Below are 144,179 nucleotides of genomic sequence, written 5' to 3' on the forward strand. Positions count from 1 at the left end.
TGACCCTTATTTACAACTATGCCTTAGCAGTAGTAGTCATCCAGTACAAAACAAAGATAAGGGTCATACCTGAAGGATCCAAGTTCAGGGCTAGTCTTATGGTATTGGTGCCAATGCAGATCCAGATGGTAAACTAGGGTTAGCTAATATATAATCCATGAATCTTTTAAGAGGAACTCCCACGATTTAAAAAAAAATAAATAAATGTAAAATTATTTAAGACAAGAAAGAGATCACAATATGTGACCTGTCTATTAGGCGCTAATAAAATAAAATATAAATAAAAAAATAAAAATATGTCAGTGCAAATCATACAAATAAATAATAACCAAATTAATAATGAAATTTATAAAGAAAAGTCACTTTGTAGAAATCTTCTTGGTTAATCCCAGGGAAAAAACAAAAGTACAAACCGTTCTATCTATCCATCTTAAAGTTTCTTTGTTTGCAACATCATATCGGGCACAAGATACAGGCATTTATGTCCACTCCCAAGAGTTTGTTGTGGATATGCGTATTATATAGTGCAGTGTATGCATTCATGTGGGTCTGATAAGAAGAGACAACGCTTCTAGCTTATTACCTTCCAACAGCTTTATTAGTAAATAAGATAGAATGCACATACAGACCAACACTTTGGAATAGTATGTCAAGTATACAAGCGTTATTCGGCTCAGCATACAATCAGGAGTGTACGGATTACTCTCTAACCACTAAACAAATGACCACAAGCTCTATTCAATTTGTTTCATGATTAAAAACACCACTTCCTCAGGGACATTAAATGGCTGTCAACCTGGAATCCACTTATATTGTCCTCTTGAAGTGCACATACACACAAAATAATATCTAATATAAATTACAATAAATATCCATAAAAAGCAATGAAGATACAGCATTGAGAGCAGAAAACAGCAGGTACACATTATCAAAATTAAATTTAAAAAAGATTTATACAAAAAAAAAATCTTAAATTATTTTTACATAATGTCATAATCAATATGTTACTTTAAGAAAGGACACTCTGGAACTGCTTGTGGAGGAACTCTATGCTCAGTGGCCATTTAAAATTTTGTCTCAGTTGTTTGTTTTCTTGATTGCATGGAAGCTGAATCAAGAATTGTTCTGTATTTATACTGTCCAGTGGTGCTTGTTTTTGCTCTTCACCTTAAATCTGCACACAGAAAAATACTACATGTTTTCAGACCTTCCCCGGCTGTCAGAGAGAAGGGTTCCCTGCACCGCTGCGGGTAATTCTCTCTGACAGCCGGAGGGTGTATGCGCGATGGACGCAGACAACCCCCGCTGCTAACGGCACCTCTACCCGCTGCCCCGACTACACACCAGGGAGTCAGAAGCACCGGTAAGTTTGGGGGGGGTGTTAAATGGGGGGCATAAGGCATTTCTGTAGGCAGAGTGCTCTATGATATGCCTTTTAACCCCCTTTACATTTTGTTGGAACTGAATGGTTTCCCTGATGGTGCATAATTATTTTTAAATGTTACCAAGTTTTTCTTTTTTTTTTTAGCTATTTGTGTTTTATATTTTACTAATCACATTGTACTTGTATTGAACCTGCAGGGGATCCCAGAGTTCTCAGGAGGGTCTGGAGAGACCCTCTGGAAAACGTGTTTATTTTTTAATGGGCGACGCCATATTGCGAGAGGTATATATATTCTCTGGCAGTGGCGCTTGTGACCTTGGTGCTGTAAAGCTGTAACTGGGGCTATGATTTGAGATACATTTCTAATAAAACGTCAGTAGTAGTTAGCAAACCTGATGAACCTTTGTATCGCTTTGAAGTCAGTGGAAATAGCCCATTGCATAAAAGCAGGTTTAGCAGTATCCATTTCCATTCCCTACAGACAAAATACATCCTAAAAAGGATTTTTTCAAATTCTATAGGTAATAAATCAAAAATAGAGCTAGTATAGAAAAACATAATAAAATATATAGTTAAACAAATTATAGTTTATTCATACAGTACTAAACGTAGTCACAAAAAAATCGTAAAAAATATTTAATTATGACATATTAAGACTAATATTTCTATATACTTATTTCAATAAATGTAAATAATCGTATCCATATGACATGACTAGTTTTTTTATTGTTATCTTAATGTACTAGATGATACTAAATAGCAATTAGCCCCAATTAAAATCATAATAACTTAATACTAAATCAAGTATATAGATCTGCTCATAGGTTAACTCTTAATTCTGTCTTAATAGCATATTTGATGGAAATAATTTATTTTGAAACTAAAAAGTTACGTATAAACTTTAAGAAGCATGTATTTAACATATTCTGCTTTATAGTTAAATATTAAAGTCACAAATATATGGTCTCATTATACCAGGAATAATGTACTAAAAATGATTATAAGTATAATAAAATGAATGTGAATAAAAATGAAAAGCAATATAAAAAAAGGGAAATAACAGATCTACAGTAAAGTGAAATAAGTGAAAAATAAAAATATTAGTAAAAAAAATGTAAATCATATTCCATGTTCATCCCTCGCCATTTGTGTGAACCAAGCGTCAAAATCCAAAAAGCATCATGTCTGAAATGTGCTGCCACCTCTAGGACTTCTATGACCACTTAAAGATAAATATTTTAAATTACTATCATTGCATTTATGAAAATAATTACTCGCTGGAGTATTAACACCATTCAAAAATATTGTTTAGATGTTTACATATTCTTATTTTTATTTGTCTGTATACACGTCCTACATACATTAACCTAAATTTTGTTTACACCATATTACATATATAACATTTTTGTACAGCAATAAGCATACTCCTTCAGATCAAGTGTTTTCTGGTTTAGCATAGATTATATAATGTTACAATTGTCTACATGACAAATACAAATTTTATTTTCTTATGAAGGAAGTGATTGGGAGAGAGAATAGATTGTAAGGTTCTTGCTCTTCGGGAAGTGTATTGTATACTGGGGGCAAGACTTTAGTTGGACCTTTGTCCAAGTTTAAAATGGGTAAGTGACGCCGTATAATGTTTACTATTGCAAAATAGTCTCTACTTTATTCCTTACTGATTGTTACTGGATTTATCTTTTTATCCTTAACCTGCAGCAGACTGCTCCTGACGCTTTTCAAGGCTCACTCATAGGCCTGTGCAATATTAATTGGACTATAGCCCGTTCTAACTAATCGCTCACTAAGATCTTTCTATTTTTATTGTAGTACAATTACATCTTCGATGAAGAAACGCTCCCATTTTTTATAACTTGCTTTGGGTGGCAACTAGAGGCATGTAAGGGAATTTCCTGGTTTAGGTTTTCTATATGTTTTAGTGTATATTTTCAGTTCCCAGGGTTCTATGTTCAGCTCTCCCGAGTTTTGTCTAAAGGCTGTCCTGTACAGCGGGCAATTTCTTTCAAGGGATCCATGTATAAAGTGGATATAGAGGCAAGAGGTGATAATTGTTGACCTTATTTATATGTGCCTACCCAGAATCCCTTGTGGTTGTGGCAGCACCATGAGATTTCTGAGGTAAAAACAAGCCTTCTGGCTTGTCTGGTGTCTGTAGATGAGTGTTTAATAATGCTTCTACATATCCCTAAATTTTAGTGGAAGGGTTTTCCATCACCTTTACCCACCATAACTTATGTAATGGTATTTCTTGGTTACCCCAAGCCTCAAGTATTAAGCCAGTATCATAACCTCATGCTGACGAGTCCCATTAAGGACGAAATAGCTGTCCATGAATGATGAACTGGCTATTGCACCTATTCCCGAATTTTGTCTAATGGCTGTCCTGTACAGCGGGCAATTACTTTCAAGGGATCCATGTATAAAGTGGATATACAGGCAAAAGGTGATAATTGTTGATCTTATTTGCATGTGCCTACCCAGAATCCCTTGTGGTTGTGGCAGCACCATGAGATTTCCGAGGGAACAACAAGCCTTCTGGCTTGTCTGGTGTCTGTAGATGAGTGTTTAATAATGCTTCTACGTATACTTAATCTGGTAAGAAGGGAGAGGACATCACAGCAAGCACCTCCATCCAGTCAATGTTAGGTTTGTGCAGACGTTTTGGAACCAAACACTTTGCGCCAGGAATAGCGAGGCATTCAGCGACATTTTGATGGAAGTTCCAGCCAGGTTATGTATGCGGAGATGCGGACAAAGATAGCGGATTGAAGATGTAAGAGAGTAGATAGAAGGGAGAATATAGAAGACAAGATGCGGAAGTGATCGGCAGAGAAGGTAGCAAAATATCTAGAGAGAGTGAACAAGAATGAGTGAGAGAGAGTGAGTGAATTCCCGAATTAAAAATGCCCCCAGTTTTTGGACGAACCTAATGGGCAGGGAATGAAGTTTGTAGTCCGAAAATGAAAATCGTTTTTGGCCCATTTGCACGTCTAATAATTTGTTCTGCTTATGGTTTTCAGTCTTATTCTGATCTGTTTTTGGATAAAAGTAAATTACCATTCTGAATAAAATAACCTTTGCTTTAAAAACAGATCAAGTCTTTTTTTAGGAATGAAGAATTGATTTGGCTTCAATTAAAATTAGCTACAAAATGAATGTCCTTTTTGACACAAATTTATTTTAATTATTAAACTCCATCTGTCAAACACTTTTTAGATTGAAAGAAATGTTGGGATTTTTTCATCAACAGATTGGGCAAAAGTTGTAATAAATAAATAATTAAATATAGGAAAAAACAATCTTTGTAACAAAAACAATTTTCCTTTAAAAATTGGACCCTAGGCAATTATTTCCTTTGCACTCCCTCCACGCACTCTAGCATGTAATCACTCCCTCCGCTCCCACACCAAAAAAAAATTGCCACACTCACTCCAGATTAGGGGAAGACTGTGAGAGTCAGTGCAGTCTTCCCTCCTTCTGACTCTACCGTGACTTTGAAAGGTCCTCTCCCCCGTAATCATCCCCAGAGCCCCTTTGTCCCCTCATTCACTATGCTACACCTCTCTTTTTCTTCCTCCCTGTAGTTCAGGTATAGACCAAATAAACAACAAATGTAAACACTTGCGTTATAGCATTGCAGGTATAGTCCAACAGAATAACACACAAACCCAGCTTAGCAGGTGTAGATCAACAGGGGATCACATGTAAACTCAGCACTGCAGGTATAGATCAAATAAACACATGGAAACAGCACTGCAAGTATAGATCAACTAAATAAGATATACAAACCCAGGAGTAGATGGACACAGCGGAGTCCAGTATGCAGGACACAGGAGCCAGAGCGAGGTATTTAGTAGGCAAGGCCCCATAGCGGAGTCGGGAACTAGCCGGAAATCGGGACACGGTAGGGACACTGAGAAAGCGGAGTCCAAGGAATCGCCAGGTCTGGTACACAGGAATCAAGGTAGGTAGAGCACAGTCCAGGAATAGCCGGGTCTGGTACACAGGAATCAAGGTAGGTAGAGCAGAGTCAAAGAATAGCTGGGTCTGGTACAGGTAAGTAAATATAACAAGGCTAGGAGCAACAGGTTAGCACAATAACTGAGCACTGAGCAATGCGAAGTGCTCGATTTTAAACTTGCCGCTTGCGAAACGACACGCCTCCCGGCGTGATGTCACCCAAGCGCATTCCCTGCCTTTTCCAAGCGGGGACGCATAAAGTTGAGCGAGGGCGCGCATGCCCCCAGCTGCCCCCACGCGGGATGCCGAGGAGATAGAGAGAATCGAAGACGCAGCGCTGGACCCGGTACCCACGAGTAGTGGGTACTCAGGTGTCACTGCGTCGGGGTCTGGTGTACGGACCCTGACACTTGGTCCCCAAAGCTCAAACACCCTGCTTGTATCATCTTTGCCTTTCCCCAAATCACTTATACATCTATACACACACAACACTTATACAGTCACTCACTCATTCACACAATCATTTATTCTTTCACTCTTTCATTCACACAAATCATTTACACATACTCATTAATGCATTCACACATCAATTCATTAATTCTCTCACCCATTCACACAATTAATCCACACATTACTTCATTCATTATCTTACTAATTCTCACTTTCAACATTCTTACTACCCCCCTTTCTCACAATCTCCTCCCCTTCTCACTATCTACCCACTCCTCCCTACTCACTGTCTACCCCTCTACTACCCTTCTCATTATTTACTCCCCCTACTCACTATCTACCCCCTCTCCCTCACAGCTAAGCGTCATGATATGACGTCATATTCCTGTGCTCATCGTGAAGCTCTGCACTGCGACCAAGGCTTCAAGCTCCCACTACCGCAGTCAGGGCAGCGATAGGGCGCAGAGGAGACAAAGGGGGCCGAGCGGTTGCTAAAAACGTTTTCATTGTTCTTAGGAGACTTTTTCATGTCGCTTAAGAACAATGAATCAATCATGTACAATTTTTGTACAGGAGCTAACACAATACCAATATGGCTGATCATGTGGAGATTTTACCTTCGACCAGCCAAGGGAAAAGGCGAAGTTATGATTAAACGTTTCAGATAAAAGTCTTAAAATATGCTGAAGAAATGAGCAACAGGGAAGCTGCCAGAAAATATGACCTAGATGAGAAAAATGTATGAAGATGGAAGCTGATGCAGAAGAAACTAAAAAAATTGGTTTCTTCAAGGAAATTATTTATAGGGCCTAAGCAAGACATTGTGAGGTGGATGCATCAGTGTTTCCCTTTATTCAAGAGCAAAGAAAAAATGGAATGCCTGTCGCTGAAAAAATCATACAATAGAAGACACTTTCAGTGCATTAAATATCTCGGGGGGGGGGGTTAAAGCAAGCCTTGGAAGGTGCAGCAGATTTATGCTCTAAAATGGCCTCACTCTGAGACGCAGGACAATACTTACACAAAGACTACCTGTTGACTTCAATGAAAAACTGCTTGTATTCCAGCGGTATGTCATAGAGCTCAGGAGAAAGCACAACTATCCATTGAGCCAAATTGGAAATGTTGATGAAACTCCAGTATTCTTTGACATGCCTAGTAGTAGAACCGTGGATAAAATCCATTCTTGTGAGGACCACAAGCAATTACAAATTACGTATTATAGTAATGTTACCTGTTACACCTTATGTAAGTCTTAAAAGGAAAACAATGCCAAAAAATTATTCCAAGAGGCCTAATTGTCAGATGCCAGAAAAAGGGATGGATGAGCAGGGAGGTTATGACTTATTGGCTACCAGTTGTATGGAAAAAATAGGTCTGGTGCTCTGCCTGCAAACAAAGCAATGCTGGTATTAAATGCATTTAAGGGACATTTAACACCTGATGTAAAAAGTAAGATTGCATCCTTGAAATCCGATCTGGTCATAATACCAGGGGGTAGACATCTCAACTCCAGGTGCTTGATGCGGTTGTCAACAAACCATTTAAAGACAATCTACGGCAGCAGTATTCAGTAGACTTGTGCATTCGTCTTCGGGCGAACATGGAAACGAACACGAAGAGTGCGTTTTCGTGTTCGTGCCGAAGAGAAGACGGCGGCGGTAAAACGTAGGCGAAGACGAAGACACACACCATGAAGATCTTCGTGATTGTCTTCGTCTACTATTCCCCCCCCTCTTCTAACTTACCTTGTCTTCGCGGCAGTTCCCGGAAGTGGAAATCCGCAGGTTCGCCGTCACGGGTTACAGGGCAGTGCGAATGAGCCTATTGGTCGCCTACAGGGAAGACCCTGCAGGTGACCAATAGGCTCACTTGCACGGTCTTTGTAACCCCTGCCAGCGAACCTATGGATTTCCGCTCCCGTTAACCCCTTCGATGCTGCGTTATCTAACACAGCATCGAAGGGGTTAACGGGAGCGGAAATCCATAGGTTAAAGGGCCGTGCAAGCGACCAATAGGCTCACTTGCACAGCCCCTTAACCCTTTAAAAAATAAAGTTAACCCCTAACTAATTGAACAGGGAGGGAGACCAGTGGGATCTGCCGGGTAAGTTGCAGCATTGAGGTTTTAAAACCCCAATGCTGCAACTTACCCTGCAGATGCCACTGGTCTCCCTCCCTGTTCAATTAGTTAAAGACCAGTGGCATCTGCAGGGCAAGTTGCAGCATTGGGGTTTTAAAACCTCAATGCTGCAACTTACCCTGCCGATGCCACTGGTCTCCCTCCCTGTTCAATTAGTTAAATGTCCGTACGAGCGACTTTATTGTTCGCTCGTACGGACATTTAATTAATTGAACAAGGAGGGAGACCAGTGGGATGTGCCGGTTAAGTTGCAGCATTGGGGTTTTAAAACCCCAATGCTGCAACTTACCCTGCAGATGCCACTGGTCTCCCTCCCTGTTCAATTAGTTAAAGACCAGTGGCATCTGCAGGGCAAGTTGCAGCATTGGGGTTTTAAAACCTCAATGCTGCAACTTACCCTGCCGATGCCACTGGTCTCCCTCCCTGTTCAATTAGTTAAATGTCCGTACGAGCGACTTAATTGTTCGCTCGTACAGACATTTAATTAATTGAACAGGGAGGGAGACCAGTGGGATGTGCCGGGTAAGTTGCAGCATTGGGGTTTTAAAAGTCTGCACGAGCGACCAACAGAGTGGCTCGTGCAGACTTTTAAAACCCCAATGCTGCAACTTACCCGGCACATCCCACTGGTCTCCCTGTTCTATCAGTTAAATGGCCGTACGAACGACTTTATTTGTCACTCGTACGGACATTTAACTGATAGAACAGGGAGACCAGTGGGATGTGCCGGGTAAGTTACAGCACCAGGACCCTAAAAGTCTGTACGAGCGACCAACAGAGTCGCTCGTACAGACTTTTAAAATCCCAATGCTGCAACTTACCCGGCAGATCCCACTGATCTCCCTGTTCTATCAGTTAATAAATGATAGAACAGGGACACCAGCGGGATCTGCCGGACAATTACGACACCAGGAGTTTAACAGTCTGAACGAGCGACCCTATTGGTCGCCAGCAGGGGGCTCGTCTGCCATCAACCAATGGCAGACGAGCCCCCTGCTGACGACCAATAGAGTTGCTCATACGGACATTTAAACTCCTGGCGCCAGAGCGGCTTTAACCCCGTTTTAACCCCTTAACCGGGGAAAACGAAGAAAACCCAAACACGAAGAATGTCCGCGAATATTCGCCCGAAGAGAAGACAGGACCAGGCGAATATTCGCGGAATACGAAGTTGTTTTTTTTGCCAAAGACGAGCACGAAGACGAACACGAAGAGACCCCTGGTGCCCAAGTCTAGTATTCAGTATGGCTTGTGGCTGGAAATCATGCCCTCACACCAAGTGGCAAAATTAAGAAACCATCAGTGGCTTTGCTGTGTCAGTGGATTATTTCTGCATGGGCAATATCTTTAGAATCAATCATAAAAGGATTAAGAAAATCTTGCCTATCAAATGCATTGAATGCAGGGCCGGCCCGACAATGGAGCCAAGTGGGGCAACCGCTCCAGGCAGCACTTTTGAAGGGGCGGCACTTTGCCGCCCCAAGCCCTTTTTTTTTTTAAAAAAAAGCGAAAGAGAGAAAGGGGCGCCGAGTGGTTTTCGCTTACCAAGCTGTCAGTACCCGCTCGGCGCCCCTCTCTCTCTCTCTCTCCTCTGCGGCGAGTCTCCCTGTTCGGTCTCGGTGCCGGCTTGTAATGCTGAGTGCCAGAAGATTTCCGGCGCTCAGCATTACAAGCCGGCACCGAGACCGAACAGGGAGACTCGCCGCAGGACTGCTGAAAGGTAAGTACAAGGGGGGGGGGGGAGGAAGGGTAGATAATGGGGGGGGGCGGCAGGGACGGAGGGAGAGGAAGGGTAGATAAGGGGGGGGGCGGCATTTTAAAATTCGCCCCAGGTGGCATTTTGCCTTGGGCCGGCCCTGATTGGATGGCACTGAAGATGAGGTATTGTGGGAAGATCAGAGACGTGGTTCAGGAGAATGATTAAAAAACAGCAGTAGCAATGTAGAAAGCAGTGGAAGTAGTGATGAAAACCTAAGCAGAAATACTGGTATTGGTGTAGAGACAGGCAGCGAAAGCGACAAAAATTTGTCAAAGGGGTGACTTTAGAACATTTGCTAATGTTGATTGTTACATAGGTGAGAGGATGAGGACTGTTCCCACCAGCCTCATTTGGATTTACACTATCCTATAGTGAAGTTGTACATTAGTGGTAACCTCCTGATGAAGATTGGGCCACCAGAAAGAGCGACAAATTAGATAAATGTTTTTTCTGATAGAACCAACACTGGCTGTAGAAAGATTATATTGGTGCTGTAAAACCTTGGGTCAAAGAGCACCAGGTATGTATACATGGTTAGCCTTGTAATAAAGCCTGTGCGCTTGGATCAGTCCTTCTGACGTGACTGAATTCGGATAGTACCCAGTTTTTACTTCTTCTAATAAACTTGTGAGAAAATGACCAAATTGAAGTATTGTCTCTGTAGAATGTATTGAGGTTTTTTGCATCTTTGCAACATATTTTCAAGAAAATGTGGACTATGGATTGATGAGACTATCTATTCAATAATATCTGTTGAAAAGAAACACAACCAATTGCTATGGTGTACTGTAACGTTTACTAAATAGATTTACTTAAGTATTTTAAACTGGATCAAATAAAACTTTATATCACGTCTTCTGTCTGGACTTTTGCTACTGACAGCTGTCTGAGATTGGCGCTTACCACTGTAACCCCTCAGGGGGATTTTAGTGATTGCTGCCGTGTCACTGACTCACCTGCAGTTCTAATGGAGTGACCAGCAGATGGTGAACGGTAAAGCACATGGAATGAGGTAAAAAAGGGGGCCATTGGGATTTTTGGGAAGAGGAGTTCAGAGTTGGATGCCAGAGGAGAAGGGCCCTTACTTAGAGAAGGCCTAGGAACAGAGGACTGCTTGAAAGCAATGCTCAGAGGAGTGCTGCAGCATCCTGGAAGAATCTTCCAGCAGACAGTCCAAAATACAGAGCTGTTTGCTGTGAACAATGAAGAGGTTTTAAACTGAACTGACCTGGTTGCAGACTGTGGAGTGGTAAGCTTAAAACCTCTCCCCCTGTTTCCACAACAGGGCATCCTGAACCTAGTCACACAAATAAGTTTTACTGACATGCTGAAAGTTTTCAATAAAATTCAAGCCATACTGTGGAGTAAGATACTCATGGGCCCCTACTATGTCATGATGAGCCTGTCACATCAATTGTTCTGAAGGGGTTAAATCTACTTATGTGACAAATCTGGTGGTCAGGGCTAACAGTGTTCATCATTAAGTATACTCCTGTGCCATGTCTAAGAATTCCTCATCTGAACCAGAAGGTTTATTTAATTACCTCAAGCCAATGGACATACTAATAAATCACAGCATTCTGACACTTAGGTCTCGGTGCAGCTCCATTTAGGACCAATTACTACATTTGGGTGGGTAGTTATTTAATGAGAAATTTGTTAAGGTTTGGTGTTAAGTAGCCTGGACTAAAAATAATAATAAATAATATGCAAAAAAACTGTGATTTTGATTTTGGTCAGCTCAGCAATACTGCTTCTTCTGAATATGTCAAGCCGCCAGCAAGAAGTTACATGCTGCCCCAAGTGCTACCCCAGATACTGTCCTTGTCAGAGTTGATTGTGAGGAGTGGGCACATACATTGCAAAATATGTGTAAAAAAAAATAAAAGCTACCCCAAAGTTTGGCAGACAAATGGCTGCATGAAAAGTGCCCCGGTGACCGTAGTTACTTGTTACTTGGTTAAATACCCTTGGTTGCCTGCTGTTCCTAAGCATATACTGGTTTTGTAAAGCAATCACGGAAAATTCCAAGTTTGAAAACCGAAATGCTTTTTCCAATTTTGGCCTTGTAGCTTCCCTAAAACATACAAAATCTATGTAAGTGGGGCACTGTTGTTGTTGCTGAACACAAATCTGTGATTTTAAAAAAATGAACGAACATCAGCAGACCTTACATCATTTTAGAGGTCAAACAAATAAGCACTGAACAGAAAATTAAATGTTGCGGAGACAATATGACTGCACAAACACTCTGGAAATTACACAGTTAATGTGTAATCAACCCCTAAATAATAAATTAGTTATAGGGGAACAACCTCTCAGCATCTAAAGCAAAAACCACCCTGTATGTCAGAAGAAATTCCATAGGGACTGCTAAGTAAGCCAATCTAGTCTTGCAGTATAGGCCAACAATTTTTTGGTCTTTCGCCTGTAATTGGGACAACTTGAGCCCACAACCTAACCCTTATTTCAGAAAGTCATGCACCAATCTTCCTCCCTGATCATATAATTTCCAAAAACACGATCTGCCTTACCATGTTGGAATTTAGGATTTCATATTAAAGGTAAGACTCTGGAGACTGTTGAGTTTAAACCAAGCCCCTACTATTTTCCAAGCTCTCCAGGATGATGAGAAGAGCGGATTGGAGAGCTTTTCACCAGGCCAAAACATGTGAGGGATCAAATCAATATCCATAGATAAGTGCTGATCTATTTTAGGGCATGTGAACACCAAGGATCCAGTCTACAGCTAAGCAATAATTGGTTGTTATAATCATAAATATTGGGTAGGTTAAGGGCCACATGTTGCTGTAATTTAAAAAGTGAGACTCTGCATCTCTTTTGTTGCCAAATAAAATGATATTGCTACTTTTTAAGATTACCCTTACGAAAAATTACTGCAGTTTTTCTGAAGTAATACTGCTGTTTTTTGGACATGAAAAAACGGCAATACTGCACTTTTACTGCAGTATTACTGCACATTTACTGCATTTGTACTTCACTGTACTGCAGTTTTACTGCACTTTTTTTTTTTATATTGCAAACCTACAGTTGTGCTTCAATGTAATGCAGCTTTATTGCATTTGTACTTCCGTACAAAAATAACTGCAGTACAACTGCAGTACAGTGAAGTACAAATGCAGTACAACTGCAGTAAATGTGCAGTAATACTGCAGTAAAAGTGCAGTATTGCAGTTTTTTCATGTCCAAAAAACTGCAGTATTACTTCAGAAAAACTGCAGTAATTTTTTCGTAAGGGTATTGGTAGCCTAGACAAAAGTTATAGTAAACTCGGAAGTGACATGAAGGGCAGCTGTTCCGCTGCTGCCACTGACAAAAAATACACTTAAAAAGAGTCAGATTTCCCTACTCTCCTTCAGAGGAAAAAAGTATGAGAGAAGGGAGAGAGGTTTTCCAGTCAAGGATACCTCCTCTTTTGCTGCCTGGGGGACAGGAGAAAATAAAATTAAAAATACATCCCCCGGGTCCAATGTGCCCATGAGCACATTTTTGGGGGTTATCTGTCTCGGGAGGGTATCCATCCCTAGGGTCTAATTTTAGCAAGGCTAGTCTGCTAAGATGACCCACCCACTACTCACGGAGTTAGGTGACTGGGAGTTAGAAAGCTTCTCTCATTCTTATTCTTCAGGGGATAGAGGCAAAATAAACCAGAGGCAGGTGGCCAGAGTTTACCCTGCACGGTATTAGTCTCCCTGAAAGGCTCCGCTCAATGAGATGGCCTGTAGACTTTCGGTTTCACTTTGTCAAAGATGATGACCTTCTAAGGTCCCACATGGGTGTCTCAGACATGGAGGCTTTTTCAGTCCCCACACTTATTTTTATTTTGGGCAATTCTTCTGTGACCTCCAATATACTGGACCAATCATTCCACAATATTCAATACAAGCTAGCATTTTCAATGGACACATTAGCCTTAATGTTAGATGAGGCAGAGAAAGAGGGTAATCATGTGGAATGTTTACTCATCAATCATAAAAGCCTTAATAAAAGCCATTAGAGGGCCACACTTCTGTTAGGGCAGACCTTTTACTATGTCTCCACTCTCAGACATTTTGTTGGAGAGGATTGCCTTTAGGAGTACAACCACCAGGTGTGTGCCATTCTACCACTAGCTGTTCTTAGGTGGAAAGTCTCTAGAAGAACAAAACAGAGTTTGCAGGAATTCATGATCATTTGTTCTAGCGAAAAGGATTGTCACTTAGCAACAGCACCCACCATCCACCCTGAGATAATGAGTGCATGAACAAGAGCTTTGGTGGCATCTTGCATTAGGAGGGGACTAATACAAGCAATTAATGGTGACACCAAGGTAGTGACCTTGTGGGTAGGGATGAAGTTTGCCCCACTGAGATCAGATAGGGAGGATGAGACCCAGGAACAAGAACACAGAAACAAAATTATGAAAGAATTAAATAAGACCAAGGTGGTCCACACATCTTAAATGTGGCAGAAAGGTCCAGAAGGATTAGCAAAGAGTAGTGTACCTTTGAATTAGCAGCAAGTAAACCACTTCAGTAATAGTGAAGAGGTGAAAGCGTTCAAGACCATTAGTTAGATGTATGTATACAAGCCATTAATGAAAATTAAGACTATAGAAATTGGCGCCATTTAAGAACAAAGTGGTAAGCCACAGTATGACTTTTGATTTTGTTTAGGTGCACAGCAGTAAAGGCAACAACCTCAAAGGGGGCATTTAGTGCCCTGCCCTGCCATGGCTTAGGTCTATGGTAATGCCAAAGATAAATATGTTACTGGATGGACACTGCCAGCATTAAGAATGTTCCCTTTCTAAAATTTTGACCCCTAAATGTTCTAATCGAATATTAAGAATATGTAAAAACAAGCAGTTACTAAGCAAATACAGTGATGTCAAAAGGTATTTGTTCCATTCTGATTTGTTCTATTTTTGCATATTTGTCACACTTAAATATTTTAGATAATCAAACTAATTTTAATAACCAGAGTTAGACACAGATAACCAGAGTAAGCACACAATTAAGTTTTTAAATGATTTCATGTACAGATGGAAAAAAAACACACCCAGATTTTCACTAGACACAGCCGCACCTTACTGCTAGCCCTGTTGAATCTAGCAACTAATTAAATAGAGCATACCTTGCAAAGTAAAGTAAGCTAGAAGGTCTTTGATACCTATTAGCCTGGAAAGGGTTACAAAGACATTTCTACGGCTCTTGGACTCCAGTGAACCACAGTGAAAGCTATTATCTACAAATGGAGAAAACTTGGAATAGTGGTGAACCTTCCCAGGAGTTGCCACCCTACAAAAATTCCTCCAAGAGCCCATCGATGACTCATCCAGGAGGTCACAAAAGAACCCAGACTAACATGAACAGAACAGCACGCCTCACTTGTCTCAGTTAAGGTCTGTTCACGATTCCGCAATAATAAAGGGACAAAATGTGCAAAAATGGGATCCATGAGAAAGTTGAAAATAAATAAAATGATCATTTAAAAGGTACATCTTGTGTTTACTCAAATTGTATTTGCCTTATTTTAAAATTAGTTGGATGATCTTACATTTACATGTAACAAATAAGCAAAAATAGAAGAAATACCAAAGGGGGAAATAATTGTATTAAAATGCTTATTTTAAAAAGACAAAACTTTGTATTCTGACTGTAACCATAATCAATATACATATGCAGCCAGTACTGCTATGATGTAAAGTCCACTAAACTTACAGGTCACAGTAAGTGAGGCAGTCGTTACTCATGAACATTTTAAAATCACTTCACATACCATATTATAAAGCACATATAATATGCCAGAACACAGCCGTATACAACATTCTCCCAAGTCTCCTCTAGGTGTCTCTAAATACCACCAATCCCCAATGTTACAATAGGGAAGGAGAGAACCGCAATCACCCTGGGGAAAATATAACAGGAAAGTGCTGCAACGTCAGCATTCCAAGAGGAAGGGATGGGGCCTTAAACTCGGATGCCTGATGTACATTCAGAATGTGGATTAGCAATTACGTCATTCCCTTGGGATTTGCTCAGTGAACACTTGCCGGAGAGGTTGGTCACGTGGGATATCGGGCACTTTTATGGGGAAGTCCTATGAAAGAAAATATTTTCTCCTTGAGCTTAAAATACAGTGCTGTGTAAGGAATGTAGGCTAGCATTCACAAATACATGTTTATATCTCATTTTGTTTCAAACTTCCTTTAGCTGCAAACTTGGAAGCTGCCATTGTTGTCTGTCAAGTGGGTGACTTTCCTTGTGCAAACACCAAACTGAGTTGATTCTTTAAAGCAATATTAATGTAGTTTGTTCCTCCGCATACTTTCATTAGTCAGAGTGTCGGACTGAGTGATTAAGACTGACTCACTGTATTGTCACACACAGTCAATATGTGAAGGTGATAAAATACGTTTTCAAAAATGTTGTGACGTTTTCTTTTTCTTTATTAAAAAACAACAGTTTTTTGCATGATATAACGTTTTTGGGTCGTTATGTACTCTAGTTCTGCAACCTTAGCTCAATCACCTATCAAGGTCAATGACAGTCCAAAGGTCAGGAACAAGACAAAGGCATAGGCACCTGTAGCAAGTGTAGCCTCAGATATGCAGGTAATCCATATATCAACAAACCTCCTGCAGTCAGTATGCACTAGGATGGCCACATTCAGCCATTTTCTAGGACACATTTCACATGTTGCTCACCAGCACACAAAAATATTGTTGCTCTATGTAGTATGTGGAATGTACAAACTCACAGACCAGCATCAATTACTGTTATATATCCAACATATTATTATTATTATTATTTATTGTTTGATATAGCGCCATCAAATTCCGTAGTGCTGTACAATGGGTAGACAGGGGATAACAAGTAGTATGTAACATAGCAAATTGACTAACAGAGACAACAGGTGAGGCGGGCCCAGCTCAAACAAGCTTACACTCTACTGCAGGGTAGCACTTTACATGACATATATGTGTGTTATAGAAAATGGCTTAACATGAACACCCATGCAGGGACATAGGTAGCATAAAGGATAAGGAAATCAGTAAAGAGCTCTTCTCGTATTTCAGAAAGGCACTCCATGACAAAATAGCACAAAAAGTTTAAAGGGTTTTCTTTGTTTTAATGTAATGCTTACATGTGTATAACCTTGCAAAACACCTTCCCCACAAACAATCTCTTTCAATACATATAAAGCTGGCGATAGTAAGGCTATATTGGACTGTTAAGAATGAGAAATGATTGAAACAGGAAACAAGAAGATGTGGGTGTGAGAGAAATGGACATAAAGTGGGGATTGGATGGAAAAAAAATTGAAAAGACTGTATTGAAGAAACCTGGTAAAAAAAAAAGTGAAAGTGGTTGTATGGAGAAGTGAAACACCAGTTAGTGCAAAGGACAAGCAAGATGAAGAGAGAAGGACTAGTAAAGCAGAATAAACTGGAAAAAGTAGATGGAAAGAGCATATTAGGGAGACATGTAAAATATGTTAAAGAAAAACATAGGTGGAAGTACCCCTTTAGAAGAGGCTAGAGGGATCAGTAGTCAACAATATATGAAACAAAAATGTTAAAATTTTGACAAGGCAAATTAAGTGTTCTGTTTAAGCTAGTGAGTGGTGCTCTAGCCTTCAAGCAAGCACTCTGGGATTTAAAACTAATACCAAGGACGGTATTACAGGTTGAATAATGCTAATTGTTTCACTATATGTTAATTAGGGAAACCCTTGAGGAGTGAGTTTCACACAGCTGATTTAGAATGCTGATGAACTTTAAAACATGCTAGCTAGAGTAACTCTTGTTTTTTTTTGCAATTTATCTGAGCATTGCTCAGTCTGACCTTGGGGTGAATTTGCTGGGATATCCACTCCTGGGAAGATGGGTAAAGTGTTTTGGAATGTTTTCTACTTTTGAATAATATTTCTCACTGTGGAATGATGGACTTTGAATTTTTAGAAATGGCCTTGTAACCCTTCCCAGATTGATGGGCAGCAACAATTGCTTTTCTTAAGATCATTGCTGATTTTTTTTCCTCCTTGGCATTGTGTCAACACATACCTGAATGCTCCTGACCAGCAAACTGCTATAAGTTTGGCTTTCATGGAGATGGTCACACTTGCTGATGATCAATTAATCAAGGGCATTTGATTAGCAGCACCTGTCTGCTACTTAGCATCTTATTTCCTACGGAGGTCGTAAGGGTGTACTTAGTTTTTCACACATGGCTTCTACATTTTGGCTTTATTTTTGTTAAATAAATCATGACACAGTGTAATTTGTCATGTTGTTGTTCTTCTGAGGTTGTATTTACCTAATTTTTAGACCTGCTAAGGAACAAATGATTGTTACTATATCCTGATATCCTTTTTCACACAACTGCACATAAAGATGAACCATGGTCCAGTTAAGGGTCCCAGAAGCTGAACTTTGTAGGGGATTTGGCAATTGGCTCATTGTCATGTTTATTGGCAGGCTCCCTCAGCTGCTTTAAGCAGCTAAACTTTGGAGGAATTTGCTGCAGAAGAGATTGCTATGACCTCCCCTCTTTACTTAGTTGCAGTGTGACATCTCTTATACAGTATGCGGAAGGAAAGCATCACAAAAATAAGAGTTACATGTGGCATGGCAGACAGATAAGGGGTGTAGGTGAAATTATTCATAGAATTAAATAATTATGAATTATAATTATAATTATGCATTGTGAAAGGGCTACCTAGAGGGTTTCTCTTATGAGAGAGACCCAGGTGGCCCTATATTATGCATAGTTTAACTTGTAGGCATCTCTCACTAATTTAAAGGGACAAGTTACCAACCCTGACAGGCCCACCACGGTAGAATGCACATTTACGTACTCCATGAGTACTTTAAATTGCATTCTTCCAAACAAAATAAAAAATAAACAAAAGTAAAAGCACTTACCTAAAGTAGTAGCTGCAACTCTGCAGCTGCCTCCTTTTTCCATCATCCTCCAATACTTGTCATTGATTGGCTGCTTGAAGCAGGTAATCAGTGGCAGGAAATGGCTTCCATTTAAATTATTCACAGAGTTAACCAAGCAACCGGACCTGGCTGATGGGAAGTATATCAGGAGCAAGGAGAACCGAACACATCTCTTGCACAACAAATAGCTGGGGAGTGGTCAAAGAGGCAAATGCATCTGAGGTATTTCTGCAGAATCCCCCTATACAAAATGTTCCTGTCCTAGGACATATTCTACAAGTTGTTGAGAAACTAAAAAAAAAGAAAAAATTATCTTACTGCATTTCTTGCAGTGAAACTCAGAAAGAGTGCTCGTCCTTGATTCATATCTGGGTGTATAAAATATGCAATCAAAAATGTATTCGGATCACAAATGGTTTAAGTTGACACTTCGTTAAGTGGCTTCAATGTAAGTTAGCATGCTATAAACTGCAACAGACTCCACGCAAAATTGATTCCAATGTGCATTTTTGTATGACATAAGGCCTGGAGTGGTACATTTCTTTATGGTAATATGAATCATAAATCAATAATAGCATGTTGGCAAGTTTTAGAGCAGGGAGTAAGCTCAGCCTAATTGCATTGTGATACACCACTGCTAGCACAATAAAATGGTTCACAGCCCAGCTCAATATACTTAGTGTATGTATTCTTACCAAATTGGACTGTATTCATTAGGAACCCCACAGAAAGAATCCCATAATGGTGAACACACTGACTAAAATAAAAGGCTACATATAATGTACAGCTAATGGTGCAAAATCTTAAAATCATACCTGCCCCTTTGTCAGTCCCCATCCCCCAAAGAAATTTCAAAGCTCTGCGTTCTATTTAAACTGAATATTTTAGGAACTGGATTGTGGCAATGCTTTCATTCCACAGGAATTAGAAAGAAGAACCAACACCTTGCCCATTATCAGAGACCAGATGGGTTGCCAGAATATAGACTGTTCTGAGAAACTATTGAGCTACTTATTAGGAACTTGGACAAGGGCTGTGTCAGAATCCATTCAGGCTGCGGAGCTGCTTCTCTCTAGTTTCCCCTGTCTCGCTACAGTTCCCCCCTTTGCTGTAATCCAATGCTGGATTTTCTTATGCTCTGCCCTTTACTTCTGATTCTTTGATTCCAGTTCTGCTCTTAGCTTCAGCTCCTGTTTCCTTTATAAGGTGTGCCCGACCCATTTGTTATGTTTGTCTCAGTCTGCAGTCTAAAGGTATGTCCTTCTCTGTTTTGCATTTAGATTTACTGTTTAGTTTCAGCTTATTAGTGATTCAGTAGGCAGGGTTTAGCGCTAGGAAACACCAAATATTTGAGTACTTTGGCGTAGTGGTGGGCTAAGCATACTATGGCCATATGATATGACTAAATCTATTTATGTGTGTCAGTCTTTTATGTGCCTTTGCCCTCTTTTCCCTGAATCATCTGGGGATTTTGGTTCCTCTCTTCTCCCCATGTCCCAGTTAAGATATCCTGTCCTTGCTTAAAGGAGAAGCATCTGAGGATCCCGGCTCCTCATTGCATCCCTTGTGTTCCTTGTACCCTGTCCTTTTACTCTGTTCTCTACTCCCAGCCTGCAGCATCCTGCACATTCGTCTGTAGAGCTATGTCTCATGCCTGCTCCAGGGTGCCTGCAGGATATCACTTTGTTTTGTTCTGGACAACATCCGCTGCTATGTCAGGGGCCTGGTATGCGGCCGCACAACCCTAGATGCCCACCCTGGAGAGTGCAGTCACCCTGCACCAGGTCCTGTCCAACTCCGCTACTGCGCAATAACCTCTAAACACCATCTTTGGATGCTCCGGGTCATTACAGTCGCCTGTATGGACCCAGTCCCTTACAGGCTGCAAAAGCAATAATTACACGATATAAGGAATTCACCACCCTGTCTGAAATAAATTACACTGTAAAAAACACAAAACGACTCAAGGTTTGGGCCTGCCATGTGTTGCCAGTAGACCGCTTATTCACAAGATTACTGCTGAGTATTTGATCTCACGGCCCATTGTTCCATAAGCAATCGCATACAGGAATCGACATATAAGCTTGTGGTGCGATGGTACAGCACTCCAAACCTGTTACATAAATTGTACCCAAGTACCCACAAGAAGTACTGGAGATGTGGGGAGAAGATTGGCACCTTCTTACACATTTGATGGGACTGCAAAGAGATCGACCCGTTCTGGTCAATTATCCTGTGCATCACTAAGCACACCACAGGCCTGGATTTAACATATGACCCAACAGGAGCGCTCCTATACCACACCAAATTACCCAAGCAGTATAAAAAAAAGTCTCATTCACCATATCTTTAACACTGCCAAATCCTTAATTCCGCTGTTTTGGAAAAGAAGTGATTGTTCCGGCCTTGCAGTTTGGCTTACAAAAATAGAAGAATGCCATGAAATGGAAAAGCTTATTTTGAACTCTAAAAGTCAATTTGAAAAATACACTTCCGCTTGGTTCTACTGGACCAGCTATATGACCAGAGATCGGGTACGCTCACTCACCCTTGTGTTATCTGCAAAGTTTTGCTTATTTTGCTGGAGTATGAACTTGGCTTTATGACATTGTTCTGCTACACCATGGTGCGACCTACACGAGGAACAGGGCCTCTAAACCAGGGGTCTCTTTATACTCAGATTTAGTAGCCTGAAGCAGCAACTTACCAACTCTCTCCCAGGGCCCTCTTTCTCTCCTCCTCTATCTTACTCTTATTCTTCAAACTCTTCTAAATGCAGAATTGTTTTCAATGGTTTGCAAAAAGTAAAGCAATAGAAAACCAAAAGCAAAACTCTGATGAAGAATCTTTAGTTTAGAAAAATCAGAAATATTTTGTAGATGAGAATTTTTTTATAAATGTATATTCCTCCTTTATTGCGTTGGCACTTTGTTATTGTGATAATATTTGTAGGTGTGGGAGTCTACCTGCCAGCAATGCACTTACCCTGGGCTCTGTCCTAGGACCCAGGTAGCATGTGATGTCTTAAAGGCGCCCAGTGCCTTGCTTAGTGTAAATGGGCTGGTTGGGGAGATCAGAGAACTTCCTTGTAACCAGGCAATTGAGCAGTGCTACTGTTGGTCTAGGCCAGAATAGCACAGTGCTCTTCAATGGGTACACAGGGCTTGACTGAGCTTATGCCAAAAGACAAAACATGCATATCACATACAAGGAATACTGTGACACAGCACAGAACACACACATATATCAACAGCATATACAGGCCTTGCATGTGTATAGTCAATAAAAAAAAGTACACCTCAAACATTAAAAAGAAACATACAATGGGGTGATGTTAGAAGAAGTAATGTCTAGATTCTAATTAAGGAAAAAAGCAAATAAGGGATACTTAAACAGCTTTACAACATCCTTATTATACTAGACTTATGGGATTTGAAAAGAAATGCCATTGATGTCAAGGATCTACTTGCATTATATGTAAATACAAGCTTTTAGGGGGTAGGGCTTTACCAAGACTTTTTTTTTTACCATATTCGATATTAAGAAACTGAGTAAGGCATTTAGAAGAATAATGCATTATAAATACCCTACTTGATTTATAAACACATTTTGACTTCTAGGGCTGGACATATTCTGTGCTCCTAGAAAGGAGGACCATCAGGGGAAGAAAGGAGGACAAATGACTCCAAAGAACGACCTTCCCCTACTGAAAAGGGATACTTGGGAAGTATGCTTATAATCACAACCCAGTGACACAGGACTGTACCTCTTCCAAGCAATTGCCGTGCTGGCTTGGTCATAGCTAATTAAGCTTAGACCCTGGGACTGTTATACAAGTACACCTAATGCCATAATAAAGTAAATATGAGGAGTGAAATGGAAGTTGTGGAAACCATATACTTTGTGCATTAGCAGCTGTCAACAGTCAGTATTCAGTAAACTGGTATAGAAAATGGAAGTCGCACAGGATTATATTCATACCAAATGATGAACCTATATAATACTGGTATATTTTCTAATTAAACCCTGTTTCTGTTCTGTCTTGTGCTCCTGCCACTTCCTTTTACACATGAAGCATAGTACATGAGGAACCAGAGCGTTTAAAAGAACATTGTTTTTGCTTGGGAAGTCATGAAATAAGGCTCTATGCCATTTGCAAGAAAGATCTACTATTATATATTTCATTTATTAGGTGTTAATTTAATAGTTTAGATATTAAACCCCCAAAGATTCATGCATTACTATTGCATTCTCTCCTAGCAGCATATCTGTGCTACCAGCACCATAGCCAGCCAAATGCTAATGCGTGGAAAAGAAAGCTTAGCCGTTTGGAAGTTTTGTCTCTTATAAACACTCTGGGGGAAGTCCTTCATTTATATGGAAAAGGCATTGCTTTGGTCCTCATTATCTTGTTACAAAAAAGAATTGGTAATAATATGGTAGTGTGGGGAGTAATGGTGATTTCAGCTTAGAAATCTGGAAAACAATATTACACTTATCATTTTGCAGAATAATTTTCTTTTCCCAAAAACATCAACAAGGTCACATTGTCTAAAATGTATTCAGTCCATTTAATACAGCCACCTAGGCCATATACTCTAACTATAGGTATCACATAGACCTCTGAAGGGAGGCCCCAAAGAAGCATCTTGTGGCATTATATATATTATATATGGTGCCCTAATATTGGCACCCTTGGTAAAAATGAGAAAAGAATGCTTTGATTTTTCTTCATAAAAATATACATAAATGCTCTGTTTTCATGGATATCAAAATAATTACAAACACAACACAAGTAAAATTATGAATTGATATGAGGAAAATATAATTGAGGTACATTCTCATTGATATTTAATTTTAGTACAGTTGAGTTATTAGGGCTCATAATATAAATATTAGGTAACACATAGGCTGAGCTAAACAAACTGGGGAGTTTCTATAAAAAATGGCAAAAGCACTGAAAATGCCCATTTCCAGGGTAATAAATAAGAAGTTTCAGTCAACTGGAAATTTTATAAATAAACCTGGAAGAGGATGTGTGTCTATATTGTCTCAACGCGCTGTAAAGAGGATAGTTCAAGTGGCCCAAAAAACTCCAAGGATCACAGCTGGAGAATTGCAGAAGTTACTTGTGTCTTGGAGTTAGAAAGTCTCCCAAACTACAATCCAACGTCACCTTCCTAACCACACGCTGTTTGGAAGGGTTTCAAGAAAAAAAGTTCTCTCCTCTCATCCAAAAACAAACTCAACTGCCTTCAGTTTACCAGACATTACTGGAACTTCAAATGGGATTGGGTTCTGTCAGATGAAACCAAAATACAATTTTTGGCAATTAACACCAGAGGTGGGTTTGGTGCACTCAGAGAGGTAGCCATGTGGAAAAGTACCTCATACACATGGTTAAATCTGGTGGTGGCTCTTTAATGTGTTGGGGCTCTTTTCTGCCAGAGGACCTGGACATTTTAGGATACATGGCATCATGGACTCTGCCTCTGCCAGAAAGCTTAAAATGGGCTGTGGCTGGATCTTCCAGCAGGGCAATGATCCAAAAAAAGACATCAAACTCAACACAAAAATGGCTTAATGACCAGAAAATTAAGGTCCTACCATGACCATCCCAGTCCCCTGACTTGAACTCCATATAAAACCAGTGGGGTGAGTCCACCAGCATCGACCTCGAAATATAAAGGATCTGAAGAGATTCTGTATGTAGGAATGGTCTCAGATCCCATGCCATGTATTCTTTAGACTTAGAGCTGTTACATTGGCAACTAAAATGGCTTGCAGAATGCTCAATCTAGAAAAAAACAAAACCTAGCATAACAGCTGAAGGCATGATGGAATCATTGGAACATCTCTGTTCATGATTCTACCATATGCAAAACATTGAACAGGGATGGAATGATCTCAATAAAGCAGTTCATACCAGGCATCCTAATAATAAGGCTGATCTTAAGCAGATCTGTAAGGAAGAATGGTCTAAAATCCCTCCTGAACATTGCACAGGTCTGATCCGCAGCTGCTGGAAGTGCTTTTTTTTGCCCAAGAGGTTTGACCAGTTTTTAATTCCAAGGATTCACTTACTTTTTCCACCAGCACCGTGAATACTTAATGGGTGTGTTCAATTAAGAGACAAAAGCTTATCATTGTTTGTGTGTTATTATCTTAAGCAGATTGTGTTTGTCTATACTAGTGATTCCAACGTATGAACAATTAATGTAGAAAACCATGTAATCCCAAAGGCTTTCTTTATATATTTATTTCACGTGTTGCCAGATATCTATTGATTACATAGACCAACTTTAGATGTATTGACTTGCATCAGTTTAGCTACCCCACTGGTAACTGTTAGACAACCTTAACTAGTATTCCATTGACATGTTTAGTTTAGCTTGCCATTAGAAATTTCCAATAACAAATAACTAAATCCATCCTGCCCGTACTAACCCAGTAACTTGGGTTGAAAAAAGACAAAGCCCATCACGTTCATCTTCGATGTGGATCCACAAAACAACCCACACTAAGACAATATAACAAATGTGCCAAAAAAAAAGGCGCAAAAATTCCTTCTTGACTTCAAAATGGCTAGATTAAGAAACTATGTCTTAATGTTCTGCTATAATTTAAAAATAAGTCATGCCATCTGTGCTTTAAGACAGCTCATTGATTTTTACAGCACAACCTCTGTGGGTAGCGCAATCTACATATTACTACTATTCTTTCTGTGAAGAACCCTTTATCTGCTTTAGGTGTTAATAGCAGTTTGAGGAGTATGAGTGCAGCAGCCTGTGTGTATGTCCGGCCATGAGGAGGAAGAGGAGGTGGTTGCTTGTGATGGAAGAGGAGGAGGTACCCAGCTGAAGCTGCTACTGCTCATGACGCAGGAAAAACGCATCGCCGGCCAAAGGCAGAAAGAGAGAGACACTGCGAGACCGGGAAAGAGATACAATAAACCCGTATATAAGGGCAAAAGGACATATTAAACCGAGACACCCTGTCCTGCGCACAGAGACACAGCCACTGACAGGCCACAGGAAGGCGGGGGGAGGGAAAGCCTTTAACCGGACCGGTTTCCTGAAGGGAGAGGAAAGAAAAGAGGCGCGGGAGGCGACGCGAAGAACTTTTAATGCATATGAAGTTGAGGGGGAGGACATAAAGGAAGCGACAGAAAAGGGAAAAAATACATCAGGGAAGCCGAGCCCGCCCGACCGCGCAGCTCCGCATAGCCTTCAGCCTCAAACCACCTCTATACAAGTCATGGTTATATAGGATTACTGCTGGCAGTGCTGCGTACACCGTATGCGTTGACTTATTTTGCGTCCTATAGTTTTGTTTTTTTTTTTGTTGGTGTCTCTGGTATGAACAGCAAACCGGCTCTTTTTAGTCTCCAGCAAGGGAGGAGGGCTCACTAGTTTGCGGTGAGTAAATGGCCGTCAGCGGCGTCCCTTTGCTATTGTGTATTTAAATAGGTGATGTCAGGTACCGGCTGTGGCGTGCAGGCCCTCGGCTTTGCTGTGTGCCCAGTTAGCTTGCGCTTTATTGCTTGGACTTGGAGCCTGTGCGCTATTAGCCCAGAAAGGGATGCATTCAATGCACCGTTTACCCCCCAAACAGCTGCCCTAACATTATGAATGGCTGCAGGTGGGCCAATTACCCCAATAAAATAGCGCCACGGCCAACCTATTCACTGAAAGGGATGACGTGAATATATGACACTTGTGGTCCCCAGTGTATCCGTAGGGTTCATATTCCAGATTGCTCAGCTGTTCTGGGGTTTTGCATGTAATAAATGTACCGTGTCTCCACCCTTACTTATTGCTTTCCCTCCCCCCGTGTATATATAGATATACGGTATATATTTTTTAACTAACACGAACTGTAAATGAAAATGGCTGACGTCTCTACTCTCCCCCATCCTGTCTGGGGCTGACTGAGGATGATCTAGCACTCCTCCTCCTCCTCTCTCCTCCTCTAGGAGCCATTGCTGCCCCGATCTTGCCCTCCCCCTTCGTTTTCTCAGACCCCCATCTTGTATTTATTTTTTCTTAACTCCTTCCTGTCCTTGTTATGTGAGGTCGGGGTAAGGGGTACGGTGAGGGTATCGGCTGAGCTTCTGCCATTGACCCCACCAGACATATACCTATCCTCCACTCTTTTTGTGCCCTCCAGCATTTCCTCTTCTCGTCTCCCTCCCTCTCTCTCCTCCCCTTTCCCTCTTCTCTTCTGCTTTCTGCCAAACGCCATTACTGAGGTGGGTGGGGAAAGAAGAAAAAAAAAAAAAAAAAAAGCGAGACATGTAGGCCCTGCCTGCAATTACAGGCCTCGGACTCGATTTGTTCAGCCTGTTGGTGCTGCTGTTTTAGGCCGTTTCCGTTTATCTAACCGGATTGGCTCGCTGTCACCGTTCCTGTGAGCAGCCCCTGTACTCTTTTAATATAACCTTTAGTTTTAAATTAGAGACGAAAGACGCTGGACATGTAAGTAAAGACAACATCGGGCCTAGTGCCATAGAAGCTCTAATGGGTCCAGTCCTGGGTTTAAGGCATTACATTTGACATTGTTTGCTGGTGTTAAGCTTGTATGACGTTTGCCCCATCCCTGTTGCAAATCATTGTTTGATTATTCATGTCTATTAACAGCCTGTCATATTATTATTATTATATATATATCCACTTAGGTACGTTTTATATCATTTTATATACAGCTGTTTAATAGGCATGTTGTTCATACAAGCTGTCAGTTAACATATTGCTGCATTTCACTTTTCTAAATATGTTTTAATTAGGCATGTCAGGTGACCTTGTGCGTGAAGAAACCTTCGCTTCAACTTATCGCATTGTGTGTGAGAAACAAGCCGTTTCTTAAATGTCTCATTAGCTTTAAGTCCCAGTTAGGTTTATTTCATATTCAGTTCATGAATTATGAGACGCCGACGTATTCGTAAGTGGTGTGCAGTCGTACTGTCCAGGCGTGTGTCTTAAGTACTAATTAATTAGACCCTACTGTGTGTGTGTGTGTGTATGTATATATATATGTGTATGTGTGTGTATATGAGAGAGAGAAAATGGTCAAATAGTGTAAACTGGAATGTTCTACAAAACAATATACGTGATATTGATAAAATGTAGGTTGCAGCTGAATCTAAATCTCCTGGAATACACGATATTTCAGGAGCATGTTTTATGTATATTAATCCGTGCACCTGTATTTATACCATGTGAATTTGGCGATTCTTTACATTTATTAAGATGTTTAGTATTATGTAGTGGCTATGCTGCTCCATCTAAAAGCAAAAAAATGCTATTGATTCTTATGTGTATGACTTCCTTTCATCAGGTAATAATCTATTTTGTATAAGTCAAAATAATTGAAACAAGTAAGGTATAGTTGGTGAGCTCATCGCTGCATACATGGTGGGCCTGAAAGCCTGCGGCGAGTGAGACAGGATGGGTTTGTAAGTGTATGCTTGGAAGCTTGCCATTCATTAATGACTTGATGTAAGACGGCGTCCATATCCTTGGATGTTTTTATATATTTTGGTAATGTCCTTGTGGCCTCTATCAGACATACTGCTATTTTATAGGGTTGCCACTATACTGTTGTGGTATTTCCCTACTTTTCCAGTCAGTTGATTCCACACAATATTTAGAGCATGACTTCTTTCTTTGGCATGTATTTCACTAAAACACCCCTTGTTTATTTTCCTAAAGGCTGCTTCCTGACTCCTGTCAGACAGTTTTTCCATATCCCATGTGCATGAGCTTTGTGGATGGAGGCTAGATTGAGCCCAGATGAAACCTGGTGCCATTATAATCTGGCCTGTTGATCCTGCTAACATGCCATATGACAGAGGGGACCCTAGTGCCTTCTTTAGGGCACCCCTCGCATTTTTGTAAATATTATCTTTTCATGTGACAACTTTGAAGAAATGACACTCTGCTACAATTTAAAGTAGTGCGTGTAGAGCCTGTATAACAGTATATAAATTTGCTGTCCCCTCAAAATAACTCAACACGCAGCCATTAATGTCTAAACCTTGGCAACAAAAGAGTACACCCCTTAGTCGAAATGTCTAAATTGGGACCAATTAGCCATTTCCTCTCCCCGGTGTCATGTGACTCATTAGTGTTACAAGGTCTCAGGTATGAATGGGGAGAAGGTGTGTTAAATTTGGTGTTATCGCTCACACTCTCTCATACTTCAGCATGGCACCTCATGGCAAAGAACTCTCCGAGGATCTGAAGAAAGAATTGTTGCTCTACATAAAGATGGCCTCGGCTATAAGAAGATTGCCAAGACAGTGAAACTGAGCTGCAGCAAGGTGGGCAAAACCATACAGCGGTTTCACAGGACAGGTTCCACTCAGAACAGGCCTCGCCATGGTCGACCAAAGAAGTTGAATGTGCTCAGCGTCGTATCCAGAGGTTGTCTTTGGAAAATAGACCTATGAGTGCTGCCAGCATCGATGCAGAGGTTGGAGGGGTGGTGGGTCAGCATTTCAGCAGTCACTCTGTACGCCGCACACTGCATCAAATTGGTCTGCATGGGGTCCCAGAAGGAAGCCTCTTCTAAAGATGATGCACAAGAAACCCCGCAAACAGTTTGCTGAAGACAAGCAGACTAAGGACATGGATTACTGGAACCATGTCCTGTGGTCCGATGAGACCAAGTTAAACTTATTTGGTTCAGATGGTGTCAAGTGTGGGGTGGCAACCAGGTGAGGAGTACAAAGACAAGTTTGTCTTGCATACAGTCAAGCATGGTGGTGGGAGTGTCATGGTCTGGGACTGCGTGAGTGCTGTCGACACTGGGGAGCTACATTTCATTGAGCGAACCATGAATGCCAACATGTACTGTGACATACTGAAGCAGAGTATGAGCCTCTCCCTTTGGATACTGGGCCACAGGGCAGTATTCCAACATAACGACCCCAAACACATCTCCAAGACGACCACTGCCTTGCTAAAGAAGCTGAGGGTAAAGGTGCTGGACTTGCCAAGCATGTCTCCAGATCTAAACCCTATTGAGCATCTGTGGGGCATCCTCAAACGGAAGGTGGTGGAGCGCAAGGTCTGTAACATCCACCAGCTCGGTGGTGTTGTCATGGAGGAGTGGAAGAGAACTTCAGTGGCAACCTGTGAAGCTCTGGTGAACTCCATGCCCAAGAGGGTTAAGGCAGTGCTGGAAAATAATGGTGGCCACACAAACTATTGACACTCTGGGGCCAATTTGAACATTTCCACTTAGGGGTGTACTCACTTTTGTTGCCAAGGTTTAGACATTAATGGCTTTGCACATTTACAGGCTGTACACTCACTACTTTACATTGTAGCGCAGTGTCATTTCTTCAGTGTTATCACATAAAACAAATATAATAAAATATTTCCAAAAACGGGGGGGGGGGTTATGTATTATGGCAATACACATTTTCTGATTCAAGCTCCTTAGGCATGCAGTTCATTTTCAATCTTGGCACTTGCCATTGTCTATGAATCAGAATACAGTTATAAATAAATATATAAATATATATAACAATGCTGAAAGGTTTGACGCTTTGGGATTGGCCCTGGTGAACATGAGGGAGCACCTGTCTAAATTATTGGGGTTTTGACAAAAAAAACTTGTCTGCAGTTGAAATAATTGTAATGTTAAGTGCTTATGTTGCCGTAAGAGAAACACAGCCTTTTTGCTTTTCTAAAGCTGCAAATATCACAATCCTTGTAGCTTATTGGTGCTTCTGTGAGTTCCCGTTGTCGATGCAGGCAACATAAAACTTTTCATGGACTGCAGAACGTCCATATGCACTGGAGCGCCAGTGCGCATATATATATATATATATATATATATATATATATATATATATATATATCTTTTTTTATTTTTTTTTTAAATTACATTTCCTGTCATTTTTCTATGAAATTTCCCATTACCTGACACTGTCTTCCTGATGGCCTCGCATTAATGGCACTGTTGGTGTGTGTGTGTGTGTGTATACACATTCAGTGCATGATGTGTTGAGTCATGTGATTACATTAGGTAATGTGATGAGATTTATTATCGATAATTGTAAAGCAGTTGTTGCAGGTACTAAAAACACATGTACAGTGGGATTGGGTGCTGTCGTCACTTTGGCTAGGGTTTTTAGGGTGCAATTTGCGTACAAACTCTCTAAACATACACAATGTCAAGTACCAGCTACCGTGGGAATCTTATAATCGATATGTATTATTTAGGGCTCATTTGGAATCTGCAGCTTTGTTTTCAGTACCTTTTTTAATGTGCAAAAGGTGGTTTAAATTGGGGAAAATGTACAAATAAAGGAAAAAACATATAGGCCCTAAAAGGCTTTTATTGGGAGCATGGAAAAGGTACCTCATCACGTTCTGTACCTGCAGGGGAAAGAGAGCAAAGTTGCCACTTAAGAAGTCGGTTGTAATTCCATCTTAAACAGAGAAGGGTGTTTGGAGCTTGAGTGTATTACATGCAAAGGTGCTGGAGATGCTTTTAATAGTGAACATCTTTTGGCAAGAAAAGCGTTTACCAGAATGCACACAGTCATTTCTCTATGAATGAAATCATGCGGGGATTTTCTTCCCTTCTGGGCAAAATTTGTCATCCGATTTAAATGGCTTTTTAAAAAATAATAATTTGCTTCTATGGCAGGTGGGCTTTGTGTGTCCATGATTCTCTCCCTACCCACATTAGTTGTATGCAGATGTGGTACTGTTGATCATACATGGCTGCTTATGCATACTTGTTGGGTTAGAAGCCTGTTAATTGTTCTCTAGGAAACTTGCCCAAGATTGGCACATTAATTCTGAGTTTTGAAAGACTTTGAAAAAGGTGCAAGTAAATGGTTTAAAAATCAGTTCAATTCTCCTGTCTGGATTTCTGCAAACACAGTGATTACTGATTGAGTAATCATTTGAGTCCTATACTACTTGCTGTAAATTAAGCATTTTTACTCTTACAATTATATGGTATATAATTCTATTTTTTTTCCCTTTTTGGGTCATACTGCCAGTATGACATGATACATGCATTTATATTTGTCATTGAATGAGCCTCTTAATCGTATGTGTTTTCAGGACTGTTTATTACTATTTACCTTAAAGATCTAAAAATCTTCAGTTTGAATACACCTAACTAAAACTACAGTGCAGTTTAGAAAGGGCATAAATACTGAAATGCTTACATACTGTTTAGTGTGCCTTGCAGGGCTGGATTATTTTGTATAGCACCATCAAATTCCGTAGCGCTGTACAATGGGTAGACGGGACATAACAAGTAGTATGTAACATATTGACTTACAGAAACAGGTGAGGATGTCAGCAGTACAAGCCCCAGTAATTTGCATATGTGCTGACATGGCCCATTTATTCCAAAAGAGCAGAATATGGTCAGTGTGCAAAGTTTTGACATGGCAAGGTTTCATCTCTTTGACCCTGTTGGCCATTGGCACATATGCTGGGTTATCATCTATCAACTCTACTGTGGCATTAGGGCATTTGGAATGTGAAAGGGGGAAAACACACATAAACAAGTTTATGTAAGATTTTACAAATACCTAAGGATACTTTGGTAATCCATGGGCTGCTCAAACTGGAGAAATGCCATACCCCCTAAATATACAGTATTTGCTCGATTATAAGACAAGGTTTTGTTCAGAGCAAAGGCTCTGAAAAATAACCATAGTTTTATATTTGAGGTTGTCTTCTAATCAGACCTCAAATAGAGGTCTGACTACAAGACTAAGTTTCAGATCCCACGCAGCACTGCAGGGGACCCCGATCCTCCTCTCTGGTAACCGGTGGAGGTCCATGCGATGCGCGACATCACATGACCTTCCGGTGCTCATTCATAGAAGCCCCGGCGGAAGTGCTGGCAGCAGCAGTGGAGGCTGTCTGAGCGCATCGTGCAGACCTCCACCGGCTGCCCCACTAGACACCAGGGAGTCTGAAGCTCGGGGAGGAGTCTAGGGATGCCCTGGTAAGTCGGGGGAGGGTAAGAGTGGCATATAGGGGTGTATAAGGCATATCAGGGGTTGCAGATGTGCCTAACTGGGGTCAGTGATTTTTCTCAATCTTTTTTTTATATATATATATATATATATATATATATATATATATATATATATATATGAGAAATGTTTACATGTGAATCGCTATTTACTAGTAAAACATTTCTTTTATAGGGTAGTCTTATATTCAGGCATTTTCTTTTTTCCCTAAATTAATATTGGAAGTTTGGGGGGGTGGTCATCTTATAATCGAGCAAATACGGTGTTGTAGAAAGTGTAATTTGTTGCCGTTATATAAATAAAATATAATATTGGTAATAGTCACGGTGCATATATGAAAATACATACAAAACAGTGATTAAACACAGAAAACTATATATAGTACCAAAGTAAAGTAATTTATTGGAATCTCTTATCAGAGGAAATTGCAGGAAAATCAGTGTTTCTCTAAGGCTTAAACCCCATGTTTTTTTGTCATTAGAAGGGCACACAGAGCACTTTCACGTTCAGATTCTACTGTACAAACCCAGCCATGTTTCTGGCGTAACTCTGGTGATGGTAGCTGCTGTTAACCCCTTTGTGACCTGTAGTATTTTATGACACTCTCTAAATAGAATGCTGTTCATGTTCCACTGATTTTATGATGATGTCTGGCTGGGTTTCTAGATAATATTAATAGCCTTCTTAGCCCTAACAAAACGTATTTTATGGTATAAATGTAAGATGCCGCATTAGCTCTTACTATAACCCGAATATAGGCATTTGCATGACTCCCCCAGAATAGTTTTTCCGCTATTCTTTATAATAAACTATTTATGCTGAAACACACAATTTAGTTGTAGAATACGAGGTATTAAAGAATATCAGTCTGAGCTAAACAAGCTCCTGTTTTTACACATTTCTAAGAACCCAGACACCTGTGAGAAGAAGGAAAAAAAATACACATTATTAGAGAAAATAAACACTAATGTTTGGGGGGGCTAGTAACTGCATGAGTAATTTTCTGCTGTCTAGTTTAGCGGTATTTTTCGGTCCTTGCTATTACCATTGGCATATAAACTTTGCTGTTAAGTGCTTTTGATGTCTAGATCCACCTGCTTTAATGCATTTATAGACTAGTTTTGTTTTGGATGTCATTGCTAAAATGCTTCAAATATTACTTTCAGACCACTATATTGTCCACTATAGTGAGGTGAATAGCAGTAGTTCTATTATGTTCCAAATTTTTTATTTTTATTTTTTTTTTTATTGGAGTTCTTGCTCTGCCTGAGTACTTCTGTGACGCAAATCAGACTATTGGTGCAGCTGTGCTCTGGATAGATAAATTAACCTTTGTGTAAGTTGGTCGTCATCGGCAGTTCCAGAGCTGTAAAACCACCACCTTTTACAGGGAAGAACAGGATCCAGCAAATCAATATTAAGCTGTTTGAAATTTCTTGATTCCTATGTGAAAATGACCTCTCTAAAGAGCATTTTGTGAAACACCCCCTACCCCTAGGTTTCGTGTTCTAAAAATGTTAAAGGGATGCTCAAGCCATGATATGCACTTTAACACATAGCTGAGAGGTCCCTTCAAATAACTTGGTGCCCATCATGCATCCCCCATACGCGCCCTTCCGCCATGGTTTTTATCACGCTGGCTGGACACCTCATATATGATTATATATTACACTTACCAACAGTCAACTCCAGCAGTGGATTGGCAGCTGTCACCAGGAGGGCTGGGAAACGTGAGTAAAACGCTTGCATTGCTTTCCTTCTGCTGCTTCAAGCTGTGAATGGCAAGAATCGTTGGGCCAAGGAACAAGTGGGGAGCTTATTCCAAAGCTAAATACAATAAAATACTTAAAGGATTTCAGTGGTTTACCTTTTTTCTGTTTAAACTTTATGCTTTTGGATGAAAAGCGGGATACACCGGGCAAGGATGTCCTCGGCACTATTCTTACAAACAAATTTATATGTAATATTTGTCAGCCGAACGTGATGTTATACGTGTATCGATCATATTTGGCATTTGTGTGTGTTTTGTTTGTGAACCTAGTGTCTGCTGTTCCCCTCCAAATGAGAAGATTCTAAATTGGGATGAAAGGTCCATCCAAATAATTTTTGGCTGGTCGGGGAAATATCACCCACAGATTGCTACAAAAGAAGCCTTAAAGCTAGCAAGATAGTGTATAACCGCCCCACAAAATGCTTATATATAGGTTGAAGATCTGAAGGCTAGCTGACATTCAGGTCTTGCTCCTAAATGAAAAAAGTGTATGTTTAAAAACCTGTAATATTTATGGTTGACATACATGCAAGTGCTGAAATCGTACGGTAACATGTACTATGTCCACTTGCATAAGTCAGTCTTTCTAAATATACTGATTAATAGGTAACATCTTAAGTAGGTATGATGGGACCTAATTGGGGTTTGAGAGCTGTGGAAGAAGCATGACTTGTCCTTTTGAAGATGGGTGTTGTGTATGTTTTTAAGTCTCCTCATCCCTTTAGCACAAAATAAACCCCAAACTTTCTTTGGAAAGTGCTGGTCTTCTGGTGTGCCATATTTTACTCCCTTTAATGTTGACAGAGGAAGGAGGACATGAGAAATACATTTGGTTAAAGGTGCTGTTCTTAATCACATAAACCTTAGATGACCTGTAATTTTTATTTTTTAAAGGTTAAAATACTTTATGCGATTTAAGAACCACATATTTTCACTTTCTATGTCAACAATTAGTGCAAGCTTTTGCATAAATGACATTGACGCATTCCCTGAAAAATTATAAATAAGACAAAAAAATTTTATATTGGAGGATAAGGGTATTCAGCAGGAACAATGATGCATTAAGTTACAAAAGTGTTTTAAATTCGGTGGAAGAGGACCCTAAAATAGGGGTGGGAAAGCGGCATAGGAAAATCAGCAGAATGCCAATCGGCTGAGGTTAGCATAGACTTTCACAAACACATACTATCTGATTATAGGTTCATACAAGGGTCTAAAATTTTGGTTTCGGACAGCCAAAAAATTAGGAGCCAACTCCCCTCATCACCCCCCCCCCCCCCACATCATGTTTATTTTTATATATTACCTCCTGGTGTGCCGTTAAAGGATATTTATTGGGCCATTATGACAAAAAACACTTTTCAGCTCTCCACAACTTTGTATGGTACCACATTTAACCCATTAATGACAAAAGGGTGTTTACACCATTTTGACTCAGACCTGTATGTTTAGCCATTATTCCTCTTTATTATACCTGCCAAATATATTTCATATTAAGCCATATTTGTGCCAATATTCATAAACCATGTTGATGCTAATAAATACTACATATTAGTCACATGAAGCACCCACTGCTTTTTAACGGAAAGCTACAAAAGATTAGACCTGAAGTCAAATCACGCTAAAACTAAATGGCTAGCAAGATCTTTCCTCTAATAATTACCATACATGCACAGAACTATAAATGAAAACGCCAGTGATCTGCTCTGTCTGTAGAGGACTGCCTCATCCATTATAGATTGGGGCATGTACTTGTGAAATCCTACGCTCATGTACACACATGCTAACACCATATACTGTAATACTATATGCTGACGCACCCACACATGCACTAATACCATACTGTAACCTACACAACGCCTATCATTTTCCTATACAAATGCACACGGTATCCAACAAGGCACATGCGCTGGCAGACACTATACATATATAAAATACACACACACACACACACACACACTGAATCCGGCAACACAATACAGTAGATATTCTGACTCTGGCAATATACCTATAACCACACACTCTGACACTAGTATACACCAGTCCCCTCCTTTCCCCCTCTCACTCATGGAGACCTGCCACGCCGCTGCTTATTTTCTGCTATCCTGAATCCATGCTTTCCAGTGGGGGAGCTGTGAATAGGGTGCTGTGAGGCCCAGTGGGTCATCTAGCCTTTGTTATGTGACCCCGTTAGCCGCTTCACCCCGCCCCCACATTAAAGTATAGGATGCCGGATTCACAATGGTAGACCTGGACAGTTTTTACCCCCTTATCTAGTAAAACCCTGGGCGCCAGGAAGTGGTTTGTAGTTGCCTTGGTGACCTTGGGTTTGTCACGCCCTGGGCTCATATATGGCGCTTGACACCCAAGCAATTATCTTGGTTGGTTTTTGTTCTTTCACACTGGAACTCTTTGTGATGTGTAATAACTGGGATGCATTCTGCCTCTGTGGTGCCTTTTTTATTTTATCATCTGCCACTCAGTGGTGTTTGGTTTCTATAAGATATTTGGAAGCTTGTAAGTTTCTTTAGTCTTAATTACATGCAAATCATGCATTAAATCATTATTTTTCTGCTAAATAAAAAAAATAAAAATAAAGGTTGACTGTTAATATCCCATTCATACAATAAATAACACTTTGCTGTGTATTTTCTAGCATTTCTATTACTATATTCAGTTTTAAAGGGAATTAAAGGATCAGGAATGCTGTTTTATCTTCCGTAACCAAAAAGCTTATATTCTCTTGATACAGAATAACATGAGGGTGTTAATTATGATAAAAGTTTCAAAACTTCAGGTAATTTCTATTACGGTATATATTTTATATATATTTAAAGTGGGGATGCAGCCTATAATCGGGGCTTAGCGCAGGGATGTGCAATTTGTGTCTGATGCCTGGGACATGCGGTTCCGGGCGCGGGGCAGGTGTTTTTTTCTTTCATTCAGCCCTGCTGCGCTACAGAGGACCTGGATCCTACTCTTAGATAGCCGGTGGACGCCTGCACAATGCAGACAACCCCGCTGCTGTCGAGGCTTCTATGACGGAGCGCCAGCGTTACATGATCTTCCGGTGCTCCACCATAGATTCCCCAGCGGAAGTACCGGCCAGCAGCAGCGGAGGTTGTCTGAGCACATCACGCAGATGTTCACTGGCTGCGAGAGAGGAGGATCCCCCGTAGTACTACAGGGAACCTCTATCCTCCTCTCTGGCAGCCTGTGAACATCTGTGCAATGCACGCAGACAACAGAGATTGTCATCGTGCAGACGTCCACCGACTGCCCCTCGCAAAACACCAGGGAGTCTGGGGGTGGACCAAGTCGAGGCGGTGCGGTAAAGTGGCATATGCGGTAGGTCACTCAGTTACATGTACACATGTTACATGTTAAACTTTATGTAGTGGAAGAAAGGAGGCAATGTAATGCTTTTGCCACAGACCATAACTTTCAAGTAGTTTTGTAAGGGTTTAATAGACGAGCCCACTATCATTTAATAGGAACAAAGAAGCTGACTGGTGGTGACTGTAATATGTATTGTAAAGATCTGGGAGTGGGGGAAGCAATTCTGCCTACTCTCCTATGTGTTTGCAAGGTGGCATCTCAGAAATGTGCATTAAACCACTGGAGTATCCATTTAATAAATAAAACATCAAAGGATGAGTTACATGGGCCAATGGGTTCTTTTATGTTGATGCTAACTATGTATTCTGTGAAAAACAGGAACATTTTTTTTTTTAAATTTCAAACAATAAAATGAATGTTCCTGACCGGATTGCTATACCAGTTCTGACCTTCCAAAAAAGTTACAGTATATTCTTTGTGGATCACTCCAATTTTAATGTCACATGCTGCATGAAGAAGCGGCACCGAATGGCATTCACCAAATGCTGCAGTTTTGTAAGGTTATGTTTGACAGTAGATTTGGCACACAATAGAAACATTGCAGTGATAGTTTGGGATTTATAATCCAGGTTTTTGTCTATGTACTCTATGGTTCAAACACTTGAACGCTTAAAATGTCCTTGTTTTTGAAAGAAAAGCAAATTAAGTCCATTGAAGTGAATCAGAAATACAGAAATGGTGTAGAAGTCAATGTTGTAACTGCCTATTGTAGCTGGAAACGGCTGCTTTTAACAGAATATCTTCATAGGTAAACAGTCCCTTTATCAGCAGCCATCGCTCCTGTGTTCTAATGGCACGTTGTTGGCTAATTCAAATTTTAAAGGCTTATTGATCATTAGAAAACCTTTTTGCAATTATGTTAAACTTTTGAACTTTTGTGTGTGTATGTATATATGTGCGTGTACATAATAGTTTTGTATTTTTAATCTCAAACTTGGATGTTTTTAATATCGCCTTATGGTCGTTGTGGGAGATCAAACATAAATTCCTTGTCTGGTATATATGGCGTCTGTCCAGAAACCAGTTTTTCTTCACAATGTATAATAAAATACCTGGGTTTTGACAAACCCAGGATTGTATTTCTGTCTGCCTGTCCTCTGCTTATCTCCTTGAGCTAAACTGCTTCATGCGTTGTTGCTCCCCCAGTTATGCCAACAAATGCAAGGTAGACAACTGCTTCTGTTTGTTAACAGTGTAGATCAGCTATGTGGCATCACCACGGCTATGAGCAATTCAAGTTTGTGTGTTTCAAGAGCAGAAACTGCTTTAAGGTACGGTTTATTGGCATCGATGTTCTCCCAAAAGAATGAAACGGGAAAATGTAAAGGGGTCACACTGCTATCATGTGCATATGATGGAGTGTTCACTTACCTGAGCCCAGAGTGTGCCATAAAACTTAGAATAGGCCGTTAAGGATTTAACCCTAATAGCAATGGCGAAAACCCACTGGCAGCATACATTGAGTGTGTGTGTGTATGTGTATATATATATATATATATATATATATATATATATATATATATATATATATATATATATATATATATATATATATAAAATATTTCTTTAAATGCTTGTGTGTAATGTAAGTTCCTTTAAATCTGTGCGTAAAGCTTCATTCATATTTGTTTTTATAGTTTTTCTGATGTTTAAACTGAGCTTGGTCCCTGATTGTAACACGTATTAAAACTAAGAATTGTGACGGGTGTTTTAACTTAGTCAAGTACGTATATAGTGTACACGGGTGGCACGATCTGCACTAATAATGGTAACCGCATACACGTTATGTGTGAGCGTCTAGGGCTGGCTCTGTAAAAATCATAATTAAATCCTTACGCATTGAAGTATACAGGGCTAGCTCTGCCCTTCTTTCTGTAGAAACCTGCCAATGTTAGCCCATTATAATGGGTAGTTACGGATAACTTCTCCCTCACCACCCTTTTGGTTGGCATATACAGGGACGTTAGGAGGCTGTTTATTTTACGACTTGCACGTCGCACTTGACGTGCGTTCCCAACTGATATAGTTGACAAGTTTGCCGGTTATATTGCAACATTGTACAACCTTGGTGATTCACAAGAAACTCTTCAACCCTTTTAATTCTTAACACAATAGTATTTGTATCCCTTAACAAAAAACCCAAAGCGCCACACTTATATATCGTTAAAGTATGTTTTGGATACCATAAAAATAGTCACACAAGACTCTTGACCCTGATGGATTTTCCATTTGTTACGTTAAAGGTACAAAATAATGTGTAGTAAGTGCTCTGTGGTTACTTCTGATGTATTCTTCTAAAATGAAAAAAAAAGCACTTCCCTGACACACAAGTTGCAGCAGCTGCCATCCTATGTGGTCCTGCCACTGCTGACCAAGCAGCGCTTACTGATCCAGCGGTGGACGCGAGTATATCATGCGCAGGAGGATGTTTTCGGCATATGATGGGTTTGAGTTTGCCTTTTTATTCAACATACCAAGATGCATCTTGAATGTACATATCGCAGTTTTGATGTAACAATATACAGTCAACTTCACTGCCCTTTTTTTTTTTTTCTCAATTTGCGAGGAACAACTACCGGTTTGTTCTACTGTCTGTGGTATTTGACCCTGCTTATCACAGACAACCAGTTCAGTCACCTACCTGTTGACCGTCACCACCTAACACCACCTAACATTTGCCAAGCAATGGCTCTAGGCATCATCTTTCATTGGAAGTGTTCATGTTGGATACCTTTGTTCTGCGAAGTATCAATTGGTGCTAGTCGTGTGCTGAGTTCACACTAGCTGGCTATACAGACTATGTGAGAGTTCACTGCTTTTCCAAGAAAAAAACCCTAGAAATAGACATGATTGTTTCTCTTCTCGGGGTTTGTATGAATATTCCTCCTCATAACAGTGGAACTGTTGCTCCATTCATTATAGTTATCCTCTATAGCTTGTGTTTTAGTATAATTTCAGTTTGGTTTAAAAGTAAGGATCTTTGTCTTCTGGGATTTGTGGCAGGAAGGCGTGGAACTGGCACTGCATGTTTTTTAGTTAACATGGATGAGATTTCAGCTATGAATTATGCCAGTCCAGCTCGGCCCCTTTTGCAGTAGAAGCTAGCTTGGGTTGGTCTTGGGTTGTAATATTGCATAGTGATATGGGCAAGTTGAAATGTTCATCTCTCTTGCGAACCTCCAGAGAAGTGAGTGCACCCTTCCGGGGTGGAATTGGTGCTAGAAGCACTGTCGCGTTTTGCATTGTTTACGTAATCTGTTGCTACTTCTGGGGTTTTGTATATGGAATGTAAATAACATTGAAGGAGCAAAGCTGAAAAATGGAAAAGGTGTATATATATGCTCAATATTTTCATAGTTAACTCGCATAAGCCCTCTGTTGTCTGCCACTCAGTGTGTCTCCGTTTGGTAGATGAACTCTTAGTGCCAGAGTCCCACGGATATCACCATAAACAGACAGACGAGGATGCTGAGGTGGCCGGTGAAAAATCACATTTAATAAACACCTAAAACAAGCCTTATCTGCTTACAACTGTAACATGTAATGTATCTACCATGACAATTGTCATATCATGACTGCGACATTAGAATACTGCCCCAGGACACGTATAAGAGAGGTAGGTCGTTAGTTTTGATCATAGCACTTTGAAGCTCTTGTAGCGTAACACGTGCCTGTTTTTTTTTTTGGGATGTTGCAACCTCGTTACCATGTGGGTCTCCAGGAACTACCCAGTGTATACCGCTAAGGATCTCTGGACGATGCTGAGAACATCGAACGTTGAGAACATTTACAGTTGTTTCCTTTTTAGAATGAAAGCAGATATTGCCTGTTTTAGCGCAATATAAATACTGTGGATGTCTCTTGGACTGTTTGTTGCTAATTTAAAATGGGGTAAGGTACTTACAGCACCAAAGAGAGTAGATGAGGGGGGGGGGGTGGGAGAAAGGACACCACACAAGTAATGCGGATCCAAAAAAATCATTAACGTTCCTGAACAACCAAGATCCTTTATCAAAGTGTACAGCTGATTAGAGCTTGGACCAAATACAAGACATTCCTTTTTTGAAGGGTATCTCGGATTCCCAGAATAAAGACTTGGTTGTTTTTGATGAATATCTGGGAGGGTTTTGAGCTTTAAGGCAGGTTCTACAAACCCATCCTGGCACCTATTGTGTTTTTGGGGAACCGGCACCACCCTAGCACCATTGAAACCACTGGTGTAATGGAGGCTCCCGCGTTGTCAGCAGGGCCTCGAACGCACGCGCTGCCAAACCCTTCTAACAGTCTGCAGCCCATACTCACTCAGTCCCCATACTCTAACTTCCAATACCGGCGCTCAGACACAACCAGTGTGTGGGGCCTGCGAGGGAGCAGAAGAGCTGTCCTGCGCCAAGGCTACAAAAAAAACTGTCTGTTAGTATGTGTTGCTACGTGTGGTAGTATTAGTGTGGGTTAGTGTCACTCCTACGTTTTTTTTTTTTTTTGTTTTTTTTTTTGTTTGACTGGCTCTTGCAACCAAGCCAAATTCTTCCACCCCCACTTTAAGGCATTGCAAATGAGGCTGTCCTGAGCTGAGTAGTTTGACACCGCATTATTTCATAAACACAAAGTTTTAAATACTTTATATACAATTTTTTTTTTTTTTTTTTTTGCTTTCTGAACTTGATATAACGGGTAACAGGTGTGAATGCCCTTCTAAAATAAAACTTTACCAATCTCTATTTTAATACATGTTTGCAATGAAGACCTGCTTGAAAAGAAAATCAAATGTCTAGAAAATAGTGTCTTGTGAGATTTTTTATTTTGGTATACCGTGATTGTTTTTCGTTTTGTTCTGATACATGTACAGTGATAGAATATGTTGATGTGTTATGAATTAAAGATAATCACTACTTGGCTAGGTCAGTGGCCTTTGGCACGCCACCTATTTCTGATACGCTTGCAGTACTTGATTGTCCCATTATGTACGGCGCTATTTGTGCCTTGTGTTGAGTATCCAATTGTTTACAATTGTTTTTCATGTTTTCATAGGTAATGCAATGGTCTCTGCAAAACGTTCTGTGTTTGAGGTGGAGCTTCGTAAGACAGGCATATGCAGGCTCATCTTCTTTCTTGAGGGGACTATAATTTCTACTCTTACGACAGCTACATAAACAGACAAAATTGCAAAGATCTGCCCTGTGTCGAGTATGACAGCCACGACCCGTGGCTCTCCCGTTGGAGGGAATGAAAGCCAGGGCCAGGCTCCAGATGGACAGTCTCAGCCACCCATCCAACAGAATCAGGTATGCGATCTCCAGCTGCTTGCACACTGTAAGAGATGTTATATTATGGGAATATTCCAACTTGTTGATTGTTATAAGCTAGCTGAAAGCAAAAAACTGCAGGAAAAACAAAACCAAGGCCTACTATATTCTTACATGTGCAATGATATAATTGTGCATTCATTAGATGATGTTTAAAAAACAACAAAAACAAGGGTTATGAGTAAAGAAATGTCATTGTAGCGACCAGTAGAATATAAGTCTTTTTAATGCTGCACCAGAATCGGTTAGTATTTGGCAACAATGCGTGCGGTCTTCTGAGACGGTCGTTTTCCTAGTGTGTAGTAGTTTACTAGTGCAAGAAACAGTTTACCCCTGATCATAGGTCCAGCATATAGCCCTGCTTCCATATAGGATTCTGTAGTGAGGTGTATGGGTCATGTCATTGAGCCAACCTGAAACCTAATCTTTTAATTTTATTAATGGGAAAACAGCAGTAATGTATGTCTCACTTATGTGAAAGTATAATATGTAAAGACAACTAATTTTAAGATATTCTTTCCCATGGGTGTTATATTCCGGATTGTTTATTGTATACTCTGCATCTTGATGTCCAGTAGACAATCTTAAATGAAATTACCACGCAATTTTTTTCCCCAAGTGCTTTTATTTTGACATTCCTTATACAGTCCTAATCTATTTACATGTTATACTTCCACTGTTGCACTTTCACACATGAGACACGTGCCTTAGTGCCATTCTATTATAAATAAATTTGACTTTGCAATTCTGTTTATGCATGTCTTTTTGTTCTGTTTAGTTGGTGTATCCCCTTCTTTGATGTGTCCGATTACTTAGTAGCTAACACTGTATTTAATCTAAAAATGTTCTTTATGGCTGTCTTGGAAGCTTGTACCAAAATGCAGAACTGTCTCAGTTGAGGTCGACAAATTGCTTTCAGCGTTTGTTTTAAATGTATTAATATCGCATCCTGCCCTTTAGGCATGCTGCTGCTGCTGCTACTTCTCCATGTAAAGTCTGTGAAAGCCTCACTGAAACTTTGTGCATGGAAATATTTTCTCTGTCTTTCGTAGAATAAAATATATACAGGTTTCATAGTTTTTTAATGTATGTCTATTGGTATTAATATGGTATATATTTTTTGCTTTTCAGCCTATATCTTTTTCTTTTCCAACTGACCTAAACATGTAGATGCATTTTTCGGTGCACAAATTGGCATTAGTTGTTTACTATTTGCTGGAATCCTTCCTTCTACTACTTTTTACAGCCTGAAGATTTTTTTTTAAAGATCTGTCTTCTAGTATTTCAGTGTGTATGATATCAAGCACACTTTATCATCACATACTCATTATTTGATACTTAATATGCAATATTTTGCTGTTATGGTTCCTTGTTAGTTAATGAATCTCGGGTAAACACATCACCCATGTTACAAACATACAGGTACCATCAAAGGTCCTTTTGTCTATTCCTCTGACAAGTCAACCTGTGTGCACTGTGAGCAACTTGCTATTCTACCCATGGAGTAGGGTTGTGATAAATTATTTCCACCGCTATAGTGGAAATATAATTTTGCCCACTACCTACTTGGGGAACACACAAGATAATAAGGTGAGAATTTTCCTCCCCTTATCTCTAGACTTTACAGATTCAGAGGGCTTAGGTGCTGAGAAAACCTCTCCCCACTCTCTGTTCCTTATCCTCTAGCACTCCAATGGTTTAAATCAAGCCCTCCCCCGAGTACATTTAATTATGCTCTTGACACACGTGGCCATCCCATTCCAAATAACCCCTTTTCTCCCTTTTAATCCTTAAACCCATCTGGTTTGCAGGCAACACTTCCTGTAACGCAATCATCTGGCCCAAATCATTGCACCTCAAAACACTGACAAGAATATCTGTAGACACCACTACTTCCCACGAAACTTTGCCCGAACCCAGATAGAGGCACTCATGTGCCACAGGCACAAGCACCTCCAGCATCCCTGAATCATGTGGCCACCTGATAACCCACAGTTTCTTTAAGCTTTTCAGTATCGGAGGACATGGAATCAGAAGAGTCTCTGCAGACTCCCTGAACCTCTGGCACACTGAGGGTTTACAAAAAGAAAAACCCTCGGCAATAAGTTGTTTGTTGTTTTTTTGCCAAAAGTTGACATCTCCCTTGCTTGGCACATCAATTCCAGGGCCTCTGGACTGGTCTGTTTGCGATAGGCCTCCATATTCAGAAATGTGACGGCTAAAGAAAAACAAGAATGGGGAGGGAAGAACCGTTTTGCACTTTGTGTGCCTTGTTAATTCATCACTGAGCTCAGATTTCTAGTGCTTGCTGGATTTTCAAACTACATCCTGTCGTTGCTACCAGTTTGTCACAGGAGAGGGCTATGGGCCAGGCTGGGGTAGAGTTACCTTGTTAAAAAATCTGTGGGGTAAATCATTAAACATTAAATTAAAAAAATATCATGGAGACAGATACATATTTTATATGCTATTGAACAGAGCAGATAGTTTTCACCCTAACACTTGGTGAAAAACCAATGCTCTTTAACTACTGATGTAAATATGGTGATAACACGTGCCCTGTGACTACCTACTCTAGATCGGCATACTGGACATATTGGACTTTCCTGTATCCAGAATTATATTTGTGGCTGGGAGGGAGCAAGTGGGTTTATTGCCCAGGCTGCTTGTCAGCCAACCATAAGGTGCCTCATGGTGTGTTCTGGTTCTGTTGCTAAGTGGAGTACTGGACCGATCTTCTCCTGTGTGTTATGAAGAAGTCCTCTGCTCCTCCCCACCCTTCTTCCTCTTCTTCTGGCTGGCGTTCTGGGAGTTCTAACATCGGCATTGGACACGTTGTGTGTCCTCACTAGAACCTGCAGAAGTAGAAAGTTATGTATTCTAAGAAGTTATTTCGTAGCAAGACTGAGACCTAGATTTAGCATTAAACATATAACCAATAAACCTAGCTTGTCCATTTGTAGCACAATAAATAGATCTTACCTTACAGATTGTTTCTGTAACTAGATCTTTTTATGATCACCCAATAGTCTCAACTTCAACTACATGCTGGACTTAATACGGTATTTTTCTTTTTGTATTATACAACCATCTTACAGTAACTGTACCAAGAACCTCCTCCCCGTAACTATTAACTTTTTAATGCGGTCTGTAAATATTAACCAAAATATTCTACCAATGCTGCAGTTTGACACATGATTGATTTCTTTAGAGCCTTAAAGGATAAAGAATCCTTTCGAATTTACCAAAACAATATGTGCAAACTAATCATATTCACAGGATATACTGTACTGTATACTCCAAATAAGAAAGGAAAGGTAAAAGAGCATGAACATAGCTGTGATTTTGGGTACATGCTAGGTAATTGCTGTATTATAAAAGTTAAATTGGCATATATTAAAATGATCTCTAACAAGTACTTCTGTACTGTGCTCTATATTGCATATGTGTTCTGGGCCTAGAAACTGGTGGCAACTGAGACAGAGCCTTCAGGCAGGGTTTAGAATAGCTATAGCAGAGCAGTATTTGCACAGCCCTGAGGGATGTGATGGTTCTATTCAAATCAGTATTATGATTATTAGTAGTATTTAGTATTAGTAATACTACTACTACTACTACTACAAATAACACTAATGCTGCTGCGGCTACTTAAAAAATACTACCACTAATGCTGCCACTAATATTACTACTGTAACATGAACAATACCATCACTAATACTATTACTCTAATAATACTTTTAATTATTGAAAGTATTGAAGTGTTATGAACAATTTTGCTAGACCCACAGCCAAACCTTGTGATCAGATAGCCACGAAGAATGCCTAAACTGAGTTCTAATTGTGTATTTTAAAGCTAGTAAATCCAAGCTGTAGATCCATGCTGGCTGTGCATGCCTGCTAGAGACAGCGCTCAGACCTGTCAATCACTCACTCTGTCATTCTTTGAAGATTCCATTCATTACTTGTAACCCTTGCAGTGCCATAGAGCTCTAACCCATTTTCTTTTTCCATAACCTAAAAGTAAAAAAATATATACTTTAATAACCAGGCAAGCTAGATGGGGGGTCAGAAAAGACCCTGTAAAAATTTCAGCTGCGAGCATGCACTTTGCCCCCCCCCCCTCCTCTTCCCCATCCCATGTGCCTCAGGGTTGCAGGTAATGTTGCCTCCTTAAACACCCTACCAATGTGGGTGCTCAGTGGGATCCTTGAACTGCTTGAGTACCATGGGATCTTTGTACCTTTTAAATACCGTATTTTACAGGTTAATCAAGATTCCTATTCTCTGAGTGTGGGTACCTAGGCAAATTAGACACTTCTGTTTTCCCTTCAAGACTTGAACCACACAAAACACAATGCTGTTACTAGTACTACTACCTTCAATTATACTACCGCTAAAATTACTACTGTGGCCATGAATAATACTGTTTTCCATTATAACACCTATGTACAGTAACTTCATCCATACTACTTGTGTACAATCTTGAATACTCAGTGGCTCAGGAATGAGTAGCACATTCATGGGAACAAGTCCCATGATGCTCCTTGAACCTTTAGGCACATTGAGAACCATGGGATATGTAGTCCACAAAAACTTGGCCCCATTTGAACAAGCTCCTCTCCACAACTTGTGAAGAACAGACTGACTGGCAGAACTGTATAAGATCATACTGCAGCATAGACTTTGTGAAGATCATTCCTCAGTGGCGTGCTCGAGACTGCTGCCTGACTCACGTGACTCACTCCGCATATTTTCTTGTAGTTTAGAGTTCTGGCAAGTCTATGAATGCGTGCATATGTGTCCACTGGGGCTATGATAGGTGGCAGAAATGCTATATCGACGGGTCAGATTTGAAGGTGCTGTTCAACATAGATATATTTTCCCAACATTCATACAGTTTTGTATTATGTACTAATATGGAATGCCTCTCAAATGTGTTCCTTTTTTTAAAATAACATACAATTCTGCTGTATTTTACTTGTTGAAAACACTTCAGATGGGCCTCTGAATCATGTCTGCCTTTAGGGTTCAGTCTGCCCATTTCTGACATCACCAAATCTTAATCTCATCACACACCTTACTTAATCACAGCTTTGCTGTTTCACACGCAGGTGAGTGGCTGCGGGCAGACATGCTGTAAAGTAATGCATAGGGGCAGGCTTCAGATGACTGACAGAACTCTGTTTCTAGGCAACTGTAATATTTCAAACTTTTAAACTGAGCATTAAAGAGAAACAGTGACAGTTATTTTACTCTCTACGTAACAGGACTTATCATCTTGTCCGAATACAGCTTTCCAACTTTTTTAGGTTTTAAAAGTATGAGGTTTCTAAACCTTAAGAGGGATCTTTAATAGTAGTATTTCAAGGATTACAATTTAAACATTCTTGTAGCTAACTGTGTAGTCTGTGTGTTTTGCAACAGCCTTTTTCCTGTTAAGCACTAACTCACAGATTTTACCAGAGATATCATGCACTATTGTGTTAATGTGGTCCCAGTGCGTTTCTTTAATTTGCTAATTAAAGAAACAATTTTAGGGACCACATTTGTCCCGTTTCTATGTAAATGCATATTGGAGTCCATTTGTTAACTCTAATTGTAAAGAGTCCATGCTCCAAGTTACACGCAGTAAAAATCCATTAGACTTTGGTCTTATGTGTCTCCTCCTGAATGCTATCTGTCGAAATATTGGTGTTCAACTACTTACAGGCGATAGTCTGTTATGCTCCTATCGGAACCAAACTCCCATTAATATTGGTGTGAGTCCAACAGTGTGTCTGTGCCGGGAGTGTACCGAAGTATGCTTCCTGATTTCAGTAGGAGGCAGCCTGGCAAGGAATTAAACGGCACTAAAGCTTTCTAAAGAATGTAAATGGTGGTTCACATTTAGAAAAATACACGCTCAGAGTATTGTTATGCATATGCAATATGTGGACAAACCCACCTGGTCTCTGTATCATTACTCGCTACAGACCACCAAGCTGCCTTTGGAAGCAACATCGGCACAAGCAACAAGAGCTTCTTGAAATGGGTTTCCTGGAAGTCTAATGCGCAAATCTGGGTTTTTGCGAATGCGAGAACTAGGGCTGAAACAACTAATCGATAAAATCGATAATTAAAATCGTTGACAACGATTTTCATTATCGATTAGTCGAATCGATTTTTATCGATTTATAAAAAGAGGTTTTTTTCAGAGCAAATGCTCTGAAAAACTCCTTTCCTTATATAATCAGACTTCAGAGATCTGATTATAACACTAGAATCCAGAAGGCAGAGTGGTGTATGGGAGGGTGGGGGGGGAGGCAGAGTGGTGTATGGGAGGGTGGGGGGGGCAGAGTGGTGTATGGGGGTATAATGAATTTCAGAGTGGCATATCTGGGGGAGTTAGCGTGGTGTATAAGGGGAGGTAGAGTGGTTTATGGGGGTAATTTCTAAATATGAGTGGCATATCTGGGGGAGGCAGAGTGGTGAATCAGGGAGTATAATTTCAGGGTGGTGCAGGGCATCTATGGGGGGCAGAGCGGCATATCGGGGTACACAGTGGCATATAGGGAGGTATAAGGCATAAATGGGGGGTGAGTGGCATATTGGAAGTTATAAGCCATATCGGGGCACAGTGGCATATAGGGGGTATAAGGCATATCGATATTAGGCATAAGACATATCTGGGGGTAAAAGGTATATCAGGGGGCTCAGTTGCATATAAGGAGTATAAGGCATATCGGGGGGGCACAGTGGAATCTCTGGCATATAGGAGGTATAAGGCATATCGGGGGGCAGAGTGGCAAGCTGGGGGTCAGATGTGCATAACTGGGGGCAGTTTGGTAAATAGAAAATATAAACTAGGCTTTTTTCTCATAGTTTTCATTAAATATGAAAAATAGTTAACATATGAATTAATTACTAATAACTTTGTATTAAAACCTAGTTTGAAGTTTGAGAAACACTGTGTTTGGGTTCTTGTAGCTTTTATTATGTCGGTAAAATAAGAAGGTGAATAGAGAGAGAGAGGCCATTGCGATAGAGATGAAAGTGTAAATTGTACGTTTTTTATTACATTATTTTAAATTAAAAAAAGTGCATTTTTTTTATCCCATTAATCGGCCAACTAATCGATTATTAAAGTAAGCGTTGGTTGCAGCCCTAGCGAGAATGCTACCTACCAGAATGCATAGTGCCTACTATAAAATTTGGTGAAGGAGGACTAGTAGTATAGGCTGTTGTCAGGGTTTGTGGCCCTTTAATTTTAGTAAAAAGTAATGTTAATGCTACAGCATACCAATATAATTTAGACAATTGTATGCTTACAACTCTATGGCCCCAATTTGGGGAAGGCTCCTTCCTGTTCCAGCATGACTCTGACCCTGTGCACAAAGCTTGGTCTAGAATGGAGTGTCCAATAAGCTCATATAAGTGTGATGGTCAGATGTCCTCATACTTTTGGTTATGTAGTCTACGTGTGTACTTCTAACAGGTATCTACTAAGCTGCTGCCGTTTTTCCCCAGAACTTGTGCACATTTCAGATGTTGGTGACTTGTAAAGTGCTACCCTGCAGTATGTGGGATGGGTCAATACTGCTCGTATTGCTCGATAATTCATCCCACATGCTGCATTTTGCATTTTACAGGTGACATGTAATGTGTATGTGGCCTGGAGAAAAGCAGCAGTTGGTGTCACCTGTGACGCCCCTTAAACTAGGGAAGTAAATGGCTTCATTGGGCATTGATTAGCAGCCAACAGTGTAACGTGTTTCTAAGGTCTATTGGAGAAGAGAAAAAAATTATTAAAGCAAAGGATTATGTATTTTTTTCACATAATTGTGTGTGTTAAATGTATCCAATTTTCAGTAAAAGATTGTTTTAATGATTTATTTATATTCTCTGTCCTTGGCCTAGCCGGTACTGCTAATATTTCATGACTCTTAATCATCTGTTTTTTTTTTTTTATTAAATGCTGATTTAATTTTATTTTACACATACATATTCAGACATTGTTTGAGCCTTGAATACATTTTATATTTTATATATATATTTTTTTTTTTTATTTTTTTTTTTATAGACCTCCTCTCCTGATTCATCCAATGAAAATTCCCCCATTAGCCCTCCAGATGAGCAGGGTCAGGTGGACGCCACACCTCAGCTTGAAGATGAGGAGCCGGCTTTTCCTCATACTGACTTGGCCAAGTTGGATGACATGATCAACAGGTAAAAACAAAACAGGTTTTTGGTTTTATTCACTATAGTAGGAGAGTCATGTTTTGTGGCTCCAGTTCCAAATAAACTTATCAGGAACTTTAATAGTACATTGTTGTATGACTGGCAAATGCTGATTGTTCTGTTAGTAAGATTAACTTGCACCCAGTAAGTTAACACATCTTACAGTTTACGTGACATGAGAATGAATGTGTATGACCCGACGTCTTACATAATACACAATTTAGAAATTTTGGGAAACTGCCTGATGGGGCATGTCAAACATGCATTTTCTGTTTGTTGTTGTTGTTCTAGGCCTCGCTGGGTGGTTCCAGTTTTGCCTAAAGGTGAATTAGAAGTCCTTCTAGAAGCTGCTATTGATCTTAGTAAAAAAGGTAATACTTCTAGTACAAACTACATTTTAACTATAAATTAGTACTTCAAGTATAAAGTACATCTGAAAACACCACGTGTTTCAGACATACTTTGTTTCCGCTTACAAGCTAATTGTGAGGGAAATATGCCAACAGGAGACTTAGACTATTGCCTCCGCCGCTTGAGAGCTTCTTCAGAAGGAGCGACTCCTGGTTTTACCTGTCTTTTTATTATCATTAAAAAAAACTCAAGGTCCCCAATGATACTTGTTAAATATAAACATTAAATCTTGTTTAAGCAAATTAAAAAGGCAAGAAAGGATGTTGGGATTTATTAGATATTTAAACCGACTTAATATTAAACCCTAATATTGCTCTCTTACCCCCTATAAAGGCCTTGATGTGAAAAGTGAGGCATGCCAACGATTCTTTCGAGATGGGCTAACAATATCTTTTACAAAAATTCTCACTGATGAGGCAGTGAGTGGCTGGAAGTTTGAGATTCATGTGAGTATTTTTTGTTGTGGGTTTTTCCCCCTACCTCGCTCTCGTTCTAAGATACGCAATATGTACTTCAGTATATTATGCTTTCGTATATCGGTGCTATTTTTTTGTTGAAAATGTGAAAAATCTGTGGTACTTTAATCGGTCCTATAAATCGTACTTTCAAATGTTTGGGACTTTTTTCTACCATGTTTATGTATTTGATTATAATGTTTAAACAATCTGTTTTTCTTCCTGTTGTAGAGGTGTATTATTAACAACACTCATCGCCTTGTGGAGCTATGTGTGGCCAAGCTTTCCCAGGACTGGTTTCCCCTTCTTGAACTTCTTGCTATGGCCTTAAATCCTCATTGTAAATTTCATATCTACAATGGTACACGTCCGTCAGAGACTGTTCCTGCTGGAGTCCAGTTGGCGGAAGATGAGCTTTTTGCTCGACCACCTGATCCACGTTCACCAAAGGTGAGCCTATCCAGGATCATTGCACATGTTGACATTGACTTATACCCGACCACCATTATATCGTACCCATTCCAGCAAAAGTGGGAAGTGAGGGAATTTAAACACACATGGGATAGACATATGCGTATTAACTTAGTATAAGACAAGACCAAGGAACAAATAAGGTTTTGAAGTTTTTAAAGGTAGAAAAAAAATAGGCAAACTGGGTCGTCCTTATCTGCAGTCAGGCTGTGTTTCAATAGGGAAGGTGATGAACTGGGCCTCATGAAAAGACCAGGTATAGGGCTGTCCTTCGCTGGACTAAGCCTAGTTTAACATATAATTTATTTTCTATTTTAAATTGGTGCAGTGCTTTGTTGCCAGTACTATATTCAATTTTTTGGATTTCCCTCTGTCTAAACATAATTAGGATGAAGTCACTCGAGAAGGGAGAGAATTTAAAAAAACATTACCCACAGCAACATCAGCCGCTTTTTTTATTTGTATCTTTGATACAAAGATTGGGTTCTCCAGACAGTTAAATGACTGCTACATTTTATCATATTGGTGTGCATTGGCACTTAACTAATTTTAGCAGGTGCTTTTGTAACTGGTCAAAAAAAGTAACCCATGCTTCACACCTATATGGTTTCCAAGAACACAATCTAAGCCTCTTGTGGGCATGGTAAGTGATAGTGTCTACACAGCAACATTTAAAGTGAGCACACAAGTAATCCAGTTTATACACTGGCTTTACTGTTTTTATATTATGGCTTATTTAAGAATGTGTATGTTCTTTTTTGGGGTGATTGTTTAATGTGAACTAAAGTGTTTCTTTTGCTTTTAACGCCTGTCTTTTCCCCTTTGTTTCAAGGGTTGGCTAGTAGACCTCATAAATAAATTTGGCACATTAAACGGGTTCCAGATACTGCATGATCGCTTCATGAATGGCTCCGCACTGAATGTCCAAATCATTGCAGCACTCATAAAGTAAGGGTTTTTTTTAAATATATATTTTTAACAGTTGATTAATTTTAACTACCCAATTTTTGTACTTAACAATTATGTCCTCTAGATTTGAGCAGGGCTCTCTTCACCTGTTTCTATAAGTCAAATTATGTTATATACTACCTATGTCCTGTCTATCCAGTGTTATGGAATATAATGGCTCTTTAAAACAATAAAAAATGTCATAAACTAATGATGTGATTAGATAAACTAGAAAAACACATGAGTATAGCTTATATAAGGTATCTAGCTATTTACAGTTTGTTGTTTTTTTACTTTTTTTCAGGCCATTTGGACAATGCTATGATTTTTTAACTCTTCACACAGTCAAGAAATACTTTCTTCCAATTATAGAAATGGTTCCACAATTTCTAGAAAATTTAACAGACGATGAGCTGAAAAAAGAAGCAAAGAACGAAGCCAAAAATGATGCCCTATCCATGATTATAAAATCCCTTAAAAACCTAGCTTCTCGTGTTCCAGGGCAAGAAGAAACTGTCAAAAATTTAGAAATTTTTAGGCTTAAAATGATACTTAGGTAAGATTAACTGCTCTAAAGTTGCCGTAATCCAAATGGGGCTCCTGTTTTTTTGTTGTTGAAGACTTGACAGTTATGTAAGCACCTGAAGTATCATAAGGCTGAGACTGATTTAATCAAAATGTAATGGCAAAATCAAACCTCAAGCCAGTATATGATCATAGAGGAAACCAACACTAATTAGAAGAATAAGAGTTGAAAACCTTATGATTTCAACTTTCGTTAGGTACTGTGAGCTTTATTTCATTGGAACCGGCACATAAGTGCACACCTTTATGCCAGAAGGACTTGTATCTACGTCGCTGATTTTTGTACAGGTCTGAGTGCTGCTTTAGAAATGTTAGAAATTAAAATTAATAAATATCTCTTGATAAGAGAATTCCACCTGCTACCACCCTCTTTGGTGCTGGAGTATGTTTTCGTTCCTTGATAAAATGTAGATGCTTAATGTGCGCTGTATTTTAAAACTAAATTTGTGTTGCAGGTTATTACAAATTTCTTCCTTCAATGGAAAAATGAATGCACTTAATGAAGTCAACAAAGTGATATCAAGTGTATCATATTATACACATAGACATGGAAATCCAGAGGAGGAGGAGTGGCTCACTGCCGAACGAATGGCAGTAAGTACAGCTTTCATTATTTGTAGAGTTCTTTGTTTTGGAATAATGTGACTAAAGACTTTAGAACAATTAGGAAGGATTTTTTTTTTTATTTTTTTTTTTATATATCAATACTGAAGATTTTGTTTTTTCTTTCTGTAATTTATAGGAATGGATACAACAGAACAACATTCTCTCAATTGTTTTACGGGATAGTCTGCATCAGCCTCAATATGTAGAAAAACTAGAGAAGATTCTTAGATTTGTTATCAAAGAAAAAGCCCTAACGTTGCAGGATCTGGACAACATTTGGGCAGCACAGGTAATTGAATCTTGATTAGGTTTTGGTAACTGAAGGCTATTGCATACTATATATGCTTGGGTCATTAATAAGATAAAGTGTCCAGTTTTATATATGGAGCTCTCGTGGGAACAAAGTGAACTTTAGCACCAAAAAATGTCAACATTAAGTACAGTGTATAATAGAGTTGCGCACGGCAAGCAAAACTGGTTCAGACCAAAATTTCATTTTTGCCGCATTAGTTTTCGGGTGACAAATGTTGTTCCCGGCAGTTCAGCTTGGCTTACGGCATCACCAGCGCTGCAGAGCGGCCGGCAGCAGCAGCATGGTATTTGGGTCTCGGTTTCTTCAGAAAAACTGTACCGCCTTTAATGCCTCAGGGTAATGAAGGTGATATCGCAGCAGTATTAGCAGGACACTGGGAGTAGGTAGATGCTGGCACATATCTGTACGGGACACTGGATTTCCCCCAAAACTATAAAATGTTCAACCCTCAGAGTGAGGAAGGAAGGTGAGCTGCACCAGACACACATCCATCCATCCATATTAGAAAAAAATAAGAATTGATCCCTCAGAATAAGGAAGGTGAGTGAGGAGGAGGTGCAGCAATAGAAGTGCACTGGGCAGGCACCGGCAAATGCAGCTCCTTGGAGCAGAACTGAAGTTTGCCAATAAATGAAAAAGGTCCCACCAGATTAAGGGCAATGAAAGAGCAGTAACAGCAGTAGTAGTAGTAGGGTGCTGGCATATGATGGGCACATGCAGTCCCTTGCAGCAAGACTGAATTTCCCCAATATTATAGAAACAAAGTTCCCCAGATGTTTGGCTAGTAGCTTAAATGGGCAAAATGTCTCAATCAACTAAACTCCAATCTGTAACTAAACAGTATTTAATAAAGAACAAAAACACACTGTGTAAGTACAATCAAATGCCTAATTTTGTCACACATTTTTTGTGCTGATCAAAAACTAGAGGTTTTGCCCTAAAATAAATTGAGGAAAAGAATATCTGATGCAGTCTATGTAAGTGGTATCTATAAATTTTATACATACAATACAGCTACTCCAATCCACCCCACACCAGTAAATGTGTACTTAATCTGCACTCAAATAAACTACTACTTTTATTAAACTTGCAGAATTGTATATGAGTGACCTGCTAAGCCAACTGTCACTGTCAAACACATCAGTCTGTAACTTCTGCTACCGACAAGTTAATGGCGTCAGCATTTTTATATTTATATATAATATATAAGGCTTCCTTCCTCTTGTAAATGCTGATTGGGCAGAGTGAAAAAAGTAATGAAAACTGTGGTGTACTGTGTTTACATGAGTTTGGAATTGTAAGCTACTTGCCATAATTAAGTGTACAAATATAAATGGCTGCTTAAATTGAATGTTTTTAATAGATTTACTTAAAGTAATACAAATGTTTGGCGGGATACATTTCTTGTCTGCATGCCAGCTCTGTCCCTTGGTTCTGTTTAAGCTGGCTACTTGAAAATGTAGACCCCAATCCAAAACTTAAATGAGTAAATCTACTAGTATTATATTCATTAATACAGCTTTATTTAGTATTCATTTTTATTATTCCTTCACCTGCGCTCAGAACTTCAAAATATTTTTCTGGTGCAGTTTTGACACCTATGGGAGAAAAAATACTTGTTTAGTAAACATGTCATTTCTGATACCTGTCATTTTGTTCTTCAGGCAGGAAAACATGAAGCCATTGTGAAGAATGTCCATGACCTCCTGGCCAAACTAGCATGGGACTTTTCCCCTGAACAACTAGACCACTTGTTTGATTGTTTCAAGGTAAAGTAAAGCCTTTTCTCGTTCTTTGCCATCTATATATATGATATCTTATAAATTTTCTGAGGCTGCTGTGTGCGTACAATAAGGGGCTTTGGAAGTGTTCTCCTGGCTTATGTACAAGCCATTGTAAGCACCGCTCCGTAGAATGGAATTGAATATACTTTAAACGCATCAGCCCAGCTGCCAACCCGCACCCTAGTTTAGTCTTGTTGTGAGATTAATATGATTTTCCTCTGAATTTCCAGGCAAGTTGGACAAACGCAAGTAAAAAACAGAGGGAAAAACTATTGGAGTTGATACGTCGGTTAGCAGAAGATGACAAAGATGGCGTGATGGCTCACAAGGTTTTAAACCTTTTGTGGAACTTGGCACACAGTGATGACGTTCCGGTTGATATCATGGACCAGGCTTTAAGTGCGCACATTAAAATTCTGGATTACAGCTGTTCACAGGTAGATCAAAATCTTGTCTCTTTTTACTATTGTAACGGCATACAGAAAAATCTTTCAAGGAGACTTCATAATGTGTAATACATTTCAGTTTGTGCGTTGGGCCGTACCTTTTTATTACATCGGCAAGTGTTGGTATATACAAGATTGTATAACAGGTGTGACCGACAGCTGACTGGGTGCTTAAACACCCTTACCAGCTTTGGTATATTAGATGATTATGGTGCTTTAAATTTGCATACTGGCTAAAAATGGCAACTAAAGTGCTTATACAGCTGACCCCCGTTTAGAACAAAACCTTGCAACTGATTAATTGATTTTTAGTGATTTTAATTGTTTATAGGTTGCTGGTATGTATTAGGATGAAAACATCAGTCATCACACAATAGCATGCAGTGAAAGGTGTTAATTTAGCCTTTTGTGTGATCATGTTTACACCTGTAGTATGTAGTATTTTTGTTATATGCAAGTAACTGATTAACAGCGATCTGCTATTCATACTAAAATGCTAATGGTAAAAATATGAATTTATTACTTTAGACTAAGTGATATGTTATAAAGCTTCTCTTCCTGAGAAAACCAAGGACTCTCCCATGGCCACTTGATAACCATGTCTCCCGAAGTCTTCTCTGTACTGCATCAGGTCTTTAAACCGGACTTTGTGTTAACAGGTGTATTATGCAGCCAGTTGAAAATTGGGTGATTACTATGGATTAGCTTAATATGGTAAAATGTAAGAATCTGATGTTGTACGGAGCAGACTAAAATGTAACTTGTCATTTCAGCCTATGGTGAGCCTTGTTTTACTCTGAGGGAGCTGTATAATGTATGACTTTATACAAATAAGTGTTAATTCCTCTTTAATACAGACCCATAACGTTGGGAACAAAGAGCTCACTGTAACTTTTCCATTGAAGGATCGTGACACTCAGAAGATTCAGTGGATAGATCGCTTTATAGAAGAGCTGCGTACAAATGAAAAATGGGTCATTCCTGCACTTAAACAAATTCGAGAAATATGTAGTTTGTTTGGAGAAGCACCTCAAAATTTAAGGTACCGTTTTTTTTGTTCTGCAATCTGTAAATAAACTGATATTGTAATAAAATGATTTTGTGCGATCGGACAACTGAACCTTCCTTCTGCTTCTCATCGTAAATGTCAAGCCGGCTATGGACAATCTTTTACAGATGAAGAAAAAATAAAGCTGGTTTAACTGTAAATTAAACAGCAGCTATTCTGCTAGAACATGCTGTTCTCATAACCTTTGCACAGTTTGAAATCCATATTCTGTGGATAGTTGGCAAACCATGCGGCTAAAGAGTGTCTGCAAAGTTAATGGTCTGTTCCCGTTTTTTTTCATATTTTACCACAAAAAAAAAAAAAAAAAAAGCAATACATTATGTGAAAGATCTCTGCTATATGTATCATCTAGTGTATGTAGTGTTTAACATTGTATTTATGTTCTAAACATTTGCTGTGCCCCCCGGAAACCTGACACCATCTAATACAGTTCAGTATGTGCGGAGGCATTTTATATATAATGTTAAAGAGCTATGGACATTAGGTTTATAGGACTTTTTGTAAAGTGAAGCCAATGCCTTTGTAAAATAGAGCCAATACATAGGTTTTATTTTGCCTTTCTAGAATACATCAGGACCATGTCAGACAATGAAAGGAAACACCTGGAAAACTGTTTTAGGGAATTCTGCTTTTCGGTCTTGGCTGCTTGTGATGGTGTAATGTCCATGCACTTCCGATAGATTCTCCCCATTAGCTGTCAATGACATGAATAAGTTCATGGCAGAGTCCAATCCAGGAATCCAGTTTGATTTGCTGAACAGCCTACCATGCCAGTTCATGGGGTGATCTACAGAATGTTTTATAAAGAATCACTAGACAAACATTTGGGAACAAATCCATGTGATAACACTGTCACGATGATCTCAATCCAATGCTTCCTTTCTGTCCATCTCAGATCCTTTATCACACTTACTTCGTCCCCGCTCAAGCATTCTGCAGCCTGTCCCTGCATTCTTACTGTCAAATATTCTGCTTTCCATTTAATCTCTGCTTGTCCCCCTCGAATACATCTGACAACCAGCTGCTTGGAACGCTCTTGCTCTTTGACACATTTAAAAACAGGGGACGAAGGGCAAAGAGATTATCTTCCTTTAACAAAATACAAGCAATGAAATGTATTAAAATATCTAAATATGCTGAACCATTTAAGGAAATATTGCTTTGCACAGCATTTAGATTTTCTGTTGGCTTTATGTAATATTTTCCAGGTGACGGGTTCACCATTTGCTGTACAGGGTGTTTAATTTACTTTATATGTTATCTGTGGGCAACATCCAGAATGGTTTCTGCGAGATTTGTTTGCATAAAGATGTACTGCATAATACTGTCCCTGGGGCACTCAAGTTATCGGTTGCCTGAAGGTGAAATTTTATTAGTTAATAACCTGTTTGCATTTTAATTGCAGTCAAACCCAGCGCAGCCCTCATGTCTTCTACCGCCATGATTTAATTAACCAACTTCAACATAATCATGCCCTTGTTACCTTGGTGGCAGAAAATCTCTCATCCTACATGGATAGCATGAGGCAATACTCCAAAGGTAACAGAGTCCTTGTATGACCTTTCTCTTCATTGGTTTTGTCCTAGACATGCTAATTATTTTCAGAGATAAAGGGAAAGATGGCTCGCCACACAGAATACGAGAGTAGTGCTATTTATTTTAGATTGGGGGGGGGGAAGACTCTGGTGCTGAATACTGAGTTTTGTCATCAGTTAAAGCTGTTGATGAATGTGTGAGATCTCATGAACATTGCTGAAAATAAAGTAAGACTGGGGCCAAGGCATATGGAGATATTTCAGAGAATGTAATGTCCGCTACTAATTTCTCATTAACATATGGTGAGGAGTAGTGGTGCTTGTTTTGAATGGGTTATAACTCTCTATGGTCAAAATATACAAACACATATATAATCCAATAAACTTTATACCAGCTTATTGGTTTGGGAATGACGGTATGTGTGTGTGTGTTTTTTTGTTTGTTTTTTTTTGTTTTGTGTGTGTGTGTACTCTGAATAGTAAGATTTGCCAAAAAATTAAGCTTTATTCACTAAAGCTTAAGTTTAGAATAAGGAAGTAGTAAGTTGAGAATTTCAACTGCGGCATGAAAGCCCAGCACCCATCATACAAAAAGGGCTGAGAAGGTCCTGCGTAATGTATGGGTATTGGAACTGTTTTGCGGGATATGGAAGTGCCCCTTCACAGTGTACATCAATGGGCAATGTTCAGTCTTCCAGTTTGGATAAGGAAGCCACTTATGTCTTTTCTTCCTAGGCCTTTAATTTTCCAGTCGAGTTGTCAGGAGTCAGTCGTACATTTGTATTGTTCTTACGTTAAGCACCTTCGTTAGAGGAGTTCTACAGTATTGATCACAATTGTTTACTATATGATCATGCAGTTTAACCCCTTCGCGACCTTTGCCGGTTCAGGACCGTCATAACAAGAAGGTCGCTAAATGACCTTTGACGGTCCTGAACCGTCAAAAAATTAAATAAGCTTAGAAAGTGATCAAGGATCACTTTCTTCGCTTAAACGGCCTTGCTGCAATGCCTCGATGTCGAGGCATTCAGCAAGGCCGAGATCGGCATCGGGGGCCATGTCTGGCCCCTCCCCGGGGCGTCAACAGCCGCCATACATTGTATGGCGGCGGACGCCCGTTTTAAAAGCGTTTAGGAGGCGATCAACGATCGCCTCCTAAACTTAAATGGTGTCGCTGGAATGCCTCGATCAGGAGGCATCCAGCGACACCAAACACTTACCTCTAGGTGGGCTGTGACCGCTCCGGAGAGCGGTCACAGCCGCCGCTGCCGGTGATCTTCGCCATCAAGCAAGATGGCTGCGGCCCGGGAAATAAAACAATAGAGACGAAAAAGTTCGCTAGAGGGTCTCCAGACCCTCTAGAGAACTGGCTCCACTTGCTGGTTGAATACAGGTACTGCATTCAACCATGCAAGTCAATGGAGCCCAGCTTTCTAATCACTATGTGATTAGTAAAATATTCAAAAAAAAAAAAAATATGGAAAAAAAAAATAAAAAAAAATGTGCTAACATTTAAAAATAATTATGCAGTGATGTCACTAGATGAACCATCCAGTACCAGCAAAATGTGTAAAAAAAAAATATAAAAAAAGTATTAAAAAAATAAAATTAAATTAAAAAATAAAGTTTATTATTTTGAGCAAGTGCTAAAATTTCTCAAAAATCTCAACAAAGAGTTAAAATAAAAGCACTTCAAATACCCAAGGGGTGTCTAATATATAAAAAAATGGCTGATGGGGTAAATTGGAGTGGCCTAGCTCAAAGATAGGGCATAGGTACAGACTGACCAAAATGGAGAAAAAAAGCGCACTTCCCAAATGTGGCATTTTAAATCTGAAACAACCCGACAAACTCATGCATGTCGGGTATCACTGCACTCAGGAGATGTTCCTGAACACACATTGGGGGGGTGTTTGACAGTGGCATATACCAGAACCTGTATATCTATACCTAAAGTACAATTTGTGTGAAAAAAAAATTAAAAAAATTACTATTACAAAGTTTGACAAAGTGTAGTTCTATAATTGGTGCATGGAAAGGGTTAAAATAACAGCATTTGGAATACCCTGGGGTGTCTAGTTTTCAAAAATATATGGTTTGAATGGGTTAAATTGAGTTAACCGGCTTCAAAGATATTCCAAAGAGGAGAGGGAGGCACAATGACCAAATGACCACCTGAATTACGCATGCCCCAAAAGTAGCCTTTTACCAGCCAAACAATCTGACAAACCCATGCATGTGGGGTATCGCTGTACTCAGGAGATGTTCCTGAACACACATTGGGGTGTTGTTTGACAGTGACATATACCAGCACCTGTATATCTATAACTAAAGTACAATTTGTGTGGAAAAAAAAATAAAAAAATTTACTATTACAAAGTTTGACAAAGTGTAGTTGTATAATTGGTGCATGGAAAGGGTTAAAATAACAGCATTTGGAATACCCTGGGGTGTCTAGTTTTCAAAAATATATGGTTTGAGGGGGTTAAATTGAGTTAACCGGCTTCAAAGATGTTCCAAAGAGGAGATGGAGGCAGACTGAGCAGATTTGTTAAAAAAGATTTGGAAATCATAAAACGCTGCTTGTACTTATTGCCCTATAACTTACAAAAAACAGCAAAAAAACATAAAAACATTGGGTATTTCTAAACTCAGGACAAGTAGTAGAATCTATTTAGCTAGTTTTTTTACTTGCTTTTTTAGGTGAGTAAAAGATTTTTCAAATAAAAGTCATAAAATGTGTTTTTTTTCAATTTTTCACCATGTTTTTTTAATTTTTTTTATAGTAAATAAGATGATACGATCAAAATAATGGTATCTGAAGAAAGCCCATCTTGTCCTGAAAAAAACAATATATAACTTATGTGGGTACACTAAATGGGTGAGGAGAAAATTACAGCTGAACACAAGCACCACAAAAGTGTCAAAACAGCCTCGGTCCCACAGGGTACAAAACGAAAAATGAGCCCGGTCCTTAAGGGGTTAAGCATGTGTCTTACCTTATGTGCCTAGAATGTATTGCGTATACTATCTGCTAGATCTTTTACAGATCAAGGCCAATAAAAGTCTAGTACAAAAAAATATGGCCTCAGAAAAAGTTTCCTTGAAATGTCACCTGTTGACGTGGTCTGTCATGTTCTCTAACTGTTGCGAGAGGTTGTAAAGATGTTCTGCAGTAATAAGTAGAAGGTCTCGTCATCTTCACAGCAAGTATGATTGTGACAGCATACAGGCATCACTACTTGGATAGACTATATACTTGAATCAAGGTGTTTTGGTTTTTTGTTTTTTTTTTTACACCCAAAAAAAGATAGAATTGGAGATCCTAAAATTGCTAATTTTTAAGTTGTGCATTTAAAAACGGAGCATCCTGAAAGGTATTTAATCTGCAAACTGACATTTGTATTAAGTGAGCGTCAAAAATATTTGCTAGTCATTAAAATATTCCAAATATTATCTTTTTGCTTGCAGAGCACGGAGAATATGATCCACAGACTGTGAGACCAGGAAGTCGATACAGCCATGTTCAGGAAGTCCAGGAACGACTAAACTTTCTGAGGTAGTATTTTAGTGCATTAAAATATGAAATTTACCGAAGACAAGACTGACTGAAGCATTATGCACGATAAATACATTTACAGATATGAGCTTTGCCGCACATCTAGGGTAGTTAACATTATGAACAATTTTTGTCTGTTTTGTTAAATTTTAATTACTGAAGCTTCAAAAATTGAATGACAACTGTAGTGAGAAAATGTTTCTTTAAATTTCTTTAATCACTAATAACATTCCACTAAAACATAAATGAAAGGCTATAAGAAATTTTTATGTCTCACCCCCCCCCCCCCCCCCCCCCCATATAACATGCTGGACGCATCCATGTTGCATAAAGTATTGGTCAGATCTGACTGAAGATGTGCTTCTTTGTATGGGACGGTTCACGCATGCACAGTATGCCCACTACGCGTGTTTTCCCCCCATGTCACCATGATTCTGTTTTTATTTAAAAATAGGCATTGTGTAAGTTTGTGTATTTACGATGCTTGTTTCTGTGCAGCGATGATGGCTGCCTCTGCCAGTCATAGCAGCCTTTCTTATTACCATCTTTGACTGTTGTAGCAGTGTGTTAATCGGCATTTAGAGCTTTTCTGATTTACTAAATGTTTTAAATAGTTAAGTGCCGTTGCTTAGATATCTGAATGTCTTTGGTATATGGTTTTCCACTGTTTAAGGTTAATAGTCCTCCATACACAGTCTGCTGGTAAATATGTTTCTCTTGTTTTGTATGTACTTGTATGCAGGTTTTTATTAAAAGATGGCCAGCTTTGGCTTTGTGCCCCGCAGGCAAAGCAAATATGGAAGTGTTTGGCTGAAAACGCAGTCTACCTTTGTGACCGTGAGGCCTGTTTCAAGTGGTACTCCAAACTCATGGGAGACGAACCGGACTTGGACCCAGACATTAACAAAGACTTTTTTGAAAACAATGTTTTGCAGCTAGATCCGTCCCTCTTAACAGAGAATGGCATGAAATGTTTTGAACGATTTTTTAAAGCTGTGAACTGTCGAGAAGGAAAGCTCGTAGCAAAACGACGTGCTTACATGATGGATGATCTAGAGCTCATTGGACTTGATTACCTCTGGAGGGTGAGTGTTGTCTCTTCTTTTGGTCCATGGGTTGTATATCTCTACATGTTTCATAGATTTGTTACAATATTCTAGTATTTGCACCACAGTTTAATGTTTTATTCTTCATTGTATAGTGTAATTATTTTCATCATTCTAAAGTAACATTAAAAACAGCACAGACATCAGATTACTTTAGTTGATAAACTCATGATTACTTTAATGTGAAATTGCCTTTTTGTCTTGGCGTATATTAACATTGTTTGCTCAGAATCTGTCATGTCCCACTTATCTTGAACTTGATTTTTCCTCTGGAAACTACTATAGCCTGTAGCTTGTTCGTTTAAACAGCTTTCTTTGTTTAGAGTAGAGTATGTTGAAGTTAAAGCTTCTACTTTTTGTCTTTTTATATTTTTATCCCTGTAACAAATGTACTTCCAGTTTTATAATACGTTTACTTATAATAACTTTCCACTGCATTTTAGTTCAGCTATTTTTTTTCTTTCCCTTAAAGTAACATTCAGTATTTGTACTCGTGAGAGAATCTTTAACCCCTTCATTCCCAGGAGTTTTTGGTACCTCTTGCCATTTTTGTGGTATGTCGGTTCAGCGATTTATTCTCTTTTCCTGCGAATAGTGTACCCCATGTAAACTATATATTTTTTATTTATTTATTTTTTCCAAGGGGAGAGAGAGAGCTTTCTTTTGAAACCATAGTTAGATGATTAGCTGAAAATTTAGGGTGAGAAATTTAGTAAAAACTAGCGAAAATTAGAAAAAAAATTTTTTATATTTGTTCCCCCTCTCAATCCTCACGAAATTAGGTAAAGTGATGGAAAATCCCCTCCAAGGAATTCCCAGCACTTACAAGGTGTACATTATTAGTAGAATTTTTACGTTACATATGATGGGATTGCAACTCTAATTTTAAACAAATCAAAAATACCCACCAAAGTATATTTCTGTAACGCAGACAACCCAGACTATCGTATTAGGGGTATTTGGGCATTCTTCATGCAGCTATTTGGCCAAAAATCATTGTCAAAGGTGGCCTCAAATTATTTCCTGCACTTTTTTCCGCCAACACTTCTGTGTTGCTTAGATTTGTTGCACAGGGTATGTGTTATGGCAGAGAAACCCTGCCAAACTTGTTTAGCTGCATCTCCTGATTACGGAGATACCCCACATCCTTAGTTTTTTGTTTTTTTTCTTTCTTTCTAGAGAGCCAGATCCATCCCATACATATAGTACCCTTTAGGGTAGTATTTTTTATACTTATGGCTTAACAGGTTTGGGGGTTGTGAACAGGGGCAGGAGGGGTTATACTTTTGTGTTAGGGCAATGGGATGTAACTGTAACAATGGGATGCAGTGCCCCCAGCAAACCCCCTGCAATAGATGCGTTCAGCCAGATACATCTCCCTGCATGTGAACTAATCTCTTCCCATCTGATCCAGCACTGGCTCTGGCAAATTCTGCATGCCTTTTTAGACTCCAGTGAACATGCGTAAAGTACCCGTATTGATATGAATGAGAGCACTTTCCTGCCACTGATCTTGTGTATGAAGATAGCAGAATTTGCAGCCTGGCTAATAGTAGTACAGAGTACTTTAATACACATTCTTCTATGGTTGAAGTGTCAAGGACATTAGGCTGTCTCTTTAACTGATTCATTCTGGATAATTTAACTTTTAAGTATTCCCCCTACACCAACATGGAGACCAATGTATCTGCTTAGGTCTCTTCTCAAATTATATGTAGCAGTGACCAGGATTTGTACATTGTCTTGGTCACCGCTTAGACTCTATGTCAACTTTGCAACAGACATTAATTTCCTGTCTTATATTTTTGATAGGTTGTGATTCAAGGCAGTGATGACATTGCAACTCGAGCAATAGACCTTCTGAAGGAAATGTACACCAATCTTGGGCCAAGGTTGCAAGTCAACCAGGTAACCTAATACTATGATTTCTTGTGTTTGACAGTCGTTCAGGACTTTGTCTTTCATAAATGTGGTTTGTTGTACATACTTCTATACTACTACTACTACTGAGACAGTTAAAAAGTGGTATGCCTTTACACCTAGGCAAGCAGGTGATATAGGTACCTTTTTTATGTTTTCTGTACTTTATTTACATAGTACAGAAAGTTATTCCAGCATTTTATGTGTAGTGAATTCTCATTAGTTGGTGTTCATTGTGAAATGATTTCTTATCTTTAGTCAACATATTAATGACATTTTATGCCATGTTTAGTAGAATTCTCCACTAATTGTTTCACATGCTCATGTCATGTTTCTTTTGTAGGTGGAGATTCACGAGGACTTCATTCAGTCTTGCTTTGATCGTTTGAAGGCTTCATATGACACATTGTGTGTACTGGATGGAGACAAAGACAGTATTAATTGTGCAAGACAAGAAGCAATCCGAATGGTCCGGGTCCTGACTGTCCTGAAGGAATACATCAATGAATGTGACAGTGACTACCACGAGGAGCGGACAATTCTTCCAATGTCAAGGTTTGCCAGTTATACAAATGATAAAAACTAATCCAGCTTCCATAGACAATATAAACATACGCAATCATAGTTTTCAATACAGATAGGTTCTATTTATCTTTGTTTTCTTGTGTGTATGGATATGTCAGATGGCTCTCTTTTATGTGTTTAGGGCTTTCCGTGGCAAACACTTAACACTGGTGGTCCGATTTCCAAATCAAGGCCGGCAAGTAGAGGATCTGGATATATGGTCTCACACAAATGACACAATAGGTTCTGTTCGCCGTTGCATTCTTAATCGGATTAAAGCCAATAGTGCACATACAAAAGTAGAGCTGTTCATTGGTGGAGAACTGGTAGATCCCTCTGAGGACAGAAAATTGATTGGCCAATTAAATCTAAAAGATAAAACTGTAAGTGTTTGTGGTTTTTCAGACAATTTTGTACTTTGCTGTGCTCTACAGTCCCATTGGTGGTTCAATGGTTATTCCATTTGGTGTTTTTCTTTTCCAGCTTATTACAGCTAAGCTTACACAGATAAGTTCAAATATGCCTTCAAGCCCTGATAGCTCTTCTGACTCCTCTACTGGCTCTCCTGGAAATCACGGGAATCACTATAGCGACGGCCCCAACCCAGAGGTGGAAAGTTGCCTGCCTGGAGTGGTTTGTAGATTCATTATCTTTAAACACTTACAGCTGTAACAAAACAGTCGTGTTTAGTAAGTCTGATATTGTCTTTTTTCCCCGCAGATAATGTCCTTGCATCACAGATATATATCTTTTCTCTGGCAAGTTGCAGACTTGGGCAGTAGCTTAAGTATGCCACCACTTCGAGATGGTGCACGGGTGCTGATGAAGCTGATGCCTCCAGGTAAGCACATGTTAAATACCCAATAGTTGTTACAAGGTCTTCGAGACTAGTCCTCACAATGTTTTATTAAGAATAGTTGTCCGTAGAAAACCATCAGAAGACTTTACATTGTTGTAATACAGGAGAAAATACTTTCTGCCTATACAGTAGATGCACTGCTTTCTCTGTCCGTTTTTTAACCATTTTATAGCTAGAAAGCTACTGGTTGATTTGTCAATCAGAACTGTGTACATTTTTCACTGCTCTAGAGCACCATGGTACAATACAAATGTGTTGAGGCCCTTTAAAGGTGGGCTGTTCTACGGGCAGGACTTTTGGGAAGCATGTGTTCTGTATGTATACTCTTTAGCTGAAAAGGCAAACATAAAGTTTTGTCGAATTAAAATGTGCAATGTTTTTCTTATTACACCTGACTCCTTAAGTGATGAATACACTGCTTTTATTCCAGACAACACCATTGTCGAAAAACTCAGAGCAATATGTTTAGATCATGCAAAACTTGGTGAAACCAGTCTCAGTTCATCGTTAGACTCCCTTTTCTTTGGTCCTTCTGCTTCTCAAGTTCTCTATTTAACAGAGGTTAGTGATTGAAAAAATAATTTCTGTATTGACATATACTTTGTTTTTCACAGTTACTCCTTGAAAATATATGAAAATATATTAAGGCATTAATTAACACCAATTTCCACTTTAATGCAATATGTACATACCATAACAATTATACAGACTTTTTATCCTTGAGTGCTTAATCAGACATAGTAGGTACAAACTTAGATGTGTGGCCTACCATAAAGTTCATAAGGTAGTCAGGATTTTTTTTTTGTCCAGTAAACCGGTAATGTATGTGATCAAATAGCATCAGTAATATATTTTGCTACATTTTACATTTCAACGTACTATTTATTTTGTTTTTATTTTTGAATTTTTTTAGGTAGTGTATGCTTTGTTAATGCCTGCCAACGCACCACTTGGTGAGGATGCAAGTGGTTTCCAGTACAACTTTTTGAAAAGTGGTGGATTACCACTCGTTTTGAGCATGTTGACTCGGAACAACTTCTTGCCAAATGCCGACATGGAAACAAGGAGGAGTGCTTACCTTAATGCTCTGAAGGTCGCCAAACTGCTGCTTACAGCGATTGGCTACGGCCATGTCCGTGCTGTTGCTGAAGCTTGCCAGCCTGTCGTTGAAGGCACAAATCCTGTCTCGCCAGTAAGTTACACTGATTACACTATTTTTAAAAATATTTTAAGAAATACACTATGCAATCAAATATGGGCACCGTGGCTTCCATCATAGTGTGTTGTCCAGTGTCCTCAACAATCTTTCAAATAAAGAATGCTTTAACAAAATCCTTCAAAACTCTAGAAAGTGTGTAGATTTGATTGGGAACCTTTTCTGATATAAAAACTTTTCATACAATTGTGTTAATGCAGTGGATTATGATAGTCTTAAAACATGATTTATTCATTATTTTTACTCACAACCCATTCTTGAAAAAAATTGTCTAAACCCAACTAAGTTTCTTGACTCAACTCCTTACTCGGCATCTTTTAAACTGGATTCCATTCTCAACATTCCCCTAACAGTTTCTCTCAATATCAATGGTGCAATCATCTCTCCATCCCCTTACGCTCGCCGCCTTGGTGTCATCCTTTACTCAAACTGAATGTGGGAAGTGAACAATATGTCAGTCTCAAAAAAAAAAAAGAACCCAAAAATCACCGCCTTCATCTTAAAAACATTTCTCACATATGTCCCTTTCTAACACAAGATGCCACTAAGGCCTTTCATGTCCTCATTACCTTTCGCCTCAATTATTGTAAATCTGTCAGTGTCTTCACTGGCTGTCTGTGTGCTTCAGGATTCTTTAGAAAATCTTGACTCTTTCAAAGCGCATCATAGTTGTTCCCCTATTTACATCTCCTCACTCATTTCTAAATACACCAACTGGTCTCTCCCCTCCTCTGATTTTTTTTAGCTCTTGTACACGCTTCCAAGACTTCTCAAGGACGTCCTCTGCCTATCTTTCTTTCCTCTTGCGTTCGGTGCTTCAAGAAATCCTTCAAGACCCACCTTTTTTTAAGGACTCCTACGTACTTACGCCTTAACACCCCCCATATTCCTTGAGCTTTCCTAGTCCCATTCGTGTAATACCTCATGTATAAGCTCGCCCTGTTATTGTATGTCCTCATGTATAAGCTCGCCCTGTTATTGTATGTCATCATGTCACATTATACTAATAATGTCTACCCTTTGTACAGCGCTGCGGAATCTGATGAAGCTATATAAAATAATACTGCCCTGTAATACCCTAACTTCACAAAATGCTTCTGTCGGCTTAATTCTCATTTGTAATGTAATGATCTTCTAGATCTTCACTTTTATACAGGACAACTGTTGATCTTGTCTAAGCTTTTTGGAAATCTGTCGTGTTTTTCTCACTGCTCTTTTATTGGGGCTTATTCATTAAAGTTAACTTGTATCAACTCCCTCACTTGCTTATGTTGGGCCTATTCATTTTAAATTGAGCCAACTCTGGAAAGTTTCTTTGGCAAAAAGAGCTGAGCTGATCCTGTATAATGCCGAATTCTGTTGGTAAGGCGACTGGAGTGCCCCCGCTACACATTATACTTGGCTCAGTCTTTCCTTTGCATGTGTGCTTAAAGAGCAGCAGGGCAAACTGAATTCAAGAATTATATAAGCATGTGTACAGGTGGCTTGCTTGTGCTTGTTACACGCATTGTGCCCATCTGCTGTCCTTTTTTCTTTGTGTAGGCTACCCACGATCAAGCCGTGGTGCTGCAGAATGCCCTACAGAACATCCCAAACCCAACATCCGAATGTATGCTGAGAAATGTAGCAATACGCCTTGCGCAGCAAATATCTGATGAGGTAATTTTTTCTTTTGTCTTTAGAAACACTCTGGATGTGTATTTTTGTGACGTAGGTGAAAGTTTTTTGTTTTTTTTTACATTTGTCTCGTCTTCCGTTTTAGGCATCCAAGTACATCCCTGACATATGTGTCATTAGAGCAATACAAAAGATAATCTGGGCCTCTGGCTGTGGATCTGTTCAGTTGGTATTCTCTGCCAATGAGGAAATAAGTAAAATCTATGAAAAGGTAATGGATAAGCAAATGTTTCCCTTCTCAATACGTTTATTATTCCATTCTGTATTTGATAGAAACTTGAAAATGTTTGGCGTTTGGTTGACCTCCTTGCCTTTAAAGACATCTTTAAAAACCTACAATTTTGTTTTCACCTAAACGTCATCAGAGTTGTACATTTTTTGGAGCCAAACCACACTGTTGTCTGAACAGGAAAAATGTGTGATTGTTCCATAATGATAGGTTTCTCTGAAACAATTGGCAATTTACTCTCTTAACAAAACAATGTTGAAGTGCATTGCATTTAGGGTACATTGCATTATACTTAGAGTGCCAGCACATTCTATAGCGCTGTTACAATAGGGGGACAGTACAAATTAACAATACTGGCACAATGGCAGAGAATGAGAAGGGGGCTCCCGCAAGATTACAATTTAATAAAGCCCGCTGCTCCCTTTTTAAAGCTCACATTTAAATTTGTATTCCATATTTCTATTGCAAAACATATTTAAACTGTAATCCACTGTTAAGGAACAGATATGCTATATAAAAACTTTTTTTAACTAAAATAAACGTGTGTTACTGAAGTATGGTAACAAAGAATTTGATCTCAACTTTTTTGCAAAACAATGGGTTTAGATGGGATTTAGCAGTGCCCCAGATTATATGCAAGTAAATTAACTGTTTGATCCAAACTTTTTTAGACCAATGCTGGAAATGAGCCTGACCCAGAAGATGAACAGGTGTGCTGTGAAGCTCTGGAAGCAATGACTCTCTGTTTTGCTTTAATCCCAACTGCGCTGGAAACCCTCAGTAAAGAGAAAGCCTGGCAGACTTTCATCATTGACTTGCTGTTACACTGTCAGAGCAAGTGAGTTTGATTAATTATAGTCTGCCAGTAAAACGCCTTCTTAAACATAAAATTTGTCAGTGTCAAGTCTTTCTTGCTTGACTTTAATCATTAAACACTGTGAACAGGTATCTGCTTTTTGATGGCATACAGCACTGTAAAGATCATACTAATAAGACCCGAGTGACCTGCTGATCTCCGGAGGTTTCATATAATGCATATACGGTCTTGCAGTGCCTTGCCAATGTGTGACGCTGCAATATTTTGTTACTACACTACAACTCTATATTATAGTTTTATAATACTTGTTGATGGGAAAAGATAATGTTCTAAATCATTAGATCGTTCACCGTAGTATTTTCTTGATACCATTTCCAGTCCCAATGGTCTCCTTTTTTTCAGGCTTGTACGACAAATGGCACAAGAACAATTTTTCCTCATGGCTACAAGATGCTGCATGGGACACAGGCCATTGATCTTCTTCATTACTCTGCTGTTTACAGTACTTGGGGTAAAAAAATGTGATGTATTAAAATATCTAGGAAGTTTACAATATTAGTGATCGGAATGGTACTGGGGATTACCCAGATGTGATAGAGGGTATGTTTAATGGCTTGGCTTAACCTCAAGACGTTTTGTTTCCCGGCTCCCTTGGTCAACAGCATGCTAAGATTAAGTGTCATTTGATATACTGTATGTGCATCATATTGGACTCATGCCCAATGTTACCAAGGAGAGTCTAACTAGAGTGAATCATGGAAACAAATTAACATATAGAAGGATGCTTGAGCTCAGTCTATACTGTTTTTTTATATGCATTTTCTATGGGCTGCTGGATAAGTAGTCGTGTTACTAATGATGCCAGATTGATATGCCATGTTATGCTCTTTAGCATTTGGGTGTTCTTGAAGGGGCAGTTGTGTTATAGTGTTGACATATATTCTTGGTTATAAACTGCTGGATAAGCAAATTTTTATTCTTATATATATCAGAGCACTGCCAGAGAACGGGCAAAACATGCAGGAGATTATTTCACCTTGTTGAGACACCTACTGAATTATGCCTACAACAGCAACATTAACATCCCCAATGCTGAGGTTCTGCTTAACAATGAGATCGACTGGCTGAAGAGGATAAGAGTAAGTAATGTGGTTGTCTGAAACTGGTGTTTTTTGAATTGTAATGGTTTGAAGTTCCAGTACTATGGCACTTGTGATTTTTTTTGTTCCTGTAGTCATCAGGCCTTCTGAAATCTCTAAATGCATTAGTATATAGTGTCATATAAGTAAATCGATGTATACGTATTGGTACTTGTTTTAAGTAGGAATCATACAATTTCTGCCTTGGTTAAAGTAGAAGGTACGTGTTAAAGCACGTAAACAAGAGGTTAATTGAGCTCTAGCGTGTTAGGTGCAGGAGCACCTTCACATTACCTGTACTTGGTGTTCTGTGTTTATCCAGAAATGTCTTGTCAATTAATTGCATTGTATATCATAACGTGACTTGCCCAGTGATGATAGTCATCCTTGCTCAGTTTTCAATGACTGAAACAGCCATCTCCTAATGTGCTGTGTGAGCACTGATTAGGAGCTGAGGGCGTTTCACGATTATATAAATAAGTAAATTGCATGAGCCGGATTCGCCTTCTGCCGCCTTACTACCCTTGAAACAGAGAAAGCGATGTAAAATGTCATCCAAAGCAGCTGCTTAGCTCTTCTTGTATGATTTCAGGATGATGTGAAGAGAACGGGTGAAACTGGTATCGAGGAGACCATTCTAGAAGGCCACCTTGGAGTGACAAAAGAATTGCTGGCATTCCAAACGCCGGAAAAGAAGTACCACATCGGCTGCGAGAAAGGAGGGGCTAACCTTATTAAGGTTTGTTTCGCTTATGAGTGCTCTTAGGTAACCTGCTGCAGCTCATGCAAAGCAGTACAGCTTCACTTTTTTTTTTTTTTTTTTTTTTTTTTTTATTACCTTTATATCCCAAAATAACTTATTTTTATTATTTATTTATTTTTTATATATAAATTAACATTTATCCCTATATTCTATAGGACACCTTTTTGTGTACTTTTAAGATTCCACTATTACTTCTACAATCTTTCCTTTGAATATTTTGTTGGAAAATATGATACTCTACCTTGTGCAAACCATCTATCCTTCTTCTTGGAACTATTTGAAGATGTTTTCTGTGTACCGATAAAGATGTATTTGTGTGTTGGGTTCTTCTCTTTTGTTTAGGAACTGATTGACGACTTTATATTTCCTGCTTCCAATGTGTATTTGCAATACATGAAATCTGGAGAACTGCCAGCAGAGCAAGCTATTCCAGTCTGTAGCTCACCAGCTACAATAAATGCCGGATTTGAGTTGCTGGTGGCATTAGCAGTGGGATGTGTCCGGAATCTGAAACAGATCATTGACACGCTAAATGACATGTACTACACAGGTATCACATCTTGTTAGCAATTGTTATGCTAATTTTGTGTTAATTTAAACTAATCATGACACTATACAGAAACCTACAGAATACTGTAAATAAACCTGTACCATAGCAATTTAAAAACTCCACCCAGGGCCATTTCTGGCGATACTGGATTGAAAACTAAAACCATGAGATTTCTTTGCTTTTATATCGAGCTACATGTGTTGATACCAATGAAATTCAGTGGTGGTTTATGGGATTTGAAGGCAAATTCACATTTCCTTTTTGAAGGCCACGTGTCATATTAGAACTGGAAAAGCCTAATTCAGAACATTAAAGAAAATAGTGCACTGATAATTTTCAGTGCTAGATTATATCATGGTTTTGAATTCTCAACTCAATGTTTATTACTTTAATTGTTTTGATTTATTATTCCAAGGCTCTGGTCATTCCTCTGTTTCTTAGGTTGTGAAGCACTAACAGAATGGGAATACCTTCCTCCGGTGGGACCAAGACCTCCCAAAGGGTTTGTTGGGCTGAAAAATGCCGGTGCTACGTGCTACATGAATTCTGTGATACAGCAGCTGTACATGATCCCTGCCATCCGAAATGGGATTCTTGCTATTGAAGGCACTGGTAGCGATGTTGATGATGACATGTCTGGAGACGAAAAGCAGGACAATGAGGTAATTTGGGTATTGTTGAACCTGCTTCTGCATATTATTCTTCATATGTTTTAAATTGTTGTAGACTTTGGTTTACCTCTAAAGAGGTTGTTTGGACAAAGTCTTATTAGAAGATTAGGATGGCTTTCATTGGTTTCTATAGGCTGTATGTGGATTTTTTCCTTTTTATTCAATGTTCTTTTGAAAGGAAATTTTGTCTCGTGCATTAGATGGGGCTGCATAAATACACGTTTTACTTTTAAAAGTAATGTTTGCTTTTGTTTCAACTTGCATCCAATTTCTTGTGTTTTTTTTGGGGGGGATTTTCATAATATTTATAATATGTACAATATTAAAAACAAAACAAAAAACCCAGCATGCTAATGGATCAACTAACGAGGTGTTGGCTCCTTTTGTTTAATCTTCTTTCAGCAACATGTTCATACTACCCATGTTTAATCACTATATTCTTCTGGCAGAGTAATGTTGATCCTCGGGATGACGTATTTGGTTATCCTCACCAATATGATGACAAGCCATCGCTGAGTAAAACCGAAGACCGGAAAGAGTACAACATTGGTGTACTGAGACATCTGCAGGTCATCTTTGGCCACTTGGCTGCATCAAGATTGCAGTACTATGTTCCAAGAGGGTTTTGGAAACAGTTTAGGTGTGTTTTCGTGTCTTTTTTGCTGAAATATAGGACATGAAAAACTAAAAATGAGTGTTATTGGAGGAGTGGTTAATGTATATACATATTCTCAAACTATGTAATTCTGTATTAATCCTGCATTGGGTGTATGAATCGTCCAAGTCCGGCCATGTATAGCACTGGTTCCATTATTTACATTAAAAGTGCTGTTCTTAGTGTGTTGAAACAGAGGAATCCTAAAATGTCTGCTTTAAAGTACTGTTCACGTAAACAAGATGTTGAGCTCTAGCGTGTTAGGTGCAGGAGCACCTTCACATTACCTGTACTTGGTGTTCTGTGTTTATCCAGAAATGTCTTGTCAATTAATTTCATTGTATATCATAACGTGACTTGCCCAGTGATGATAGTCATCCTTGCTCAGTTTTCAATGACTGAAACAGCCATCTCCTAATGTGCTGTGTGAGCACTGATTAGGAGCTGAGGGCGTTTCACGATTATATAAATAAGTAAATTGCATGAGCCGGATTCGCCTTCTGCCTTCTTACTACCCTCGATACATAGAAAGCGATGTAAAATTGCATCCCAAGCAGCTGCTTAGCTCAGTGTGTGCAATACTCGAAGACTATTTGGGGGAGCAGTGGCTTAGCCATAAAAGACATGAGACATGTATTTATGGTAAAGGCTCCATATGGCAGGTGGTGTAGAGAAGCCCAGAAGGGATTGGAGAACATGGCCTTCGAAGGCTAGTATTTTTATTTTTTTTTTTATATATTTTGAGTAGTTTTAAATGTCGGAATGTTACACAATGAAGAGGCTCCTTGCAAGAAATGTCTTGCTCATGCGCGCCATACATGTGTTTAGGGCTGCAACTAACGATTATTTTAATAATCGATTAGTTGGCCGATTATTTTTTCGATTAATCGGATAAAAAAAACAATATGCAAATTTTTTGTTTATTTAAAATAATTTAATGAACTGGATGTTAAAAAAACAACTTAAAATTTACATTAACATTCTTATTTTGTTATGATGTAATAAAAAAAACAATATTTTCAAAGTACAAAAACCCAAACACAATATTTATGAAACAAAATAACCCCAAACATTCTGAAAAGAGGTGGACTATTACTGTTCAAGAAACTTTGCCCTGGCACTTTGCACCCAGCACTCTGCACTTTGCACCCAGCACTTTGCACCCAGCACTCTGCACTTTGCACCCAGCACTCTGCACTTTGCACCCAGCACTCTGCACTTTGCACCCAGCACTCTGCACTTTGCACCCAGCACTCTGCACTTTGCACCCAGCACTCTGCACTTTGCACCCAGCACTCTGCACTTTGCACCCAGCACTCTGCACTTTGCACCCAGCACTCTGCACTTTGCACCCAGCACTCTGCACTTTGCACCCAGCACTCTGCACTTTGCACCCAGCACTCTGCACTTTGCACCCAGCACTCTGCACTCAGCACTTTGCCCCCGGCACTCAGCACTTTGCCCCCGGCACTCAGCACTTTGCCCCCGGCACTCAGCACTTTGCCCCCGGCACTCAGCACTTTGCCCCCGGCACTTTGCCCCCGGCACTTTGCACTGTGCACCCAGCACTGTGCCCCTGCAGCCAGTCTCCAACTCTGCCCTGCCCCCACACCCTGCACCCACACCCCCACTCTGCCCTGCACCCAGTCTCCCACTCTGCCCTGCACCCCCACCCCCACTCTGCCCTGCACCCAGTCTCCTGCCCACCCCACCCCCACTCTGCCCTGCATCCCCTGAAACCCCACCCCCACCCCCGCGAATCGCTCTGTGCGAATGGAGCCACTCGCACAGAGCGAATCGCTCTGTGTGAACGGAGCCACTCGCACAGAGCGAATCGCACAGACATAAAGAATACTTACCTCCGGAACGCGTCACATCCGTCACGCAACTAAAAGAAGGCGGAGAGTGCAGAGCGTGTAGCGGAAGCGGGGAACGCTCGCGGAGGTAAGTAAAAGGAGCCGAGTGCTCCAACAACGAATCGATCACTCGATTAATCGATAACGGAAATCGTCGACAACGATTATCGATTTTATCAATTCGTTGTTTCAGCCCTACATGTGTTTATCCTGCTGTATGGATAGATTTTAGCTTTAACCCCTTGATGACAATTGCCGGTCCGGGCACGTCACGGAAATTCATGTCGATAACGACAAATGACGTGCCAGGACCGGCACGTCATTAAACGGGTGCAGAAAGCGATCTATTTTCGCTTTCTGCACCGAAACGGCGTTGCTGTAATGCCTCGACCTCGAGGCATTCAGCAACGCCATTATCGGCACAAAGGGGCCATCTCTGGCCCCTCCCCGGGGCGTCAACATCCGCCATACTTTGTATGGCGGCGGACGCCCGTTTTAAAAGGGTTTAGGAGGCGATCAACTTAAATGGTGTCGCTGGAATGCCTCGATCAGGAGGCATCCAGCGACACCAAACACTTACCTTTGGATGGGCTGTGACCGCTCCGGAGAGCGGTCACAGCCGCAGCTGCCGGTGATCTTCGCCATCTGCAAGATGGCGGCGGTCCGGGAAAATTCAATAAAGAAACAATAAAGTCTAAAAAGTTCGCTAGACGGTCTCCAGACCCTCTAGAGAACTCTGGCTCCACTTGCAGGTTGAATATAGGTACTGCATTCAACCATGCAAGTCAATGGAGCTCAGCTTTCTAATCACAGTGTGATTAGAAAAAATAAATTAAAAATAAAATAAAATTAATAATAATTAGAAAAAAAAATAGTAAAAAAACAGTAAAATGTAAAAATAATTTCCCACTGATGTCACTATCAGGGGAACCTTCAAGTTGAAAAAAAAATGTTAAAAAAATAAAAAAAAAAGGCAAAAAAAAAAATATATATATAAAAAATATATTTTTGTGAGCAAGTCCTAAAATTAGCATATTAGCTTAAAACAATTCTCGCATGGAAAGAGTTAAAATACTGGCATATTAAATGCCCATGGGGTGTCTACTTTTAAAAAATGTATGATTTGATGGGGTAAATTGAATTGGCCGGGTTCAACAAGGTCCCAATTAACACGGGGGGAAGGATGGCCACACATCTAATTTCCAATTAGAAAAATGCACACGTACCAAATGTGGCCTTTTAGTTCCCCCCAAAAATGACAAACCCATGCATGTGGGGTATCACTGTACTCAGGAGATGTTGCTGAACACATATTGGGGTGTCGTGTGACAGCGGCATATACCAGGAGCTGTAAATTCATACATAAAGTAGGTGTGTGTGGGAAAAATACACACACAAAAATACTACTGCAAACTTTAAAAAAATGCTGGTGGTAAAATGTGTGCATGCAAAGAGTTAAAATACCAGCATTTAAAATACCCTGGGGTGTCTAGTTTTCAAAAATATATGGTTTTGTTGGGCATACTGAAATGGCCCGGCTCAAAGATGTACCAAATAGGGCACGGGCAGTGGTTCTCCAAATGCCAAAGTTCAACATTGAAAAATGTGCATGCCCCAAATGTGGCTCTTTTGCCCCCGAACAGCCAGGCAAAATCATTCATGTGGGGTATCACTGCGCTCAGGAGATGTTGCTGAACACATATTGGGGTGTTTTGTGATAGTGACATATACGAGAACTTTTTAATTCATACCTGAAGTAAAATGTGTGTGACAAAACAAATGGAAAAAAATGACTATCACAAAGTTTGACAAAGACTGGTGGTAGATATGGTGCATGGAAAGAGTTAAAATACTAGCATTTGAAATACCCTGGGGTGTCTAGTTTTCAAAAATATATAGCTTTATTGGGCACACTGAAATGGCCCGGCTCAAAGATGTACCAAATAGGGCATGGGCAGTGGATCCCCAAATGCCAAAGTGCAACATTGAAAAATGTGCATGCCCCAAATGTGGCCCTTTTGCCCCCAAACAGCCAGGCAAAATCATTCATGTGAGGTATCGCTGTACTCAGGAGATGTTGCTAAACACATATTGGGGTGTTTTTTGATAGTGACATATACCAGAACCTGTTTATTTATACCTAAAGTAAAATGTGTGTGAAAAAACAAATGCAAAAAAATTACTACCATAAAGTTTGACAAAGGCTGATGGTAGAATAAGTGCTTGGAAAGGGTTAAAATACCAGGATTTGGAATACCCTGGGCTGTCTAGTTTTCAAAAATATATGACTTGATGGGGTAAATTGCATTGGCCGGCTTCAAAGATACCCGAAATGGCACATGGGGGGAAGAATTACCAGATTTGGAAAAAATGGCTTTGAAATAGCAAAACGCTACCTGTACTTATTGCTCCATAACGTGCAGAAAAAAGCAAAAAAACATTGGGTATTTCTAAACTCAGGACAAATAGTAGAATCTATTTAGCAGGTTTTTTTATTACCTTTTATAGATGAGTAAAAGATTTTTCAACTAAAAGTTAGAAACAGTCATTTTTTTCTAAATTTGTCACCATATTTTATACTTTTTTTAATAGTAAATAATACGATACAATCAAAACAATGTCATCTAAAGAAAGCCCTTCTTGTCCTGAAAAAAACAATATATAATGTGTGTGGGTTCAGTAAACGGGAAAGAAGAAAATTACAGCTAAACACGAGCAGCGCAGAAATGTTAAAACGGCCATTGTCACGAAGGGTACAAAAAGTAAAATCAGCCTTTGTCACAAAGGGGTTAAATTGCAGCTTGTGTATTTTGATTTGCGGATTTACACTAAAGTGCGTAAAAGGCATAGAGAAATTCTGTGACTTGTTTGTGTCATTTTAGGCTTTGGGGAGAGCCTGTTAATCTTCGTGAGCAACATGACGCTTTAGAATTTTTCAATTCACTGGTTGACAGTTTAGATGAAGCTTTAAAAGCCCTAGGTCACCCAACCATGCTAAGTAAAGTTTTAGGAGGATCCTTTGCCGATCAAAAAATTTGCCAAGGATGCCCACATCGGTAAGTGTCTTAAAACAAATCCATTTTTGTTAAACTATTTCTGTTGTCTATCCTCTATTAACATTGCCATTTTGCTGTAAGGATTAAAATCCTGCTACTTATAAAAAATACATTTTCCAGAATATTACAATGTTAACTTGAATGTAATATTTTGAACATCTTACAGTCCCCTTTAATTAGGTTTTCTACTATTTTGGTATGCATACTATTACTAGACAACTGTGTGTAAAAATGCTTTGCCTTGGGGGGGGGGGCGTACTCTGTCAATTTTTAAGTGTTCTAAATACATCTTAGATGTATTTGTGACCCAAAGCCCCTTTAATTTGTTGTCCCTTTTGCAACTTCATGGCAAGGTTCTGCAGAATCGCCCCATATGCATTTCCCCTTTCCACAGCACTGATCTGAATGCCCTATAGGAGATGCCCTGTTCGGCCAACAGATCTCTCTTACCTCCGGTCAGATCCAGCACGGGCTCAGGAAAAGCTGCATGTAGGGGACTGTTCAGTCCCTTGCCTGCATGTGTAGGAAAGCACTCCAATTGATTTTCGTGGGATCACTTTCGTGTCACTGATTGAAGCAGTCAATCTTCTATAGACAGGCACACTAAACTGCCTCTTTAATTGAGCACAGCATTGTTTTGCAGGTACGAATGTGAGGAGTCTTTTACAACCCTGAATGTAGATATTAGGAACCACCAAAATCTGCTCGACTCAATGGAGCAGTATGTCAAAGGAGACTTGCTGGAGGGCGCAAATGCGTATCATTGTGAGAAGTGCAACAAAAAGGTAACTGGAGTCTGCCCACATGGTTTCACTGTAGATGTCTGTCTAGAGTATCATTATCTCAACATGTCTATCAATGATCTAAACAACAAAAAATAGGCACACACAAAGTTGATAACTTGGTAAGAGGAGGGAGGGCTATTTGCGGGGTTTTGACTATTTTGTGTTCACCGCAATTACATGGTCCCTATATTAAAAAATCTCTGATTTTAGTTTTGTTTGGTGTCTGCTGAATCCTTAAACATTTCTAACCTTTTATTTATTTTTTAAAGGTTGATACAGTGAAGCGTTTACTCATTAAAAAGCTGCCTCCTGTTTTGGCAATCCAGCTGAAGCGTTTTGATTATGACTGGGAAAGGGAATGTGCAATCAAATTTAATGATTATTTTGAGTTTCCCCGGGAGCTTGACATGGAGCCCTACACAGTTGCAGGTGTTGCCAAGTTGGAAGGAGATGATGTAAACCCTGAAAATCAGGTCATCCCCAACGAACAGACAGAAAACGAGCCTGCTGGAAGCACCAAGTACCGACTGGTGGGAGTGCTGGTACACAGTGGCCAGGCTAGTGGAGGCCATTACTATTCATACATTATCCAAAGGAACGGTGGAGATGGCGAGAAGAACCGTTGGTATAAGTTTGATGATGGGGATGTAACTGAATGCAAAATGGATGATGATGAGGAAATGAAGAACCAGTGCTTCGGAGGAGAGTATATGGGAGAAGTATTTGACCACATGATGAAGCGAATGTCTTATCGTCGACAGAAGAGATGGTGGAACGCCTACATTCTTTTTTATGAACGTATGGACACATTAGACAAGGACAATGAACTGATTAAATATATTACAGAACTAGCAATCACCTCTAAACCCCACCAGATCAAGATGCCATCAGCCATTGAGCGAAGTGTTCGCAAGCAAAACGTGCAGTTTATGCACAACAGAATGCAATTCAGCTTAGAATATTTCCAATTTATTAAGAAGTTACTAACCTGTAACAGTGTCTACCTAAATCCTCCCCCAGGTAACTAGTGATTCATACATTTTTATTTTATTTTTTTGTCTTCAGTGATTCTCTATAGTTTCTTTCCCCTTCAATTGTAATTGTCTCAGGTTTGTGCCGTAGTCTTTAAAGGGCCTTATCTTTATTTCACAGAACCTCAATAATCACTTCATATATTAAATACTACAAACTAATGTAGGTGGCAAATAGTGTTTTATAGGACCACTCCTTTTTTATTATGATTTTTCACTGAACCATGCATCGTTTTAAGGAACATCAACAGTGGTGACCATAGTGCAAGTTAACTTTAAATCAATTGAAACTCAGTGTTAGAAAATATAGAACTGAATGCCTGCTGAATATGTAGGACAGCTGATTTCAGCCACTCTTTAGGACATTGCAGCCCCTGCTTTTATGCTCAAGTTTCTACATGTAAGCAGAAATTAGTTTTATTTTTGGACGTATTAACTATTACTATAAATCGGATATCTCTCCCATTTATCTGGTGGCCCTCCTCACCATTGTTTGTGTGAAGATGCACAGTGGTTGCATCGCATTAAATGTTTACACATTTTTCTAACACCACTGAGTTTCAATTGATTTGAAGATCACTTACACTATCAGTGGTGATGCATTGCAAGAATCTGTATGGACACACAGATTAATATTCTCGAAGGGGACATATTCCGTTTTTGGGTTTTTTTCCTATGTGCGTGTCGCTGGACTCTGGTCATCACTGTTAGAATTTTTATTTTAACCCTGTATGGGATGTGCGATTTTGTTTACAGCACTTTTAACTTATTATTTCTGGTTTAAACATTGGGTATATTTTTTTGCATGTATTTACACCATTTTATGGAATATGCCAGAGATATGTTATCAGCAAAGATCATCCCCACGCTGATGGAAATTTTAACTTGTACATCTTATTGACCACATCTAAAAATATATTGTCGCTCTAAACTGCAGTCATTAAGAGGAACGCCACTTCAGGCAAAAGTTCTCTCAACTTCAACGCTAATGTCTGTTCAATATTTCAGAGGCAGCTAATGTTAACATGGACTTTAAATAGATTGCACATAATAATTTAAGAGGCTTTTTTCCCCCCTTTCCTTGCCATCATTGATTTCTGCAAAAAGTTGCCAAATGTGATTCATATTAAAATTTGATTTATACTGGTTTTATTATTTTCTGTGGTCTCAGTCATAAGGATCTGTTATGTTCCTGTTCCAAATTTATATATGGATTAAAAAAAAACAAAAAAAAAAAAACTTTCTCTCTCCATTAGGACAAGACCATCTTATGCCTGAGGCTGAAGAAATAACAATGATCAGTATACAGCTTGCTGCTAAGTTCTTGTTTACCGCAGGATTTCACACAAAGAAAGTTGTCCGTGGGCCAGCCAGTGATTGGTAAATAATAACTTTTTTAAAGTCTGGTATCTGTTATAATATATTTAGTTGTCGATCAAAGCATTCAGCTCTGAAAACACTTTCTGGAAAATATGGCTTTTTATATTTCTAATGAAAAAGTACTTTGTTTTAAATACAGCTGCACATTTTATGTAATTTTTTGGTTTCTTCTACGTTCATAACCTTCTGCCTGGCATATAATCAATTAATCATGCTATAATTGTTCTGTTCCTTCTAGGTATGATGCATTGTGTATTCTCCTCCGCCACAGTAAGAATGTACGCTACTGGTTTGCACATGGCGTTCTTTTTGCTTATCCAAATCGCTTCTCTGAATACCTTTTGGAATGCCCAAGCGCTGAAGTTAGAGGCGCATTTGCAAAACTTATCGTATTTATTGCACATTTTTCTTTGCAAGATGGACCCTGTACCTTACCCTTTGCTTCACCTGGACCTTCAAGTCAGGTATCACCTTAAGATATCTATCAAAAGCCCTTTTCCAGAGTGGTTCATTTGAGTGTGACTTGGAAATCTTGTGTGCAAACATAATCTGTCTGATTGCAGTTGCTAATGTAGTGAGATTTATAGCTGGCCCAAATGAGGTGTGTGAAGTAACAAACGTGAATCTAATGCTTCTCCATGGTGGCTTCAATTACCCATGGATGCAATAACGTTTCCACATTGAAGCTTACATGTTTAGTTACGAAACAAGCACCAAACATTAAAAAAAAGGTTCAATGCAGAAAATTAGTGGACACATACTTTCACTCATCTTTGTGTTTGGTTTTTTTTCCCAAGTTCTCTTGATTGAATGCTATTTCTGTCTTCGTTAGTTTTTTTTTGCATTTTTTGTTGAACGATGTATGATACATATAATGACTTTCAATGCTTAGCGTAAGACTGTGCAAACATTTCAGTCTGGTTAAGTTATGGCTGCTTGTTTCTCTTGTTAGGCATATGATAATTTGAGCCTGAGTGACCAGTTGCTAAGAGCAGTCCTGAACCTTCTGCGGAGAGAAGTGTCAGAGCATGGTCGGCACTTACAGCAGTACTTCAACCTGTTTGTGATGTACGCCAACCTTGGTGAGGAAACTTCTTTACTTACTCTCCAATTAATGCACGTGATCTAAAAAAAAAAAAAATCTTTGAGAGGGCTATTAAAAGAATTTTCTCTGTGTAAAATGTATGTTTGTAGGATCCCAGCGTTTACAAAGGCATGATTAGTTTCAGCTTGTTGATTCAATGGGAAATCAGACTGCCATTTTGGAATTAAGAATTCAACAAGCGCCCCCCCCATTTAGAGAGACGACTGGAAATCCCTGTAATGTGGGATGCATGTGTCTTTAGCACTGTGAATATAGCTTGAATGGACCCATGGACTTTAAGCAACCAATCTTTGGCAAGAATAATTAGAAGGGGAGGGGGTTGGCTGTAGCTTCCTTTTTTATTTTTTTTTAATAGTGCATATCAGAGTACTCTAAAGTATATTCAGACTGTAGCATTGGCGACAGAGGCACGGATGTTGGGTTTGCTGTATTTAGTGTTGTTTTTTTTTCTTCTTTTGGTTTTTGGGAAGGGAGGTTACAGATCAGTCAACTGAGTTTGACTTCCTAGTACACACTTTCTCTAGTTGTTGAAATGCTAATGCAATATTACGCTACACACATGCTTTTGTGAGGGTTTATCTGTTGAGGTCTAACTTAACCTTTTATTTTCAGGGATGCAAGAAAAGACTCAGCTCTTGAAACTCAACGTGCCTGCAACATTTATGTTGGTAGCAATGGATGAAGGTCCTGGTCCTCCGATCAAATACCAGTATGCTGAACTGGGCAAGCTGTACACTGTAGTCTCACAGCTAATCCGTTGTTGCGATGTATCATCGCGTATGCAGTCTTCTATTAATGGTATGGTTCAAAACTTTTTTATAAAATGCTTTAGAATTCAATAAATACATTATATATTTAATAAAAGCATAATTATTTTAGTATTTATCGTCAAGCATGTTTTTGGTTTTGATTCTCTATTGATTTTCTTTTTTATTTCAAGATATACACCGTGTGAGTATTTGATATGTAAAGGTTTAAATATGCACTTTTGTTGGGCAGTTCTGTTTTTAATACTGTGATTCTTAATTCCAGGTAACCCACCACTTACAAACCCCTATGGTGATCCTAATTTATCACAGCCCATAATGCCTCTTCAGCAGAATGTGGCAGATTTGTTGTTTGTAAAAACTAGTTATGTGAAGAAAATAATCGAGGACTGCAGCAATTCAGAAGAGACCATCAAACTTCTTCGGTTTTGTTGCTGGGAAAATCCGCAGTTCTCATCTACAGTCCTCAGTGAACTCCTGTGGCAGGTGATATATTACAGTGTACTCTTAGCACGTGTTCATAGCCTACGTTATAGGAATTTTACAATTGTATATTTTTTGTTTTCTAATATATTGCATTTTCAGTTTTAAGGTTCTAGAGTCTCAACCTCAGAACTGTAAGATTGGAAGTGTAGACCTATGTGACAGCAAAGATATGTTTAACATTTTTGAGCAAGAAATAGAGATGTAAGTTAATTTCTTATTTTATTGTCCCTTTTGCAGGTTGCATACTCGTATACTTATGAGCTTAGACCCTACTTGGACCTCTTGCTGCAGATTTTGTTGATTGAGGACTCGTGGCAAACTCATAGGTTAGTATTTTGTGGGAAACTTCCATAAGCATTAACTTGTAGAGAGTATTCGAGATCTTTTTATTTTTAGGTATCCCTTCATTATTGCGTATGTTCTCATTAATCCACAGTAAGTAACCTTTCATTCATGTATAGAATATTATTTTTGAATAGTAAGTCCATAATGTATCATCTTAAAACTGTCCCTGTAGCAGTATATAAAGATTGCCATGTTGTTTTTTTCCCCAATTCATATCACATCTGATTTTTAGGTTCCAAATATAACTGTGCTACCTGGTGGCATGATGCATTTGACATATTCTGTTTTACTGCCACAAACCTATGTTTTGGTCTTTTTTTTTTTTAGGATCCACAATGCACTTAAAGGAATACCAGATGATAGAGATGGTTTATTTGATACCATCCAGCGTTCCAAGAACCACTATCAGAAAAGAGCCTACCAATGTATAAAATGCATGGTGGCTTTGTTTAGCAACTGTTCTGTTGCATACCAGATTTTGCAGGTAATGTATGCACGGACATATCATCAGCCAGGCGTTACCATTACAATATGACTTGCTGATTGAGCATATAATAATGGGTTTTTGTTCCCTCCACTCCCCACAGAGCAACGGAGACTTGAAAAGGAAATGGACCTGGGCTGTGGAGTGGCTAGGTGACGAACTGGAGCGTAGGCCTTATACTGGCAATCCACAGTACACCTACAACAATTGGTCGCCACCAGTACAAAGTAACGAAACCTCAAACGGCTACTTTTTAGAGCGGTCACACAGTGCCCGGATGACTCTTGCAAAGGCTTGTGAGCTTTGCCCAGAGGAGGTAAAATATTTTAATCCTGACACGACACCTGAAAATATCGACTGTTTGGTCAGCCTCCATGAATTCCATAATGTCTGAAACCTTTGTTGGGTTATTTTAAAACCAGTAGAAAATGACCTGGCATGAAACCTCATTGTCTCTAAAATAAAAATCAGACTGAGCTTGGTTTATTCTGTTTTAAAATGTAATATTCTGTGGCTGCAGCATCATAGTTCATTCTGAATGCAAAATTATGTATGATGCATAATTTGTAGTCTACTAATTGTACTAATTCTGTACTAATATTTGTTCCCGGTGTATAGTGGCAGTACCGACAGGCTTTTGCTCTCTCCCGGGACAAGCACTTGAAAAGATAAAGGGTTAAGCTCCGCCCCCCCTTACCCTATAACCGTACTCACCGGCGCCCGCAAGTCAGTTCTTTTTTGTCCCGCACAGGTAGTCTCCGGATCCAAGGATACGATCGGCACACGGGTTGTTGCTGATAGGGGGGTTCCAGGCAGTCCGTTCGCTTCCCGGGTGGAAGCTCGGCTGCGGCATCTTCACCGCGTTTACAGATTGAATCTGTAGCGGTTTCTTAAAGACGTCCAGGGGAGGAGCATGCGCAGTACAGTGGAACGCACGCCCGGGTGGTTATGCGTTCCACTGATGATCCGACCGTGCTAAAGCGCATGCGCGGCTCGGATCATCCGATTTTGGCGCCAAATTTGAAATTTGGATGCCTATTTATACTGTGCAAACCTGTCTGACCACAGGAGTGTGTCAGGACAGGTTTCCGTGTTGCCTAACCCCCCCACACGGTTTTTGGTGATCCTTATCTACGGATATACCAAAATGTTAACCCCTTCATCACCTGACAAGGAGAAAATGCCTCCTGCTCCTCCCAAAAAGGCTTCATGCAAGTCTGAACACTTAGCTTGCCTAGAGTGTAATACTCCTCTTCCAGACGGCTACAGGAGGAAGACGTGCCAGCAGTGTTTAGCAGACATCCTGGCTAAAGAGAAGCAAAAGGACATGCAGTCCTTTCTATCCTGGTTCCAAGACAATTTATCCCAGACTTTTTCGGCATTTAAAGAGGCTGCCAAACAGACGGTTCAGGACAAGCCCAAGTAATAAGCGTAAAAGAGAGAGAAATTCATCTATATTAGATTGGTCATCTGGAGAATGTTCTCGCTCTTCTATGGATTCAACTAGTTCTGAAGATTCAGATTTCGAATCCGGGTTTCCACCTCAAGAGCTGGGAAAATTCGTTAAGGAAGTGAACCAGATATTGCTTAACCCAGAAGCTAAGAGAATGGGTTTTCCCATTTTGCTGCAAATACTGGAGTTTATGCAGCGTGAGTGGAAAAATCCAAGTAAAAGAGAATTTATCTCAAAACACTTTAAACAACTTTTTAAGCTACACGATGATGCCATATGGGAGGAACTGCCTAAAGTGGATGTCCAAATTGCGCAGTTATCTAAAAAAAAAAACAAAACACGTTGCCGATTGGAGAGGTTTCCGGTTTAAAAGATACCATGGACAAAAGAGCAGAGACAGCTAATAGAAGGATGTTCCACGCGTCAGGGCTTCAATGCAAAGCATCATCAGCTGGAGCAGCTGGAGCTAGAGCTCAAGGCCTATGGATCCAGAAATTGGAAGATCAGGTTCTGGAGGAGGCAGATAAAGATCTTTCTCAGCTTTTAAAAAATTTGAAATTATCAAATGAATTCCTGATTGACACGGTGGATGAAGTGGTCAAACTCTCTGCTCGTAACATGGGGCTCTCAACAGTTGCCAGAAGAGCTATCTGGCTTAGATCTTGGAATGCTGACTCCGCATCAAAATCTTCATTATGTGAACTGCCATTTGAAAGAGACGCTTTTTGGTTCTCCACTGGAAGAGCTGTTAAAACAAATGTCTGACACTAAGAGAGCTTTTCCTCTAGACATCAAACCTAAGTGGAATCGGAGATACCCCTATAATAGGCAACGGTATTCAAGACCTTCGGATAAATCTTCCTTTCGGAAGCATAATAAAGAATCCAGATTTCAATTTAAAACTACAAGACAAGAAAGGACGAGGAGATTCTGACAGAGTAGGAGGTCCCCTTCAGAGGTGTCGGGAAACATGGTTCCACATTACCAACAACCCATGGATATGTCAGATAATATCGGAAGGCTACACCATCACGTTCTGCAAGACCCCAAACGATTATTTCCTGATCTCCTCATACCCGTCAAGAACAAAGAATACGACACTGGGCAAGGCAGCATCAAAACTCCTCAAACGGAGTGATAGAACACATTCCGAAGGGGCGTGGACGGCTGGACTCCAGGATGGCTGTGCAGTGATTCTGCTCCTCCAAGCCGCCCGGTTTTAAGCACTTAATAACAGCGTTTCACCTGACGTTTTCCGGCTTTTCTGGCAGGATCGAGTGTGGGAATGCCGGGAGGTATCCGCAAGTCCGCTAAAAAGAAAGTTGTGCCGGACATTTTTCAGAAAAAGGCGACTTACCTTGAAGCTCCCGCTCTTTCTCCAATGGCGTCCCAGAGCCAGGATCTGGATGGCGATGCTGTGGCCTGCTCGAAGCGTGACATCGATGAGCTTAAAGACCTCGTCCTGTCCGTTAAGCGGGATCTGATGGCTCACATCAGGGACGAGATCCGAGACCTCAAGAAGGACATCACTGATATCGGCACACGTACGGACCACCTGGAGAGGGTCCAGTCTGACATGCAACGTGGTGAGAGGGCGATGGAGGCTGACATAGCCGCGCTGCGCCATGAGGTACAAGACCTGCAGGAGGCTCATGAGGACTTGGAGAATAGGTCGCGCAGAGCTAACTTCAGGATCCGTGGTGTTCCTGAAGCCTATCAAGATGCCGAGGTGGTGTTGGGCATTATTCTTCAGCAACTCCTGCCGAACAAGTCTTCCGACGAGGTCATCGTGGATCGGGCCCATAGAGCTTTGAGGCCTAGGCCTAGGCCCTCCGACAAGCCTCGTGACATCATTGTGAAGCTCCGGGATTATGCGGTCAAGGAAGAGGTCATGAGAGCGGCCAGAGGCACCAAGCTATCGCTTGACAACCTGGAGGTTCACATCTTTGCGGATCTGTCTCCGCGGACATTGATGCGGCGTAAGGGCCTCAAACCCCTCACGGATCACCTGCGGGCCCAGAGTGTCACTTACCGTTGGCGGTTCCCCTTCGCCCTTCAAGTGGCAGCAGGTGACAAAAGCTACACGATTAAAGACCTGTCAGAGGCTGCTGAGCTCCTGCACTATCTGGATCTACAGCCCTTACCTGTGAGCCGGAAGAGAAGCCGCCAGGACACGGGCTCCCTTCCAGCAGGAGAATGGTTCGAGGTTCCATCGGCACCGAGGAGGAGCGAACAAGCCACCGTTCCCATGGACAGATCACCGGACGACTAGCTATGTTTTTCTTGTTTTTATTACTTTTCTAATTTTTTGCGCTTCGGTCGTTTTGTTTTGCCGCTTGGGACACGTTTGCCGGGACACCATTTGTTTCTGCGGTGCTTCGCGACTGTCGGAGTCCTGGGAAGCGAGGAGCTTACTTCATCGTGGCGGCGGCACCTCCATGTTGGGGTTTTAAAGCATTGACGCACCCGGGTGGGCAGGTCGTCGCTCCCAGCTTTGACTGTGTACCATGCTGATCCCACCGCAGGGGTTCAGTGGGACTCGACATTGAAACTTTCGGCTCTTCGCTCGCTCCGTATCGCGTATTTTTCTTTTCTGCGTCGTTTATCTTGTGTTTTCGCTCTCTCGGTACAACATCGCACACGTTTTGTTATTTTGCTTTTTGATTTAGTTTTTACACGATACCGCCTAGTTGGCTATTAAACTGGGCATCAGTTATGGAGCGTCTGGCTTCTTTCCCCTGTTGCGCTCTGGCTGCGGGCCATATAGATCTGGGCCCTGGCTATTTACTCATGTCAGGTGATTCTACTCCCCGACGGGCTGGAGGTACCATTTTGAGGTTCCCTTCCTTACACCCCCCTTGACCTGAGTTGGTCCACGCTCTGCCTGACATACACTTATGCTTTCCACACTACACCATAGGCTTAGTCAGAGCAGCGCTCCACTGGTTATATGTGCTTCATATGACACCTTTTCAGGAGACCAGTGTCTCTGTGTTCTATTGTTATGTTGGTTGTGCACTGTATATGTATCTCTGTTTTGTTTTTCCCTTCCCCCTCCTACCCTCTCTTCGCTCTGCTCTCTCTCTCTTTCTCTTTTCTTCTTCTTTTTTTCTAGGACGCGGCTGGCGGTGATCTCTCCACTCCTCTGCAGCCTCCTCATGCTGTGCCACGATGTCAGTTGTCATGGCTAGTACCCTTAAGGTTATATCTCACAACGTCAAGGGTCTGAACTCGCCCCAGAAGCGTAGAGCTGCGATGCGTTACTACCGTAGACTACACGGGGACATCTTGCTCCTTCAGGAAACTCACCTGCGTAGTACTCACTTACCTGCCTACTGGGACAAGTCCTATGGTTCCCACTTCCACGCCGTGCATCCAAGCCAAAAGAAAAATGGAGTCAGTGTGTTTTTTCGCTCTTCTCTGGGATTTCAACTGCAGTCTATACACAGAGACAAGTGGGGCAGATACATCCTGATCCTGGGGCTCCTTCAAAATCATCCTACAGCAATCCTGAATGTCTATGCTCCTTCTACGGCGGCTGCTGACTTCTATTCGCACATCACGGATCTACTGTTGCCATACCGCAAACACAATCTCATCGTTGGTGGGGACTTTAACACGCTCTGGGATGCCTATCTGGACAGGAAGAGCGACTCTCCTCTTTCCTCTGCTCCGCTAAACTCTGGTCGCCTTAAGGACTTTGCCAAGACGGTGGCGCTGGTTGACGTTTGGCGATTGCTCCATCCTAAAGCCCTTGATTATTCTTTTTTTTTCCCACCCCCATCGGACATATTCGAGGATAGATTACATTTTTGTTGGTCAGCACATGGCTCGTTCCCTTCATGAGGCGCGGATACATCCTATCATATGGTCTGACCATGGCGCGGTTGAGTGTGTGCTGCAGCTCACGGATTGTCACGGAGGCGCAAGGCAGTGGCGGCTCGACGAGTTTATGCTGACGGACCCGTCGTTAGTCTCGGAGATTACGAAAGACTTGTCGGAGTTTTTCGATTTTAATGAGACCCCGGGTGTTGATCCTCTTCTGGTCTGGCAGACACATAAAGCTTACGTCAGAGGCTCCTTCCTCAAACTTAAAGCAAGGCGCCGGAAACTGCGACAAGCTGAGATTGAGTCCCTTACGTCTCAGCTGGACGCCCTGGAATCCCGTCACAAACAGCTGCTTGATAGCTCGATACTGCATGATATAGTGCGGGCGAGGGGGGAGCTGAACCTTTTGTTGAGCCAAGATGTTCTATATTCCCTGAACCTTACCAAACAAAAATTTTTCGACAAAGCGAACAAACCTGACGCCATGTTGGCTAGGCGCCTGAGAGCTCAGCGGAAACTTCAGAACATTTCCAGGATTATTGATTCCCATAAGAAGTGTTGGGTGCACCCGAAAGACATAGCTGACCAATTTGCCACCTTTTATCAGGACTTATATGATGGCACTAAGGCTCCTCACAATCTCCGGGATCACCGTCCTCTGCGCTGCTTTTTGAACTCGGTGGCGCTACCGCGGCTCTCGCCTGCTCAACTTGAGGCACTTAATGCTCCTATCTCGGAGGGGGAAGTCCAGGCACTGATCGCCACTCTCAAGTCCTCCAAGGCTCCTGGCCCTGATGGGCTCCCAGGTTCATACTATAAAAAGTTCCGGCCCCTGCTTGCTCCACGTCTGCTGGCTCTCTTTCAACGTTTCCTCAGAGGTGAACCCCCATCCACTGAAATGTTGCGAGCTAAAATTGTGGTTATACATAAAGAAGGTAAAGACCCCTCGACATGTGGGAGTTATCGCCCCATCTCCCTCATCAATTCAGACATCAAACTCTATGCTAAGTTACTTTCGTCCCGTCTAAGCTCGGTTATCTCCGCCCTAATCCACCCAGACCAAGTCGGTTTCATTCCGGGCAGGGAGGCCCCTGACAACATTCGGCGCACAATTGATTTGCTTGGGGCTGCCAAGGGCTCCACTCAAAGATCTATGCTGTTGGCGTTGGATGCCGAGAAAGCCTTTGACAGAATTGACTGGACGTATATGTGGGAGGTGATGAATCGATTTGGCTTTCACGGCAGCTTTCTGGCTGGAGTCCGGGCACTCTACAGTTCTCCTACGGCGACGGTGGCCCTGATGGGTTGTGAGTCTTCAGTGCTGAGTATCAAAAATGGCACGCGTCAGGGTTGCCCCTTGTCTCCGCTTCTGTTCGCACTGTGCTTGGAACCTCTCGCGGCAGCTATTAGGGCCAGTCCAGATGTTCAAGGGATCATGGTCCACGGAGTCCAGTATAAATTAAGCCTGTTTGCCGATGACATTTTGCTCACGCTAACGAATCCCCAGGTTTCACTCCCCAACCTTTTTCGCCTTCTGACAGACTTTTCTCGCATCTCCGGGTACAAGATAAATGACGCTAAATGTGAGGCGCTGGATGTCAATTTAGAGCCTTCTGTTCAACAGCTCATTGCTGCTAATTTCAAATTTGCCTGGCAGCCGTCCTCCATCACGTACCTGGGAATACGTCTGACCAAGGATTTTGACACATTGTATCATGCCAACTACCCGCCTCTCTTGAGAACGCTGCGATCGGAGCTACGTGTGTGGTCCCGGTACAACATATCGTGGCTAGGGCGTATATACGCTATCAAGATGAACTTATTACCCCGGCTTTTATATCTTTTTCGGGCGCTCCCCACTCCAGTTCTGAAGGATGAGATTGGGGCCTTTCAATCCGCTGTTTTCCAATTTGTCTGGGCCGATAGGAGGGCACGTGTCAACAGGTCTACTATGTTCAAACCTAAACACCTAGGGGGTCTAGCTGTTCCGGACTTCTTCCTCTACTATGTAGCGTCTCGAGTGTCGCAATTGGAGGCTTGGTCATTACCTGCAAACACCCTCCCGTGGGTAGATATAGAACGGTCGTACTTACCTCACCAGCCCCTCGATCAGGTATTGTGGCAGGATCACCCGCTGGCACTCGGCTCTCCCGCATCTGCAGTTGTGTCGACAGCGCTTCGTCTATGGCGGACCTGGAGATTCCGTCTCCGCCTAGCGGGGCCTCTGTCCCCACTCACGCCGCTGTTGTCCAACCCCCTCTTCCCGGAGGGAATGCACCGGTTGTCGTTTCACTGGTGGTCGGAAGCGGGCTTATCTACTCTGGGAGACCTTGTGCGAGGCGGTCGGATGCTTTCTTTTGCCGCGCTACGGGACTCTAAGAATATCCCTACTGCGGAAACGTTTCGCTATCTACAAATTCGGCACTTTATTCGTTCCCTGCTGACTAGGGACAGGATGTCCGCTCCCACAGTGTTTGAACGGCGCTTTATGGCTCGGAAACGACTTAAGGGATCGATTTCAGCGCTCTACTCCAGCTTTATCTCTGTTACCTCCGCCTCTCCTCCTCTATATCGTTCCCAGTGGCATGCTGACCTGCTCACTACTTACCCTGACGACGTCTGGGACTCGGCGGCGACGACTTTGCACAAACTCACGGTCAACACGCTGGTTAAGGAAAGGGCTTATAAAGTCGTTGCGAGGTGGTACACTTCTCCCATGCAACTGTCTCGAATGGTTAGGGGTTCCAGTGATTGCTGCTTCAGAGGCTGCGGTGAACAAGGCACCTATCTTCATGCGTGGTGGACGTGTGGAGTAGTCCAACCTATATGGTCTTCCTTTTCACTCCAGTTGTCGAGTGTTAGCTACCGATGTCCGCTTAACCCCTGAGGTGGCGCTTCTCTTGATGGATGTTCCGGGAGGCACCTTGTCCGCACCAAACCAGCAGCTTATCCATAGGATCTGCGCTGCGATCAAACAAGCTATTGCTAGGAGGTGGAAGGGCGTCCCTCCGACCTTCGGCGAAATTCAGGCTAATATTTGGCATCTCATATGTATGGAGAAGATCACCGCCAAGATCTATGATAATATGTCCAAGTTCGAGTCTATTTGGCAGCCTTGGCTCTCTACGTTTCCGGGCTCTCGCCCGGTTCATGCAATACTTCGGTGGTGACCCGACCTAGCCGGTTTTGCTTTTCTCCTCTCTCTCTGTTCTGTCTCTTTTGTCTCTTTCTTCTTTTTCTCTTCGTCCTTCCCGTCCCTTTTTTCCTTCCCCCTATCATGGGAAGTGTTTGACAGTAGGTTGCTCGCCTTGCCTTACCATGTGTCGGCTCACTGTTTACACCCGGTACCCCCCGGGATCTGGGAGTCGGTATCTGTATCCGTTGATGCATCTAAGTGGCGTTAATCTGCATTTGCCTGCGGTTTTGTAACATGGTACTTGTGCAGTGTTTATGCGTCTCTGATTCCTGCTCAGTAATGCTGTTAACACTTTAGTCTTGTCATTTATTGCTTTTTTTCTTTTTTTTATTCATGTTTAAATGCAAATAAAATACTTTAAACAAAAAAAAAGAACACATTCCGAAGAAACATCTATGTCGGGGAGTTTACTCTCGCTTGTTCCTGGTACCGAAGCCAGACGGCTCCTTTCGTCCAGTTTTAGATCTGAAATCGGTCAATCAGCATATTCCATACCAACATTTTCGGATGGAAACCATCTCTTCAGTGACTCACATAATTCACAAAGGAGATTTTACGGCGTCTCTAGACTTCCAGGACGCCTATCTGCACGTGCCGATAGCAGAAAGATCAAGAAGATTTCTCAGATTTGCAATAAAAACAAACAAAGGCTTAAAGCACTTCCAATTCAGAGCACTACCTTTTTGGCCTCTCAACCGCCCCAAGGGTCTTCACCAAAATCCTTACTCCTTTAGCAGCGGAGCTGAGATTGAAAGGTATAGCGGTGGTTCCATATCTGGACGACTGGCTAATAAAAGCGTCTTCTTCGGCAAAACTCTTAACAGATCTTCAGGACACTATTGCTCTTATCAGAGACCACGGTTGGATTCTAAACGTAGCCAAATCACTTACTTCCAACTACGAAGATAAGATTTCTGGGTTTTCTGGTAGACTCAGTGTCTCTATGTCTGTACCTTCCAGAGGACAAAGCCAAACGTATTCAGCGAAGCGTCACACAGCTACAAACATACCCTCTCTGCACCATCCGAAAGGCTATGAGCATTTTGGGATTACTGACATCTACCATTCCTGCGGTAGCCTGGGCGCAAGCGCGAATGAGACCTCTACAATGGTACATTCTATCCCAATGGTCCGGAAGAGACGAACACCTAGACACAAACATTCTTATGTCTCAGGATGTACTTCAACACCTGGAGTGGTGGAAGGTCAAAATAAACTTAACAAGCGGTCTATCGTTCCAGCCAAAGGAATGGCTTGTAGTCACCACGGACGCGTCCAGAACTGGTTGGGGAGCACATCTCCAGTTTCGCACAGCCCAAGGGAAGTGGTCAACACAGGAGGCACGTCAATCCTCCAATTTGAAGGGAATTGAATGCAGTCTTCAAGGCGCTGGTATTCTTCAAACCGTGGATATCTTGCAAACCGGTGAAGATTCAATCCGACAACGCAACTACAGTAGCCTATATCAACAGACAAGGAGGTACGAGATTATCCAGCCTTCAAAACCTAGGCTCAAAAATTATGCGATGGGCGCAAGAGAATCTGGAAGCAGTTTCGGCTGTCCATATCAGAGGTCGGAACAATAAACTCGCAGACGACCTCAGCAGAAACAGATGCTCCCAGGCAGAATGGTCACTTCACCCGTCTGTTTTCCAAGAGTTGGTTGCAAAAGTAGGCTTGCCAGAAGTCGATCTCATGGTGACAAGATTAAATCGAAAAGTATCCCTTTTTGCCTCTCTTTACAAGATGGACTACCCTCCGTTTCTCGATGGTCTGGAGATCAAGTGGCGGTTCAATCTGGCGTACATTTTTCCGCCGATCTCTGATTCCTCAAGTGATTCTCAAGATCAAGACGGACAAGGCGAGGGTACTGGCAGTTCTCCCTTTCTGGCCAAACCGCAGTTGGTTTTCAGACCTTTGCCAACTTTCGATAAATCATTGGGAGCTTCCGCTATCTCCAGACATCATGGAGAACAAGGGGATTCAAATTGACGGCTTGGCTGCTGCAAGGCTAATCCTGAAAGATCAGGGTATAGACTCCATCATGGCTAATCTCCTTTTAGGTTCAGTCAGACCTTCCACGGCCACTATTTACCTAAGAACTTGGAGGAAATTTCTAGAATGGTGTCAGTCTCACGACTTACAGGCTTCACCTCCGTCCATGCCGGTCATTCTGCACTTTTTGAATCAGGGATTTGAAGCAGGCCTCAAGGTGGCAACACTTAAAGGTCAGATTTCTGCTCTCAGGCATTTTTTACTTGTCGATTTAGCATCGGATCGTTTCATTCGAAGATTTGTTAAAGCCATCATGATTAAAAGACCGCCAGTTAGATACTTTTTTCCACCATGGGATATCACCTTAGTTCTCAAAGCTGTGTTCTGCGCCATTTGAGCCTCTTCAAGAAGTCTCCCTCAAGTTCCTCTCCTTAAAAACAGCGTTTTTGGTTGCTATCACATCAGCACATCGTATTGGAGAGCTCCAGGCTCTCTCAGCCTCGGAAGATTTTCTCATTTTTCATCAGGACAAGGTAGTTCTGTATCCCAGGTCATCCTTCCTTCCGAAGGTGTTATCTCAAGCTAATATTAACCAACCTATAGTCCTTCCAACGTTTTACCCGAATCCTACGTCATCACAAGAAAACGACTGGCACACTCTGGATGTTAAGAGGGCTCTTTCTGTTTATTTGCAGCGCACTTCTGCCTTTCATTCATCTGATCATCTCTTTCTTCAGTTCCATGGCAGGTCTTCAGGCCGCGCAGTGTCGGTCTACATTAGCCAGATGGCTCACGGACGCCATCCGTCTGGCCTGTGACTCCTGTGGTATGGTTCTTCCGTCCCAGATTAAGGCACATTCCACGAGATCCATCGCGGTTTCCTGGGCTTCCAGATCATCAGTCTCTCCGGAAGAGATTTGTAAGGCAGCTATACTTGGTCCTCCTGGAATACTTTCATTAGACATTACAGACTGGACATTTCCTCTGCCTCAGAAGCGGTGTTTGGGCGGCAGGTTATTCACACCGTTAATCGCTAACTCCCTCCCTTTTTGTTTTGGGGGATCTTGATATATCCCGCCGGTACTGCCACTATACGCCGGGAAAAACAGTAATTTTTACTTACCGTAAATTCTCTTTTCCCCAGTATAGTGGCAGTACGTGTTTCCCTCCCAAGTTGTGTTAATAAAGTACGTTTTGTTTTTTTCTACTGTATGGTCCTCTTGTTGTTAACTGACTTGCGGGCGCCGGTAAGTACGGTTAAAGGGTAAGGGGGGCGGAGCTTAACCCTTTATCTTTTTATTTTTACATGCATTATATCCGCTGCCCACTACAGTTGTCACCTTTCTAGCCCGAACTTGCATCACTAAGGTAGCCCTTTGAGCCTGAGCTGGCATCATAAGCATTGCACTTGAAGTCAGAGTAATTGAAATCAATGGGAATGCTTTATGTGTGTGCAAGTTAGACCACTAGAAATCGTGCACAAGCCAGAACTGGAGCATAGTATTAGGTCTAATGCATAAAGTGGAGTTCTAATGAATCCCCTCCATTTATTTTAAACGGGAGAAACGCTCAGCTTTAGAATGCATGAAAGTCAGTAATGTTTCTCTTTGGTGCTGCCCTAGGTCTGACCCAGTGCAGGGTCCTTCAGCACCCCCTCCAGGTGTCTCTGTCCTTACTGCTGTCCTGCAATGAAATTCTTTCCTTGGACAAGCAGATTTCTTTAACATTTCCATGAACAGCTCAGTGTGCTATTTGAGCTGGGAAAGCCATCCAAACGATGCAGATAATGGAGGTTTATAGGAAGAAAATTAAAATTGTTTTAATGCTAAACTATATTACTCCATAAAACACTGTTAAAGGGGAAAATATGTTTGTATTAAGTATTTCGGTCTGTTAGACCATTCAGTTTTGAGTTTAGCCATCTGCTGGTCTTGGCTGCTAGGTCTGTAACTAAGGTTATACATAATGGTAGCACCTTTTCTTACTAGAGGAGTCTTAAAGATTTGTTAACTGGTAACTGTTTTGAGTCTGAACTGGTAAATATGCATATGACAAAAAATCGACTCTTGCAAACTTTATAGGAGCCAGATGACCAAGATGCCCCTGAGGAACATGAATCCTCCCCACCTGAAGATGCCCCATTGTATCCCCATTCGCCTGGTTCCCAGTATCAACAGGTATAAGGAGACTTTTTTTTTATTTTGTTCTTTAAAGCAATACCGTAATTTATCCTAAATGCTAAATCCAAGGCTTTGGTCAAAAAAAAATGTGAACGGTTTTTCTAGATCTAACCCTGAGTCCTCAGCATAAAGTCATCTCTGTTGAATTTTACTTGACGTAAAGAACACATGCTTCTCTTTGACATTCCCAATATGCATAGTTTGCAGTTCAGTGTGCTGTAAAACTTTTCTTAGGGAGGCTTGCCATTTATCAAACAAGTTTTGTTTCAGAAGTTTGTGTTTTGCAGTTGAGATTTTTCATCTCTCTCTCCCCTGCCCCTTACTGTGCATGTCATTTGCCTTTTTTCCCTGGTTCACTTTGCATGTACCTTGCATCGTTGGAGTTGGTAAAATGTATGTCAAACTGCTTTTGTCTGTATGCATAACCCTCTTTACAATTTGTACAGAACATATTACCTGCGTTTTTTATTTTGTTCTACATATATTAATGGTGCAGTGTATCTATTACCAACCTGTCCCATAGCAGTGCATTTCCGCGCATGCCATCCATTCTACAGAGTGCTTGCAAATTGGTTTCTTATATGCCCTCCCCATATGTTAGCAGTTTCTATGGTAATCACGCTCAAATAATGGCAGGTCCTAACACTAGTGGATACATTAATATACTGGGGAAACTGTTTAATAATGTTTACTATAGACCCTCGTAATACAGATTTTAAACAAATATTTTGTTTGCAAACTTAAGTCATTAACCTAAAATCATGTTTCTGCTGCTTACATTTTTTTTATCCTTTCAGAATAACCATTTGCATGGACAACCATACACGGGCCCAGCAGCACATCACATGAACAACCCTCAACGGACAGGCCAACGAGCACAAGAAGATTTTGAAGGCAGTGAAGAAGTCCCCCTGATTCAAACAAAAGAGTAGTGAAATACACATAATCATTTTACTTAACCCCTCCGAGACTGTGCACCCAGGCCTTACCTTTCTTTGTGTCTGGCTAATATTTAAAAATAGAAAAAAAACTATTCCTAATCAACTTGGAGTGAAAATCCTATTCACTGTCTTATCTGCAGAAAGTTGCTGTCAATATATAACCCGCCTGCAGTGGAAAGTGTATAGTGTTTTGTAATAAACGGCCTGATGCTAATGTGTAAATGGCAAAGGTGTACATAGTATATTAATGTTTGACTGTTAATTCTAAAGCAAGATTTTTTTTTTCTTTTTTAATTTTGGGGTTTATTGAAATTCACAGATTTACAAAAAATGAAAAACAAACAAAATCTCAAAAAAGAAAATCACCAAACCTTTGGTTTTCTTGAATTGTCTACAAGATTTTTTTTTTCTGCCACATGGGTCGTCGGATATTGACAACACAAAAGAAGCTACACTTGCCCTCGCCAGCCATAAGTGGTTCATTGTTCTTTGCCACATTACCACTTTTAAATGGAGCATTTTGATGCCTGGTAACCTTTTAATTATTTCAATGATGTGGACAAGTGGTGGTGTAACATCTCGTTCTAGATATTCTTTTTGATTGCCTTTCTTTTTTTGGGAGGGGGTGTCTTATTTTTGTAACATTAGCATGGCTTCCCACCAGATCAGTGTAGCCAGGTTTAGGGGTTTGGAAGAAGGGTTGTTGAGGATGGTGATGCCATGATTGCAAAACAGTTGCACTGTTCAGGTTTTATTTCGGGGGTTCCCTTTATGGGTAGGAGGGGAATGTTTTTTTTTTTCTTTTCTTTTTTTTTTTTCTTCATTCTAGATTACAGTTGAAATGGAAATAGAAGAGACGTTGAATGGAACGGAGTTGCACATATTCCCATTCGTAATATTTGAGAATTGCCTGTGGGTGGGATACAGAATACTTAGGCTTCAATAATAAATATAAGAAGTGGGGGAAAGTATAATTAAATAAAACACAGATATGCAAATATTAACTATGCGGGAATCTCTAAAGCATAGTCAAATGGTATTTTGTGTGCTTGTTTGTTCCTTTGGTTCCTTATTCTACAGATATGTCATACACTTTTCCTTCTATAACACCTCAAAGTAGAAGGCCTACAACTTTACATTATACCTGTGAATACCATTACCCGGGTAAAAATTTGGTGGTATTTGCTTTGTAGAACAGTTCTACTTGAAATTAGAATTGGCCTGTAGCCCATACTCCATACTCTATGGTGAATATTTAATATTAGAAGTAGGGTCTGAATAGACGATAAAACTACTGGTTAGCCGACTGCAGTTTTTCTTCAGTTCCTGGAGTCCATGACAAAATGTTTTATTAATTTCAAGGAAAGCATCAGTAAATACTGTATTTAAAGGAAAATTGGTAACTTGAATGTGTTTTTTTTTTTGTTTTTTTTTTTTTGTTTTGTTTTTGAAGCTTGTCTCAAAAAAACCAAATACCCCATCAAAACAGATACAGCCCACCCTATAATATTTAAATATTTTGCTGTTTTATTTTATAGAAATTATTTTGCTGAATTCACAAATAGAATTTGATTTAAGAAGAAATAAATTGTCCTGTTGTGTGTTCTTTATAACCCACTGATCTTTTATTTTTTTTTAACCGGTCAAGCACAGCTTATTAAAAGAGTTATGGAACTTGTACTCACATCTGCTGGTATAACTGATTGCCCACCCCCATTGCTATTATTTATCCTGGACGTCTAACACTTGTGTACAGAACTGACATTCAATCATATGTGGCTCAGATTTTAAACAATAATGGGTCTATATGGTCATATTTATATATGGTTCACAGTAACCATTTTTTTTTCCCTCCCTGATTGTATTTATATTTTTTCAAATGCCTAAGTGTAGCAATAATTAGATGCCTGTAGCTACCTTACAACATAATATTAGGAGGATGGTGCTATACTGAAAATCGCCAACAACCTAATTGTTTGATGTCATCAGGGCTGTCTTTACAACATGGTAAAAAGAACAATTGCTTGGGGCTCCATCAATCTCATAGTCCCTTTCACAGCTACCCATTTCATTATCTTAAGCTATTTTTTTGTTGACCTGGCAGACAACCTTTTATTAGAGCAGATAAACGGTAAGAAATAAACTTAAGGTAGAATAAATCTTCTCAGTCTCAGGTGCATTATCCCATAACAGCGCACTTCTGTTTTGGAAAGCTTTGTGTGTGTGTGTGTGTGTGTGTGTGTGTTTCACAGGCTTTTTAGTGCCTGCGTTGGTAGGTCATTTAGAAACTCTACCAATCAAGGTAGACATGGTTAGAAATGTGAACAAACCAAAAATGTATGGGGCGCAGGTGCATATAAAGGGAAAAAAGAACACAATATAGTGTAGATGGTATGTCCAATATAGTGATGAAGTGATATATTGCACTCAGAAATAAAGGTGATTCAAACCCATTAGCATGGAATATGTAAAAATCTTTTAATATTCTTCGTAAAAAATCTAGAAAAACTAAAAATGGTGCAATATCTCAAGGTAAGATACAAGTGTACCAATAAGAATGCACTCACAATTTTTCATGCACAGAAGTGCATATGCAGGTGTTTGATAGAAAAGGCCACCAAAAGGTAGGATGTGATGAAGTCCAATTGAGTCTTTCAACGCGTTTCGCCCCTTGGGCTTCCTCAGGAGATCAATCGGTAAAATAATCAGCAATCCGGCTTGCTGATATATTGCAGGAGATCAATCGGTAAAATAATCAGCAATCCGGATTGCTGATTATTTTACCGATTGATCTCCTGCAATATATCACTTCATCACTATATTGGACATACCATCTACACTATATTGTGTTTCTTTTTTCCCTTTATATGCACCTGCGCCCCATACATTTTTGGTTCGTTCATATTTTTTTTTACACTTTGAGGAAGTGTCGTTTGGGCAGCTGCAGTCAATTTTTGGGAAGTATTTTGTATATTGATCTATTCATTTTTTTTACCCTTTATTTACTACACTTCACTATAGTAGCATGTAATTTTTGGTTTATTCACGGTGTTATACATGGTTAGAAATGTGAAATCTTGAAGCCATGGGAAAAATTTGTTTTTCCGGCAAAAAATAGATTTAAAAAAAAAATTCTAAAAAATTTAGGGTGGAGTAGTTTTACAAATTTGAAATTATTTTATTACTCTGGAAACATGAAATGCAGTGTATATAAAGGTATCATGCTTGAAATACAGCTTATTCGGTAAACTAAATTTGCTTTTTAAAATGTTATTTGTTGTTGCAAATGAAACAAGGTCTGTTTACATTAAGAACATTTCAACTATACATGAGACCAGATAACCCCTACTTTCCCTCAAATGCAACAAAATCAATGAAGAAGTAATCAACACAAAAAAACAAAACCTCCTCTAATCCCGCATGGATTGGGCGGAGAGAGTGATCAGTCGCCCAATCAGATTTGCACTAATTGCAAATGGAAAAGTTAAGTAATTAGCATTATTTTTGCCAGTCTGATGTGGACACATTGCATCATAAAAGTCTTTATGTAATACTGTTTGAATGCCATGTCATAAACATTATTAATCATTGTAACACTCCATTTGTTTACATTTTAACGGGAAAAAACCCAATTTTTTCAAAGCCTTCCGCCCGCCCCCCCCCCCCCCCGCCTTCCCATATTAATTGTTTAGCTTAGTTAAAGGTACTGTCTGAATGTTTAACCATATAAATACTAACCAGAAACCTTTTTTAAGAAGCTTATTTTAATTCCATTGTAATAACCTATCTGCGCCAAGCTTTTGTGTCATGGGAATTAAATCATCCCAGTCAAAAAAAAAAAAAATGACATGAATTAGTTCTGGAAATGAGTTGGGCATTCAGCGGTACTGCAGGTATTTGTAATCCTGCAATCAGTTAGAACCAATGCTCTCATATAGCGTTTCAAAATTAAACCACCTTATGAAACTCACTAAAAAAAAATTATTTTTTTTTTTAAATCAAAAATATATTTTTCATGCAATTATAGGAGCAGTCAGTAGTAGATTGTCCCTCTGTCAGATGCATTTTTCAATTTGATATTCTAAATTGGTGTAATGGTAGGTATTGGTCAACCTTTAAAGGAGAATATAAAAGTAATATAAATAGATAAGATAATTGTTACATACTATAAAAGATCCTGCTGGATTCATCTTGTTGGCAGTAGACATACCAGACGTGAAAAATGTCATGGTGTTTCAAATGGCAAACAAAAATTGCTGTATTGGTGCATAGATAATCTGTTTCTGCAATTCAGGAAGTATTTTTAATCTCTTCAAACATGCAAAAATAATTCATAATACATCAACCAAGTGACCAGACAGATTGTCTTCCTGACATGAAGCCTAGCCAAGTGGGTATGCAATGAGTTCGATGTCCAATCCTAACCCACGTAAATTCACCAAATGTAAAAGAATATAGCTTCAATAATGAAACCGAAATCATTCGGATAGTGTATAAATACTGCTAAAAATATTTACTACAAACAATATGTGCATGAAAGGCTGCTGGTAGTGGCAAAGAATGTTAAAATTAAGACTGCATGGGATTTGTGATCTCCAATCCTGCACTTAACTATACATTCAGCCCTAGTTAACTTTGCTGGATGAAGACCTTGGCTGGAATTTTCTAATATGTAATTAAATCTGAGATTTTATGCGTAATACAGAACCAGCTCGGTCCTTCTGGAAACTTGCCAGGGTTGACCCTTTATAGCGATGGGAGGGGTTGAAATCACAACTCTTGCAAACATTCCAAACATCTTGTCCTTTAGTGAATAAACACAAGCCTTGCTAATTTGGGCATGGAGGAAGCAAAATCTATTTTAAATGTGTTTTTATTGGAATTTTACATAGCAATCAAACAATCAAAACATAATAGAAATGCAAAAAAATATTTTCAAGAACAACCCTTCCCAAATCTGCAGTTCTTGACTTCTACTGATAATCTGTTGGTTGCGTTGTCAACATATTCTGCGTAAAGAAGGGGTGGAGAAACGTATACAAAAAGATAAAGGTGAGGACAAAGAGTCTCTGGAACACCTTAGCTCTTATCCGTTGCGAATTATCCCTTTACTAAATTAATGATTGATTTCCTCTGATGCCAAGAATTCCATCCAACCAAGTAGCACTATTTACTTCTGATCAGGAGCTGATTTGGCCAACTCCTCCGGCTCCCTAATATCTCTAACTTTCTGAATCCGCTCCGCAGGGCCGCTTTTGCCGTTCAATAAACTGGAAAGAAATACATACCATCATTTAATAAAGCCCTAGTTAGAGAGCCTTTATACACAGAAATCACCTGGGGAGTATGATGGAGGAGGTTCCACAAGTCAAAATGTCTTCCTAAATGATTGAATTACTGGGCAGTCGAACTCTGACAGGGCCCCGGATCTCCAGCTTCCGAAGTGAAAACTCTATACCAAAATGATAACATTTTAGGGTAAATCAATGTTTATTAGAGTTTTCAAATATGTGGGATACAGAAAAGAAAAGGGAGGGGCGGGATGATAAAATGTTATATGCATTTTGCTGAAACCTGGTGGCAACAGAACACTTCTTGGCCAGTAGGAATACTTTTCTCCACTACTGTTCAGTCAGTAAGACTAAGAGATCTTTCTACTTCCAAGAAACATCCAAATGCATAATAGGTCTCTTAACAGTACTCAAACAATGGCCTTATGGGACCCCAGTCGGTTGCTGCTGCAAAGGTACCCCTCCAATATCAAATAGGAAAAATAAAAGCGGAGCAGATAGCCCAGAAGCTTAAATTTTTTTATGTCTTCCCATTTCCAGGCAAGGGGAGCGGGGAGTGTAGAGTGTAGATGGGGAGCGTAACAGTTGGTGTAATATCGACATGCTCCTCAATGAGATGGTAGGCTGCACACACAAAGATTCAGTTTAGTTCTAAACCTGATAGAATGTAGACTTCAACATCACATGGGGAGTCTGTTAATTCATCCCGCTACATTAATGCTAGGAGATAGGAAGCATTCCACCTCCATGTCTATGGACAAATATCCTTTCGGTATATGCAGTGGCAAGAACAATTAAGTGAACCTTTTGGAATTTCCAGCATTTATGTATAAATTTGTCTTAGAATAGTATCTTTATCTGAGTTACAAAAATGTTCTTGTCCATATTGAATACATCATTAACCCCTTAAGTACCAGGCTGTTTTTCACTTTTTGTATCCTTTGGGACGAGGCTGTTTTAACACTATTGTGGTGCTCGTGTTTAAACACTTTTTCTCACTTTTATTTGAAAAATCTTTTACTCACCCTTCAAACCATTTTTTTTTAAAACTAGAAACCTCAAGGTACTTCAAATGCTGGTATTTTACCCCTTTCCATGCATGATATTCTAGCACCAGCCTTTCCCAAAGTTTGTGGTGATAATTTGTTTTGTATTTTTTTCACACAAATTGTAATTCAGGTATAAATATATTGCTCCAGGTATACGTCACTATCAAATAACACCCCAATATGTGTTCAGCAACATCTCCTGAGTACTGTGATACCACTTCATGGATGGGTTTGTCTGGTGTTTGGAGGCTAAAAGGCCAAATTTGGGAAGTGCAACCCCCCCCATTTTGGTCAGTGTGTGCCTATGCCCTATCTTTGAACCCCACCACTCCAATTTAACCCATCAAACCATTAATTTAAAAAAAAAAAAATAGACATCCCTTGGGTATTTGAAATGCTTTTACTTTAACTCTTTCAATGTCAAGATTTTTGGGAAGATACAGAGCTAGTTTTAGCACAGGCTCATAATAATAAACTTTATTTTTTTATTTTATTATTTTTGGACTTTTGTTCGGTGTTGCTGAATGCCACATTATCGAGGCATTTCAGAGACACCATTGTTGATCGCCTCCTAAACTTTTAAAACGGGTGTCTGCCGCTATACAGTGTATGGCGGATGTTAATGCCCTGGGGAGGGGCCAAACATGGCCCTTGATGCCGATCTTGGTGTTGCTGAATGCCTCGACATCGAAGCATTACAGCAACACCGTTTAAGCCAAGAAAATGATCATAGCTCACTTTCTAAGCTTGTTTAATGAAATGACGACCCGTTTTTGTCTGAGGTGCCTATGCCGTCATTGGGCGTTAAGGGGTGAACACCTAAACTAATCACTTCAACCAAATCTAATTGGAGTCAGGTAATACGAAACCTGTAGTCCTATCAATGAACAAACACCGAAAAATAATTACCTGCGCACTATCCCAAACACCTGTGCTTATACAGACAAATGGAGGTTTTTAGTTTCACTCCAATGGCCATTAAAATGGAAGCTTGCCTGCCACGTCACGGCAAACCTCTTAGGCGAGTCCTACACTATACAATTCACCTCGCTGCTGTGAGCTAAAGGTAAAAATCTCTAATGAGACAAAGAGGTCAGCCAAGTCAGCCAGTACATGCTGAAACCTAGCTAGCTGCCCCCCTTGTCTATGGATGCTGCTAGCAGTATGGGGTCTGCACATCACTTACAGCCACCCTGTACCAGCATGTACTGGCTGTCTGCGTATGATAGGAGTTGTTAGCAATCACACTCCTATCATGCCAAGTCATATTGCTAATTTTTTTGTCCAATTGTGGTGTGTTACCTACTTTTATAAAATATATGAGTTTTTATTATTATTTTTAAAGGTGGGGGGTCATTTTCGTTTTTTTGCTAAGTGAACTGTGAATGTTTTGGTCCAGAATTTTCATTTTAGTGCATCCCTAGAATAAATAGAACTATTTAATTTTTACTTATCTAGAATCCTGAATTTGTAGTCACAAATCAGAAATCAGTGAGAGGAAAAGTAAAGGTTTTGTGTCAATTACTTTATTTTAATCTGCATATTTTATTAAAGGCCATATTTTCTCACAGTGAAAAATGAGTACGGCCCGCGCACGTATACAATTCTGATGAAGTGGCCCACTGCAGAAAAAACAGTGAGAAAGGGGGGTAGGGAGAGGGTAGCTAGTGAGAAGGGGGCGGTAGGGAGAGGGTAGCTAGTGAGAAGGGGGCGGTAGGGAGAGGGTAGCTAGTGAGAAGGGGGTGGTAGGGAGAGGGTAGCTAGTGAGAAGGGGGCGATAGGGAGAGGGTAGCTAGTGAGAAGGGGGTGGTAGGGAGAGGGTAGCTAGTGAGAAGGGGGCGATAGGGAGAGGGTAGATAGTGTGAGAAATGGGGAGATTTTTAGGGGTTCCTACGCCCATGGCTGCCACCCAAGAATGATGGGAGTTTGAGCGTTTAGTGTTTAAGTCCTATCAATGAACCAGGATTGGAGGTGTGTTTTAGAGCTACTTTGATATAAAAAGATACTCAGACATTTTGGGCTTGAAAGGGTTACAAAGAAATCTCAAAAAGTTTGAAAAAACACATCCACAGTATACAGTTAGACAAACTGTTTATAAATGGAGATCATTTAGTACTATGGCTACTCTCGCTACTGGATGCCCAGCCATGGTGACTCTAGGGCACAACAAAGAGTGCTTAATGAGGGAAAAAGGAACACTGGTGTAACAGCTAAATGCATTTAGAAATCAATGGAACTGGTTAACATCTCTAAATCGCCTAAATAGCACATGGGGCAGAATGACCAGATTTGAGAAAATTGGTTTTGAAATAGCAAAACGCTACTTGTACTTCTTACCCTTTAACTTGCAAAAATAAGCATAAAAGCATTGTGTATTTCTAAACTCAGGACAAATCTATTTAGCAGGTTTTTTCATTAGCTTTTGCAAACATCCTACCTCTGCTATGCTTGCCTCAAACAGCCTGTCTCTGCTGTCTTTGCCCCACTTACACATCCATGCTATCATACTCATTAATTCACTCATTCATGGACACTCATTTAGAAAAAAACATTAATTCACACATCACCCCTTATCTCAACTGCAGATTTGTCTGTGGTTCTTGCAGACTTCTGTATGGCCCGCAACTTACCTCTGTATTGCTCACACGCTGCGAACAGCTTCTCTTTTACTGCCCAAAGGAAGCGGAACGCATGCTTCCCATATAGACATACCAAGTTCACTGCTTACCAGCACCTACTGCAATCAATAATTCAGATGGACTAAAAGATAGGAGCTTGACTCTCCTTGCGCAGGTGTGTGCCTTTGTGCTGACAAAGTTTGACAGGTAAGCACCTTTTCAGGTGTCAGCAGCCTTATATATATTTTATTTAACAAGAAGCCCTAGTTTAAAACTCGAAGGTCAGAGGTAATGTATTAAAGTTTTACTTTACAGAGAGGATGGTAGATAAATGGAACAGCTTCCCTTCAAAATTGGTAGAGATTAATACAGTGAGGGAATTTAAACACACACTAGAGAGGCATAAACCTATCCTGAACCTAAGACAAGATCAAGGACTGATTAAGGTTTGAGTCTTTACATCCGGAGAAATGGGCAGACTAGGTGGGCCAAATGGTTCTTATTTGCTGTCAAATTCTCTCTCTTTTTCTACGTTAGCCCGATAATATTTATTAATTTGGATTAAAGAATCCATGGGATAGGGAAACGTGCTACTGCTCGTTGTGCCACAGAAAACGTTTTTGCCAAGTTGTAGTAAGGTAAAGGGGGAAGAAGTACCACCACATATGGGATCTGTGGTTGGCCGCCATCCAGGTTTTTTATGGTCCGCATTCTAATAGTTGGAAACTCACCCAGAGACTCCATTAACTATTATTAATAAAGAATTTTGAGAGCTGCTGCCTCTCTATCCTAATTTAGAGATATACTTCGCCTTATGCAAGGTTGATTGGTTTAAAAGTAACAAATATCCTAAAAACAAAAATGAACGCATAAAAAGCTAAATATGTATTAATGTATTAAACCCATTTACGTTTAATATGTATTTTTTGGCAATTTATGAAGTGCAGATTCCATTTTCTGCTTCTCAAAGGAGTCTGGATAACATCAATCCAGTCTTAGATGCTGGAACTAAGGGTTGGTATTGCTTTGGTTTACAAAAACAGTGTCTACAAAACTGGTAGATCTCGATACTTACCATATTTGCTCGATTACAAGACGACGCCGATTATAAAATGACCCCCCAAAATCTGAATATAAGACGACCCTATAGGAAAAAAGTTTTACCAGTAAATGGTAATTCATGTAAACTATGTGAACAATTTTTTTTAATAAAAGCTATGATTGAGAAAAATATATTTTTATTTCAACCTGCCCCCCCAGTTATGCACATCTGCCCCCTGGCTTGCCACTCTGCCCCGGCACTCTGCCCCAGAAATGTCATACCCCCTATATGCCACTGCACCCCATGATATGCGTTCTAACCCTCTAAATGCCACTGCGCCCCATGATATGCCTTTTGACCCCCTATATGCCACCCTGCCTCCAGAATTGCCTTATACCCCTATATGCCACTCTGGCATTTAGGGAGTTAAAAGGCATATTATGGGGCAGAGTGGCATATAGGGAGGTATAAGGCATTTCTGGAGGCAGAGTGACATTAAGCGGGTTAAAAGGCATTGCACAGAGCACTCTGCCTCCAGAAGTGCCTTATGCCCCCCATTTAAAACTCCCTCCCCTCCTCCAAACTTACCGGAGCTTCTGAGTCTCCGGTGCGTAGTCCGGGCAGCATGCAGAGCTCTACGCAATTCGCGTAGACAACTTCCACTGCAGCCGGGAGGAGGTGCGGTTAGCGGCGGGGTTGTCTGCGTCCATCGCGCAGACCTTCCCCGGCTGTCAGAGATCACGGGGAACTTCGATCTGACAGCCAGGGAAGGTCTGCGCTACGGACACAGACAACCCCCACCGCTAACCGGACCTCCTCCCGGCTGCAGCGGAAGTTGTCTACGCAAATCGCATAGAGCTCTACACGCTGCCCGGACTAAGCACTGGGGACTCAGAAGTACCGGTAAGCGTGTGTGTGTGTGTGGGGGGGGAAGACAGGAGGATCCAGCGTTGGAAATTGTTACCCGTGGCACTGGGATTAACCCACTAAAGCAGAGTTTACTGTTCCAACTAACACCATCAATATAAAATAAGGGTCACTTCAAGGCAGATTCATCTGGACCTGTATAATATAACTCACAATAACCATGATGTGGTTAATAACCAGTAAATAATTGTCATTTGAGCTGTAGTAAGGGTCAAATTGCCTGGTTCATCAGTACAACAGAATCTGACCAAAACAAGTCTCTTAAGGAGGTGAAAAATGAGTGGACACAAGAAAAAAGTGACTGATTTATATGTATCAAACCAATGTGTTGACCTGGATAATTTAATCTTCATAGAGGTAGGATTATAATATATATTCACGCCAAGTAATCTACAGAGACAGTACACAAAATTAGTTTTATACAGTTTATTGTGTAAATTACGTAGACACAGACTTTAGTTCTCTTTTTCCTGCACAGTCTTTGTGCCACGCAGACGACCAGTACGACGAGCGGCAATAAGACCAACTTTACGTCCAGCTGGAGCGTCTCTTCTGATTGTTGAGGGTTTACCAATGTGCTGATGGTTACCACCACCGAAGGGATGTTCTACAGGCTATAAGAAAAACATAATTAATATGGCATATTTAACTTTGGTTTTGTATACAATAGGCAGTGATTTCTTTTTATAATCTATATTGATGGCCTGTTCAACCACCACTATTTATGTCTGTGATTTTCACTCATATGTTTAGTTTCTCCATAACAATAAAATGAAGAATGTAGCTAGGTAAATACCAATAACGAAATCTATTCATAATATACGTGTTCTTGTTCCATGTATAGCGTACATATTAAGAGAAAATACACGGACCAATAAGAGGTCCAAACAGATCACAAAATACGGTTTCGGGTAAGGTGAAAAACTTACGTTCATAGCCACACCACGGACACGTGGCCAGCAGTTTCTCTTGGCCTTGTATTTATGGTAAGCACGACCTGCCTTCAGAATGGGTTTGTCAATACGACCACCACCAGCAACAACCCCTGTAATAAAGGATATATTAATACAGTGTGGCAAAAGTCAGGTTGTGAAGTACTGCATGAACTACACTGTAACTAGGTTAACGCAGATTAAGTGTGCAACAAGCAACAATTTAAGAGCATAACCTTTATGGTAGAAAGTTTAAATATGTCTACACAAACCTTGCCACATTGGCAATTTAAAAGATGACACATTAATTCAACTTGCTGAAGTATACAACAAATGCATCCCACAATGTAGGGGAGAAAAGGCTCATATGTTAACCCTAAATACTCACTACCCTGCCAGAGTTACCAATAGGGCAAGGAAAAACAATGCCTACGCAGAAGCCATGACAGATGGAAGGCTGGTCACACAAGTGTATGTACTTCAGCATTTTTGTACCCACCAACAACTGCTCTGTTTGCAGAAGAAATGACCTTCTTAGATCCAGAGGGCAGCTTTACTCTGGTTTTCTTGGTTTCAGGATTGTGGGAGATGACAGTAGCATAGTTGCCAGATGCCCGGGCCAGTTTACCACGATCGCCTGGCTTTTCTTCTACGCAGCACACAATGGTACCTTCTGGCATGGTTCCAACTGGGAGGACATTGCCAATATTAAGCTGAGCTAAAAAAAGAAACAAAAAGTAAAAAATTTGATATGAAACAAGGCTAAACCCATTATTCTTCACCAATAAGAACATTGGTATTTCCAACAATCTTGAATTAATGATTGTACAGGGAGGTGAAGGATATATTTACATAATGACAAACTATGTGCTGCCAGCTAGTAGAATCCCTAGTAATTGTCATTTTTTACTGCAGACATTTTATTCAATGATTTAAACAAATTGTTTCTGTTCCCTCAAACGTCTTACACACACACACTGTGTGAACAGAAAAGCATTTTTATGTATTATATGACACAAAAAGGATGACATGACAAAAAAGGCACTGAGATTTTCGAGTGAAAACATATCCAAGGCCTTTCAACAAGAAAAGTATCTTGCATGTTAGAAATGACAGCCTTCAAACTCAGGTTTCATTTACACCAAGTAACCTGAAGAACACCAGTTGATACTAAACAAGATCACCACAGCAGCCATTCCTCTCCAATTAAAAGACACGCATCAAAATAGCACTTTTTGAGATACTACAACACTTACAAAGACGAATACAATTATGTAAAATCTCTCCCAGAAACTTTGGATGTACAACTGAAGCAATTTGCTTTAAGTTCTTAATATACCTTTCTTGCCACAGTACACAAACTGTCCGGTATGGATACCCTCCGCTGCAATGAACAGTTCAGTCCTCTTCTTGAACCTATAAGGATCACGAAATGCAACCTTGGCAAGTGGTGCACCACGGCCTGGATCATGGATAATGTCCTGAAATAATAAGAAGGCTTTAGGTTAGGAGGCTATCACAGTAGCAATTAGGTAATGCAGCAAGTATATATATGCGAAATACAGAAGAATATGCATGGAGAAAGATGGTCAAGAGCACAAAACTAAATCAGACATTTAAGCCAAAGCAAGAAAGGGGGGCTGCACTTGAAGCAATGAAGCTGTCAAATGCATCTGCCAAGAAAACATACATAAAACAAGTGGTCACTCACTTTTACAATACCCTTGATGTAGCCATGCCTTTCAGCAAAGTCGATAGCCCTGAGCTTGGCAGCACCCTTTCTGTGCTTGACGTGGGCCCTGAAAACAGAGCCTGCACCTTTTCTCTGTCCCCTTATCACACGTCCCATTGTGCACTAGAAACGAACAGTAAAAGAAGAAAGTGTCAATTAGCGACCATACTAAAATGCATGCTTTACGTATAAGAACTATTTATCCTGAAGTCTTTGTAAACAGGGGCATTACATTTAAAGTATAATAGCCACAGATGAACTATAGCATTCTGTACAAAATCCTGCTGGATCAAGCCAAACTAAACGATAAGCTTTACATGATATCTAAAAGCCTTTCTACAAGTTATTAAGTACACTGATCTTATTGATTTGATTCTAATAAATATCTGACATAGAAATTAGGCATAAAACAATTAAACAGATGAATGATAAGCATGTTTAACACTGTTTGTGGTTTATTTTATTTGTACCATGCTAATATTGTTCATATAAATAAAGTTACATTATAGAATTGAGATCAATTACATTTTATTCTTAATAAAGCAATACCATGAAAAGATATGAACCAAAAAAAAAAAGCCTAAATACTTATATACAGTTATATATCAGTCCCACATCTCTGATCGCTATTTTACTGCCATGTCTGCCTCAATCCTCTCACCGGGGAAACGAAAAGTAACCCATTTAAAATTCCCCGTTATCGCAGAAAAATGACAACTGCGAACCAACGGGCCGATAACAGGGAAGCATTACTTATAAACCGGCGGGTTAATAGAGGCGGATGGAGGAATTAAAAGGGAGATTGAAATCGGATTCTCTAAAGAGAGCGCAGCCCCTGAGCTCCTACCTAGGCCCGGGCTGTCCACGAAGAGGAAGTTCTTCGGCCCGCACGAAGGATTTCTTCCGGAGAACGCAAACCAAAGCAGCATGGGTAGTGACGTCACCAGAAATAGTGAACCGTACTAAAAACACTAGAGACCTAACTCACACGTTATCGCCATTGCCTCAGTTTTTTGACGCCATTGTGTTTGAGCTGTACGAGAAAATAGCGTATTCCACCAAAAACAAAGCTGCACATTGGGTCCATGTTATCAGTTCAAGTAATATATTCAGCGTTTGGTATTTCCATGTATTGTTTTTATTTTTTGTTTTATAATTAGTTTTTCCTTGAGTAATATCCTTATATAACATTTATTTATATAGGGCCAGCAGATTCCATAGTGTTCTTACAATCAGTGGAATAATTTAACATCACACACGATAACAAACTGGTACAAAAAGAGAAGAGGGCCTGGCTCTTGCGTGGTGGTTAAGGGGGAAGTGAAGCAGTAGGAGAGGACTGCTTGAATGGGGATGAGTCGGTCCAGTCAGAATAATCTGTAGAGCATACCTCCCAACATTTTAAAATATGAAAGAGGGACACTTAAAAAAGAAAAAATCTTGCAGAACTCACCAATACAAGCAATCGCACTTTAAAATGTCGCGCTTGCATCGCCACTTAAAACATGCTTTATTTTTGTCAGCACAGTCATGCATATTAAAACCAACACATTGAATTGGATTCCCATAAGGCTCAGCCAGACATACTACTTCCATGATGCTGGGAAGTGCAGCAACAGTAAAGCTGCAGATGCAAGCTGTGAACTAAAATTCCTATGATTCTCAGCCAGCCAGGTGTCCATCATAATGCATCATTGGGAGAGTAGTCCACAGCAGCAGAGATCTTTTTTTAATTAAAAAAGCCTAATGTTAGCCTCCCTCCTTTGATTTTGGAATCAAAACATTTGCTACTGCAGAAATTTTTAGATGAAAAAGTTCCATTTCATTCAGTGGAACAAAACTTTTATATCTTTATTAATCCATGTAAACTATTTTTTCATATTTAATAAAATACCTGCCCCCCAGTTATGCACATCTGCCCCAGGTTGCCACTCTGCCCCCAGATATGCCTTATACCCCCTATTTGACACCCTGCTTTCCTGATATGCCTTATATCCTCCTATATGCGGCTCTGCCCCATGATATGCCTTTTAACCCCCTATATGCCACTCTGCCTCCAGCAACGCCTTATACCCCCTATATGCCGCCCAATGGGGCACGACCATTGGGTGGGGAGGTGCATACACGCCAGCCCCTTTAATTTTATTAGGCGCCAACGGGAAATTTCCCGATATTCCGGTGGGCCAGTCCGGCCCTGGTTGTTGGTCGTTCAGATGACTTGATTAGGATGCTGGCTGAGAGTGTTGGGAGGAAAGATTGTACACTTCTCGAAAAAGGTGGCTTTTCAGAGCGCTTTTGAAAGTCGCATACAAGGTAAAAAGGCTGACAGGATGAGAATTCCAGAGAAGGGGCGCAGCACGGGTGAAATCCTGGACGCGGGAGTGGGAAAAAGTAATAATGGTTAGTTAGAATAGAGGGTGAAAGGTCAGGAGAGGAAATATAGATTAGGGTGTTGTCTGCATAAAGGTGATATAGGAGCCACAGGAACATCAGTTGTCTGATGGAGGAGGTGTAGATGGAGAATATTAGAGGCCCAAGAACTGAGCTACGAGGAGCATCAACAGATAGCAGCAGGGGAGGATGAGCAAGTTCCAGTGGATCAGACACTAACATCAGAGAGGTAGGATTTAAGCCAGGAAAGATCTGTGTTCATTCACAGCACTTGTTACATAGTTACATAGTACCTAATGATGAAAAAATACCTAAGTCCATCAAGTTCAACCATTCTACCTAACCTTCCTACTCTTGATCCAAAAGAAGGCAAAAAAAACCTAATTAAGCTACTTCGAATTCTGCCATCAGGGGGAAAAATTCCTTCTTGACTCCAAAAGACAATCGGATTTCTCCTTGGATCAAGAAGCTCTAAATATTAATTCTATTTATAGCCCTTTATGTCATGCTTTTCTAATAAATATTCAGACCCCTTTTGAAGGCATCTAATGTATTTGAAGGCATCTAATGTATTTAAATATGGGCACAGCATCTGCCTTGCGCCAATCTAATGGAACTATGCCTGAACTGAAAGAATCCCTAAAGATCAGTAATGGTTGGGCCAGAATTAGACTTAGCTCCTTAAATACCCTTGAGTGTATACCATCCGGTCCAGGGGCCTTGTCTACCTTAACAGTATTTAATTGCTTGAACACTTTTTCGTTTATTAGCCAATCCCATGTTTGCTGTAATGGTTCCTTAAAATAAGCTGGCAGGGGCTCTGTCATTGGTTCTTACTTGGTATAAACAGAAGGAAAAAAAACTATTTAAGATGTCGGCTTTCTCTCTGTCCTCACTAATCAAGCTTCCTGTTTTAGATAATAAAGGACCAGCATTCTCTACCTTTAATTTTGCATTTACATACAAAGTTCTTGGGATTAGTTTTACTTTCCTTGGCAATCAGTTTCTCATTTTCCAATTTAGCCATTTTAATCACCTTTTTGCAGGTTTTGTTGAGATCTTTGTTTGTCATGAATGATACTGCTGATCGCTTTTATAATGCTTGAATGCAATTTGTTTATTTCTTATTTCCTGTTTCCTGGTAAGTCACATTGGTTTTGATTTGCTTCTTTTGTATTTGTTTCCCATAGGTATATATTGGGAAGTGTAATTTTGCAATGTGTGCTTAAAGGTATTCCATTTGTTCTCTGTCCAGAGAACAATCCATCACAGTATATACATTCCATAGTTGACCTTAGCCTGTCAAAGTTTGCCCTTCTGAAATTAAGTGTTTTGGTAGAGTAGTTACCTATTTGCTTTTTGGAATTAATCTCAAATGAAACCATGTTATGGTCACTATTCCCCAAGTGTTCTCTTACTTTGATGTTTGAGATAAGTTCCTCATTCCTCAGACAGGCATCCATTCTAGCTGAGGGTCTCTACTAATTGTGACATGAATTGGTCATTAAGCAGGTTCAGAAACTTGCTACCCTTAGTGGAACTAGTTCTACTATTCCAATCTATATCTGGGTAATTAAAATCTCCAATGATTAAAACGTCATTCCTATTTGCAGCCTTTTCAATTTGAAATAGCAGCTGATCCTCCCCTTCATTACTAATGTTTGGTGGCTTGTAGCATACACCTACAAGTGGTGTGCGACTCTTTTTACTATCTAGGCTAATCTCCACCCACTGTGTCTCCACATTACCACTGTCATCATGCTTCCTTAACCCCTCAAGGAAAATGGGCGGTCCCTAAACCCATTGAAAACAATGCATTTTGAGCCCGTACATGTACGGGCTTTGTCATTAAGGGGTTAATATTGGGATTTAGTTTAGGGATTTAGGGATTAGTTTGCATATAAACAAATCCCTCCCCCTTTTCTATTTACTCTGTCCCTTCTAAAAAGCGAATAACCTTGTAAATTAACTGGCCAGTCTTGCGTATCATCCCACCACGTTACAGTGATACCGATCAAATCATACTGTTCATCACTTACCAATATTTCCAGCTCACTCATTTTGTTTGTCAAGCTTTTTGTATTTGCTAAAAGACATTTAAGGTTACTACCCATTTTTGGTTCATCAGTTGACAAATATTTAATGACTGCAGGTTTTGTACTATGTATGGTAGCTCCATATCGTCTATGCTAACTCCACCACTGCTCTCACCCCCTTTTCCCATAGCTAGACCCCTTCCCAGTCTACTCTAGCTAGCACTTCATTTCTATCTTTATTCTGCCCCCCAGAACCTAGTTTAAAAGATCCTCGATTTCTCTAGCCATCCTCTCCCCTAGCACTGCAGCCCCCTCTTCATTGAGGTGCAGGCGATCCCTGCTGTAGAGTCTGTAGCCGACTGCAAAGTCTGCCCTGTGCTCCAAAAACCCAAATCCCTCTTTCTTACACCACACTCTTAGCCACACATTGATCCCCCTAAGCTCCTGCTGTCTCCCTTATGTAGCGTGTGATACCGGTAATATTCCCGAAAATGGAAAAAAAACACCAATGTGTACTAAGACTGCTTGATGATCTCCAGCCCCTCCCAACAATCTGTCTACCCGGTTCCGCAATATGTCAAACCCGAACACCCGGGAGACAGCATTCGGCATTCGGGGTCCTGGCGACACATTACCTTATCAACCTTCCCTATAATTGAATCCCAGCACCAGCACCTGTCTAGCCTTCCTTGCCTTATGGCCGCCCACTATGCTGGAGAGGCTACTCTCCTGGCTGCTAGGAGAGTCAGCCTGCCCCAGAAATGCTTCCTCTGAGCTGGTCTCCCCAGCATATTCGCACAAACTGGCAAACATGTTGGAGTGATCTAGCCCAGAAGAAACCTCCCTAGCCCTCCGAACCCTGCTACCCTTTACACAACTAACCCAGCTCTCTGCCCTCGACATCTCTTGTTCCCCATATCCACCCCCCTCTACATTGGCTCCGTAAGCAGTAAGCTCCTCTCCTTGTTGTCTATGTCCCTCAGTGTTGCCAGTTGCCTCTTTAGATCTAGTATAGTACATTCCAAAGTAGCAACCTGCTCACACTTGCAACAGCGGTATGGCCCCTGGGGAACTTGCTCCAAAAGTGCATACATGTTGCATACTTGGTTAAATGTGGGAATGGAAATAATAGAGGGTGAAGCATAGTGTTCAAAGAGAGGAAATTGATTAATTTAATAAGTTAGTCATTCCAGCGCTTTGGATGCTAACGTGAGAAGGAAAACTGGATGGTAGTTTGATGGGGATGTGGGACCAAGGGAAGGTATCTTTAGGATGGGAGAGATAATGGCATAGTTAAATGAGGATGGGACTACACCAGAGGAAAAAGAGATTAAAGACATTAGTTAGCAGTAAGGACACTAGAAAGGGATGGTAGGAAATGTGAAGGAGTGGGGTCAAGGGGACAGGTGGTGAGGTGGGAGGACGAGAGGATCATATGATTAACACCATGGTGGAGGATGCTATCCCTGATATTGCCAATTTTCTTTTTAAAGTAGGTAGCAAGCTCTTGGGTGGAGAAATTGGAGAAAGAGGGAGGTGCTGTGGGACAGAGTAAGTTGGGGTTATGGGAAAGGTAGGAAATCAATAAAATAAAATAAGTTTGCTTGGAGACATGGTGGGCTAATGTATAGGAACAGAGCATGAGTTTGTAACAAGTGAAGTCTTCAGTTCAACAGAAGAGAAGAGACAGATAGCGTGGTACTAAAATAAATATATATAGTTTATAGGTATCAGTGGCGTCTCTAAAGGGGGGCAAGGGGGGGGCAATTGCCCCCCCTAGGTTATTCCTTGCCCCCCCTGTTGCCCCCCCGCCGAATTTGTAACCACCCAGGACAGTCCTTGACTGCTAACGACGGCATGGTGCCGTCGCTAGCAGTCCCAGTCAGGTGCTAACAACGGCACCAACGCCGTCACTAGCACTATCTTACCTTGATGGAGGTCTGTGGACCTCCATCACCACCTACCCCGGCGATCTGCCCCTCACACTGAAGGGCATCACCGGGGCCCCCCGATCTGCCCGGTGACGTCTCGCGCAATTAGTGGAGAGTATTCCTTTTAACTTCTCGTGCTATTTTGTAGAATTGGATGTAGAGGTTCGCTAATCGTTTTTCAGTTGATTTTTTCCCATGGGTCTCAATATTTGAACAGTTTTCTTGAGGTCTGCTATCTACAGGTCATTACATGGGAGTGTTAAACTTCTAAGATATCCACAGTCACTTTGAGTTACATTTGGCCATTTCTTCATGAAAAAGAGATTTTGTTTTTGTGGATTGCCCATCCCCCCAGCATACACATATTTGAACATTTGGCTTTATTAATTCAAGAAATTATTTTTTAAAAAACAACAATAGCTTTCAGAGGACCATTTTTAAATCTGTAGCAAAGTATTTTAGTTATTTATCACAATGGCCTCTTTAAAGAAAGCATTTAATTTTTCTTAGCCTCTGCCTCTAATGCAAATGTGCTTATTCTGTGGAATCTTACATGTAACACCAGGTGAATATAGTTTTTCTGAATGCTACGTACCTCTCTTAACTCATCTCAATAGCCCAGTGAAACAATGAGCGAGTGAACCAGCTGTAGAGGACATAATACAACATATAACAATACAATAAACCTACAAAGCATACCTTCCAAAACCTTGTACTTACAAATGGATGAGTATTTTGATGTCCAAGATGTACTGTTTAAAATATTATTGACTGTATACAGGTTATGCCTGTATTTACTTGGTAAAGCTATTGATAATACGCAACATACCCAAATATGGGATGCTAGCTGTCTTTGAGGTAGGGTTAAGTTGGATGAAAACAAATTAAATTATTCTATTTAAAGGTCTCCACTGAAGACTTGTTCCAAGCCAATCCCACCACACATGTAACAAGCTAACTCTGCTGCACATCCAGATGTATCTATGCTTATTAGTATATTTCTAGTATATCATTTTACTAGGATATTTATAATTATGATTATAAAGGTGGTGGACAAAGGATGACAGACAAAGCTGTTTAGCATGTTTGCAGGCAGATAATAATCCTGTGAACTGAGACAAACATGATGATTTGCACACATATTTGTAAGATTTATGAAGCACTAATGTCATATGTGTCTGTAGACAGGAGCAGCAAGGGTGCAATTGCTTATAAAAATTATAATAAATGTTCGTCTGCTAAATGTTTTGTAGAAAGTGCAGATGTTAGCCACCTAGAGGTGATAAATGGGGATGGTGGCTAAAACTCCCCTCGTACTCCAAAGTGTTTTTCTCTGCATTTGTTTGTATGTAAATATTTTAAAGTATTGCTATCTCCAAACAATAATCCACAAGAAAGCAGTTGATAATTACACTACTGGAGCCCTGTTGCATAAAATTATACTTTTATCTGGTAATGATCATGTTATTACAAAAGCATACTATATATTCAATAATAGTTGAAGTAACTATTTTGGTTTCAATTACAATGCTTTACTATCACCCTAAGTGAAAATTGATTGCATCTGTCTACAAAAGCAGATTTTGACTGAAATGTGTAGTAAACCACATCTTCCATCGCGGCTCATCCCGGCGGAACTTTGAACTGCTGACACTCGGGGTCCCTGTCACAGTCGGGGTACAGGTCTGTCCCGTCACAGTAACTTTTGTGGTGAAGACTTCAGAGGACCACTCTTTAGAATATTTTTGCTTGTTCTTCATGTAATACCCCTTGTTCTGGACAATTTCACATTGGCTCTATTGAAATATATTTGCCTGTCCACAGAATCGCTAATTCAGAGAGATTTAAGCTATTGTAAGCTCATTTAAGCAGAGCCATCCTCACCTGTTGTCTCTGTAAGTCAAATTGTTATGTTACATGCTACTTGTTTTGTCCTGTCCACCCGTTGTGCAGCGCTATGGAATTTGAAGGCGCTATATAAAACAATAAATAATAATAATCTCACTGATTGAATTATGCATTGTGCTGAGCCTGCTCAGTCTTTCTTGTCCGGGGGGTCTTATAATATTTAATGTAATATCTCTCTGGCAAAGGCATTAAAAAGACATCTCCTGCATTTCTCCTCCAGCAGCAGCAGCAGCAGCAGCAGCTTGTCCTTTAGCAACCCATTATCAGAAAATCCTTGCTCCTCAAACCCCCTTTCCCATGTTTAACCCTTCTTCTCCTCTTAATTATTCTAGCCTTATCCAAATCATAGTTTAGAATCTCCATTAAATTCTAGCTACTATGTTGTTTTTTTCCTTAGTAGCAAAACTTCCACTGTTGAGGTGTAGGCCACACATACTGCTGATCGCTGCATAACAAAGCTTTGTTATCCAATACCCTAAATCTACACCATACACTATGATTGGACTAACCTTCAACTCTCTCCCTAGTATAATATGGCACTGGTAATATTCCTGCTGACTGGAACATATAAAGAACGGTCCTGTAGTATGTGAGTTGTATAATAGTAGTCTGCGTGTTTAGACATCCTACGCACTGCAGGACAGCACATGTGCTAGTGAACAACAGGGCAATTTTTCATGGTTTTGCTCTATGTTTCCTCAACCGTTATTTACATCTTTCTCATTTGGCGAACCCATATTTTTTTTCTAGACAAATAGAGTAATAAAATAAGATTTCAATAACACATAAATTCAGTTTTTCACAGCTAATATAAATTGGAAAAATACTAAAAGTATATTTATTGACTTGTCCTGATTTAAAAACCACCCTATATTCAAATATAAAGGTTACTTATTTTTAGGGTTTTATTTTTTTTATACCATACCTAACCCTAAACCTTACCCTATCTAGTTCCCCACTAACACTCACCACAATAACTACATAATATAGATTTAAAAATACATATAAACAATTAACCCCTTAGGTAAAAATTATTAAAAAAATAATATTTTTGGTCATTGGTTAATTGTGATCACCCAGGTGTGGAATATTCATGTAAAATCTAATCTGTAGCTTATTTCTGGTTCTTCTCCTTCAACTCCCTTAATAACAATGTTTAGTAGTTAAATGTATTCAGTGCTGGAATCTCTTAAAACCACATAAACTGGGGGGGTGTCCTGAATGAGGATTTTCACATTGCATTAGGAATCCTCCCCAATGGTTGAAAAACTAATTTTCTGCTACAATAAAAATACAAATTCCTTTTTAGCATCCTCCAATGTGTGAAAGCTAAGGCTTTCCACGCTTCTCTTTTTTGCTGGTTGATGGAATTCAACTGGCTTCTGGTAATAGGTGTCAAATTCAAAAGGTCTTTACATTGCTAAGGCAATTACCACTTTTTGAAAATTGAATGGAAATTTCAATTAACTAAGGAAAGCCTTGTTTTAAAAAGAAAATAGATGGTAAAGGCTTTGCGCAATTAAAACCAAATGAAAAATACAGCTGTTTTACATGCAAAATCACTTGATGATCATCTCTAAACAAAGTCAGACATTTGCAATATGAAACTTACTTCCTCAAGCTTAAACAATATAATATTAAAAGCTATCTTTAATGTGTTGGAGTGTCAGATGTATAATATATACTCTATATGACAAACATACCTGTGAACTTTCTGGCTCTGGCTACCTTGGTCCCGCTGTTGGTTCCCACTGATGTTGGAGGTAGTCCCACTGACATCATTGGGCCGCCCCGCTGACATTGCCGGACACACGCTATTTTCACACACCAGGACAGGCTCTACCACATTGACACTTAGACACACACACACACACACACACACCAGGACAGGCTCTGCTGCAATGAAGCATAAAAAAAAAATATTTTACACCGCTTCGTCATTAACTGCCACTTTTGCATTTTTGCCCTTTTGTGTATTGATGCCCCAGCCCGGCCCCCTTTATTATTGATTAATGCCCCCCCCACAACCTTGTGTATTGCCACCCTTTATGCCCCCACACCCTTGTATATTGACTTATGTGATGCCCCAGCCAATCCCCTTCTTTGTGTATTGATGCCCCCCCACCCTTTTTCGGCTAATATGATGCTGAACCAAGCTCTTGTGTATCGATGCCCCCACTGGCATGTGTATTACCCCCAGCCACCCCCCCCTATTGATTTTATAATGCCACAACCCAGCCACCCCCCTTTTGTATTATTGAATTTTTGTCCCAAGGGAATCCCCCCCCTTGAATATGGGTCCACTTTCCTCAAACCCCAAGCAATTTTTTTGATAATACTTATATTTTTGTGGGTTTTTTCCCCCCCCTGCTGTCCTCCAACGTGACGATCCTCTCCCTGTCAGGAGAACTCTTCTGAGCCTGCCCCCTTGAACGTCACGTCTTAAAAGGGGCATGACCCAAATCGAGGGGTGGCCTGGCTTTGCCTTGCCCACGTACTTATTATAGGGTGTGTCATTTGCTCCGTGTTGTGGAGTGGTCCCAGACCTCCCGCATTAAGCAGTGGGTCGATCTGGAAGACGCTCTTCTTGGTGTCCCTGTTCGCTTCCTCCCCTGGTTGTCGATGCCCTCCGCGAGACGCTTGGCTGCACCTCACCCTTTTGTCCGGGCCACCCTGCGCGTCTGGCACTCTCTAACTCGTTGCGCGCGGCTAACCACTTTTTCCCTCCCCGCTTACCCCCCTTAGGGACAATCCTGACTTCCCTCCAGGCGTGGGGGTCGATTTGTTCCCCGCTTTCGCCTCTGGCACTAATTCTATAAATGCTGGAACCTAGGCATGATGGGACTGTGATTGCTGTTAGCAATCACACTCCTATCATGCCAAGTCAGCCAGTACATGCTGAAACCTAGCTAGCTGCCCCCCTTGTGTATTGATGCTGCCAGCAGTATGGGGTCTTCACATCACTTACAGCCACCCTGTACCAGCATGTACTGGCTGACTTGGCATGATAGGAGTGTGATTGCTAACAGCAATCACAGTCCCATCATGCCTAGGTTCCAGCATTTACTGGTTGGATGTGTAAGTGCTGGAACCTAGGTATGATGGGACTTTGATTGCCGTTAGCAATCACACTCCTATCATGCCAAGTCAGCCAGTACATGCTGAAACCTAGCTAGCTGCCCCCCTTGTGTATTGATGCTGCCAGCAGTATGGGGTCTACACATCACTTACAGCCACCCTGTACCAGCATTTACTGGCTGACTTGGCATGATAGGAGTGTGATTGCTAACAGCAACCACAGCAAGCACAGTCCCATCATGCCTAGGTACCAGCATTTACTGGTTGCCTGGGTATGATAGGAGTGTGATTGCAGTGTGGATGCCAGGGCTGGCTTTGGGGTATGCAACCTGTGATCTATGCGTGTAATTTAGGGGGTTTTAAATATACCTTTTAATGACGTGTTTTTTTGTGAATTCCAATTGATCTATACCTGCAAAGCTGGGGTTGTGTGTTATTCTGTAGATCCATATCTGCTATGCTATGTTTCCATACATTATTTATGTATACCTGCAAATACAGGGTTCATATGTCTTATTCAGTTGATTAATACCTGCAATGCTGTTTCCATGTATTTATTTGATCTATACCTGCAATGCTACGTTTCATATACTATTGCAGGGGTGTCCAAGTTTTTTCTGCAGTGGGCCACTTCATCAGAATTGTATACGTTTGAGGGCCGCACTCATATATATATATATATATATATATATATATATATATATATATATATAATATGGCCTTTAATAAAATATGCAGATTAAAATAAATTAAATGACACAAAACCTTTACTTTTCCTCTCACTGATTTTTGGGATTTCAGGATTCTGGATAAGTAAAAATAAAATAGTCCTATTTATTTTAGCGATGCACTAAAATGAAAATTCTGGACCAAAACCGAAAATTCAGTGTTCACTTAGCCGAAACTGAAAGTGACCCCCCCCACACTTTTAATAAAAGTAAGTTACACACCAAAATTGTACAACAAAAATTATATATTATGATTGTTAACAGCAATCTCAGGCATACCCAGATTCCAGCATGTACTGGTTGGCTGGGCATTGTATTTTTGTCCAATTTTAGTGTGTAACCACACTTTTATTAAAAGTAACACACCACAATTGGACGAAAAAATCAAGAATATGACTTGGCATGATAGGAGTGTGATTGCTAACAGCAAACACACTCTTTTTATACCCAGGCAACCAGTAAATGCTGGAACCTAGGCATGATGGGACTGTGATTCCTGTTAGCAGATTGCTGTTAGCTGTTAGCAATCACACTCCTATCATCCCAAGTCAGCCAGTACATGCTGGTACAGGGTGGCTGTAAGTGCAGACCCCATACTGCTGGCAGCATCAATACACAAGGGGGCAGCTAGCCAGGTTTCAGCATATACTGGCTGACTTGGCATGATAGGAGTGGGATTGTTAACAGTAATCACAGTCCCATCATGCCTAGGTTCCAGCACTTACACATCCATGCTATCACACACACATAAATTCATTCATTCACAGATTCATTCACTCAATCAGACATACTCATTCACACACCCTCCCCCACCCCCTTACCTGCTCTACAGCTCTCGATGCCGCTCACAGACTCCAGCAGGGGGCGCGGCCTCCCTCGTTCTCCCCACAGCGGAGGCAGGACTGGAGCAGAGAATAGACCCTCCCACAAGTAAGCAGCAGGGCTCTTGTGATCCTGCCTGCTGATCTCACGCGGGCCGCATTTGGCCTGCGGGCCGCATGTTGGATGCCCCTGTACTGTTGTATACCTGCAAATACAGGATTTGTATGTCTGATTCTGTTTATTTGAGATCACAAGTGAATTTCAGTTGATCTATACATGCAAAGCTTGGTTTGTGTGTTAATGTGTTGATCTATACCTGCTATTGGCAACTGGGGCTAATGTTAATATATATGGGCAGCAGGGGCATCAATACACAAGGGGCAAAAACACTAAGGGGGGTATAAACGACAATGCAGTGTGAAAAATCCATCCTGATGTAGACGTCTGTGACGTAGATTGTGTCCTGCTGTTTGTGTGTTTTTGGTTATCAGTGTAGCAGAGCCTGTCCTTGGTGTGTGTGTGTATAGGTGTTGGTGTGGCAGAGCCTGTCCTGGTGTGTGTTTGGGTGTTGGTGTGGCAGAGCCTGTCCTGGTGTGTGTGTTCGGTTGTCAGTGTGTCAGAGCCTGTCCTGGTGTGTGTGTGTGTTTGGATGTGGGTGTGGCAGAGCCTGTCCTGATGTGTGTGGGTGTCTGTGGGGCAGAGCCTGTCCTGGTGTGTGTGTGTGCTTGGTTGTTGGTGTGGCAGAGCCTGTCCTGGTGTGTGTTTGGGTGTCGGTGTGGCAGAGGCTGTCCTGGTGTGTGTTTGGGTGTCGGTGTGGCAGAGGCTGTCCTGGTGTGTGTGTGTTTGGGTGCCAGTCCTGGTGTGGTTTCTAGTTCCAGAAATCAGTGAGAGGAAAAGTAAAGGTTTTGTGTTATTTACCGTATTTGCTCGATTAGAAGACAAATTTAATATAAGAGCAATATAAGACAAATGCTCTGAAAAATACCCCTCATCTTATAATCGAGTTTGTCTTCTAATCAGACCTCAAATAGAGGTCTGACTATGAGACTAAGATCCACATCCCCCGCAGCACTGCAGGGTACCTGGATCCTCCTGTCTGGTAACCTCGGCTTCTATCACCCGGCAGCAGCAGAGGTTGTCTACGCGCAGACTTTCCCCATCTGCCAGAAAATTCTCTTCTCTGGCAGCCAGCAAATGTCTGCGCAATGGACGCAGACAATCCCCGATGCTGCTGGCACTTCCGCCGGGGCTTCTATGACGGAGCACCGGTGTTCACACATAGAAGCCCCGGTGGAACTAACACCAGCCTCCACTAGACACCAGGGAGTCAGAAGCACTGGTAAGTCAGGGGGAGTGTTATATGGGGGACATAAGGCTTTTCTGGAGGCAGTGCTCCATGATATGCCTTTTAACCCCCTTTAGGCCACTCTGTCTCCAGAAATGCCTTTTAACCCCCTATACGCCACTCTGCCTCCATACATGCCCTTTAACCCCCTATATGCCACTCTGCCTCCATACATGCCCTTTAACCCCCTATATGCCACTCTGCCTCCATAAATGCCTTTTAACCCCCTATATGCCAGAGTGGCATAAAACGATATAAGGCATTTCTGGTGTGTGTGTGTATATATATATATACCGTATTTTTCGCTCTATAAGACGCACCTGCTGATAAGACGCACCTAGATTTTAGAGGAGAAAAAAAAGGAAAAAATATTTTGAGCTAAAAAATGGGCTAAAATATTTATTACAATAACTGAATAAGCTATGAACACAGTAAGACACACACAGTAAGACACACACAGACACAGTAAGACACACACAGACACAGTGAGACACACACACACACACACAGTAAGACACACACACACAGTAAGACACACACACACACAGTAAGACACACACACACAGTAAGACACACACAGTAAGACCTCCCTCCCTAACCCCCCTTCTCAGTATCTCCCCTCTAACTCCCTAACCCCCCCTTCTCAGTATCTCCCCTCTAACTCCCTAACCCCCCCTTCTCAGGATCCGCCCCGCCCCGGTCACTTACCTTAAACTCCTGTGTTGGAAGCGTGAGGCGTTTGTCTCGGGTGCCGGCGCTTCACTGCTGAGCGCCGGCGTCTGACGTCATATGCCGGCGCCCAGCGTAAAGCGCCGGCACCCGAGACAAACGCTTCCAACACAGGAGTTGAAGCGCTGAGGCAGGCGGCGGTGGCGGCGGCTGCCGCCAGCAAAGGATTCCTGTATATCTGTCAGGCAGAGGGGCCCGAGAGTTGCCGAGCGGTTGTCTTCAGCAACCGCTCGGCACCCCTTGGGCCCCCCTGACTGGCAGAAATCCAGGACTCCTCTGCTGGCGGCCGCCGCCGCCTGCCTCAGTTGCGACCCCGGATTTATCGGCGTATAACACGCAGGTAGGGTTTAAGCTCCGGATTTTAGTTAAAAAAGTGCGTGTTATACGCCGATAAATACGGTATATCGTTGCCCCCCCTCCCTCCCTCCCTCCCTGCCTGCCTGCCTGCCTGCCTGCCTGCCTGCCTGCATCTTCGCTCCATAAGACGCGGCTGATTTTTCATCCTACTTTGGGAGGAAAAAAACTGCGTCTTATGGAGCGAAAAATACGGTATATATATATATATATATATATATATATACTTACAAAGCAGGACCTCACATTATTACTTTATAGTGCTTAACAGAGCACATTTACATGTACTTTTGTTTTAGGAATTGTGGCTGGAAGTGTGGACCATACCAAGACTTTTGCATACAAGCTGAGTATCCCTTATCCGAAACACTTGGGACCACAAGTACCGGTACTTCAGATAAGAGATGATTTTGGATAATGGTTCAAGTCTTCTCCCCCGTGTCTGCTATTGTTCAGGCTTCTCCACACTGTCCTCAGAGCTCTTCTTGTCCCTTGTTCAGTCTTCCCCAGAGCATCTCTGGTCCAAGAAGCGGGGAAGACCGAACAATGGACCAGAAGTGCCCTGGGACAGCGGGGAGAAACCTGAACGGAACAGACAACAGGGAGAAGTAAAAAATGAGATGGGGAAAGGATCTACTGACTACAGGAGAGGTCAGACACATCTTTCCTACCCTCCCTCCCTTATCTGAATTTTTTTTTAATATCTTTTCAGATAAGGGATTCTCCTATAGTCACACACATTTGACGCCTAATCACTTTTATAGCATTTTATTTACCTATTCCTGTATGATACACCCATACCTTAAAAGCATTCTGCGCTCCTAGAAAAAAAAAAAGGGCCATTGGTGAAGAAAATATGGTATCAGGCCCTTGACGGGGACACTTTATAAGCGGAGCTACTTATTAATTCAGGAACGTAAGTTCCTGTGACGAAAATGATGCTAACATGCTAATAGTAGGAGGTAAACAATTCAAAACAATATTTCTAACGGTTGTGGTTGAAACCATTAAAAAACGTGTCACAAAAAAATGAACAGTAGAAATTTTCAGTTATCACGGGTCAACCGTGCGTATTTAGCTACTTCACACTGGCCGAGCACGGCATCGCCATGCAGTAAGCAAAACTCTTCATCTCCAACCCCTCAAAAATCACTACCCCGGTATCACCGATTGGGTGGGGACGGGCGAAACCAAGAATCGTTAAATCTCGCGATCTGATGCTCGAGAATTCTACCAAGCCGCGTTGGCGAAGAAGTTCTTTTAGACTGCGAGGACTCGTGAACGCTCATGCGTACACTCTCTTTCTCCCGCGAATTCAGAGCGCGTGCACGAATTCTCTTACGCTCCGCCCCCTGCCAGTAACTACACCAGAGCCGGTAGCTTCCCCCGAAAACGTACTGACGTCACTTATACTGCGTCCTTATTTAAGAAAACGGCCCGGCTCGTTCTGGCGTTCAGTTGGGAGCAGCTTCTCGTACTGTTCGCGTCTCCGTTTCGAAATAGACGAGCGACATTTCTAATAATATCGCTAATAGTCGTCTTTTATTTATTTTGTTTTGTGTTCGAATTACCGATTGTATAATACATCGACTCCGGCAACTGAAAGACAGATTCAACCGTCAACTACTCCGCCCGGCATCTCCATCCGAATTACTGATCAAGAGGTCCCGGCCTTCCTACACCTTAGTTATGAGTCATGTGGCCATCGAAAATGTTCACGGTCTAGACCAGCAGGTGAGTTCGCTGTAAACAGTTCGCTGAGTATATGTCGTGTATTCGTGGTGTGAAGCGGATGTGCGCTCAGCCCTTGTCAGACAATGGAGGCCTAGTCATGGGCTCTTCGCCTATGTGCGCAGTTACATTATGCGGAGAAATCCCAGTGGCTGCTGGCCCCTCCTCCCTGGCACATCGTACCAGTGCAGGCGGATCATCTCCTCCTTAGCCGAATGAGGCCTTGTTTCGGCCTTAATTTTCTTCTCCCAATATCTTTCTGATTACGACTGCCCTAGTGCGTCATGAGGGCCGGGCTGCCCCGGCTGACTCATTCTAGCTACGTTGTATTACCCCCCCTCCACGTTAGTTTCTCCTTTATTGCTTTTGCATATTTAATTTTATCTTGCGGATGTTCGTGTCCTAATTAGGGTTTGGGAGCAGGCCGCGATGCGGCATTCTTCACAATGGCCGTCTTTATGGGGGAGGGGGGAGGCACGCAGCTGGTTTAATACAGGGAAACAACGGCCTCTTAATGTTTTTTTTTTATTATATATTTTGCCGCGCGTTCGATTTTTTCAATCGTTTTTTTAATGTTGGTCACGTTCTAGGCTTTGGATCGCAGCCTCTAAAGCGATATGGTTTTTTTTTTTTTTTTACTGGTAAACATTTTACGGTTGATGCTTTTAAGTTAGTCATTTTTTTAGACTTCATTGCCACGTGTTAAGTATTTTATATGGCGATGATGGGGCACAGGATGCCTTTATTTTCATTGATTCGCTCTCTCTTTTTGTCAATGTAAAGCAGCCACGCAGAGTTTCTAAGACAATGTAAAGTCTGATCCTTGTATCAAACCAGAATGTGTAATTATCGCAAATATTTTTAATTTTGGCAATGCGCCACTTCAACACTAGGTATGTTTCAAAATCCTTTGGCATATGGCTAGTGATGTCTTATAATGGACACCATTGGCTGTCCAGTATAACATGAATAAATCCAAGTGTTAAAACTGAATGAGTTTCCCTAAAATCAAATGTACTGACTTTTTGTTTTTAATTAGATCCGTAGTTGGGCTTTGTTTTTTTTTTCTTTTAACCTTTTGCCTACCCAGGGTTGGCGTTGCTCTTGTGTATTGGAGCAGAATACGGTTTAGGCCTTTTAGCCTGCCCCAAAATATCTTGACTTGTACGGCTTGCTTGTTATGGACCCCAATTGCATAAGTACGCTGCTGTAAAAACCCTGTCTAAGCCACGAGATGGGTGTAATTGTGTGCAAATGCTTAAAAATAGTTCTTGACTGCTCCTGTGCCGATATACTATTTGTCTTTGCTCTAGCGTTCTTAAGTGTGGACAATATCCAACTTTTTGTAGTTAACAAAAAAAAAAATGCTGACGCGAAGCCTTCCGTATGACTTCACGTTATTGGCAGGCGTGTTGTAAACGTTTTAATGTGTTTACGACACAAATAGTTAAGTAGCTACTGCATAATGTTTACAGATGTACTGTTTACAGCCTTTGAAGTGTTCACAGATAACACATTTACGTAGTAGTGACTCGGTTAGTCTTAGGTGTTCGTTATGTTAGTGGAATAAGGGTGGTCGGCTTGAGTTCATTGACAAGATCGATCCGTACCACCCGTTGTGTGGCTTGAATCTGTCAGATATTGTGTCCCTTCTATGCATATTTATAAAAGATTTGCTGTGTACATTTGAGACTTTAATGGCATTTTGTCTGCCTTATATAAGCTATACACCTATTTCTATTTTACTGTAAGGTACTTGGCAATAACTGGTATTTGGTTTTTCAGTCCCATGGATAAAAGCATCTTTCTGCACAAGATATCCTGCTAATTTGTGCCGTGTTAAGTGATTTGGGTTTTTATGGTAGTTTTGTGACTTAACATAGCCAGTGTCTCACATGTTAACGTCAGAGTGAATTCTTTTGCTAATGTGCGTGTACATCAGCAGCTCGAATTGCTTCTGGACTGCCTTTAACTTTTATCCTCCATTTTGTCTTGTTTCGGTTGTTTCTTTAGTTGCAGTTCCAAACAAAACCAGAAGAGGTCACTTATACGTCAATATTCAGTGACGTGTTGAGCATATCCCCAAGAACCTAGCCCTATCCTTCAATAGAGCAAATTATCAATGCATTTACTCTAGAGTTTTGTAATTAAACATATTGCGTTTGAATACTAACTTTTTTTATTTTAATTTTAGTTTGCTGGCCTAGACTTGGATTCTGCTGACGGACAAGGTGGTGCTGCAACTAGTAAGTAGTGCATTTCTGTCTTGAGACTTTTGTATCTGCTAGCACAGTTGACTTTGAAGATTCTGTCCTCTTCTATTGGAAATGTGCTCTTGAATATAGAACCACGTGATGCCAATCTTTTTTTTCTTCCCACTACAGAAGGGCGTTACATCCCACCTCATCTACGAAACAGAGAGCCTCCAAGACAGGGTAAGCTTTTTATTAAAGAAAGTATAACCACTAGCCTTTGCTATTCATGCATTGTAGTGAACTCACTGAACATTTATTACTTGGATTGAGTATATGGACTATCATTTATAACTGCAGACTTCAGCTCTGAGCCAGTGCGAGTATGGAGCAGTACACAAACAAACGGGCTACCATTAAGTCTAATGTAGTAGGGGTCCTAAAGGAGTTATTAACTCGCTCAAATTTTATTAAATGGGTAAATCTCTAAAATATAGTGGCATCGCTAACAATCATTGGCAATCAATGCCAATTTCTCCCCACTTCTGATCTGCCTGCTGAGCATACCACAAAGTATGATCAGTGGCAGCAGTGTATTAAGCTGTCCCTCATGCAGTATCTTTACTGAATCCACAAAAAAGGATTCACAAACGTCTGTCTGGTATGCAGTCTTAGTGCCGTTTAAAAAAAAAAATGGTTGCCGCTTGAATCAGTAGGGACGTCTTGTTGCACATGTGCACAAGTAGAAATAATACTACAGGAATAAACTAGTGATATATCTGCTGTTTACTTGTGAACGATTAGCTGTGAAACATGCCAGTGATGAGTAAACTTCATGCTGAAAGATCTATTGTTGTGTAGGTTATCCACGGTGCCCGTACCCTGCTGTAGAGGTGTATAGGGGCTACGGTGATTGGTGGTCACAAAGAAATGGTACGGTTACCTGTCAGTGTATTGGCTGTGCAATAGCGTGGCTTGCATAAGCTATAGCCATTAAGCTGCCTGTGAATTGCAGTGAAATTACGTTCACGTTGCTCAGCTTTGTAACTTTCTGAGCACACCAAAACCGTCCACAGCTTAATGTTTTTACCTTGACTGTAATGCAGCAGTCTGGCCTGCAATAATTTCTTGGTAAAGTCTTGTGAGGGTCCCCAACTGACCCTCAGGTCTATTTTGAAAACCGCAGAGCAGACAATCTGAATCTTCCCTTTGTAGAACTTGTTAAAATATTTTACAATTACACCTGTTGATTTACAAGCCTTAATCTTGTTCTTTTCACTTGTAAGAATCTGGCAGCAGTTGGAAGTAATGAACTAATATGCATGTGAAATTAAACCTTGAGATTTTGTCAGCTTGCTTTAGCTTGCTTTTAGACAGTAGTTTCAAGTCTGGTCACATGACCCAGGTTAAAGTTTTTTTTTGTGTACTATCGGCTTATTCCTCTTCCAATCTCCTTTTTAAAGATGCAAATTGGGATTCCCGTGGAGGTAATGGCTATATCAATGGAACCAATGATGATCGTGTGAATGGCTGTGATCGCGGTGGCCTTGGGAATCGAGGTTCTGGACGTACAGACAGAGGAGGTATTGGCAGCGTTGAGCTGTATGTTCATTTGCAGTATAGAAAGTTTCCTTCAAATGAGCTATGGGCTTTCCTACAGTGTCTGAATTCTTGTGCTTAGGTTTTTATGACCGTGATAATTCTGGCTGGAACTCTGGCAGAGACAAAGATGCATACAGCAGTTTTGGATCCCGTGGCAAAGCAGGTTTATATGGTGATAGAGGAAGTGGAACCAGAAGGTAAGGCTTTTTTATACTCCAGAATTTTGAAGCAAATCTTTTATATAGAGTATAATTCTGGATATGGAATGCTTAGTTATAAATCGACATTATTTAACTGATGTGAGTAGTTTGGGGATTTGTTTAAACAACCTACTAAACACCTTGTGTTTTGTGCACACAAGTAAGGTGAAACACTTCCTTTGCCCATAAACCTGAGGGTAGTCCTGTGTGCTGTTCTCGCACCTTGGCCACCACCTCATAAACTGGTAAACCTCCAAATGTATCCCAGGTAAGCATGACATAAATTGGAATGTAAAGGGTGGTGGAAAGAGGTGGGCTGTGTTGCTGGTCTTGGGTTTATAATTAACACTTAATATGTAGATCTCTTTAAAAATGTGCCTCGGGTTAGAACCCTATTTCTAACTTGTTTCCACATGTAGATCAGATGACCGTCGTGTTGATGGCTTTGATGGTGCAGGCAATCGTGCAGACAAGGGAGGATTTGGCAGGTTTGATCGTGGCAATAGCCGTTGGTCAGATGAAAGAAATGATGAAGATGACTGGTCAAAACCCCTTGCTCCAAATGATCGTATAGAGCAGTAAGTAATTAATCACAAGTAGATCTCTCAAAACCCCCATCCCACCAAAGCCTACAACCTTGTCATTTGCTTTCAGGGAGCTCTTTTCCGGAGGCAACACGGGCATTAATTTTGAGAAGTATGATGACATTCCAGTTGAAGCTACAGGCTCCAATTGCCCTCCACACATTGAAATTGTATGTATTTTCTTTCTCAAAGCTAGGGAAGTGGTTCAGTTAAATTTAACTGCAGCTATTCATAGTTCCTCAGTTTTTACAATAAAAACAGACATATTGTTGGCAATGTTTAATACTGTGCTATAACATATTGGGACAAACCTTAGTCTATTGCTTACATTTTTGTGAGTTTGCTTTTTACATTTTGAAAATGTGTTCTTTCTAGTTTCAAGATGTCCAGATGGGTGAAATAATAATGGGAAATATTCAACTGACACGTTACACACGACCAACCCCAGTGCAGAAACATGCAATTCCTATAATCATAGAAAAAAGGGACCTTATGGCATGTGCTCAGACAGGTAACTAGCATTAAGGCTTGTGTAATTTTGATGTTGATTCTTCACATCCTGATTTGTTGTATAAATGTCCCAAACATTATTTGTAAATATGCTACAGTTCCTTTGCATAAGCTACCGGACATCTCCTTGCTAGAGCAACTTGTCTATTTACTCTGGTTTTTAAAAACCTTTATGAATGTGGATCTTATATTTTGAAATGTTCATGCTTTCAGGTTCTGGAAAAACAGCAGCATTTCTTCTTCCAATTTTAAGTCAGATATATGCTGATGGTCCTGGTGAAGCACTTAAGCACACAAAGGTATTGTGAAACTGTTCAAATTCTGCACTGGGTCCATACAATGACTCCTAGAAGTCTATAGATGCTGTTTTGTAGTTTGATAGTAAGTTAGGTAGCTGTGAATTGGGAAGATACCACTCTTCTGCAGAAACTTCATTTGCCTTTTTCTGCCTTCTAAGACTGCTATTCAACACTTTTCTATAGAACATTGGTGTATATAAAGCATGCTAAATTTAATGGGGTTCATGAGAAGTCTGGCAGATACTTGCCAGCCAGTTTTGAACAAGTCATAGATTTGATTTAACACAACCTTGTAAACTTTGCAGGATAATGGAAGATATGGCAGACGTAAACAATTTCCTCTCTCCCTGGTTTTGGCTCCAACAAGAGAACTGGCAGTGCAAATCTATGAAGAGGCCAGAAAGGTATATTAAACTAGGCAACTTGACATTATTGGTCCAGTGAACCCCATGTGTCGGCTGTGGCGAATCTCTAGTTAGGAGTGATAACTTGATAAAATACAGCAGTACTTGTCATGTACGTCAAACAAGTTGTTGGTCACTCTTGCTAAAGCAAGAACACTTGGTACACAATGCCCTCTTTACTGCTGTATAGTGCCAGTGAATCCATAACAGTTGGTGAACCTATATCTTTATACTTGCATACAGTTTGCATACAGATCCAAAGTTCGCCCATGTGTTGTATACGGAGGAGCTGATATAGGACAACAGATTCGGGACTTGGAGCGTGGATGCCATTTACTTGTTGCCACTCCTGGTCGTCTTGTTGACATGATGGAGCGGGGGAAGATTGGCTTGGACTTCTGCAAGTATGTTAAATAGGATATAGTAAAATGTTTGGGTTGCTTTGGGAGAATGGGTGCAAGGCAAATTGTGTTAATGCTGCAGTTTAAAATCCATGAAGAACCAACCCCAGATATTTTTCTCCTGTAGGAAGAACTTGACCATGCATAATGGATTCTTTATATATGGCAATATCAAACCTCACATGACTTGCACAATTAACCTTTCATAATACAGAGTTAACTGGAAGTGCGACTACGCAGAGTCCCACTTTAAGAAACTTTGTATTTGACGTGCAACTGCTAATTACATGAACTTTGGACTGTAAATGAGAGGTTTGCATAGCTATTCAATGTAGCGACATGGCAACTTCTCTAGTGTGTATTGTGTTATTTACCCCTGGTTTTCACTTATTCAGGTATCTTGTCCTTGATGAAGCTGATAGAATGCTTGACATGGGGTTTGAGCCCCAGATAAGACGCATTGTTGAGCAAGACACAATGCCCCCAAAGGGGGTCCGCCAGACTATGATGTTTAGTGCCACTTTCCCAAAGGAAATCCAGGTAACTAAAAAAAAAAAATCCTAATTAACCTCTGCAGTGTTTTCTGAAGAATGCTGGGCTTTCAGTTGCAGCTTTTCTTTTAGATTATTCTAGGATTGTTTCAGTAAATAACAGTCTGGACATTTGAATGGCTCTACCTTAAACTTGTATTCCAGGACTAGTGAGCATTCAGCTTCCCTAGTTCTACAGTTGATGAGTTTTGTTTTTTTTATTATATAGATCCTTGCTCGTGATTTCTTGGAGGAGTACATCTTTCTTGCAGTTGGAAGAGTTGGGTCCACATCTGAAAACATTACTCAGAAAGTGGTTTGGGTTGAGGAAATGGACAAGCGATCATTTTTGCTCGATCTCCTTAATGCAACAGGTAGACTGTTCTTTCTAGAATAAACTCGTGCATTGCTTACATGGTTTTTATTCTCGAAGCTGATTAGTTAAAATCTGCACAATGTTATGTCCTAGGTAAAGATTCCTTAACATTGGTCTTTGTTGAGACAAAAAAGGGTGCTGATGCACTTGAAGATTTCCTGTACCATGAAGGCTATGCTTGTACAAGCATCCACGGAGACAGGTCCCAAAGAGACAGAGAAGAAGCACTTCATCAGTTCCGCTCAGGGAAAAGCCCTATCCTTGTTGCCACTGCTGTAAGTTAGCATATAGCAAAGTATTATAACTTTCATATAATTGGCTGCTATAAAACTGTCCCTCTCGCTTACAGGTTGCAGCTAGAGGACTTGACATTTCAAATGTCAAACACGTTATTAACTTTGACTTGCCGAGTGACATTGAAGAATATGTACATCGTATTGGTCGTACAGGCCGTGTTGGTAATCTTGGTGAGTTTTGTAGTCTTTGTTATGCTACTCCCTGCATGATTAGTTTTGGAATACCATTTAAGCTATATGTGGCATTTAACAGCATATGAGAACAACTTGACCCATCTAGTCTGCCAGTTTCCTGCTTTAGGCTTAGATTCATGACCACTTTTTGGCCAGTTTACTTCCCAGGCGCACTAATTTTCTCATTAAAGATCAGCTGATGCATAGTACTACACTTAGCATGTCGATATCTAGACTTATAGTCTAGCAATGTCCTTTGCATAAATTTTTTTTTTTTCCCCACCTCTAGGACTTGCAACATCCTTTTTTAACGAGAAGAACATAAATATAACAAAGGACTTGTTGGATCTGCTGGTGGAAGCAAAACAAGAAGTACCATCTTGGTTGGAGAACATGGCTTATGAACAGCATCATAAGAGTAGCGCTCGTGGCCGTTCAAAGAGGTGACAAATTAACATCCTGGTTTTGCATGGGCTTGGCTGTCTTTAGTTGGTTTTAAGTGTTAAATTGAAGGTTACAAGAGGCCTGTTCATAGAGGAATGATTAACTGGCTCATCTAGCCTGCTTTTACTTTAACATGGCCTTTAGGATATCATTCCTTTACTTTATACTATGTGGTAGTCTGTTCTCATTCCCCTTTACAGAAAGGGCATGGTGTAATGTATCCTTACGCACTAGTCTAGTACCATTTTATTAAAAATAAATCCTTGGAATTTTGTGACTTTTTGTTAATACATAGTTAACTGTTTTTTGAAATGTGATCCTATAGCCGATTCAGCGGTGGATTTGGTGCCAGAGATTACAGAACAAGCAGCGGTGGTTCAAGCACTAGCTTTGGTAGCAGCAGCCGTGGAGGTCGGAGCAGTGGCCATGGAAGCAGCAGGGGATTTGGAGGTGGTAAGTGTCAATTGTACTGGCAATTTATGGTTCTGTTAAACGTGTCTCGCAGTGCTTAACAGTCATTGCTCTCTTTACAGGTGGATATGGTGGTTTCTATAACAGTGATGGATATGGAGGAAACTATGGCGGTAGCTCCCAGGTTGACTGGTGGGGCAACTAAGGATGGCAGAAATGACTCAAACCAAACAAGCTAATATGGAAACCACATGTAACTTAGCCAGACTATACCTTGTGTAGCTTCAAGAAAACGTGTACATTAACCAGCTGTGACTTCACGGAATTTTCTTTTCAAGGGAGCTGTGGGCCATGAAGAAAAATGGGGCAAAAACCCGACTCTGAAAGTGTTGGAAGATTTCATTGCTGTAGTTTTGGGGTTTACACCCAAATCCACCCCTCCCTACCAACTGCATTTATTTTGTCTGAGGATAATTTGTTTAATGTACTGTGCCTTTAACTTTAGATAACTTTTTTTATTTTGATGTCCTGTTGGCTCAGTATTGCTCAAGATAAAATTGTTATGATAAAATAAACTTATCGAACTTGGGCAAAATCAAACCTTGGCACAAAGGTCTGATACAACACAAGACAGGATTAGTTTCATCCACTAATTAATATTACGAGGCAAAACTTGTGTGCAGTGAGCCTGCATTAGAGCTTCTGTTTATTTGCCATTTTTAGGCAAAACACCCTGAAGCATATTTAAGTTACTAATGTAGCAAACTGTACAAAGTTAATTTCTGATTTGCTCACTCTATCCTGGAAAGGTACTTTGAACCTGAAGTCTTTACAATAAGCCATTCCAGTCACAAAAGGTGTTAAGGACTTGCATTCATACACAGAGCACTCTTTTTCAGAGAATGCAAGAAAATACAGGAATTCCTTTTAACAATGTTTAGGCAGATCCATAAGTTGAGCTAGCCAAACAAAGGCCTAACATTTAGAAGGAACATGTAAACTGATCTGAAACTTGAAATAGCTTGTAGGGCGTATCAAATTTTACATATGCCTGTCATGAAATATGGCAGAATGGCTGACCACAGCAGTATGTGGTTCTGTGACAGGCCTGGCTGATTTTGGTCTAATAACGCATGCTAGTGTTGATGTTTTTTGGTCAAGAGGGTATGAACAGGAGGAATTATGCAGCAGGCTTTATTTTAATGCAGATTCACATTACTCTGTTAAGCTGCGTTTGAGAGTTTAAAACATACTTGGCTTACAGTAGACTTTAAAAAATGGCTCCAGATGAGTAAAACTCACAAGATCAGTGGTGGGAAAAAATGTACGACTGCACAAGGTGTTAAATCTGCTAATCAGTGCAGTTTAGTCAGTTTTAGTTGCATAGGTTTCCATTGTATTTAGTATGTCAATGCTAAATTTAGCCAAAGACTTAATTCTCACCTGTAACATGTCTCTGCCACTTTGGAATTAAGCTTATACTGTGTAGTAAAATTACAATTTTAGTGGCGTGGGATTGGCAAAAAAAGTGCAATAGATTTGTGTACTGTGCCTTGCTCAACATTTTTGTAGGTGCACTTGACAGTATTGAGGTCTTTTGTTATGGTGCTATTTAAAATATAGGTGGCCCTTGTACATTTTGCCCATAACTTTATACAAAACTTTTATTGCACATGGAGAGAATTTTTATACAAGTCTTGTGTGCGTGTCCTTTTAACCTCAAATATTTTGTCTCAATAGGGTGGGGAAGAAACACTTTGAAAGAGGTGTAGGGTAGACTGAGATTTATTTGGGACCATAGGAGTGTTAGCTGGGGAAGGAAACTATTTTGCACACAATGGATTTCTAGATACTTTTTGCTGCTAGTTTTGTGTAATATTTATTGAACATTTTGACAAATATTTATTTTTGTAAGCCTAAGTGATTCTTTGAAAGTTTAAAGAAACTTGACCAAAAGACAGTACAAAAACACTGGCACTTGAATGTTGAATGTCAACGTATGCGTGAAATTATATATTTCGGGGTAGTGTGAGCTTTTAATGTTAAGTCATATTAAACTCTTAAGTCAAATTAAGCAGATCCGGTATTGGCGGCACAGCCATAACTCTCTGGTGTAATTAAAATTCAATTGGCAATTTAAAATTTAAACATGCCAAGGTTTTGATACACTTGTCTTAAGATATTAATGAAACACTTCAAAACACATGTGAAGTGTCCAGATTCTCAAGATGTTTGTGTGAGTTTTTGTTTAGTTGTGTGGTTAATTATTTTTTTTTTTAAATATTTCAGTGAATGTCTGGCACATTGCAATCCTCAAAACATGTGGTTATCTTTTGTCATATTGGTGTAATCGGTGACTTGTCTTCAATGATTACATATTAGCAAGTATATTTGGCAGCAATACCTTTTTTTAAAAGATGAGGTTTAAAAAAAATCATATGCAATGAATGGATTCAAACTTGCTAAATGTCAAGATTGACTCAAGTTGCTCTAGTTTAGTAATGCTTATTGTACTAGTTTAGATGCTTAGCACTGCATGTGCTGTGCATTACTGATTTTATTAAAATAAAAGTTGAATGGCAAACGGTTTGACTTGAGTTATGGTTTACATTGCATGGTCATGATATGATATCAACGGCTAACACAGTACAAAACCTTTTTGACATCAATTTAGGAAACCATTATCTGATACACGAATGGCCCAATCGGTGAGATATACCCCATATGAAGGGCAAATACTTGGACGTTTTCATAAACTTGCCCTGTTAAAGTCACATTGAATAGAGATCTGATATAACTATACGTTACACAAGGCCAGTCAAGTTTATTGTTGGTGCAGAAGCTCACTGAAGCTGCCTGCTCATAATGTTTGGTGAAGGCAATGAAATTAAACGGCAACTCTCCCTTTAGTGAGTAGATCCTTTTGCTTGCCGGCAGCTGGTTACCCCCCCCCCCCCCTTCTCCTTTAGACAGTTAATTTATTCATAGGCATCTACTTGAATGTCAAACTAGGGATCCTAGTGGTTAACATTTTTACGAATTTCCCCAGAGAAATACCCATTGGGATATTGGTGGCTACACAATAGTGTGGGCACCCAAAATATAGGTTGGAAATGCATGTCTGTAAGTATGGCATTCTTTTTGTGCGTCAACTTTGCCAAGCTTGTAAACCACTCCTCTTCAGTAAGAACAAGGACTGCTTTGGTTAGACCCTGTGCTGGTAGTTTAGCAGGTTGCATATGCAGGGGCAAATTGGATCCTGAGCACCCCTTTTAGCTAAAATGCTATCCCCTGGCAAGTTCTATCTTGGATGCTGTATCATTTGTCTCTTACTTTCATTATGCAATTTAAACACATGGGTACAAAAATGGTTGTAATTTCCTGACCGTCATTAAATATATTGTGTATTATCCACCTGTTTTGTTCACTACCCATACTTGTCTCTACTAGACCAATACCATACTCGGACATCTGGTTTTCATTTGTTTGCTGCAGGTTTAACTAGGTTCAAAGCTTATTACATGTCTTGATTTTTTTACATTTATATATACCTGTATTTGCTCGATTATAAGACAAGGATTTTTTTTTTTTTTTTTTTTTTTTTTTTGAGCAAATGCTCTGGGGGGGGGAAAATACCCCCATCTTATAATCGAGGACTATCCAGATCCCATCGCAGCGCTAACACCAGGCGTCTATCGCAAAGTGGCGGCAGCAGCAGCAGAGGTTGTCTACGCCCATCGTGCATACCCTCCCTGGCTGCCAGAGAGGAGAATTCCCTGCCAGCCGCCGAACGTCCGCTCAATGAACGCAGACAACCCCCGCTACTACTTGTCCACTTGTACTTCCGCCGTGGCTTCTATTACCTTCTGGTGCTCATAGAAGTTCCGGCGGAACACCCGCTCCCCCCACCAGACACCAGGGAGTCAGAAGCACTGGTAAGTCGGGGGGGTTGGGTGGCATATGGCTTTCCTGGAGGCAGGGTGCCCCATGATATGCCTTTTAACCCCTTATATGCCACTCTGCCTCCAGAAATGCTTTATACTGCTATATGCCACTGGCATATAGGGATAGGTTAAAAAGCATATAATGGCACAGGGTGGCTTATAGGGGTATAAGGCATTTCTGGAGGCAGTGGCATATAGGAGGTTAAAGGCATATCAGGGAGGCAGGGGTATAGGACAGAATGGCAAGCCTGGGGGCAGATGAGCATAACGGGGGGGGGCAGGTTGGCAAATAAAAGGTAATTTTTCTCAATCAGCTTTTATTAAATATGAAAATGTTTACATAAATTATTTAATAGCAACTTTTTTTCCTGTAGGTTCGTTTTAAACAAATTTTTTTCTCTTTTTTTCTTAAATTAACATTCAGATTTTAGGGGGTTGTCTTTTAATCGAGCAAATACGGTAATACCTGATCTCCCTAATCATTTTTAATTTTAGCCTTATTTTTTGGAACGTTTGCATTTTAATAAAATTAAATAAACATGCAGAATAAGCA

The 144,179-nt window shown here is 40.5% G+C and overlaps 3 protein-coding genes across 6 annotated transcripts; 2 read left to right on the plus strand and 1 right to left on the minus strand.

The window, feature by feature from the left end:
• The first annotated feature begins 43,045 nt into the window (after nucleotides 1–43,045).
• On the plus strand, nucleotides 43,046–100,606 carry LOC149278371 (ubiquitin carboxyl-terminal hydrolase 9X-like). Its single transcript, XM_089502053.1, has 44 exons — nucleotides 43,046–43,141; nucleotides 51,222–51,367; nucleotides 51,671–51,750; nucleotides 52,124–52,236; nucleotides 52,477–52,695; nucleotides 53,549–53,664; nucleotides 53,969–54,220; nucleotides 54,705–54,843; nucleotides 54,992–55,144; nucleotides 56,833–56,937; nucleotides 57,183–57,389; nucleotides 58,304–58,440; nucleotides 59,873–60,006; nucleotides 63,474–63,561; nucleotides 64,304–64,646; nucleotides 66,480–66,575; nucleotides 66,931–67,142; nucleotides 67,294–67,534; nucleotides 67,635–67,784; nucleotides 67,872–67,992; nucleotides 68,441–68,571; nucleotides 68,924–69,202; nucleotides 70,769–70,885; nucleotides 70,989–71,114; nucleotides 71,804–71,970; nucleotides 72,352–72,460; nucleotides 72,942–73,088; nucleotides 73,681–73,827; nucleotides 74,194–74,413; nucleotides 74,843–75,063; nucleotides 75,522–75,712; nucleotides 80,466–80,639; nucleotides 81,283–81,424; nucleotides 81,694–82,444; nucleotides 83,712–83,835; nucleotides 84,074–84,299; nucleotides 84,788–84,917; nucleotides 85,553–85,738; nucleotides 85,973–86,193; nucleotides 86,431–86,519; nucleotides 86,866–87,022; nucleotides 87,126–87,338; nucleotides 99,576–99,671; nucleotides 100,472–100,606. The coding sequence occupies exons 1-44, from the start codon at nucleotides 43,046–43,048 to the stop codon at nucleotides 100,604–100,606; spliced, it is 7,647 nt and encodes a 2,548-aa protein (XP_089358179.1).
• An 11,391-nt stretch (nucleotides 100,607–111,997) lies between these two features.
• Nucleotides 111,998–114,323, minus strand: LOC149278372 (large ribosomal subunit protein uL2). The gene is made up of 5 exons (XM_089502061.1): nucleotides 114,186–114,323; nucleotides 113,814–113,955; nucleotides 112,974–113,192; nucleotides 112,472–112,587; nucleotides 111,998–112,156 (listed from the first exon to the last, which is right to left on the minus strand). The coding sequence occupies exons 1-5, from the start codon at nucleotides 114,321–114,323 to the stop codon at nucleotides 111,998–112,000; spliced, it is 774 nt and encodes a 257-aa protein (XP_089358187.1).
• A 16,894-nt stretch (nucleotides 114,324–131,217) lies between these two features.
• Nucleotides 131,218–139,887, plus strand: LOC149278373 (putative ATP-dependent RNA helicase an3). Of its 4 annotated transcripts, XM_089502056.1 has the most exons (18): nucleotides 131,218–131,262; nucleotides 133,454–133,505; nucleotides 133,644–133,694; nucleotides 134,915–135,034; nucleotides 135,133–135,250; nucleotides 135,673–135,831; nucleotides 135,908–136,007; nucleotides 136,213–136,348; nucleotides 136,561–136,646; nucleotides 136,952–137,050; nucleotides 137,294–137,454; nucleotides 137,847–137,991; nucleotides 138,211–138,355; nucleotides 138,451–138,632; nucleotides 138,707–138,824; nucleotides 139,117–139,270; nucleotides 139,597–139,721; nucleotides 139,805–139,887. In XM_089502056.1, the coding sequence occupies exons 1-18, from the start codon at nucleotides 131,218–131,220 to the stop codon at nucleotides 139,885–139,887; spliced, it is 2,079 nt and encodes a 692-aa protein (XP_089358182.1). The 4 variants fall into 4 exon arrangements, with proteins under 4 accessions (XP_089358182.1, XP_089358183.1, XP_089358186.1 ...); XM_089502057.1 differs by lacking the exon at nucleotides 134,915–135,034 and having other exon boundaries at nucleotides 139,597–139,724; XM_089502060.1 differs by lacking the exon at nucleotides 134,915–135,034 and having other exon boundaries at nucleotides 139,189–139,270; nucleotides 139,597–139,724.
• Nucleotides 139,888–144,179: the final 4,292 nt, after the last annotated feature.

This window comes from Sceloporus occidentalis, unplaced genomic scaffold (assembly GCF_023333645.1).
Source record: "Sceloporus occidentalis isolate IW3139 unplaced genomic scaffold, rSceOcc1.0.p SCAF_192, whole genome shotgun sequence".
In the NCBI taxonomy this organism is placed as follows: domain Eukaryota; kingdom Metazoa; phylum Chordata; class Lepidosauria; order Squamata; family Phrynosomatidae; genus Sceloporus; species Sceloporus occidentalis.

Coding starts and splice junctions, on each gene's coding strand:
- LOC149278371 (XM_089502053.1), top strand. CDS start 43,046: ATGACAGCCACGACCCGTGGCTCTCCCGTTGGAGGGAATGAAAGCCAG. Junction 67,993..68,440: donor GATGAAGCTGATGCCTCCAG/GTAAGCACATGT, acceptor CTTTTATTCCAG/ACAACACCATTGTCGAAAAA. Junction 85,739..85,972: donor TATGCAGTCTTCTATTAATG/GTATGGTTCAAA, acceptor TCTTAATTCCAG/GTAACCCACCACTTACAAAC.
- LOC149278373 (XM_089502056.1), top strand. CDS start 131,218: ATGAGTCATGTGGCCATCGAAAATGTTCACGGTCTAGACCAGCAG. Junction 138,633..138,706: donor CTATCCTTGTTGCCACTGCT/GTAAGTTAGCAT, acceptor TCTCGCTTACAG/GTTGCAGCTAGAGGACTTGA. Junction 138,825..139,116: donor AGGCCGTGTTGGTAATCTTG/GTGAGTTTTGTA, acceptor CCCCACCTCTAG/GACTTGCAACATCCTTTTTT.
- LOC149278372 (XM_089502061.1), bottom strand. CDS start 114,323: ATGGGACGTGTGATAAGGGGACAGAGAAAAGGTGCAGGCTCTGTTTTC. Junction 113,956..114,185: donor ACATCAAGGGTATTGTAAAA/GTGAGTGACCAC, acceptor TTATTATTTCAG/GACATTATCCATGATCCAGG. Junction 112,588..112,973: donor TGCAAACAGAGCAGTTGTTG/GTGGGTACAAAA, acceptor CCTTTATTACAG/GGGTTGTTGCTGGTGGTGGT.